The sequence below is a fragment of the Danio aesculapii genome, chromosome 13 (genome assembly GCF_903798145.1).
Source record: "Danio aesculapii chromosome 13, fDanAes4.1, whole genome shotgun sequence".
Classification (NCBI taxonomy): Eukaryota; Metazoa; Chordata; class Actinopteri; order Cypriniformes; family Danionidae; genus Danio; species Danio aesculapii.
The window spans coordinates 33,096,486-33,230,060 of record NC_079447.1 but is presented as its reverse complement, the minus strand read 5'-3'; the positions used below and the strand labels follow the sequence as shown (position 1 = coordinate 33,230,060).

Here is a 133,575-nt window from a genome sequence, read left to right as displayed (position 1 = left end):
TTCCCCCACAGTCCAAAGACATGCGGTACAGGTGAATTGGGTAGGCTAAATTGTCCGTAGTGTATTTATGAATGAGTGTGTATGGATGTTTCCCAGAGATGGATTGCAACGTAAAACATGTGCTGGATAAGTTGGCGGTTCATTCCGCTGTGGCCACCCTGGATTAATAAAGGGACTCAGCTGAAAAGAAAATGAACACATCATGCACTAAAATATTATATATTTTAAAATAATAAGAAATTTGTGTCACTTTTTCTATTTTCCCATCTTCATACCCACAAACATTTGTTACATATTCATAATTTAAAGTTGCTATTTATTTAATTACATTTATTTAATTATTTAAACTATTTCCAACTTTTCTTTATCTTTTGTATATTTATTATTAGCATTTATAAATATTCCCATTTGTTCCTAACCCTATTTCCTGTTTTTTCTTTATTACATTTAATTCTAAATGTACGTGCTTAAGTTTTCGTTTTCCCCAATTCATTTTTTTTTTACATTTTCAATACATTTACCCACAACATAATTATCTAATTTTAAATACTTCTTAGCTTTTGTGTATGTTTTAACATGGCAGAGATTTCAATAATATATCAGAGTTTTCTATATTAAAGAAAAATATGTTTTTTATTTGACCGTGCACTGTGACGCTTATCGCTGAGCTGTCTTTACTCTCTACATTCTATTTTTAGTCAATGAAACGAGTTGAGAGCCACCTGCTGGACATTGGCTGCATTTTATTCACATTTTAAAAGCATTTGATCAAATGGGCCTTGTTCTCCATAACATCCTAAAACGCATATTTCGTAGAACCATGAGCTTAAAAACAAGCTTGACATTGTTCATTTTTATTATACTTATTATAACATAAAACAAACGCTACAGCATTGCCTATTCCAGATGCTTCTTGGTATTTGGATACTAAAAACATGTTTCGTGATTCATTTCAGGTGTTACACAGAAAAACAGTCGTCGTGACATGGGTATGTAGGTGCTGTAGCTCTAGGCCCACTTCAGTTTTCACTATTACTGTATGTATGTCTGCACAATGGGCGACGCAGTGGCGCAGTAGGTACTGTCGCCTCACAGCAAGAAGGTCGCTGGGTCAGTTGGCGTTTCTGTGCGGAGTTTGTATGTTCTCCCTCTTTGCGTTCGCGTAGGTTTCCTCCGGGTGCTCCGGTTTCCCCCACAGTCCAAAGACATGCGGTACAGGTGAATTGGGTAGGCTAAATTGTCCAAAGTGTATGAGTGTGAGTGAGTGTGGATGTTTCTCAGAGATGGGTTGTGGCTGGAGGGGCATCCACTGCGTAAAACATGTGCTGGATAAGTTGGCGGTTCATTCCGCTGTGGCAACCCTTTTCTTAATAAAGGGACTAAGCTAAAAGAAAATTAATGAATGAATGACTGTCCGCGTAATGAGCACTACATAGTTAAATCGATGCAGCAGTAAAATCTTTCGATTTAGTTGAACTTAAATTGATTATAAAACAAATCTGCAAATATATAAGAACGGTGAAGTTACGTACTTATATTTCTTCAATATTTAGTAGCAGGATTTGCTTTTTACTACTGCACACAGTCTTTTATTGCTTGTTGAATCAACTAGAAAAAAAGCAAAACACACTTCAGTAATCTGTTGTTTATTTACAACTTTGATAAATCATTTTTACACTTCTGATTGTGCCAGTAAGAATAGCTGTAATGTGAGTGGTACTCCAAGTCTTAAGTGCCGAACTTGCCATCTTTGGCTTCTTACAAATTACATCTTCTGTCCCTCATACAATGTAAAAGTCTTTAATGCAAGGCATGGTCGTGGCTAAAAGACTAGTGCTACCAATTGGAAATCTGGATTTCTGACATGATATCTGTTATTATTAGCCCCCCTGTTTATTTTTTCCCGCAATTTCTGTTTAACAGACAGCAGATGTTTTTTTTCAACACATTTCTAAGCATAATAGTTTTAATAACTCATTTCTAATAACTGATTTATTTTATCTTTGTCATGATGACAGTAAATAAGAGGGGGATATGGGGATAATTCTGACTTCAACTGTATATATTATAAAAAAAAACTTAAAATAAAGTAATAATTTAAAAAAAGAATAACTGTAATGCAAATTTCTGGAAACTGTTAGCTATTATTAGATTTATTGTCCTGTAATTCCCTTTAGTGCAATTTAAAACACAGTAAAACATTATTTAAGCATAGTGAGACACAGTAAAACATAAAAGATTAGGACATTTCCTTAATAAATTATTGCTATTATTTAAAAAAGTAATTAATAAATGGATTTACCTCCCAAAATAAAATAACCAGAAAAATCACTGCTGTGTTTCTTTCAAATATGTCTTCTGTTTTTTCATGTGTGTTTTATCCTGAATTTATACTGAATTTTCCTGTTTAAATGTAGGGCAGATTTGTATCGTAAAATGTGTTTTTGGGTATTTTGTGTTACACGCTTGTATGTTGCAACCAAATCGCCTTCAGGAAATGAATAAAGAGTAACTAACTAACTAACCAAACACTGAATTCTCGTGCCAGTGGCATTTATTCAGATATTTGATTAATTAATTTATGTAACCAATATGCCTATTTTATCCTAAAGTACATAGGCTGAGCCTCTCACTATTATTTATCAACACACACAAAAATAAAATAATCAAGCTGCCATTTTTTTCCTCTAGTGACCTTTTACAAACATGACATCAGGAGCATTTAGAGCACCACCATTTCTATGAACCAAACCAAAAAAACTCATTCAAGAGTTGTTCCTCTGCCAAATGCTGCTCCAAAACAAGAGCTTGGGTCTCCATGTGAAGTGCAGTGAAGCGTGGAGGAAAGGCTTGGGCTTCTTTTGGGAAACTACAGAGGGTGTTGAATGTGAACCGGGAGCCTCCAGACTTCATGAAAGAGGATCCGAAGCAGTTTTATTGCACTTACTCCAATACAGCTGTGAGGATCGGCTGTCAGAACGGGGCTTTTTTACTGTGAGGAGACCCTTGTGTGCAATGGGGAACAGCAATACAGGATGGAGACAGAGGTGCTGGTGAAGGAGACAAGGTTTACAGAAGGGGATTTTGTAAGTGAAAAGTAGAAAGTAGAAAGAAAAAAGCTCAAAATGTACTAGTAAGAAAAATGTAAAGACAAAGTAAAGTAGTACCTTCTTTTAATGTAAGTTTTGTTTATATAGTGTGACTTTGATTTATCTCTACTTACTGACAATTTGTTTTCCAATAGGGATAAAAACTAAAAATGCTATAAACTGGTTATAGAGTTGGAATGTTAAAGAGTTAAAGAGAATGTTAAAGGACACAAATGTCTGATGTCTAAATCAGAATAATTAAGGTTTAGGGTATAATATATGATCAAATAAAGGAAATAGAAAAGTTTATTTACATTTAAATAAAACACATTCATGAAGTTCATTCATTCATTTTCTTCTTGGCTTAGTCCCTTTATTAAACACTCCTGAAGTGTACATTAAAAAAGTCATCATGCAGTTATTGCAATAATAATCTAAAAGATTATTACACTGTAAAACCTGATAAGTTAAGTTAACTCAAATTGTTTGAGGAAACCAATTGCAGCAAACCATTTAAGCTTTGAAACCAAATGGTTTGAGTACTTTAAACTTATATATATATGTATATCACGGTGTATGTCACGGTGGCGCAGTGATTAGCACAATCACCCCACAGCAAGAAAGACGCTGGTTTGAGCCTCGGCTTAGTCAGTTGGCATTTCTGTATGGAGTTTGCATGTTCTCCCGTGCTCGCGTGGGTTTCCTCCGGGTGCTCCGGTTTCCCCCACAAGTCCAAAGACATGTGCTATAGGTGAATTGGGTAAGCTAAATTGTCCGTAGTGTGTGGGTGTGGGTGTTTCCCAGTGATGGGTTGCAGCTGGAAGGGCATCCGATGTGTAAAACATATGCTGGATAAGTTGATGTTTTTTTTCCGCAGTGGCAACCCCAGTTTAATAAAGGGACTAAGCCAAAAAGAAAATGAATGAATGAACCTTTTTAGTCATCTCAATGCAAATCGTCAAACTGACAAAAATATTAAGTTTAACAAAAAATAAATATTTTTTAAAACCTGGTTAACTGATTAAAATGTAACATTTGTTGTCATGACTTTGCTTTTTACACTCAAAAAATGGCATTTGCTGTTTATTCATACTACTTATTTAAAATGAGCTGAACCAACACAATTATTGAGGGTTTTTTGCGACGACTTAATTGACCACAAAAATTGTTTTTTGTGACAACTTAATTTTTTGTGACAACTTAATTGTGACCAATTAATTTGGTGACAACTTAATTTGTTCAATCCACTTAAATTAGTACAAACTAATGAGTTAACTTGATTGCTTCATGTTGTCACAACACAAGTTAATTGTGTGGAACTCAGAATGTTACAGTGTGCAGGCGTATAGACTCCTACTTAAAATGGCTAATAATGATATTCCTACTCATGGACAGCTGTGTTGGGAAGCCCTCCATTATTCCAGATTTCTGAGGAATCGATCCTGAGTCATTTGCTGGGAATAAGAGATAAGACATGCCTGCGGTGTGAGCGTGGGAGTCAGTGCATCATTTGCATGCAGTTCCACACTGGTTTTACTGAAAATCTGGCCATGTTTGTCAGCACGTACATTTATATCTGACCCATTGGCATACAACTGATACAAATACACACTCAAAAGATGACGTTTGCTGTTTGTTGAAACTGCTTATTTAAAATGAGCTAAAACAACACAATTCTTGAGTTTTTTGGGGGACAACTTCATTGTTTTATGTTCAATCCGCATAAATTTGTTAACTTAATTCCTTGGTGTTGGGCTAACACAAATCAATTGTGTGGAGCCCAGAATGTTCTACAGTGCACGTCATACACCATTAAAAAGGCACTGCTGATCATCTGACACCATGTTACCTGTATATGTACCCAGTACTTTCAATGGGGACATTTCTGGATGACGGAAGTATGGACAGACTTTGCTCATTTGATAAGCAGTAAGCACACCCACGAAGTCGGATAAATGTCACACTGCATGTGAGTGCATGTGTGGAGGATTTTGAATAAATAAGAAATAAATACATGCAAATATATACAGTAAAATAAATACACAGCACAGGTTTGAACTCATTTGTAAAGATTTATTTGACAACACAAAAGACATACTTCCAACAAAATGTTTGTGTGTGTGTTTTCTGACATTAGGGGGATTAAAATATGGTAATTTATATTTAATTTAAATATAATATATCTACATATAATACATATGGTCTGTAAATATATATATTTAATATTTTGTATATTCATTATCTCCAAATGTATGCTCTACATGATGACAATCTTAAATCAAATACATTCATAAATGTCTTTCGATATAAAACTAAATAAAAACACTCTAAACAAGTCATGGCAAAGCAAGGCAACTGATAATAGTATTGAAGCGGTCTCTAGTACAACACTGTTGTCATTATATACTTTAATACATTTCAACTTTTAACATTGTTAGAAGAATTAAAATACAGTAATATACAAAACAAATATACAAACAATACAAGAACAGCTAAATAAAAACACAATAATAAAAAATAGTATTTATGCCAAAGTTTTTACAGAACTTTTTAGCAGACATTAAACAGATTGCCAGAAGAACTGAGCCCATAGATGAACTTTTCATCAACACCATCTATGGAATTCAGTTCTCAGGGAAAAGTGCTCAAAGGAAACTCAGCCAGCATTAAAGAAACTTTAATTAATAATGATAGTAGGCTATTGTTCAGTGTGTTTAAAAATAAGAATAACTCCACAAAAAAACCTCAAAAGTTCTCCAAGCTTAAATTATTACACATTTTTTATTACGTGAACAGACAACCAAGAAGCCCTGATGATTTGAAACACACTTATCTGCTGCTGTTGTTTTCCTCGGTCATGAGAAACGCTGATTATAAATTCATAGGTGTTTCTCCATGAAGGCCAAAGGATTAGTGACGTAATTCACCTCACTTTTTTTGGTCTCAATGTTATCTCCATCATGTATTTGTTTAATGTTTGATCATTACTGAACTGCTGAAGAAAAAAGTCCTTCTCTGAGTACTTGCCACACCTGAGGACTTTCAGGAAACTGCCTCTTCCCAATAAACGGCACTGAACCAGTCCAACTGCACTGATGGGTGCACACTCGGAAACCCCCTCAGAAATACCACAAATGTATTATTCACATTTTACATCCAGGTTTCTAATGATGCCTACGTTACGATTAAATTCATAGTTTGGGCAAACATTTAAATTGACTCAGTATTTACTCTCTGAAGTGGTTCCAAACCTTTATGAGCTTCTTTCTTTCTATTAAACGCAAAAGAAAATGTTTTTTAAAAGCTGCAACCCTTGACATTCATAGTCGGAAAAATAAATACGACTGTTGAGGTCAATCATTACAGGTTTCCTACAGGTTTCTTTAAAATATTGCATTTTATGTTCAGCAGAAGAAAGAAACTCATAAAGAGTTGTAACCTCCTGAGGGACAGTAAGGAGTGAGTACATTTTCATTTTGGGGTGAACTATCCCTGTAAATGACCAAACATCACATGACAACATTACATTGTGTGTATATATACAGTTGAAGTCAATTATTAAAATGATGAAATTATTAGCCCCCCTTGGATTTTTTTTCTTTTTTAAATATTTCCCAAATGATGTTTAACAGTGCAAGGAAATTTTCACAGTGTCTGATAATATTTTTTCTTCTGTAGAAAGTCTTATTATTTTTATTTCAGCTAAAAGCAGTTTTTATTTATTTTTTTAAACATTTTAAGGTCAAAATTATTAGCTGCTTTAAGCTATATATTTTTTCGACTATCTGCAGAACAAACCATCGTTATACAATAACTTGCCTAATTACCCTAACCTGCCTGTTTAACCTAATTAACCTAGTTAAGCCTTTAAAAGTCTCTTTAAGCTGTATAGAAGTGTCTTGAAAAATATCTAGTCAAATATTATTTACTGTCATCATGACAAAGATAAAATAAATCAGTTATTAGAAATGAGTTATTAAACTATTATGTTTAGAAATGTGTTAAAAAAATCTTCTCCCTGCTAAACAGAAATTGAGGAAATAAAAAAAACAGGGGGGGGGGGGATAATTCAGGGGGCTAATAATTCTGACTTAAACTGTATATACACTACCAGTAAAAAGTTTGGGTGGGTCAATTTTTTTAAATGTTTTTTTGTCATTAAAAAAAGATTCTGTTCATTACTGCGGCATTTATTAAATGTAAAGAAGGTTTTAAATTGTTAAATATTAATCAAAATTTTAAATAACTGCTTTCTTATTGTATGTAGTTTTAAATGAAATTATTACTCCATTGCTTTTATTACCATAGCCATTAATAAAAATAATAATAATAATAATAATAATAATAATAATAATAACACACTGCAAAAAAAATCCTGGTTGCCTTAAATTTTTAAGCTGAATCAAACTGACCTTATGAGTCTATTGAACTTATGTCATATTAAACTGACTTAAAACTGCTTGCATAACTCGTAAAATTAAGTTAGAACATGATTAACTGAGTTTAATAAGTTACAATGAACTAAAAACAAATGCTGCCATGACTAATTGTTCATAATTTTTACAGTGCAAGTTTAATAATAATCAATTTTAGAGTTATTTCTGAAGGATCATGTGACTCTGAAGACTGTAGTAATGAAGCTGAAAATTCATCATTAAAATCACTGGAATAAAATATTAAATTAAATTATTATTCACAATATTACAATTTATACTGTATTTTATATATATATATATATATATATATATATATATATATATACTCTCAAGATTTCATAATTAATTTTACAACTCAAAACACATTAATTCATACGAATCATCCAGTATCCAATACTTATCTGATAGAAAGAAAGACAGGCTTATCCCAGGTTGTAGCTTTAAAATCCACAATCCTTATTTGCCACAAGAGTCTCCACATGTCAAGCGTTCACTTCTGAATGTTTGATTTCTGATTTCTCTCAGCTTAAATATCTCTCTCTCTCTTTCTCTCTGTTACTCACTCCCTCATGCTCTTTCAGTACCGTAAGCCTGCAATCACTTCCCAGTAAGAAGGAAGCAGTGGGAGGGAGTCTATCCCGCCCCCTCGTCATGAATCAATACAAAGCGCTTCTGAGGAAAAACATCTCACTGGTTCAGCCCTTAGTTCCCATAAAACAAAAAAGGGAAAAAGGGAGACGCAGTGAGAAAGAGAAAAAAACGGGCTCGTCAGACCAGGAACCAGGAATTCCCCCTATTGCAAAAGCGCAGTTTCGTGACAAGAGCAATGACTGAGCAGAGACTGACCGAGAGAGACGCCGTGCGTGTGTGTGTGTGTGTGTGTGTGTATCAGGAAAGGAAATGGAAATGACAACATGTGGAACCGAGCGACGTTTGCAGTGTCATGTTTACAAGCACTGAATTGTGCGACGACGAAAATAGTTAAAAAGTTGTGACATGGAATTTTCTGCTGACTGATACATGTATGTTGCATCACAGTGAGGTGTGGTGTTAAAACCATGAATACAGTTGTTCCACTCCCCACAATACTTCCATCTGTCGCTTACTGTAAAATGAAGTCATTGAGTAACGTTAGCATATTTCACACCCTCCTTTCTGAAAAACAGATAGAGATTCATCGATGGCTCACTGTTCAGATCGCCTGCTTGTGCCGATGTGATGGTTGTTGTTTTTTTGTTGTATTTTTTTGTTGTGTCAGAAGGAAACATTACTAATATTTTGATGGAAATAGTTTATTTGTGATGAAATGAGAATGATTAGCGAAACGGTTCAGGGTGCCTTAAATGTTTTTAAGGTCAGAACGAAATTCTGTGATCATTTGCACACCCTAATGTTTTTCCAGACCTTCTCTTATCTGTAAAAACGCAGGGGAAGATACTTTGTGTAATCATACATTGTTAATTTTAGTTAACTTTTTGTTTTATTAATTAATAAAAACACATAAAATATCACAAAGACTGGTTTGAAACAACATGATACATTAAAAGAGTTTTTTCGCAAAAATTTTTGCAGTCATTCGCCTAATTTTTTATTAAATTATAAAGTTCAAATCCTGCATTTTAGTGAGATAAGCACTGATTTTTGCTGGGTTTTCTTGTCGGGTGGTTATCACTACCACACATTTTTATGTAACAAAAATATTTCCTACATGTTTGTCAAAGTGCTTACCATACTATTTTATGTTTACAAAAATGTATGTTTATTTACAAGTATGTATTTAAACTGTAAGTTATTACAATTTTTATAAATTATGTAATGAGATTAGAATTTTATAAATATGAAAAAATACTTTTTTTAAAATGCCAATTTATTATTATCCATCATAAAAAACATACAAAAGAAAACAATTAGGAATCTGTTAAAACTTGTTTTAAAAATTAAAAACATAGCCTATAAGCAAATAACAAACGGGCCAGCTCATTTCCTCAGTCACAATTTGTCCATTTAAATAATAATGAAATTTTTCTTAAAGCCCTCTTCTATTGGTTATTTTCACAATTTATGATGGTATACTGTCAAAACTGAGAAAAAATAGCTTATTTAGGGGCCAAATTCTGAACTTTTTCAGCAGGGGGTTTGTCTTTTGTACCACCCAAACCCCCATGTGATAACATCTTCAATTTTGGTAAATATGACAATTTGAGGAACTGTTTCTGCCTCATTAATTCATTGAATATTGTGTTGCTGGTCTAGCTTGCTTATTGCATTGTAATAATACACTTTTCACTCAGAAAAAGACACTGAAAAGAAATAGGAACATCTAGAAAGACATCATTTGATGTCATTTTGTTTTTATCATTTGTTTACTTTAAAATCTGTGTATCATGATAGAAATCATTAATGTATTAAGCATAAAACAAAAATTCAGTTTATTTACAGTGCAAAGTCATCCAGATTTTGTTCTACTATCTGTGTGACTGAAAATATTTCAGTTGTTCATGCGATGAATGTGTTTTTTTTTTTCTTTTTCAAATATTTGTTCAACAGAGCAAGGAATTGTTCAGTGTATCCTATAAGGTTAATATTTAAAAAATCGTAGTTGTTTTATTTAGGCTAGAATAAAAAGCTGTTTTAAATTTTAAGTTCAATATTATTAGCCCCTTTAAGCTATATGTTCTTTTAGATTATCCGCTGAACAAAATATGGTTATATTACAATGGTTTGCCTATAATTACCCCAATTTGCCTGTTTAACCTAATTAACCTAGTTAAGCCTTTAAACTGCACTTTAAGCTGAATACTATAGTATCTTGAAATATATCTAGTCAAATATTATGTACTGTCATCATGGCAAAGATACAATAAACCAGTTATTAGAAATGAGTTATTAAAACTATTATGTTTTAAAAAAATCTTCTTTCTGTTAAGCAGAAATTGGGGAAAACATATACAAGGGGCTAATAATTCAGGAGGGCTAATAATTCTGACTTCAACTGTACCTAAATCAAACAATCACAATAAATAAACAAATAACAACTTGAAACCTTGACCATTTGTACGGAAATTAAACAAACTGGCTGAATTAACATTAGTGTGTCAAGACAACAACTTAGATAAGTAATATGCACGTATCACTGAATTCATATATAATTATTAATAATCAGTTAAAACTACTTAGTTGTACATTAAAGCCTCTGGGGCTGGGGGTGGATGTCTGAGCAACAAAGTCACAGTAACTTAACTCCCTCAACTGCCCCTCAGAATTCAGACTCACTATGAATGCTTTAACTATAAACTACATTAAACTATAAACTCACTATAATGCAACTTATAAACACACACACACACATATAAATAGAAATAAACTAATAAAAGTAAAAATATACAAATAATTTACTTTGTGATTCAAACTTGGCCATGTGTGGGATGTTAACAGGGGTCTGATGTTATTTTTAGACACCACTGACTTTGACGTTATGTGGTTGAAGAGAAGAAAAAAAGCAGTTGTTCAAAAATATCTTAAATGCAGTTAATACCGGTTTACACAACAATGATGTTGAAATGATCATTTCTGGGTGAATATAACCTGGGTTATTTCAACCTGACGTAACCTTCTAATTTAGTTTTAATGGACTAACTTTCTTTAATGTCTCAACACACTGGAAATTAATTAACTTTCACAAAAAATTACAAAGAAATGCAAGTTATATGTTGAATTAAAAAAGAATGTCTGAAGTATATTATGTTAAAATGCACTTCAGTAAACTTTGCTTTACATTTTTGAAACATAATTTTTAAAACTAATAATATCCCTATTTAAGATAAAAATCAGTTATAGTTATAAATATCTGAAGAAAAAAAATACAGTTGAGGAGGGTTGAAGTTAGAAATATATTATTTTTTTTCTTCAGAGCCTGGATTAAAAATCGTTCTTAAGAAATCATAACAATCTGCATATATCAAGTACATTAATTCTAAAAGTGTCATATCTAGACTTGGAAAAATCCTGTGAATTCATAAAATCGTTTTACTTGACAAGCTCTCAAATATTGAATCAGGCTGTAGTAGTGAGTAAATATAAACAGCTTTAGAAGAAATAAAGAGACCACTTGACAGTTCTCAGTTTTGCTTGATTTATTAGTTATGGGTTTGAGTAAAACGTTAATATTTGTTTTATTCTATAAATGTCTTAAATGACTTTGAATGTAGAATAGAATGTAGAATGGAATGTATTCTATTTTTAATAGTTTTATTTGTCATGTTTGGGAAATCATGGGTTATTCCAGCAAATACTGATTTCCTTATTATTCTGAAGTTATGAAAGGAACTTTCATAGACATTTCATAGACTTAAGTATTCATTCATTCATTCATTTTCTTTTTGGCTTAGTCCCTTTATTAATCTGGGGTCGCCACAGCAGAATGAACCACCAACTTATCCAGCATATGTTTTACGCTGCAGATGCCCTTCCAGCTGCAACCCATCACTGGGAAACATCCACACACTCTCATTCACACACATACACTACGGACAATTTTAGCTTACCCAATTCACCTGTACCACATGTCTTTGGACTTGTGGCGGAAACCGGAGTACCCGGAGGAAACCCACGTAAACACGGGGAGAACATGCAAACTCCACACAGAAATGCCAGAAGACCCAGCTGAGGCTTGAACCAGTGACCTTCTTGCTGTGAGGTGACAGCACTACCTACTGCGCCTCCGCATCGCCAGACATAAGTACTGTCATATATGTAATAAGTAATATGAACCCTTAGGTACTAATATATAATTTAGCTATACTAAAGTGTAGCTATAAGTACCAATATAAAGCATTATGGAAAAATGTGGACCCTTTAGGTCAATGGTCTCAAACTCAATTCCTGGAAGGCCACAGCTCTGCACAGTTTAGCTCCAACCAGCTCCAACTCACACCTGCTTAATAGTCTCTCGTCTTGAACGCATTGATTAGTTGGATCAGCTGTGTTTGATTAGGGTTGAAGCAAAATTGTGCAAAGCTGCGGCCCACCAGGAATTGAGTTTGAGATAGGCTTTAGGTGCTAATATGTTTAAGTGCAAAAATAAGTATACTAAAATAAATCTTTAATGTTGAATATGGACACTTTAGGTACTAATATGAACTGTTTAATTACAGAAGTTTAAAGGGATAGTTCACCAATAAATGAAAGTTTCTTTTTACTATTGAACGCAAAGAGAAGAAACTGTAACCATCGACTTCTATATAATTTGTTTTCTACTATGGAAATCAATGGTTACAGACAGTGTTGGCAAAAGTTAATTTTGAAAGTAATGCGTTACAATATTGATTTACTCCTCAAAAAAAGTAACTAGTTGCGTTATTTAGTTACTTTTTATAGTAAGTAATGCGTTACTTTTGAGTTACTTTTTCTCACCTGAAGCTTGATCTCTTTCAAAACTTTCAGGGTTTTTTCTTTTCTTTTTTGTGATAGAGAGGCTCTGCAATTAACACACTGTATAACCTTCATTTTACCTTAAAAAAACACATCAAAATCAAATAATGTAGGATAATGTTATCTTCAGAGAATGTCCTGAGCCAGAGCTGTACATGCCGTATATACAGATAAATGGCAGTTTAAAGCAATGTGTTTGATGCTTTTTAGTCATATTGGTGAAATAAAACCACTGTCCACTGAGACAGCAATCCCTTTTTACTTACATGTGTTCAGAATAATGGGAATACTTTCAGAAATGTAAATCTCTGTCATCTTGGTTTCGGTCTGTTTCTGCAGGGAGAAAATTCTCTCATTGAGTGGGGGATTTAACGTTAATTTGACATCAGCAATATTTTTTAGGTAGCATGGTGGTTTTGTGGTTAGAACTGTCACCTCACAGCAAGAAGGTTGCTGGTTCGAGTCCTGGCTGGGTTAGTTGGCATTTCTGTGTGGAGTTTGCATAGTCTCCCCTGGGTTTCCTCCGGGTGCTCCAGTTTGCCCTGCAAGTCCAAAGACATGCGGTATAGGTGAATTGGGTAAGCTAAATTGTCTGTAGTGTATGTGTGTGAATGAGTGTGTATGGATGTTTCCCAGTGATGGGTTGCAGCTGGAAGGGCATCTGCTGCGTAAAACATATGTTGGATAAGTTGGCGGTTTATTCCGTTGTGGCGACCCCGGATTAATAGAGGGACTAAGCGAAAAGAAAATGAATGAATGAAATTGGCCATAGTGTATGAATATGTGTATGAATGAGACTGTATGCATGTTTCCCAGTACTGGGTTGTGGCTGGATTGGCATACGCTGCTTAAAACATATACTGGAATAGTTCGCTGTGGCGACCTCTGAAATAGAGACTAAACCAAAGGAAAATTGATGAAAATTTTTTTTTAAAGTGAATTAATGAAACTAAAAAGTATCTCAAATATTATTACTTTTTTATTTTTTATAATTTGTGACTCTTTAATTAATGCGTTAATTACTTTCGTTACTTGTAATGCGTTACACCCAACACTGGTTACAGGTTTCTAACATTTTTAAAAATATCTTCTTTTGTTTTCAATAGAGACAAAAATGATGAAAGTTGGAAACCACACAAGGGTGAGTAAATGGTATTTTGGTCAATGGTATGGTATGGTATTCTTTTGGTCAGTTATCCTAAAATGCTCAAATTTGCACCCTATATAAACCAATATGTACCATTTAAGTGCAAAAGTGTGACTTTTAGCTACTAATAGGCACCGTTTTTTTATTTCAGTTTAAGTATAGTTTCAGTGTAACCCTTTTAAAAGGGTACTGCCCCAATGACAGCTCTTGTACCTTTATTTCTACACACTATGGCCAGACCAAAGATGGTGAGTAAATTCAGGATGAAAGATGATGCAAAACAAAATCCCCATATTCACAGATGAAAATCATTTTTGTGTCCATCCTGAAAAAAGGACACACACGGCACGCTAAAGAAAGAGCGAGGATTGGGTCAAACCATCCATGTGCATTGACTTAAAAGCTGACGGCCACAATAACGGAATCTACTTTCAGAGCAAATCCTTCTGCTGGTGGGATAAGTTGCAATTGACATTTTGCACAGACTTCAGAAACAGACCTGGCTTTCATGCTGCTGTTTGAACACAGGGGAAATTGGCTGCAAAGGTCACTGAGCCCATTTCCTCTCCCCCTCACACACAGAGACTCAGACCTTTACAGCACCCACTGTTTTTTACCTGCGTCGTTTTTTAACAGTTAGCAATTTGAAAACACTCAACGTGTGTGTTCTCCTTCAGTGAAGGTTAGGGGGTCGGTGATTCTCTCTTGCATATTTTCAGTCTCTGGTGTGATGATGATGACGATGATGATGATGATGATGATGCTTTCCCTAAAGTCAGTGTCACTGCTGAGACGCATGACTAAGAAGAAAGCAATGATTGCTGAAAATAGCAGAAGTGGACCTTGCCTTTATTTCCTGTAAATTGCTTGTGTAAAATCGCTAGGTTAATGCGGTAGCGGAAATTGTGGTTATTACTGACGAGTGGTCAAAGCATAAATGAACTTGATGAAACTGTATCCTTTGTCACGATTACTTATCATTTTTACAACCTGTGAAAGGCCAGACCAAGCAAAAATGTTGTATAATGCTAAATGAGTCAGTTTACTGTAATTTATGCATTTTAAAATTTGTAAATATATATACAACTCAACTATTGAGATTTACTGTATATGGGACAACTTAATTGTTTTATGTACAATTTGTTAAGTTAACTTAATCAATGTTTCCCAGTGATGGGTTGCAGCAGGGCATCTGCTGCATAAAACATATGCCGGATAAGTTGGTGGTTCATTCCGCTGTGGGGACCCCTGATTAATAAAAGGACTAAGCTGAAAAGAAAATGAATGAATGAACTTAATCGATTTGTGGGACAGCATGATTGAGTTGTGTGGAACACTACAATTTTTACAGTGTAAATTACAACATAAATTCCTTTATGTTATCCTAACTCAAATTGATTAAGTTAAGTCAATTATTTTTACAAATTTAAGTGAATTGAACATAAAACAATTAAGTTGTTTATAAAAAACTCAAGAAATGTTTTGATTCTGCTAATTTTAAAAAAGTTCTTTGAACAAGCAGCAAAAATATTTTTTGAGTGTATTGAATTTAAATAATATTAGGTTTATGTGACAACAGACACAACATCAACAATGTTAAATTAAAGGAATAGTACTCCTGATTTATTCACCTTTCTCTTGTCGAAATCCTGTTTCTTTCTGTCACACTCACTGTTGAAGAGATACACTCACAGAAATCTCTTAAAAGCTTCATTCTAAAGCTGCCATTGCTTGAAACTTTTCCTGGATGTTGGTAACAACCAAAGAAATCCATATGTCCATAAAAAGCTAATCTAATTAGTTTACAAATTAAGCTGTGCATAATCAAATCAAATGTCTCAGGGAAAAATATTGAACACATGAAGAAGGAGAGGTGTAGAAAGCCCAGACAGCAGCTGAAATCTCTCAGTAGTTATTCAGCAGCCCTCTGCCCTTTGTCATTGTAAATGAATATTAGCTGCTTCAGTCCAAACTCTACATTATCAGGATAATGAAGATGAAACAATTCAGCAAGACGATGATCCAAAACACAGCCAAGAAAACTCTCAAATGCTTTCAGTGAAAGAAAATCAAGCTGTAGAACGGACCAGAGAATCACTCGATTGAATTTAATATAAAATACAAATTGACCCATAGAACTATCAAGATTTTTACACTTTGTTGAGTGAAGAACTCACACCTGAGCAATTTCTATGACTTCATTCTCCATATGAGAGGCGTCTTCTCTTTAGGCTGCCATCATTAAAAAAATACCTTTTATATAAAGTATTAAATACAGTTCAGCACTTTCTCCTTGTGTCATTTCATTCTTATTACACATAACTAGTTTTTCAAAAAATATTTTTTATTTTTATGTTTGTATTGTTTGGGGTTTTACCAAAATCTGGTTAAATTACATGTTAACAGTTCCTTTAGAAATATTATTCCCAGGAAAAAACATGACAATGTGTTCAATACTTATTTTCCCTGCTGTATGTTCTTTTATGTTCAACAGGAAAATTATGAAACTCACAATGAGTGAAACCACTTAAGAGTGAGTAAATAGTAAGTAAATGAATATTTTTCTGAGTGAACCATCCCTTTAATGGATCTATTTTAATAGATAGGGTTTTCAGTTGGTTAAAAAACTACTTCATGACTAGACACTTAAAAAGTATTTTAACTTTTTGTCATCTTGTGCTTTCACTTTTAGTAAGAAAGCATAGACATAATGAAATATTTGCTTGGTTATGACTAAAGCAACGTGAACGTGTTTTAGACCATGACTCTGTGGTGCCTATAGTCTGACTAAAACTACTTTCCTTGGAAGTTTGCTTCTCGCTAAAATATGCAGGTCATTTGGTAGATAATGACACATGGTTACAGAAGACAAATAATACGTACAGATCTGCCACAGAATGAAGATGTGTTGAAAATTAAATAAGTTAAGAAACTCAAATAAGCATTTGATTTGTTTTTAAACCGTTTATTACATCAAGGAAACGTGTAGGTACAATTAATGTTTGTGTTGTACGTTACATGTGGGAGTGGAAGAGAATGAGGAAACAGTTTGGCAAAACAAGTACAGAGGCGCAGTTGATATTTAAATATCACAGGTCAGAGATTCACTCAAAAGTTAAATTAATGTACATAGAAACCTGTTTTAGACATTCAGTAAAGCTGGAGACAGACAGGAGAAGGTTTTTTGTGGTTTTATTGTAGAACATCTATATTCCACAAAAGGTTCTTCATTGTGGAAAAGATTTTATTAACATTTAATTTTTAGATAAAAAAATTATCTCTTAAATTTTTTTTAGTTAAAAAACAAATCCAAATGAGTACTGTGAACTTAATCCATTTGAGTAAACAAAGCAATTTGAGCACAGTAAAACCCAATAAATGAAGAGAACTCAAACCAATTGAGTACTGTAAAACCTAATAATTTAAGTCAACTCAAACCGTTTGAGGAAACCATTTGCTACAAACCATTTGAGTTAAAAAAGAACTAATCTATATGAGTACTGTGAACTTACTTCATTTAAGTTGAAGTATTGAGGTATTTAATTAACTCATTACCTTCAACACTGAGTTAAACTCTTTTGTAGAATTAACTTTCAGTAAATTTTGTGTTAACTACACTCATTTCATTTGATAAAGTTGACTGTTGGTTTTTACAGTGTATAGACAAGATCAAGACACGAGGATAAAAGATATATGAATATTATTACTCTCACTAAATCTGGCTTAAGAGTCAGTGACATGACACAAATTAATACATTTAAAAGGGTGACCATTTTTGGAACAGCTTAATTGTTTTATGTTCAGTCCACTTAAATTTGTTAAGTTGACTTAATCGATTTGTGCTGGGACAACATTAATTAACTGTGTGGAACCCTGCAATTTTCACAGTCGATTTAAGTTAAATAATGTTAGGTTTAGGTGACAACAAGGACAATGTCACAAATGTTAAATTAAAGCAATAGTTCACCAAAAACTGAAAATTCTGTCATGATTTATTCAAAACTGAGTTTCTTTTTTGCAGCTGAACACAAAAGTAGATAACTTGAAAAATGTTGTAAACTGGTAACCATTGACTCCCATAGTATTTGTTTTTCCAACACTCATTTTAAAGGGTTAAAATTTCAAAATACTTACTCCCAGCGGCGTTTATATCAGAATTGATGTTTAGCCGCACCATGTTGGTGTTTCATAACATCTAATTTTTACGAGGTGGGTTGTTAGCCCAATGCTCAACCCCCAACCTGGAGGACCAGGACTTACACACATACACTACAGACAAATTAGCTTACCCAGTTCACCTATAGCGCATGTCTTTGGACTTGTGGGGAAAACCGGAGCACCCGAAGAAAACCCACGCGAACGCAGGGAGAACATGCAAACTCCACACAAAAATCCAAACTGACCTAGCCAAGGCTTGAACCAGTGACCTTCTTACTGCGAGGCAACAGCGCTACCCACTGCACCACTGTGCCAGCCAAAACGTCCTAATAAATAAGCAAATTACTTTCACGTACGTTGTCTTTTTGTGAGGACTATAAAGCTAAAATGTTTCAATTGATTTTGAGAGAATATTTGATTTGCAAAAATGTGATTGTGGTGTAACAGAGAAAATTGATACAAAACAACTGACCTTGTGTAAAAAGGTTAATAAAACATCCTATCAGCTAGTTTGACATAATCTTACATTAAACCTATTTAAAAGTACATTTGAATTTTTCTGAGTATTATTATTACTTAGGGAAATCCTGTGAGTCAAGTCAAATTTCTAAATCGTCAAGGTGCTGTAAACACTATTCAAGTAGCCATTTTGTTAAATTTGTACAGATGACAGGAATTTGTACCATAATGAAGGACCCCTGATGATGCTGTATGCACAGGTAAAACAATATCATATGTGGTTTCTTTGATTTGCTACAATAGCAGAAACCCCTTTAAAGAACTATGCTTTAAAACTTCTGTATTAAACTTGAATGGTTTTATAACATTTTTTCAATCATATTTTATTTGCGTTAATGTCACTTATTAAAATAACATCTATTCCTGTTTTACCCTTAAAGGAATAGTTCACCCAAGAAGGAAATCATGCTATCATTGATTCATCCTGTAGCTACTTGCTCCAAATTGGTTTGAATTTTTTTTTCTGATTTCCTTCTTCTGTTAAACACAAAGGAAGGTACTAAAGAATGTTAAGGGGAAAAAACAAAGACTGACTTCCACTGTTACGTTGTTGTCACTGTGTTTTTTGAATGTCAATGGCTGCTCCCCCCCAACATTATTAAATGACACTTTAATAATGTGTTAATCCAACTAGCACTACTATACGTTCAGTGTTCAGCATACATAAATCTTTCTTTTAAATTCATATTTCAATAGGAAGCTATTATATTTGTGCATATACATTAGATTAGTCAGTACTGAAGCCAAATCTGGAGCTTATCTAACGAAATAACTTATGTTAACAGTCTAAAAACTAGTACACCCAAATGAATGTCATAGGAAAATGTTCAATTAAAATTTTAAAAAGAGGAAAAATCAAGAGAAGCAAAAAATTGATAAAAAAAAGAAAAATAGAAAAAAGCACTGTACATAGTTTGAAATAATATAATAAATAAGGAATAATATATAGAGAATGTCTGTAAAAGAAAAGAAAATGTACAGCACCAACCCAGACAATATATAACTTAAATTATTACAAATGTTTTTAAAAAAGTTGTTGGAAGAAAGATCAAGGCCCAAAAAATCCATTCAAAAGCATAAAGCCCCTGATAAAGCAGGGAATTAGCATGTGAGTGTACTGCCCTACAAAGGCAAAGTGCAGTAATTACACTTTTGGTCAAAATAGATACTAAAACACTAAAACAGGCTTTGTGTTTGTGAGTGATGTCTGTTCTGACTTGTAGCAAAGTCTCCTGCTTCAATTTTCCCATATCAGAGAAGCGAAGGTGATTTCAAAATCCAAACTGCTGTAAAAACAAAATTTAGGAATTTTGATCAGTTTCAGTTTTTGCATAGATACCGCACTTTGCCTTTGAACAGCTCAATTGTTTTAAAGAAAAAAAATTTTAAGAGAAAAAAAGGCCTGAAACAAAGATAAAGTCAACAAGTTACAGCTTGAAAGATAAAAATCTATAAACTTAAAGGAAACTCATGCTCCAGACTGGCATGAATGTGCTCATGACAGTTTGCCAAGGTTATGGATTAGATGTGAGCTAATATTAATATAATAAATAATGTTCAGTTTCTTGGAGTGAATAATTTTATTTATTTTATTTATTTTTATTTCATTTATTTTGCGATGCTTGTATATGTTATCTTTTTTCTTTTTTTATTAATCATCATTATTTTAATACATCAGCACAAGTCTGAAACATACAAACAAGTTTCAGACACTGTTTACTTCACTAACTCAGTTTAATGGTGAAGGAAAGAAAGTTCATGCTCTGATGGCAGTATTTATATATATATATATATATATATATATATATATATATATATATATATATAATTTTTTTCTTTCTTATTTTATTTAGACATTTTTATATTATCTATATATTTTTAATTTATTCCCTCTTCTGTAGGGGATTAAATTGTTGGGGAATGGATTGTTCTGAAATTTTTTTTGAAAAAAAAAAAGTTTAAAAAAGAAAGAAAGAAAGAAAGTTAATGCTCCATTGTAAAAGTATTTTGTAGTATTTTTGATTTTGTAATATATTTTTAAAATACAAAATAAATAGTATATTTTTAATGATTCATGTTGTGGCTGCTGTATTTTGTAGTTTATTGTGATATACATTTGAAAATAAAGTATTTGGTATTTCATTTAAAAAATTTTTTCAATGTATTTATTCCCATCCCTGAATATAACCATTTTATAGCTGCTGTAATACATGAGAAATTCCAGCATTATGGATTTGACATTTGCAGTGAAAAACTCGAAACATAAATTCACAGAGAAAGTATATGTTAACATTTAATTGAAACATCTGTTCATATTTTTCAAAACAACTTACCATCAAGTTATGGGATCAGGCAAATATTAATCTGTAAACTGTTTTTATATATATATTTTTTTTTTTATATTTTTTTTTATTGAATTTTTCAAAAGTAGTTGTGTGTACACAGTACTGAGTAGAACATGAACAGTATACATTATTTTAAGGGGAAAAAAAAGAAAGAATAGAAAAGAAAAATAAATGAATAGAAATTATAAGATAAATAAATAATAATAAAGAAAAATCTATAAATAACACTAGATAAATTTTTTTATATTTTAAATGAGGAAAATAAACATGCGTTATGGATGTGACCAGAAAAATCTGCGAGTATACAGTATACAACTTATTTTGTAGAAATTCTGTGAATTAAACTGCACAACCCAAAAGAAATAATGCTAATCAACAGGATAAGAGCTGGCTCATTATAGAACAAACAATTACAATTACTTTGGTAAATGAAATATAATTGTTTGAAAACACTGACAGGGCCATTTTACAGTATTTTACAGCAGGCCTGTAGCCAGGGGAGTTCGGTTAGTTCGAAAGACCCACCCCTCACAGGTCCAGAATTTGTCCCATACATGACCTCATTTGTCCTATTTTGACTGCTATGCCATCAAATATAGGGAAAATAACCCATCGATAAAGATTTTAAGAGCAAGTGGAATTCTCTGTTGGCTGTCGCTTCAGTGTGATTTTAGCTAATCAGTTTTGGCCAATGCTAACAAATATTTTTCATGAGTTTAACATCCAGCTGTGCAAGAAAACATACAATCTGACATATGTGAAGTCATTCTTGCTACTTTATTGCTTTTAAATAGAAAAAATATTTTACAAGTAACTTTTATTTTAAATCTTGGACCTTATTCTTGAAATAAAAAAATGACCAATGAAAAGTGAAGCACCAAAAGCAAACCAAAAGTGAATTTGAATGCTATTTTGGCTAATTAATGAATTTTCAATTGTACTTTTTTGGTTATGATGGCCACCTGACAGTCTATTTCAGCGAAAATAGCTTTAAATGTCAATAAATGTGGTATTTAAATCTCATAATTAAATAAATGAGGCCTATAACCGCAAAAAGGTCCACTTTTTAAGAAAAAAGAACCACCCCTTTCAGGCTGGCTACGTTCCTGTTCAGTATTGTAAAATACAAGCCTATAATAATAAACTTAGAAAGGGTTCGCTATTTTGGTGAAAACTTCATTTTTTTGGCAAGGTTGACATTCGCATGGAATTCCTCGACTGTATATGTAGATATTATTGTAATACAGCTCAGTGTGGAAGCTGATGAAGTCCCGAGAGCTCCAGTAAGCGGCGGTAATGCGTGATTCTCCTATGCCGTTAAACATAAAATCTAACGAAGAAGAAAGAGGAGGAAGGGAAGTCGTCTGCTTGCAGTTGACGGTAGTTTTGAGACAGTGTGCGGTCGTGACAGGTGTGTAAACTGTTTATTTTTTCGAGGATAAGCTGTGCTGAAGCGCTTTTTTGTTGAGGCGAAAAACCCGCGAGCTGCCATGATGACACAACACACACACTGCAGGTAGGAGGCGACCGTCTTTAAAATACACCCAAATATTAAAAACAAGGGAGAGTTCTTGCGTTTTTCTATACGTAACACTAAATCACGATAGATTTGTAAAACGTGTAATAATAGTGTTCCTGTTTTAGCCGGTTTAAGGTGGTCTTCCAGTCTGCTACGAAGAGATTTATGCGATTTCCATCTTGTCTTGAGCTGAAAAGTTCCCAAAAAACATTTGAAACAAATTTGGGATTCAGAGAATGATTTAGGACGTGTTGATATAGCTGATTTGTGTCATAAAGTCTTTGTTTAATACTTGTGCCTCATTTAAATGGCATGGTTTTGCCCAAATGGCTTGACAGTGTCATGTATCAGTAATTGTTTTTAGCTTTCATTGACACGGATAACTACATTCGTTTTATGAGGATTGATTTCAACACTTTATATTAAAGTTTATTTGCACAATGCGATGTATTTTTATATTCATATACTATATATTTTTTATTTTGTGTACTAAATGCTTAGCAGATATTTGGGGATATTAACTTTACATAATGAAATGACACAAAACTGGGAATTAACATCAATTTTAATGCATAATTTTTGTGTCAGATAAACTTACTCACACAAATTTTTAGTATTTACATACAAAATAAACTCTGGGATTCATACCAATTCACCTAAATAAGTAGAATTACACGTGGCGCATAAAAACCAAAACAGAAGAAAGTATTTGCTGATTTTTAATTTAAATGTGTGTTTGTTTATTTTTTTCACCTATTGCATTAATAAAAGCAGATAACTTAAAATGTATAATTTTCTTTTTTTCGAATGGCACTGAGATTAAACACTGAGATTAAATATTGCAGTGTTATATTGGATTTAATGGGGATGTTTTTTTTTTGTCCAAAAAAGTTCTGCGCTTAACTATTTTTTTGCACCTTGTGTGAAATTGATCGATGCAAGGAAACGAGGGTGAAATATTCTGTCTTTTTGACAGAACCTAAACATCCCAAATTATCTGGCAAGCTAAAATTATTAAATATAAATAATATAATATAATAAATATATATATATATATATATATATATATATATATATATATATATATATATATATATATGAGAATTAGGGTTGTGTCGATAGATGATGCCATCGCCGATGGTTGATAGACATCACAATGCTGAGCTGGCATCGCGATCCTCTGCCACTCCTCCGTTGCAGCAGCAAACTGCTTGCAAAAAATACATATTTAGGCCCCGTTTTACCTAGCGTTTCTGAAAAAATCTCCACCAACACACCAAGACACACAAACACACACACACTCTGGCATGCGCTCCAGTGTGTGCCCACGTCTGAGCTTTAACAGTCAACTAGTTCTTTGAGCACAAAACCCCAGAGAGCAGTGCACGTCGGACAGTTTATCAAGGATGTACCGCTGGATCACGTCTCACTATAGTTGTTAAACGTGATATTTAATTCATCTTGTCCCTATCGAATGACTCTTTGGTCTTTTGAATCAATCAGGTAGCGTGTCACATCGTCCGTACACTACTTCAATCTTTCGCTTTCACGCTTGTACTTAGTAATTTTAGCGAAAACCTCAGATACTGTTGGTTGGTTCCTGTTGGTTGTGCACCTTTTTTTTGTCGACACCATTATAACGACACAGATCACTCTGCCTATTCATGCCAGAGTCCTGCAGAAAAAGTGCAACTTATCTTTATTTATCTATGATTTGGTTATGGGTAAAACAAAGACCATGCGGTTCAGGTAGTTGAAACGGTAGGCTACAAATAATTAATTTGTTATGAATTAATTAATTGTTCATAAATTATTAATTCTCTGCCGCCTACAACGATGCCATCGTCCATCACAATGTTTTACATTAGACATCGTATGATGCCAAATTGGTTGACATCACCCAACGCTAATGAGGATTTTAAAAGCATAAAGACATAAGAAATTGTACCATTTGTAACTTTGAAAATTTAATAACGATTAATTTTATTGATTTGCTTACACACAAAAAAAACATGCAATATTATTTTACATTTAATTATTCAATTACTGTACTGAGAATAAAAAAATATTGCAATGCTAGGTTTTTCTGATATGGTGCAGCCCTAATAAGAACACACAAGGTTTAATGTTAGAAATAATCTGCCTGTGAAATGAATCTTGATACTGTTTCTCCTTCCGCAGTTTTCTCATTGGATTCACCAATTAGCAACACTCAGCGATGTCCTGTACATTTTCAAGAGAGCCACCAAATAGGAGCACAATACAGAAGCACAGTCATATAAAAATGTCATGATGTGAAGGCCTTCCTGCATGGTACCATATTTTGTCTGCATTAAGATGCCTCGACTAGAGGAGGTAGCTAATGTTGTCCTCAGGGTACCCAGTATCTTGGTCCTGGACATGCTGTATAAATGTGACATTGACAGCTTTACTGATCATCTCAAAGCGAGGACCGAAGACATGCTCTTCAAGTACAAATATGTCATCTGGAACATATATTACCTGGGTAATTATTATGACTTTTATATTAAAGTACTAGTGCAATATGCAGTGTGTAACATGTATTGTTGTTGCTGGTCTGTTTTGCAGGTCACATAGTGAGTGTTGTGGTGCTGCTGCTGCCACTGGGACACATTATCCAGCTTTACCTGCATGTTCTCTGTGCCCTGCTGCTTTACATGGGTCATCAGATTGTCAGGTGAAAGTATTTCATTAACAACATTATTTGGGTCGCTGTATGTGTGTATATATATATATATATATATATATATATATATATATATATATATATATATATATTCAGCGCTCAGCATAAATGAGTACACCTCATTTTCGAAATAATTATTTTTATCCATTTCTCAGTGAATATCAGTCACATAATTTAGTGCATTTCAACAAAAAAGATTTATTAAACAGATATTTTTGTTAAAATAATATTTTATAATGACTATTAGACACAAATATTTAAAACACTAAATGATGCCTTTAATTTCGAAATAAAACCTAGTGTTGAAATAGCTGTTTTTTGTGTACCAGGACACAATATATCATTTACAAACAAAATGTCTTCACCTTTGCTACTTTATTAGCGAGGAGAACAATATTACTTGAGGAGCCCCACCTAAAGCTTTAATGTGGATGTGTGATCAGGTTTTATATTTGAAATGACAGAAAATTAAATATTAATTGAAGGGATCTGTGCAAAAAAATTTATGAGACATGGCAACCTATGATCACATGTTCTAAAAAAACGAAGCTGATCTGTGCAAACAGGTTTAAATGTGATCACCATCCTGTTTGGTTTCATATTTATGTGTAGAAGACCACTATAAATCAGTCAGATTATTGATTTGTATTATCATGTAGGTATTTATTTATTTGAATTATTTTTACAATTGATATCTAATTGTAAATGTATACAATACTGTAAAGTTAATTTTTTATTATAGTTTTTTATTTTGCATTGCTATATTTTTATCTATTTCTGTTGCAGTTTTATTTAAATTTAACTTATTTGTTAATTTATTTTGGCGGCAAGGGTCATTATGGGAAAAATTACAACCTTGTTTGTACAAAATGTTTTGTTAAAGCTTGGGAAAAAATCACAAATAAATATATAAAAAACATGTGAATTAAAAAAAAGACTGTAGCCTGACACAGAGTTCAGGGCACTGATATTGATGTCATTTATTTGAAAGGATACCAAATAAGTGAAAAACCAATGCACAGTAAAAACAATAATAAATATTTTAGTCACTGAACGTCTTTAGAAATAGAACGATAATACATTACAATTGTAATGAGAAATATTGAAAAAAAAATTACAAACTACAAAACTGTTTCTCTTTATTTTTGCTTAATTTTTGTCAAATGTATTGCATTTATAGTAAAAAAAATTAAATATGTGAATAAAATTATGGCTTTGAGAAATGATGGGTTTTATTTTGTTTGCAGGGATTATGTCAGAGGTGAAGCTCAGTATGGGTATGAAGGCGCAATCTTTTTGGACTCTACAGCATTGAACCGTTTTGTGACTGCACTCACTAGTAAGTTGAGTATCACTGTGCAGAAAACCATCAATACCACCAAAAATAACTTAAAACTTTAACTTACTTTACAGCAGTAAATCAATAGCTTTAGGTTACAAAATACGATATGATGGAAAACATCTTGAGCGATTTCTGGAGGTCGTCAAAATTTGACTGGACTGCTTTTATAGTGTACAGTAGATGGTTGTGTGGTCAGCTGTCTTCAAACAGCCAGTCATATTCAATTTCACTTTTCAGATTTATACAGTATATAGCTTATTTCACAATATTAGATTGAAAGTTTAAAAACTTCTGCATAAACTCTTTATGCTTTGTCATATCAAAAAAGGCCATTGATTTTGAAATTGTGTTACACAATGCAAAGACATTTCTGATTTTTATTTGTGGCCTTATAGAATTATATCACTATTGTTGAAGGCTGTTTGGTTTTTCATGCACAGAACTCTCCACGTCAGGAGCAGTTGTAAACTTTCAGCTTTAACCTTTTCAGCAATTCTTTATATATTACTCTATAATACACTATATATCAATATAATGTTTATAAAATATTCCTCCTTATCGCTCTGGATGAAGGCATTTCTTATTTCTGGATTGATTGTAGACAATTTAGGCAACTTGAAAAGAAAAAGAAAACTTTCTCAATCTGCTTTGATCCATGCTTTAATTTTCTGTTCTGGGGAAGTTATGCAAATTAGATGATGTCTCATTTGCAAATAATAAACTAAATAAAAAAAGAAAACTATAATACAAAACAGTTGTCTTAATATACTGTAATTAATCAACTGATGATATCTGGTAGTTATAGGTTTTATAATTAATAATTTTATAATAATTAATATTATTGAATTTTTTCTCGCTTTAAAATCATTATTTAATACAGGTGCATACTGTAATAGTTCTTTATGATTGTTGCTTGTAAGACTGAAAGTGTTTCCAGCTATAAGCCTAAAAACTGGTGACCCAAGCTGTCATAAAATGCCACATCTTTGTTTCAAATGACAAAAATGTACTGAATGCATCTAGTGTAAGAGATGGAAAAAGAAAGTATGTTGTCCTGCAATTTTTATAATGGTAATTATTGTATGTTTTGCACAGTGGCATAATTACTTTTGACATATTTGTGACATAATTATGAGTCATTTATTATATACAGATGAGGTCAGAATTATTAGCCCCCCTGTTTATTTTTTCCCCAATTTCTGTTTAACAGAGAAGTTTTTTTTTCAACACATTTCTAAACATAATAGTTTTAATAACTCATTTCTAATAACTGATTTATTTTATCTTTGTCATGATAACAGTTAATAATATTTGACTAGATATTTTTAAGACACTTCTATACAGCTTAAAGTGACATTTAAAGGCTTAACTAGGTTAATTAGGTAAACTATGCAGGTTAGGGTAATTAGGCAATTATTGTATAACGATGATTTGTTCTGTAGATTATCGAAAAACAATATAGCTTAAAGGGGCTAATAATTTTGACCTTAAAATGATTTTTTTTTAGCCGAAATAAACCTAAAAGACTTTCTCCAGAAGAAAAAAAAAATATTATCAGACATACTGTGAAAATTCCATTGCTCTGTTAAACATTATTTGGGAAATATTTAAAAAAGAAAAAAAAACATCAAAGGACTAATAATTCTGGCTTCAACTATATATGTGTGTGTATGATCACCTCCAGGTCAGATAATAGTCAGTACTCTGTGTGCGTTCCTCATGCGGACTCAGCGTGTATGGCTGTTCTCAGCACACTTGCTCCCTCTTCTGGCGCGTGCGATTTCTGTCCCGCTGGACTGGCTCCTCACACTCTCCTCCGTGTCCATGATGATCACAGGGGCCGAGGTTGCCATTTTTCTCCTTGCCAATTTCTTTGTGCCATACAGACTGGCCAGAATCACCTACAGAGAGATAATGGACATCGAGGTAAAACAAACTCATACTGACATACCTTTTGCACATAAATCCTAATCTCAGTTCTTGTTTCTTCTGTAGGTAACGGAGTTGTACAGACTGATGGCAGTCGGAGTCTCTCTCTGGCATGGCTTTGCTGTGCCGGTATTGTTTAGCGTCTTCTGGTTTGTGCTGTTTGGAGTGCAACTTATAACCAATTTTGGCACTATCACTGCTGTTCAACAGGGGCCACTCCTCTACCTTCTCACCAGGTAAATGGCGTATATTAAAGGGGTCCTGTTATGCTCTTTTTGTAAGATATCTCAGAATGTGTCTGTGACATTTCAACTCAAAACGCTTCATGGTTCAATTATTACACCATGCTGTAAATAAGCGCTGGGCAATTCATCTAAAGCAATTTTCCTGCACATTTTGTCAGTAAAGCAGGTTGTAGTAAAGCAGCATTTACTACACAGTCGTAGGACACTAACAAGCAACACAAAAATGCATTCAAAATTGAAGTTTAATCTGATGACAGCTGTTTGCGTAGCTTGTCGATGAGCTATATCTCTGTGTAGTAAATGCTGCTGCATCTGAAAGCATGTAAAAATACAATATGTAATAGTAACGTGTTTACTCCAAAGTAGTGATGGGTCGCATGTGTACATTTAGGTGGGGTAGAAGATTAGTTCCTTTTTTGAGTCTTTCACTGGGTTTGAGTCGTTTGATAATCACGTGAAAGAAGGAAGCCAATCCTAAGTACTAAGAGCCAGAAAAAGATTTGATCCATTCATTTCTCGAGTCTTTTTTTTTAGTTTGAGTCATCTCTTTACATGCTGTCACATGATGAACGAACAACTCGAAAACCTAAAGAGTTGAAAGGTAAACTAATCATGGGTCCTTTCAGCTCAGACTGTGTGCATTGGCTAAGCTTATATGGGATGGGAGTTACTCATAGACAAAAAAACCAAGGTAAACATAAATGATTATTTTCTCTTTCTTATAGCATTCTAGTTATTACTTGTCTGTAGTGTGATCAACATTTGGGCTAGTTGTAGATGAGTTTGAAAGCAACTCATAACAATTTTGTGAGGTTTTGGCAAATTGAACGAAATGACGTGGAAAAAAAAGATTAATTCCTCTTGATGAACAAGACTCAAAGGTCTGAGTCAGAAAAATGATCCAAACATCCCATCATTACTCCAAAGTCACTTCAAAACTTCAATCAAGCATTTGAAATAAATCGTTATGTGAGAGGATTCTGTTGTCACGTTATTGTTAGTTACGTTGAATCAATGAAAGTAGCTCAATCTTCTGTTTATAATGCACAACTATAGGGATTTCTGGGTTTTTACTTCATGGGTATTTGGAGTTTGGCATGAGAGCACCCACTGGCCTTCGGAGGAGAGTTACCACTGATCACAGAACAATGTTTCACTGACAAGATGCTTAATTTATATTTGGGATTACATTTAGCTTAATTGCCCTATTGTAAATGGAATTTTTTTTGTGTGTGTTTCTTTAAATGCAAACAAGCTATTGCTCACCGCCCCCTTTCCAGAACCTGGGTTAAGCATTTGCAGCTTGTGCCTCAGTTACGCTGGCAACAAAATAAATAAATGTGGCCTGTGTTTTAAAGCCTTGTTAGTTTAAACTTCTGAAATGCACGTACATGAAGCGCACCACACAAGTAGATTTTGGTGGTTTATGAGGACTCTCCATAGGAGAGTATTTTATATTGTAAAAACTGCTTATTATATGACGATACACAACCCCCAAATTTTGAATGCCACAAGACCTTGTTTAGTATGATTTTAAACAGTTTTGAATTATAAGGACACAGTGCATGTCCTCATAAACCTCATCATTGTAATATAGTAATACCTTGGTCATATCTGTCATTATGAAAATTTGTGTTCTCGTAAACCACCAAGCAGCACACAAAAAGATGGTCGTCGGGTGGCATGTTGTGTCTATTGTCTTTAGCAGCAAACACACACAAGATTCTAAAATCAAAAATAACATAATTGACTGAAAATTCACATATTGTTGGTTGTGTCTGTGAATGTAAAGAGCTGTGCAAGAAATTGCAAATATAACCGTGTATTAGATGTGTAAAATAGCATCTCTTGGACGCAAAGACAGCACTCTACGATCTCAACTCAACCAGACCTTATTACATTTGGGAACAAGTATGTTTCCAGAGAAAAACTTAGGACTACAGTCAAGGCATTAAAAGACGTTCAGAAACCATGCTTACTGAAATAAAGAACAGCTCCTGATAAGGTGAAATTTGCAGCTTTTTCATCCTTAAACACCAATGCTTTGCTCTAAAGCAAGTTGTAAGTGTTAAGAGAACATTACAACCCCTTTAAACTTGTGAGGTTACAACAAAATTACTTTTTTTTTTAAATAATGTTTTGTCTTTTTTTTAAAACCCCAAAACCCCCAAGTAACCTTTGTTTCACAAACCCAGTAAAGTTTGTTTCTGCGTTCACCTGGATTACAAATTTAGTTTTTCCAAACGATTCCATAAAATTATGGGTGTGGGATGCTGAGGAAAATTGAAATTTTAACTGTTTAGTTTTAAGCGTCCCATTATGCTCTTTTGGACATTACCTCTTATGTTGTGTGTAACATAGCTGGACGTAAAAGATGAGCAAAGCTTCAAAGGTCAAAGTGCGCAATAAATGAATTTATTGTCTAGAGAACCGATTCAAAACCAAGAGCCATCAGATTAAAGCATGATGTCAGTTTAAACAATGTCTACTTTGACCCGTCTACAAGCACAAAAGTCGTAAATGAGTTGTAGTTTGTCTTAAATTGTTCATTTTGCTATCTATGCATATAATGAGGAATCATCGAGAGCTTAAATTCAGATGTAGTAATTTACATTTCATTGCTGGAACACATTGCAAGTAGTAGAACAGTCTAAGCCAGTGTTTCCCAACCCTGTTCCTGGAGACACACCAACAGTACATATTTTGGATTTCTCTCTTTTCTGACCCATTAACTTCAGGTGTTGGAGTCTCTTCTGATGTTATGATCAGTTGATTCAGGTGTGTTTGATTAGGGAGAGGTTGAAAATGTGTACTGTTGGTGTGCCTTCAGGAACAGGGTTGGGAAACACTGGTCTAAGCCACTCATTTGACCAGTCAGAGCAGAGCTGGCTTTGGGAAAAGTGGGGTTTAGAGAGATTCAGATGAATAATATGATCCTGTTGTGTGTTTTTTTTTTTACCTTAAATGGACTAAATTAATACTCACCTTTCTTGTCACCTAGAGTTAAACAGTTAAGTTTTGCAATATTTGAATCTATTCAGCCCATCTCCAGGTCTAGCACTTTTATATTAGGTTAGCATAAACTATTGAATCTGATTAGAGCATTAGCATCTCAATTAACGATGTCAAAAAGAGCTTTGATAATTTACATTTTTTTTCAAAACATTGTAAAACTCATCTGTTTATCTCTCAACTGTTTAAATGAGCCTATAAAACCCACCCTACAAAACCTATAAATCAAAATAAGGAACTTTTCAAATATTGTATAATAACAAGTGCATATTAAGTAGGGGTGTAATGGATTAAGGTTGATCCTTGATTCGTACGGATCACAACATTAAAGCTTAAAGGTGTTTTCTGTCACTACTTGTTTAGCCTGCATTAATGCATTCAGTGTAAGCTGCACAATTAAATCATTAAAAGGTCGAGATCTCAACACCCACACAACATAAATTATAAATAATGGTGATTTGCACAGGTTTAATGAATTCTCAGAATCGCTGCATTCAAATCTGTGTTTGAAAAAATGCAAAAATCAAGAGAGAGATTCAGTCTTTAGTCTTTTTAGTTATAGGCAGTAATTACATTATTTAACCAAAAGGTGGCGACAACCAGCCATCAAAAATTTGCCATTGAATAATTCTTCAAAAATGAGTTTTTTTTTTCATTTTATACGGTTCATTTTACATCATTGATGTTGTAATGTAATTCAAATACATTCAGTTAAACAGACTTTGGTATTCATTTAGTTGCTCAAGCGTAAAACGAGACAAAAAGCCGTTTGCTCGCACGCGCCCGTCAGAATCAGCAGACTAGCGCAGAAGCTCCATTGAATATACTGGGGTAAAATAAATGCTCATATTATAAAGACATGGTGGGGAAAAAAGTTATTTAATGCAGTGCTTCTTGTACAATCTGAGACCCACTTTATATCGGATATCACTTAACCAGTGGAGATCGCTGATTTTTAAAGAAAACAGACCTTAAACGCGCCGATATTGCATTGGCAAACAATTCACCGTAAACGATTAACCCAGGTTACTGGCAATCTAAAAGTCCTATTAGCATGCTTCGGCATATACCACATTAGCAATTAAACATGAAGTTTTATGAGTGAATAACTGAATCATTTATTGACAATGAGACTAAAATTTTTTTCACATTTAGAGTTATCAGCAACAGTAGTAGTAACAGTGAATTTTTCACAGTACTGAATATTTTACAGTTTATTTTTATTCAGCTGATTATTTCTTCATTTTATTTGTAATAAAATAAAACCCAAAGGTTTTTGCAGTACTGTTTTTGTAATAAATGGAAAGCAAATTACATTTGTCTCCTCTCCTTTTTGGCTGATCCGAAAAAATGGTCTGATCCATGACTAAAAAATCCTAACATGATCCGAACCGTGAGATTTGTGATCCGTTACACCACTAATATTAAGACTGTAATTTTCCCTGAATGCCCATGTGAAATGTGTCTAGTATATGTGTTACAGTGTTTCTGAATGCTGTGCCAGCCCATACTCTCTGCTCGGCTTAACATTTGTAGTGTCTTATACGGCACTGGGACTTCTCAGTCTCTGCAAGTTCTACCTCGGAGGATTCAACGCTCTCCAGAACCATAACGTCATGCACAGGTAAAAGAAGCTTGTGTGTGTTTACTGTGCATGTGTTTCAGTTTCAGTTCAGATGTTTATGGTTTTGCTTGTTTTCTAGGGGGGTGACAGAGGGGGTGACTCTGCTGCTGCTGGCTCTGCAGACCGGGTTATTGGACATGGCAGCTCTTCAGCGATGCTTTCTGCTCTTCATCATCCTCTTCATCGTTCTCACATCTACTCTACAAAGCATGAGTGAGATCACCGAACCAGTTGTGTTAGGCCTCGGAGCCAGTAGAAACAGGTACAGTATATTATCCTATTTACAGCCTAAACAATTGACACCATTAATGGTTGACTTAAGGGAGTATTGTATGTTTGTATTCAAATGTGGCCCTTACATGCCAACAGTATAATATTCATGCATGATTAAATTGACTTGTTTGAAAAGTAATATAATACAGTATCAAAATTAAAGTGCCCCTATTATGGGTTTTTGAAAATGACCTTCCATATAGTGTGTAACACAGCTCTAAGTGAAGTAAAATATCCAGCTAAGGCTTAAATCTGAAAGTGGACAGTTTTTAAAACTATTGACTCATCTAAAAAGAGTCGACTCATAGTGGTTTGAATGAATCATCTTGATAACGAGTCTTTAGGCGTTTCGACATGACGTGGCTGCGAAACATAAGCCCCGCCCAATTGTTGCGCGCGCAAACCTGGAAAAATTTAAACCTGCGGCCCCGCTCACTAACACAGCATCAAAGACAAACAGATCCTGAAGTCATGAAGATGCCGTGCGTACCTGTATATTATTGGAAGTGTGAGGGAAAGGAGTGCTTCAGCAATCTACACGCTTACAATGGGCGATTCATTCGTTTCTTAAAGGAAGGATCAGAAAGGACCACTGATGTATGGGATTTTGACAGAGATCAACAGGAACTTTAGTACACAGATCATGGTTTAGTTTCTTCCTCCATTTTGTACACCAATACACCAGGGGTGCGTGCAAAATAGGGACAGATTATTAGGCACAAAGTCAAACAAAGGCAGGCTGCTGCACGCTGAGGAGGAGCGTTGGTGAGCGCTACAACCCCCTGGCTGGGGATGTGATCGTTGGGCAAAGCAGAGTACAGGTAAACCCTGAGAACATATAACACTTCACGCAAGAGGTGCCACAGCAACGATTGCAAATAGAAATGATCTACAGCTGAGAAGGGAGAAGAGCTCCAAAATGAAAGATAATTAATGAAATCAGACTTGGCCCATGGTTTTCTCTAGCTTGCAAATTATGTATTTAATTGTGTTTTGTAACTGCTTGGACTGTATCTGGTTAACTCTTTATATTCTCATATCATGTCTAATGCCATGTTGAAAACGCGACACGTGCTGCTTTGTTTACGGATTTAAATGCTTTTGTGAGCTCGCCTTCCACTGCCGTTTTTCATTGCTATGGCCACCGTCAGCTGATCCTACACATGTGCAGTGGTCAAGGTTCAAAATAGTTTAGCTTCTGCTGCTGTGTGTAATACTGAATATGTGTAATACTGAATACAGTAATACTGAATGTGTGTCATAGTTAAGAATAGAGCAATATGCTGGTGTTTAACTACACTACTTTTGGGGGTAAGGTGTCTGAATAACACCGTTGAGTAGGTTTACTACGAAGCGTGTTTCGGGCGTCCGTTGCGATCGGATCCTATACCAATGTTGGCGACCCGGGGGCTTGACAAACTGCGCTGGGCATTTTACTGTCTTGCGCGTAACGCGGTTGACCAATTGCAACAGGCTGTTATCGGTCCAATCAGTGCAGATTAGCTTCGCGCTAAGTAGGGGTTTGGGAACAAATGAATCGCTGAATGATTCATATGGGAGTCGCTGAGATAATTAGGTAAAAATAAATTCATATTATAAGAGCATGAAAGTGTTTTTTCCAAACTATAATTGGAATTGTGACTCTATAACTCAGAATTGCGACTTTATAACTTAGATTTGCGAATTTATTACTCGGAATTGCAAATTTAATACTCAAATTGCAAATTTAATACTCGTAATTGCGACAGATTGTTAGTTATTGATAAAGGTTAGTTAATACCCAATAAAATCCAGGTTGTTTGATTATGATATGTTTGTCTCCACAGGAGTGTGTGGAAGCACCTGCGGGGTTTATCGATGTGTGGTTTTCTGCTGCTGTTTCCAGGATTCATGGCCTACAAGATCTCACAGTTTTTCAACATGGATTTCTGGCTGCTGATTTTGGTCTCCAGCTGCATGCTAACATCTCTTCAGGTAATTCTGTTGTTTCTAGAAAATTATTCATACAAAGCATAAGATCAACCAGTTTTGTGGATTTTCTGATTAATGATAATTAGATTGAACCTGGCCAAAAGCCAGTTAATCAACCAGTCATTTTTAAAATGGAAACTGAAAAGTAAAACGGCACTCAAGTAAAACAGTGCTGAACTATATTACAAAAAAGAAGCATGGAAACATACAGTACACTGCAAAACATTTTCGTCTTAGATTTTTTGTCTTGTTTCTAGTCTTAAACCAAGAAGAATTTTCTAGACAAGCAAGACCTATTGTCTTGTTTTAAGAAGTAATATGCCAATATTAGGTGAGTTTTTCTTTAAAACAAGCAAAACAATCTGGCAATGGGGTAAGAAAAATAATCTTATGTCAAAAGGAAAAACACGATTATTTTGCTTACCCCATTGGCAGATTATTTAGCTTGTTTTAAGGAAAAACTTCCTTAATATTGGCATAATATTTCTGAAAACAAGACAATATGTTTTGCTTGCCTAGAAAAAGCTTCTTGATAAAAGAATTTTTAGATAATTATTCTAGAAAGAATACAAATTCTAAGTAAGAAAAGCATTTTTGCAGTGTACTTTTTAGAATAAATAAATATATAAACAGTAGATATTAATGTATCAATTATTCATTGAATTCATTGAAATGATTCACTCTACAGTTATCTCCTGTTATGTTTGTTAGGTGACAGGTACTCTGCTGATCTACAGTCTGTTCATGGTGGAGGTGTGGCGCGGCGCTGCCCTGCCTGGACTGGATGAGATCATTTATTATGTGAACGGAGTGTGTCGTGTGCTAGAGTTCGCGGTGGCTGTGTGTGTGGTGGCGTACGGGGCCTGGGAGTCTCTGTGGGGAGAGTGGAGCTGGATGGGAGCCTCTGTCATCATCATCCACTCTTACTGCAATGTGTGGCTCCGGGCTCAGGCGGGCTGGAAGAGCTTCCTGCTCAGACAAGAAGCCGCTCGCAAAATCAACGTACTACCAAAGGCCAGTGGAGAGCAGCTACAGGACCACAATGATGTCTGCGCCATCTGCTTCCAGGTCAGAGCAAGCACAAAGTGTGGCCATTCGTTCAGTGTGTGTGATGCTGTAAAGCATGGTATTGTTGAGTTTTTATATTTTAAAGAGAGTCTAAATTACTAAAATAGATGCAAGCAGCAATTACGGGTTCAAGGCAAGCTCTTTAAGACCTTTATCACTCAATCTTTATGGGTTAGCCTGAGGTTTTGGGCTGATACTGGAACAAATTTAGGATGGAGACAACTTAAACAATATCATGGAATTTTAAAAGATCTATTCCGGACGTTGATAGTCAGGGAAATTATATATTTTTTCCTAGTCATGGAATACCAGGAATTTTTGTTTGTCACTTTAAATCGTAGTTTTAATTTATCAAAATGTAATATTTTTTATATCATGTTGTTTAATGCCTGTTGTTATGGTAAGGCTTTTTTTCAGCACCACTTGTACCTCTTAATTAAGGATAACATGTCAGGATAGTATAATTTTATTTAGATCTTTGGCTTTAAAATGGATACTTTAAAGACTGGGTAATAGAAAGTAGATGACAGAAAAGCTAAATATACATTTGTAAAACTACTATTGAGCTATCAAATATGAAAGGGAAGCACTTTGCACTACAGCCACAGAAACAGTAAATACCTCCGATTTTATTTTTCAAGAACTTGAGGTAAATTATCACTTGTTGTCTATTTGGCTATAAAGGTCAATTTTATTTATCAAATTTATTATTTTAACATGTTATTTTAATGTTATATTATTGATATACACAACCTGACAAAATCTTGTTGTCGATCGCAGTTGTAAAAGCAACAAATAATAACTTGACTTCTAGTTGATCATTTGGAAAAGTGGCAAAATGTAGATTTTTCAGATGAATCATCTGTTGAACTGCATCCCAATCATCACAAATATTGCAGAAGGAACCCACATGGACCCAAGATTCCCACAGAAATCAGGCAAGTTTGGTGAAAGAAAAATCATGGTTTGGGGTTACAGTCAGTATGGGGGCAAGCGAGAGATCTGCAGAATGGATGGCAACATCAACAGCCTGAGGTATCAAGACATTTGTGTTGCCCATTACATTACAGACCACAGGAGAGGGCACATTCTTCATCGCTCCTTCTCATACTTCAGCCTCCACATCAAAGTTCCTGAAAGCAAAGAAGGTCAAGGTGCTCCAGGATTGGCCAGCCCAGTCACCAGTATGAACATTATTGAGCATGTCTGGGGTAAGCTGTACGAGGAGGCATTGAAGATGAATCCAAAGAATCTTGATGAACTCTGGGAGTCCTGCAAGAACGCTTTCTTTGCCATTCTAGATGACTTTATTAATAAGTTATTTGAGTCATTGGAGAGATGTATGGATCCAGTTGTCCAAGCTCATGGTAGTCATACACGATATTAATTATTTTTCCACTGCACCATGACTTTATATTCTAAACTGTACAGTATTTCTGTTAAGTGATCAGACTTTTGTCTAAGCAAAGTCAGACCTTACTGTCCTAATTAAATATTTAAATATCAAGGCATGATCATATTTTATTTAGGTAAAATAAGCATAATCTAGAGGCCTTTGCCTTTCATATAAGCCACTTCTGATACCAATTGGTCAACTAGAAGCCAAGTTATTATTTGCTGTTCCTGAAACTTGAATAGGCGACAAGACTTTTGTCAGGTAGCGTATAAGCACAATAGCGGCTTGTTTCTCCTGTTTTTCATGATTAAATGTCATGAAAATTCAGCTTTTTAGTTAGTGAATGTCAAGGTAAAGTTGAAAATTTTAGATTTGGCTTAAAATGGGAACCCTGCACACGCAACTGAAATGATTAAACTAATACTAAGGGTGCTTCTCAATATCCTTCCTCATATTCTTGCTCCTCCAACCTCTGTCCTATGAAACTAATCAAGTTCTTCTTGTAGGACATCATAAGAGAGGCTTCCTTAGGAGTCATGAGCAAGTATACATGAGTGTATATATTTTACGGAAGTGTTTTATTGACTAAACCTGACGCACATTGTAACTTATCCTCCCCATTCACATCTGCACCAATAATAACATTATATGAATATTAAGCATGTAACACGTTATTGTAAATGTGGGTTTTCACAGTTCTGATCATTTTTAAGTATAATGTACTTTTCAACATAAATAAACACAGTTCATGACTGGAAATAATTCATTGTTACTAATAACTAGTAAAAATTCTGAAAAATGTGGTGCTTTGTGGAGGTTCAAACTATTGCAATTATTTCTAATATTCTAAAATTCTAATGTGCAAGCAAAATCAGTGGTGCAGTGTATTCATGAAAATGATGACGCTTTGAAGTGATGCTAAAGGAAGTGAGGATATTTTATTTTGCGTCATTCATTAAATCTTCTCCTTGCATCCTTCCCTCACATCCTGAGGGGTTGGAGCTAAGACTCAAGGAAAGGAAATGCGGATGCACGAATAAGAATCGAGAAGCACCCTAAACATGCTTAACACACACACACACACACGCACGCACGCACGCACGCACACACACACACTTGTACACATTTGGTTGTAGATGTGTTTTTTTTTAAAGAGCCCCTATTATACATGAAATAGGGTCATATTTTGGCTTTAAGGGTCTCCAACAACAGTCTAATATGCATGCAAGGTCAAAAAACACTTTCATCGTCTTATAATCTGCATTTATTTTTACCTAATTATCCCAGCGACTCCCATATGAATTGTTCAGCGATTCATTTGTTCCCAAACCCCTCCTCAGCGAGAAGCTAATCTGCGCTGAGTAGACCGATGACAGCCTGCTGCGATTGGTCGACACTGACAGCCTTCAGCGCGAGACAGAGTGAAATGCCCAGCAGCTAATCAACAATATAAAAGCAGTCACAGTGCTCACACGCTTCATAGTGTAAGGCGTCCTCTTCAGTTATATCTGCGCCTAGGGCGGCAGAATAGAGAGGGCGATGTCCGCAACACCTCCCTCACCACTCGCGTCCTCCGTTATATCCGCGACACCCCCCGTCCTCACTTTGCTAACGGGTCACTTTCGTTTTTACTTTCGGGTTGAGTGCTGCGTGATCGTCCTTTGCCTAGAGCGGCAGTTCAGCTTGCTCCGGCCCTGCACAACACACACACACATTACCCTCACTGTTTGCCTAGAGCGCCAGTTCAGCTTGCTGGATGCAGTTTAAACACCTCACCTCGAACCTGAGCTGAACTATTTTGAAACTTGACCGTTGCTTGTGTGTAAACAGCTCACGATCCGTAAACAAAGTGGCACGCATCGCGTTTTCAACGTGGCTTTACACACGATATGAGAATATAAAGAGTTAACCTGATACCGTACACACAGTTACAAGTAACAAAACACAACTAAATACATCATTTGCAAGCTAGAGTAAACGAGGCAACAGTTTTAATCGCAAGTACTTACACTGGTGAAATGGGGGAAGAAACTGATCCATGTTCTGGCAGTCTTTACTGATCCTTCCTTCAACAAACGGCCGATGAAGTCTTCTTTGTTAGCATGTAGTTTCCAGAAGCACTCGAACTGCTCAAGGCTTGGCTATAATGCTGAGGTTTCATCTTTGGGTAGACTGTCAATAATATCCATCTGCACAGCGTGACTTCATTCGACCGGTGTCTGTCTGTGTGTGTGTGTGTCTGTGTGTGTCTGTGTGTGTGTGGCTTTTTTTCTGTGTTAGTGGGTGGGGCCACAGGTTTCAAATGTCCCGGGTTTCTGCCCGCTACTACTTGTGTTTCTCGAAACACCTAAAGACTCCTTATCAAGACGACTCGTTTGAAGCACTATGAGTCGACTCCTTTATAGATGAATCAAGAGTTTTAAACACTGTACACTTACAGATTTAAGCCTTAGCTGGATATTTCCCTTCACTTAGAGCTGTGTTACACTTTACATGGAAGGGCATTTTCCAAAACCCATAATATGGGCTCTTTAAGATAAACATAATTTAACAAAGGAATACTACAAGTCAATTTTCAGCTTTCATTGTAATCTATAATCGTAATATGGCCAGGGCGGACTCACCATCTGGCAGACCGGGCAGTTTCCTGCTGGGCCGACGTACTTTTTGGGCCGGGCTGATCATCTTCTTATGATCTGATCAGCCCATAAAACACTTAGCAGACTGTTGTTCTTTCTGCCTTATTAATTGATGATGCTGTAATCTGTGACGCTCTGAAAGTTGGGCTTTTTTTGGTACAGACCAGCCCATGTGACACAATCTGCAGCCCATCGGTTTTTTTCTTTATTGACATTGGGCTGACCCAATCACAAACTCCCATTTTGGGCTCTGTGTGCGTGCAATGTCGGTGTGTATTTGTCAAAATAGTCGATAGTCAAGCCTGTCAAGGTGATGAGTTTGCATTTTAGACTTCATAGAAATGTATAGAAAAAGTACTTTTAAAGTAGTCATTGAGAAAAATTATACTTTATTTTATAGTTTTGGGCTTACGGTAAAAAAAACTGTGAGATGAAAAAGTTATTCCACAGTAGAAGTAAGCTTCTATAGATACAGGATCCTAGTCAGGACCTTCTATGTAATCAAGCTAAACTTTGCACAACAATGATTATAACATGGTGTCCACAAGGTCTTAAAGTATTAAAAGTTGATCAATCAATTAAAACACAAGGCCCTTAAAGTATCAAAAAGTTTTAAATGCTATTTTACTTGGTATTATATTTTGCATTGTTTTTGATTATACAATGTATAGCTGTATGCCAGGATTTAATATGCAAATACTGGGATGCTGTAGTTTTTGAAATCAATAAAATCCTGCTAGATATGACATCATGCTGCTTTGTTTAATGCAGTAACCAAGGCAACACCATTATTTCTGCTAAAATATAGGCGCCACCTGCTGGATTAGCATTTTAATTTATCTTATAAATAATACTTTAGATCAGTGTTTCTCAACCACATTCCTGGAGGACCACCAGCTCTGCACATTTTCCATGTCTCCATAACCAATCACACCTGATCCAAATCATCAGCTCATAAGCAAAGACTGAAAGACCTGTAATGGGTGTGAAAGTCAAAGGAGACATCCAAAACATGCAGTGTTGGTGGTCCTCCGGGAACATGGTTGAGAAACACTGCTTTAGATTACACTGTAAAAAATGCTGGTTTCCACACAATTCCTTTGTTGTCATGTCAACTTAATTGTTTTTGCTAATCTAATGGATTGAACATAAAACAATTAAATTGTCACCCCCCCCCCCCCCCCCCCAAAAAAAAAAAAAAAACAAGAATTGTGTTGATTCAGCTTATTTTAAAGAAGTAGTTTGAAGAAGCAGCAAAATATTTTTTGAGTCTAGGATTAGTTTCATACAATCAGTATTTAGTAAATATACTGCAAGTTAAAATGTTGCCAATGTTAACGGTTGAAACCTAAAGTGGCGATAAGATGTTACATCTTAAAGTGTATGGAAAGTGTCTTAAAAAGGGTCTTAAAAGGTATTGAATTTGACTCTGTGCACTCAAGAGAATATATTTTTCTGCTTGTTCAAACTATTTATTTAAAATAAGTTGAAACGATACAATTCTTAAGGGTTTTTTGGGGAACAATTCCATCTTTTAATCTCAATCCACTTAAATTTTTAACTGTGATTTGTTAGCTTAATTGATTTGTGTTGGGACCGCATAAAGGAGTTGTGTGAAACCCAGCCTTTTTTGCAGAGTTTGTAACCTGTATGAACTCCATTGTAATTCTTTATTTTATTTTATTTTTTAAACCTGCAGGACATGACATCAGCGGTGATTACCTACTGTGGTCATTTCTTCCACGGCAACTGTTTGAGGAAGTGGCTTTACGTGCAGGAGACGTGCCCCATGTGCCACACCTCCATCAAACCCTCAGCCAGTCCAGCGGCTGCAGCAGAGGAAGCTCAGCCGACCCAACAAAACTCACCTCCTGCAGACCAACAAGCTCCACCAGAAAACCATGAAGAACAAGAGGAGCAGAGAGATGATGATGAGGATGATGATGAGGATGATGATGATGGTGATGATGATGGTGATTTCTCCACAGAGACCAGCTGTGAAGAGTCTGAAAATAAATCCTCCAGGAGGAAAGACAGTCTCCAACACTTGCATTGTGAAGCCAATGGTGATTCTCAAGGCGTAGCAGATGCTGTGCCCAGTAGCTCATCAGACGAGGACTCTAAAGTGTCTTTGCAGGAGCCTGGGAAGGAAAGGGCCAGAAAGATAAACTTGGCTAGAGAAGCATGAAACAGAGAAACCAAAATGGCATGATTGCAGAAATCTTCTTCTGGAGGAAATGGAGCAAAAGCTCAAAGGAAGCAAGCCGTTATAGGATGTCCTGCTGCTTGTGCGCTGGATTGACACTTTCTCAACACCTCCACAGTGAAGATTCTACTTAGCAAATGATTCGTTTTGAATAATCTTGTCTTGACATTTGTTAAGATGTCATGTACACTGTAAACAATCTCTGTTAATTAACAGTATCTGTATTTTGTGATTCACAGGGGTTTTTCATTTATTAATGGTTGCTTTGTCGACTTTTGATGCTTGGGTTCAACTCTACAGTTTAATAAAGAGACTTTTATTGACATTTTAATAAAATAAGAGATAATATACAGAGAAAAAGTCAGTAAAATAGCTGAAAATGTACTGGCAGCTTAATACAAGGGTTTTGTACCGTAATATACAGCACCAAATCCTGACAATATATCACTTTAAACTGTTAAACATGTTAATAAAAGTCTTTTTGAGGTTAAAAGTTGTTGGAAGAAAAATCAAGGTCACATAGTGAAATTCAAAAGCATAAATAAATGGGAGAAAATAAAAAAACAAATCACAAAATATAGAAAACTGTCAATTTATTGATGTTTTTTTTTTTACAGTGTATGATGATAATTGTCCAGTTCTGTGGGAGAAATGAACTGATAAAGATCTAAGACACACACAATTCATGTTTTTTTTTTTTTTTGTCTGGGTGTATGAAATGACTTTTCTGTTTGTGGTATTGGAGGTTCAGATAATTGCACATAAGTGAATCTCATTCTGACTGATGCAGGACTGCTAGTAGCCGTGCCTTTTCTGTGTCACTCCATTGTGTGCTTGTGTTTTAAACTGAAGTTGTGTAGCTGTAGTGGAGGTGGTCTTATCATGGCGAGTATTTCTCTCTATTACATTATGGTTTGTGGATGTTCTGCCTGGATTCAGGGGTAATAAACTGTCAGTGAAGCTGCGTTCAGTGCACAATGATCATTGTTAATGGGAAGATCCTAGTTGAGGATGTTTGTCAGAGCAGAGAATAAAGATAAAAAGCTTATACAATCACACTTCTTCTTTTGTTCTTTATCGGTTTTGTTTAAATCAGTCTGTCATTTGTAGTCCATCGCTGAGTGTTTTTCTCGATTACCTTAATGGTAGAAGAATATTAAAACAACACAAGTTATTATTGTCTGATCTCTTTGTGAATTGTGTTGGGTTTTTTTTTTGTTACAGGCTCCTGAAAGCTCTACATCAGGGGTGTCAAACTCAGTTCCTGGAGGGCTGCAGCCCTACAGAGTTTAGTGCCAGCTCTGCTTCAACACACCTATCTGTAGGTATCCAACAAGTCTAACGCACTCAATTAGTTTGATCAGGTGTGTTTTATTAGGGTTGGAACTAAACTGTGCAGAGCTGCGGCCCTCCAGGAACTGGATTTGACACCAGTGATGTACATCATTCTACACTGGCCACTTTCTACTTTACAGTATTGGGTAGGGCTGCATGATATTGGAGAAATTTTCACAATGCAATATTTTGTTTTTCTGCAATATGTATTGCGATATGAAATATAGTTTTTCCAGATGGATTGAATATCTCAATTTGTCCAAAATTCATTATTTCAAAATGGTTGGATGAGTGTATAGGGGAGTGCATCTGCGTAAATTATAGTTAAAAATACATTTAAAGTTTTTTTAGGGGAAAAAACAGAATCCAAGAGAAAAAAACTTTTTCTACCAAGTATTGTTGGCTGTTACACTCAAATATTGAAATATCTAATGTAAAAGGACACTTGGCAGCCATCATTATTGGCTACAAATGTTTCTTGTACCTAAATGCTTTAAACTCACTTAATATGTTTTGCAGAAAAAACTAATGCAAATGATAAGTTTTAAATTCACAATGTTTGAACTTTGCCATTAATCTGCAAGCTTTTTTTCAATTCATGTTTATTTCTATAGTGCTTTTACAGTGTAGATTGTGTCAAAGCAGCTTAACATAGAAGTTCTAGTAAACTGAAACTGTGTCAGTCCAGTTTTCAGAGTTGAAGTTTAGTTTAGTGTGGTTTATTTTTCACTGCTGAAAGTCCAAACACTGAAGAGAAAAATCCATCAATGCAAAGCTCCACAAGTCCCAAACCAAGCAAGCTAGTGGTGAGGAACCCATCGACGAAAGCTTGCTGTTTTGTCTAATTTGAACAACGTTTAAATGTAGCATACATCATACATCAATGGTTTTGTGCAGTTTAGTTTAGATAGTAGGTAAACCGTAGGTTTTTGTAATCATGGATGGATGTTGGAGAAATGGGTGGGAATAAAGATGACAGTGACTGACAAAGGCCAAAATTAAATGCCAACTGGTTCAGAGTATCGCTATAATGGCCAGTTTTGTGGGTTAGCAGTGAGAATTTACCAACAATGGTGAAAGGATGGTCAAACCACGAACCAGTGCCCTTGCCCATGGTTAAAAGCTCCGACAATGGATACTGTATATGAATGCATGTGGAAATATAGGAGCAGTAGAAGGTGGATGTCTGGTCCCAAACTCTTTAACATCGCATGAATGGCCATGCTTGTATGCACTGTTGGGATTCACTGTTATAATAATGTGTAATGCTATGATGTACTTTGTACCATGGGTCATGACACATCATGTAAAAAGTAGCATGTACCATATTAATATGGTATTTCAGTATGTCATAAATCCCACAGGTTTCCTCCGAGTGCTCCGTTTCCCCCCACAGTCCAAAGCCATGCACTATAGGTGAATTGAATAAACTAAATTGCCCTTAGTGTATGTGTGTGTGAATGAGAGTGTATGAATGTTTCCCAGTACTGTATTGCAGCTGGAAGAGCATCCGCTGTGTAAAACATATGCTGGATAAGTTTGCAGTTCATTCCACTGTGGCGACCCCTGATGAATAAAGGGACTAAGCTGAAGGAAAATGAATGAATGAATAAATCCCACAGAGCAGTGGTTCTCAACCAGGGGACCTTAAGATGACTTAAAGGGATACTTCAGCCAAAAATGAAAATTCTGCTACCATTTAATTACCATTCACTTCCACCAGTTAGCTTTTTTCTTTTCTGTTCAACAGACAACATATTGAAGAAAGCTGAAAACCATTAAACATTGACAACCATTGTAGGAAAAACATATGGATATCATGGTTATTGCTTTCTAACATTCTTCAAAATATCTTGTTTTGTGTTCAACAGAATACAAACTCTCTTAAACTGGTTACAGGAGTAAATAATGGCAGAATTTTCTTTTTTTTTGGCGAATTGTCCCTTTAAAATTGTTATATATATATATATATATATATATATATATATATATATATATATATATATATATATATATATATATATATATAAACAAGCATTTAAAAAAGCCCAAAATAACTACAAATCCAGACACATCTTGTTTTAATCCACACCCTCAATAATCAGGGAAAACAATGTAGCCAAACAAAATGTTTGATTAATCATAAAAATGAATGAATTCAAATGATTTGATTAGCAGTTGTGTAAAATGTGCTAAAAATCAAATAGTAGTATGTAATACAGCATGAACTGGAGCTTAAAATGTCTGCGTTCATTCGTTATCAGAACCATTATCTTTGCATTCATCTCATCTCTCATCATCGTTGATCAAGAGAAGCCTTTGCTTTCTAAGGAATTACGTGAACCTGTTTGTAGGAAATACCTTTACAATTCTACTCATATTACAAGTCAAATAATTTTTTTTAAATTTCCTTTTATTTCTAAAAACACATTTTGGAAGTTTATTATCTTTTGTTATTAAGAAGATTATTATTACCGCCAATACCGTTGTCATCCAGCCCTCAGGGTGGCGCTCGGTTCATTACCGCTCTTTAATTCGCCATTTAATGCTCACGATGAGCAGAAGCAGCTAGAAGTGCTAACAACAAGCTCACTCACGGACATCTTGTCAGCTCAGACAAACTGAAAGAGAAGTGTAATACACACACATCAGCTTTACACTCACCGACAGGGATCAGGGCCTGTCTGTATTCACCCGTCTGACTGCTATATCATTTTTTTAGACGCTGAATGTTAGATACAGTTTCGACATCGTGGCATTTTTAATGTTAGTTTTTATCTAGGCAGCTGGCTAGCTCTTAGGTTAGCTCACATATCGAGAAATAGGGCGCTAGTTATTCGGGAGCACACCCAGTGGGAAGATGGCGCTTAAACGAATCCAAAAGGTAAGTGAGAATTTATACGGAGGATAAATATATCAACCAGACGTATTATAAATCAGTGTGTGATTAATAATTTCAGCCATTTGCAGCGTGGGGAAGTATTGCGTAAAAAACGAGTGTTGGTTTATTACCAGTTACAAGCGACAGCGCGAGTTGGTGGTGTTCAATTATTACACCAAACCTGTCGATATATATATATATATATATATATATATATATATATATATATATATATATATATATATATATAATCCAGAAGTATGGGCTAATATAACTCGTCACTGTCGGACGAGGGCTTTGACAGCTTATAATTATTTGACTATGTCGTATTATAAAATGGTAGGTAAATATTATAGCTGATAAATCTTATATACTATCGCTATTTAAATGTATTATAATAATTAAAATGGTTACTGAAGTCTTTTCACTTTGCCTCGTGGTGTAGACGGTAAATTCTTGTCATAGTCCTGTAAAATGAAACAGAAAACATGAATCTGATCTTGATAAAGTTCATAATGATATCATAATTAAGTTTTGACGTCAGATCTTTTTATTACTGCTCTTCTTTCAGCTGACCTTTAAAGACTGGGTTTAATTTTAGGTTTATGGCAAGACACTTCAGGTGAATTGGGGAAAAAAATATTATTCACTATACTTCCCCAGTTGGTTTACTACATTATGAATTGCAAGTATTTTTTGGGAATTGCAAGTTTCGTTTAAATATGAAAATGTGGCATTATTCTCTTAAATATGAACCTGTTTGCTTGCATTTCTAACAATAATAAAAAAAATCTTATTCATACAGTTTTTTTATATAGAGTCAAAGGTTTTAACATAGGGGATTCTCAGAACTCCGTAATACAGAAAAGCTTTCACAATTTTAAGATATGGAGGGCAATAAAATATGGCATATAATCATGCACATTATAAGTATTTGTTCTTATTAAAAGGGTTAAATATAAACGAATCCTTCTGAAATATTGATATGAATAAAACTTTAAAGTTTGGGCTTCTAAATTGGAGATTTATAGCAAAGTGCAGCAAAATAAAAATAAAAAAACTTGAGAAAACCGCTTTAGAAATTGTACTGTAATTACAATCTACAGAAACAATTTCATATGGTGTGACAAAAGAAAAACTTATAGGTGTATTTTGTGTTCATTTAATTAGACACTTTATGAAAGAAACACTTAAAATGAATGAAAAGCTAAAAAAAAAAAGTTGACTGTAGTGTCTCGCTTGAGCGTTTCATATTATTCATATTTTAAAATTATGCGTCAGGAAGTTCAAACCTGCCTCTATTCGTTCAATGGAAGAGCTCTAGAAAGTTACAGTTTGCTGACATGAAATGTCCTCAGGTGTCTTCCCACTCATCAGACACGGCCACATAAAAATAAATGTAGTGCTCTTGAAGTAGGCAGAGCAGACGGACATGTTCAGGTTGTGTTCCAGCTCTTCTCCCTCATGACCCCTCTGGAGCTATAAATACACCGTGCTGCTAAACATTCAATCTGCTGGTTTCATCTTGCTGTCACTATAGTGATAAAAGAGGCAAGCGCCATTTCTGGCCCTTCATTATACAGAGCCGTCTGTGCGTTTTCACTGCATACATCTCATTCTGCCTCTCCACTGTAGGAATTGACTGATTTGGCACGTGATCCTCCTGCACAGTGCTCAGCAGGTCCGGTGGGGGATGACGGTGAGACCCAGGACTTCTACATGCACATTGTGGTGTGTGTGTGTGTGTGTGTGTGTGTGTGTGTGTGTGTGTGTGTGTGTTTACTGTAAACTGATGCTGTACATGTGTTTGCTCTCATGCAGTTTTCCACTGGCAGGCAACAATTATGGGGCCGGTGAGTACAGTAAAAACTAAATGCACGTTACTGAATATGTTAATGCTGGTGCCCGATGTAGATCACTGTTCTACAGATGTTTGGGGTTGTTAAGATTTGTTTTTTATTTTGTCAGAAAAATAAAGGTTGCAAATAACGGTACACTTTTACAATTTAAAGGGGACCTATTATGCCAAAATCACTTTTATAAGGGGGTTAAACACGGTTGTGTGGCAACAGTGTATGAATATAATCAGTTTCTAATGGTAAACATTTATTAATTCTATTTTTTTTATAATCGCACTTCATAAAAGTCTGCAGAAACACTTTGATTGGCATTCTCCTTTTGTACATGTCATCAGAGGGGGGAAGCTCCGCCCTATTAGTGATGATTGCTCTCATTAGCATAGGACATTAGTCTTGTTTTTAAATCTGCCACTATGCTGACATGCAGGCATTTGTAGCTCCACACTCTTTTGAAAAAGAGCACAGTCTCATTTGAATTTAACGCGATGGTCACCAAAATGGCACAATTAGGATAAAAGCTTAAAAGGGGCAGTTTCAAGGAGTTATAAAGCAGTGTTTATGGGGTACTTTGAGCTGAAGCATCACACACTCACTCTTAGGGACATCAGAGACGTTTTTTTTTACATGGGGCATAATAGGTCCCTCTTGTTAATCAGTTTGGTAGAGTTACACAATTCACAGAACACAAATGTGTGTCAAAAAGCCATCATTAAAGTGTCTGAAAGTAATTTCTTTCTACTTTCATTGACATTATTTCTTTACCAGCATCAGTCCCGATGATAAATACCAAAATGCATACATTTCATGGAATTTAATCTTTTGATCTTTTACAGTTTGTTGACATAATGGCACCTGAAAATCTGATATTTTCCATATATTAAAAAATATTATATGTAATAAAGGCATACAAAATGCACGAAAGGCATACACTAAAAGATTTTTATTATTACAATCTTGTATAAGCCAATGATTAAAAACAGCATTCATTTAGATGCATTGGTGCAATATTATTTTTGTACAGGTACATACAGTCACACACACACATACAAATTACTCAGTATATGCATAAAAACATGCAGTGATACAAATAATTTTTAAAAATCTGGCAAATATTTTAGTTTAAAGTCACGATTTTTGAAGCCTTGCCAACAAAATGAAGGCCTGTCAACAATGTACAAAGGTTAAAATGACCTTTTTCTTTGTGAACATATGTAATTTATTCCTTTGATCCGAAGCTGAATTTTCTGCTTCATTACTTCAGTTTGTAGTGTCCTCATGATTTGTTAGAAACCATTCCAAGTCATTCAAATTGATGCGCAGCTTAATACTTTAGTAGAAACTGTGATGCTTTTTCTGGATTAATTGATGAATAGAAAGAGAATATTATTGAAATAGAAACACTTGGTAACATAAATATCTTCACTTTCATTTTAATTATTTAAAGCGTAACTTTAATAAAATGTCTAAAAATAATAACTGTATTGTCCTAAATCTTTGAACAATAGTGTAAATGTACTAAAAACATCTTCTCCCCCTTCTTATGTCAATACAGAATGAAAGTCCATATCAGGGTGGCGTTTTTTTCCTAACCATACACTTCCCAACAGATTACCCATTTAAACCACCAAAGGTGAGAACTTCAGAAACAGCAATACCACTTTATTTCTGTTCCATTGTGTGTGTGTGTGTTTGACTACAAGCGTGTATAACATTGTTGTCTTTATCTAGGTTGCATTTACTACAAGAATCTACCATCCCAACATAAACAGCAATGGCAGCATCTGTCTGGATATCCTCAGGTCCCAGTGGTCACCTGCACTTACTATTTCTAAAGGTAAACACACAATAATTGGTGTTGCAAGGCCTATCAGAAGTGACATGACACTGAAACATTTGAAAGGCATGTCTATGGATCAGCTGATCCATTAGCGGCTATCAGTATGTACTTATAGATGGATCATCTACAATTGATCCATCCAATCATAATTGTCCACGTATAATTAATTATAAAGTGTTAATTTATTTTGACACCACTACACTACAGTACGGTACGCATTCATTTCCATTTCCACTGTCAAAGGTAACAAAATAGTGTACCTTTCTACTTTTTTGGCACTTTTCTAATGGCTTTTTTCCACTGAGTGGTACAGTACAGGTCGGTATGGGTCACGTTTATCAGGCTTGCTTTTTCACTACCAAGGGTACACTTTTGGTTGGCGTGGTGTACGACAGAGAGTATCAGTCGATGTCATTCTCGCTTGAATAAATGTCTACAGTAAAGCTGTACGGGTCGTTCACAAATCATATGAGAAGCACTTCTCACAAAACAGATGCTTTAAACATATAAATACTTGTTTATAAATGTTTATTACTAACTTTTCTATGAACATAATTTGAATAAAACTGCAGATCAATGACAGTGCGAAACTACTGTAACATCTGCGAATATATAAAATGAATATATAAATGCAACGTATATGAACACAAACAGACCCTTACAGTCTCCGATATGTTACCAATTACAGATAAACTACACACATCATACGTTTAGTCCTTATTTGAGTTAAAAAACAACACGCAACATAGCCCACAGTCAGAGCAAACCTCTCATCTGTGTCTGTAATCTTCAGCAGCACATGTAACCTCTGTTAGAGAGAAATTTTGTCATTCCGAGTTCATAATATTCCAAAAGGTGATGATAAACATGGCAGTTTGTTCATGATTCAGGTTGCTGAAACAATTTGCTCCTGTGTTTTGTCTGGCTTTTCGCTCTTCACTTGTGTTTGTCCCTTTCTTTTCTGAAAGAATCAGACGTCGAAGACACTTCAATAATCACACACACGTTATGATCATCAGTTCAAGAAGTTTGTTATATCAAATATAGATGCGATCATGAGCTCCCTGGAGAAAGCGAAAACCGCTCGCCCTTTTAGACTCGTAAAACAACTACAGGACATAGCAGATTTTGTTCTTGGCTTTGTGGCTGTTCATCAAGACAATGACATGGTTTGTTTGAGTCTGGGTCATCCATGGCTCGTTATTATATGCATATAGTATTTCCATGTAATGTCTCGGCTGTGTATTTAAAAAAACATGACGGATCCTTTGTTTTCATTCTGGCTAGCTCCATGAGATTGTGATGCATCTCTGTAACCAATCAGCGTTCAGCTGCACGTGTAGCTATACCTTTTGGTACCCTTTCTTGTGTTTGGTACCCTTTCGAAAGGGTGCCAAAAAAGTGGTACGGTTTGGTTCGGTACACTTTTTGACAGTGAAAACAGCCATAAAAGCGCACCGAACCATGCTGTAGCTGTAGCACTCAGTGGAAACAGGCCATAAGGGTACCCAGCAAAACAGTATGGTGCCAAAATATTTACTCAGGGTGTGCGCAGGGTCTTAAAAAGTATTAAAAGTTTATAAATTTATTTAAAGACATTTAAGGCCCTTAAAAAGTATTAAGAAGTCTTAAATGCCATTATACAAAGTATTACCACTATACTTTGTATAATAAAAAATAAAAATAAAGTTTGCCTGAATTTAATATGCGAATATTGGTCCGTGCATGAATTAGTACCGGGTCGCACACGAAATCATTAATTATTTCAGTTTTATTTATTACCTTAGTCTGAATCTTTTATTATGTAAAAATCTTTTATTTTAAAAAATGACTGTATTCTCTCACTTACATCTTGTCACTTGAGCACCAAAATTTATCCAACAAGCAGCAAAATGAGTAATAAACGGACGTCTTTGTAAAGTTTCTTTGCGAAGAGAAAAAGGCCCAGTGAAGCACCCACGAACTGCCAAGAAATTGATCTGCAACCCATTTGTCAACAAATCAGGATGAATCTAGCATGTCTGTGCAAGAAGATCAACTGATGGAGATTGCAAATTACAGTGGCCATTCACATATCCCATCTTTTCTGCGCGCAAGTTCGTTATTTCCAATGGAGGCGCACTGCTTGTGTGACGCACTCACGCTTTCAGACACCCTAGTTGAAAACCTCTTCAAAATGCTGCGAGATCACAATGAGTCTTGTGGCGAGCTGACTGGTCAGCTTTGTTTTGTAGGAAATATACACATTTCGATAGACTAATTATCTCAGGCAAACACTGCAGTGCTTTTTAATTTTCCGTCTAATTAAAACTTGTATCAGTGTTGCAAAGATATTTTGTCAGCTTGACATCCTTGTCATCTTCAAACACCCACACCATTTCAAGGGTCATGATAAAATGGTCACGTGTTGGCCAGTTTGCAGTAATAAAAAGGTTGGGGACCACTGTTCTACAGCATCGATGTTGTAATGTAATTAATATATAATCAATTCTATATAATTCAATTCTAAAATGAGAAGAAAAGTTGTTACACACGCACACACCATCAGGATCAGCAGTCTAGCACAGAAACTCCATTGAAAATACTAGAGTAAAATAAATGTTCATATTTTAAAGACATGGTGCAGAAAATATAAATTTAATGCAGTGCTTTTTGTACATTCTAGACATTCTGCAAACACTTTAGATTATATATCAATCAGGCTGTGAAGATTTTTTTAAGAATAGAGACCTAAACATCATTCAGACTCTTTAGTTGTGCTTTCTTACAATCAGTATTTAGAAAATATACTGAAAGTTAAAATGTCACTACTAATGTTGCTACCGGTTGAAATCTAAAGGGTTGATAAGCTCCTAAAATGTATGGATAGAGTCTTAAAAAAGGTTTTAAGAGGTATCGAGTTTTACTTGATGATTGCTGTATATGCCCTGCAGTGTTTCCTCTAGGATTTTTTCCAGCTGTGGCGGCAGACTCTGTTGGGCATTTTACACAGATCTACTAACTACATGTGGTGTTATTTCATTATCAAATGTCGTGAGCACAGTATTAACTCGAGATCGCATTCATGTAATAGCCTACAAGCATGTCAATCTCAGTGCTTGAGCGGCGATTTCCTCTGCTCATGCACAACTTCTTGGTCGCCCTCATATAAATGCTGCTGAAGTGTGATTTAGCATGTTTATGTAACGAGTATGTCTCCAACATTTAGTAGTCATTGTATGCAGAACCACAGACCTTTATCTATGAATAAAATATAATAATGCAAACTGTGTTCATCATAATAACTGAAAGCTATGCCATGTTTGTTGGCCTCATGCATCACGCACCTCTCTGTCAGTCAGTCAGTCAGCACATCACCTTAAAGGGTTAAACGAAGAATGCACAGCACTACTACGATTTCAGAAAAGTTTGCACTGTTAGAATTTACTTACCTTTTAATATGTTTTAGGTGCGATTATAACCCACTATTGAAAAACCCCCAAAATGACCGAATGTTTTGAATGAGAAGCTGTAATGTAGCCGTGGCGGGATGAATTTGTGTTTGTGTCTACTTATTGTCACCTATTGTCTACATGTCTTCTCCGCAGTTCTCCTCTCCATCTGCTCACTCTTATGTGACCCCAATCCTGATGACCCTCTTGTGCCAGAGATTGCCCGAATCTATAAAACAGACACAGAGAAGTAAGTACAGAATGAAGCACACAAGTATTGTACTTTTACACACGGTCATAAGTTTGCTTTCATTATTATGGTTTATGATTTTGCATGTAATTTACTATTTTGATCAGTTTGCTAAAATGTAAGTCCTTATTGCTGAGAAATCATTTTTCACTCTGGTGTTAATCTCTTTAATAATTTTCTTTCTTTTTTGCTGGACAAACTAGTTCTATTTCTAAAGGGTTTTTTAGCCCCAAAAAAGTGGTTAATTAATTACCCACTCTCTTGTGTTTAAAGGCCATAAGAAATGAGTACATCATTGAAATACACATTAAATGTTGTTATTAAATCTAGAAATTCTATTCACTCAGTACAGGGTGTCCACGGGGTGTTAAAGACTTAAAATGTCTTAAATTTCAAAACATTTTAGGCCTTTAAGTCTTAAATTCACTGAAATATTGTATTGTAGGTCTTAAATAATTTTAAACGAGTCTTAATTTCCCTATGTTTGTGTAAAACTACTCAGTCGAGCAAACACCCATCCAATCACCAACAATCCATCTCGATAAAACTTTTAACAAAACTCTATTTGAACTCTGTTTACCAATATGGTTTATTTATCTACCTTACAATAACCTTTGATTAAAAGCTCTTCATGCATTTAAAGACCATATATGGTTAGGACCCTGGCCTGGACACACATGCATACATTTTTCTGTTTAAAAAATGCTTTAAAAACTATAATAAACTAAATGTATGTTGAAACAATAATATGAGTTTGCTCGTTTTGACACATTTAAAATATGTGGGCAAGAAATAAGTAATTAGTGTTTTTTAATGGGGCAATTAAAAATATTTTTGGCTAGACCAACTAATAGCCATAAGAGAGAAAAATCCTGCACATTTAGCCCTATTTAAGTCTAAATTTCATTCATATAATGGTCTTAAAGTCTTAAATTTGACTTGGTGAAACCAGCTGAAAGCCCTGCAGAAGCTTTAAAACATTCATAAAGAGATGAAAAAGTAAATCCACGTGAACTAACTGGTTTAAGTCTTGTAAAGAAATGCTCTGAGTGATGAACAGATTTAATTTAAGATTTTATTCACATATAAACAGCGAACAGCATTCACACATGGTCACAGAAGCTCAAGCATGCTTGTTTGTGATGCAATAACCAAAGAGATTCATTCTTGCATCTCACATGGCATGTTTGATCCTCCACAAGAACCAATGAAACATGTACAATGATCCTCTGTTTATGTTCATCAGTGTGTACATATGAATAAAAGACTAAATAAAATCTGTTCATCCTTTAAATCCAGCATGAAGATTTAATTAAACTTAAGCCCTGCTCACACTGAGATTTCAGCAACGATTTTGTCATCTGAGACAAATTTGGGAAATCCTAAAATATTCCTGAAATCCTAGGCTAAAATCAATGGTCTTAAGTCGTTGGTTTGACATGTTCATGACCGACGCTTAGTGCCCGTTTCGATCAGATTGCTATGATGAGTGTCAATCCAAGAACCAATAGGAGCTTCGAATTTGATGATGCTTCGAATTTGATGAAATGTCAAAACATTTTTTTCTTCTTCCTGGTTTTATCATTGAGACATGCCGTGTGCTAAATTGCTGCTACAGATTGTTTACGCTTGCTGTGAGGAATCAATTCAGAACGCGGGATGGTGAAAGTGTCACGAGTGGATGATGTCAAACTCCGGGCGGCGTTTTCTTTCATGTTTGGCGCGTCTTCATTGTTGTTCATTCTGACTTTATGACAGCTGAGATCTTACAGTGTGACATGGGAGCCACGTTTGTGCAGTCTGACATGCTACAATCGTTCAGGGTTATAAAAAGATCGCACAGTGTGAGCCGCCTTAAATTAAACCACTTAATCTTAAACCGTTTTAGATTTTTATCTTATACTGAGTATTATTTATTGTTGTTCTTTATTGTTAATGTCTTTTTATTGTTAGGAATCTATGTATTATAGAAATGTGTTATTTATAAACCTTTTATCAGTTTAATGTCCATGAAATAGACACCGACGCTGATATGAGCTGATTAACTAGCTTAATTTGTGTGGATTTATTTTAAATTATTTTAAGTTGCAGTGTTTAGCTAACAGGCTTTTTATACAGTTTTTATCATAATTTGTGTTCCAAATATTAGCTATGGGCTTAAGGGTGAGTAAATGATGACATAAACCTTATTTTAAAAATCTCCTACGTCTATTTCAAATAGCTTTTTCAGTCAATACAAAATACAATGAGACAAACCTGCTACACACATTACAGTAGTTTACACATGTAAATCTGCTTAAGTCGTAATGCATCAGTGATGTATGGTATACTGTTTCCCGGTCCAAGCCGCTGCTCATTTGACATGAGAAAATATTCATTAATGACCACTATTTTGTCATATTACAGATTAAAGCGAATTTTAAATAAAATCATGCTGTACACAACATCACTTTCTGGCCATCGGATATTAGGCATGGATATATATATATATATATATATCTCCATGCCTAATGTCCGATGGCCAGAAAGTGATGTTGTGTACAGCATGATTTTATATAAAATTCACCCATCAGCCATTCAGCCATCGTGATTTTTCGAAAGTAATAGATCGCTTTGTAAACATTTACCATTTGGTGAGTCGCCCCATACAGTTTGATATTAAGCGTTGGACACGGAAGGCAATTCGATTGATGTCACACTTAACAAGCGGATTGAAGCAAAAATATTTAAATATGTAAATGAAAAAGGCACCTTATGTCAGTCTATTTTTCTGAATTGACATGGCTGTGGGTATTTTTTAAGACACAATTTTGTTTTGTGAAGATTAAAGACATTAAAAGGCATGTAAACAGAATTGAAGTGAGTCTAACACGATGCTCTATCAGGTATAATAGAATGGCAAAGGAATGGACAGAGAAATATGCCATGCTGTAGGTGAAGGGCAGTTCTTCACTGTGAACATTAGAGGTACTGTAGAGAAGTGGTTGTTTGCGGTGCGGCATGAGCGTGTGGAATCACTAATACTGCGCTCACGGTTCTTCTCAAAAGACTGAAGAGAAGCACAGAAGCCAAAAGTCTTTTAAATGCAGTTGTCGCCTCTGATTTGTTATGGTTTGTTTTGTCTTGTATTTAACCCGATGGTAAGCATGGCTTTTAATCAGCCGTAAAGTCATAAAGTAGCATGATGTTTTTGTTAGGTTGGTTAAAAAAATTGTTAAGAGTGTAAATTTTAATGGCTGAGCATTTTTTTTCTGTGTGTACTAGTTGGAGAATGGCATGAGAAGCACCAGAATGCTTTTTTTTTTACCTTCAATTGTTTAAGTTCAAACTTAAAAATGATTAAGACCTCATACATTTTAGAGGTGTGAAACCTACACTGGTCTCATGGTTTGGATTGTCATGCCATCGATTCGGTTAAATTTGATATCACGGTGCGTTGACGATGCTTTCCATACACTTTTATATTTTACTTCACAGCACAATAATTCTTGTATTTAAGTTTGTAATTATACTTGTATATTATTTATGAAGCTGCAAAAAAGGCTATCTCCTTGAATGTGACCGAATGTTTAATTCCTCCTGATGATTTGAAACCCACCATCAATTTATACATAAACGAATCATGGCAAAGAGAATGGGACAACTGCATCAACAACAAATTATATAAAATTAACCCGAAAATAAATGAAAGACATTTAGCAAATTATAATTTCGAAACCAGGCATGATCAGACGGTCTATACCAGATGTCGAATTGGACATTCTAGGTTGACACATTCATATTTATTAAATAACGAAGAATCACCTAAATGTAATATCTGCCAGACTGCTCTCACCATCAAACATATTTTGTTGGAATGTAGAAGTTTAAATTCCGTTAGACAGGATTTTTATAAGGAGAGCACTTTGATGGACATTTTTAAAAACGTACCACCAGGAAGAGTTTTACATTTTTTATCAAAAATAGATCTGAAAAACCATATTTAACTTTGAATAAATTTTTTGTAAATTTTATCTATTTATATTCTATGTATTTGTCTAAGTAATTTATTTATTTATTTATTTTTTATATAATACGAATTTGTTTTTATCATGTAATAGTTTAATGTATATCCATTTGGCCACGAAATAGCCATAAGTTGCTGATGTGGCAATAAATATGTAATAAATAAATAAATAAATTGTATATTATTTATAATACAATTTTGTTCTTTAATACAAGCGGTCAGATATATGAACTGTATCTTTAAAACTCAAGTACATGCACCGAACAACATGAGCATTTATAGCAAAAAAACAATGTAAATGTTATCCTGCTGGCTTTGAGCCTTGTTGAGTGAGTTCTTACACCCTTATGATTGGTCACACGCTCAACAGAAAGGACTGCGATTGGCTCTAACGCTCTGGTGCTGTTCATCGATTAGTGACACTGATAAACGGCAGTGGTGATCACAGCTGATTCATGATAGAACCGGAGGAGAAAACTCACTCTGCAAACAAGCTCGAGTCTGGATCCACAAGTATCGCTGTAACAGTCGAGAGGAGAGGAAAAGTTACCTCACGCCAGCAGGTCAAAGGTCCACAGAGAGAGAGAGAGATATGGAGTTTACTTCCATTTTCTCCATAGCAGTGAATCAGGGCTTCTGCTGTAACTTCAGTGTCAGTGAAAGACTGTCCAGCAAACATACACGCAATAAATTGTGCAGAGTTTCTACGTTAAGTAGTTGGAGCGTTTTAATTACTTGTGCTTGCCTCTCTTGCCATAGTAAGCTAAAGCAATATAGCGAATTTGAGATAATGATGTCAGTTCCTAATAACCGGTTATGATTATTACTGAATTGTCTGCATTGTGGTGCACCGAAGAAGCAATACATTTTTACACCCCTAATAAATTTTGTTTAATTTTCTCCCAAATTCTCGTGCACCCCCCTCCCAATTGTAATGGTCAGGATACTGTATGTATAATTAATTTAAGCGATAACAATAATTAGTAGTAGGAGTATTGTAATAATTGCATTTTTTAGCTACATTAAATGGCTAGTTTTTTAGAATACCAGAAAAAATATAAATAGAAATTATCAAACGACAGTTAAGATGTTGTTTTTTTCATTCATTCATTGTTTTGGCAAACAAAGTGCTGTTTTGCTGGAAAATTAAAACATTGATCTTAAAATAACATAATAACTAAATTGTTAAAAAAATGTTTTGGAATTCTTCTAATCATTTTCATTTAAATAAAATCTTTATAATCCGAAGTCTTATTTGGTCAGTTCGTAAAAGCAAGAGTTTATTGCATAGAAGATGTTTGGTTTTCTCTGTGTTCAGAAAGATTTGATCCTGCATTTTGGAAGCATCGTCTGCACGAAGAGTCACTGGATTTCCAGCATCTGATGTTTTTCTGTCCTCTTTGCAGATACAACAGAATAGCGCGGGAATGGACTCAGAAATATGCCATGTGATGTTGGCTGGACACATTTACAAACTGTTTGTTCTCTCATGTTTTGGACACTGTTGCAAGACCATATTTCCCCATCTGTCTCTTAAGGAGGCAAAAGCCCAGTTTTCTGCTGAAACAGGAATGCAGGCCTGAATGTGGCCTTTTCACACTACACAGTCCTGAGATGGACCTCGTCAGACGGGAACTCTGCGTCTCTCTGTTCTCTACCAATCAGCTCTTCTCACTCCACAACACCTCATGCCTGTATGACCACAGTGTGTGTCTCTCTGAGCCGCTCGGAGAGAGAATGTCTTTAGGTTGTTCTGCTTTTTTTTTTTGGGGTCCTTACTCCTGGAGTGCATGCAATCGCAGGAGAAAAGGTCAGATATTGTACATCAGTGGGAGTTTGGGACCGATTCCTATATTCTGTTTGATTGTAAAAATGAAATAAATAAATGAATAAAAATGGCAATGTTCGGATCAGCTCTTGGCCCAACCTTTCACAGCTGTGACACTGAAATTCAACTCACTCGATTGGCCTAAATATCTATTTAAAATCCCGCTACTTTTCCCCTTCAATAAAGATGCATAACTCATATTATGTGGTTCTGGGTTTGTTTGTTTGTTTTTTAAGCGCTGAAACCATATTGTATCTTGTAGAAAAGTCCAAAGGTCACTTCTGCGCTAAAACTGATTGGGCAGACCAAACCGTTAGGGGTAGAAACTTTGTCAAATGTTAATACCCCCTTCTCTGCCATGTCAATAAGACTTGCCCCCATCGGATCAAGGGGCCCAAACCACGCAATCACTTCTAACTCCTAAACTGCTGGCCACAGTCTTAACTTCCTTATATAATAGGAAACCTTAGCTCAAGCCCTACAAGGCATGCATGAGATCCAGCTGCCACCCTTGCAAAATTTTCAGGTGTTTCATTTTTTTTTTAAATCAACCTTTGTAAACTACTCCAAGGATTTTCTCTCTGTCTCAGCCAAAGTAGTGTAGTGCAGATACTCATGGTGGGTGTGATTTTTGCTAGAGTACGATGTTGAATGTTGAACCTGGAACATCACTTTTTTTATAAATTGTAATCCATACCTAATCCCCAACCCTAACTAAATTATTCTTAAAATCAGAGGGGAATTACTGTTGGATAGTATTCATGTTGAAGTACATAAACCCTAACTGTAAGACTAAATTTAACATAAACTGTATTATCCTTTAATTCTGATTTGAATATTGACTCAGTAACATGTCCTACTTGAAGTCAAACTAACCTGATACTCACATAGTCAGATACTCTGGAGTCTGAATATCACGTTATTAAAATAAAGTCGACATGTCCATTCAGGGTCACCACAGGACTGCCAAATGTCCTAATTGGTTGGGACCACTTTTACAGATATCTCCATAACCCTTGAACAGAATGAGATCTCATCACTGAACTCAGAACGTGTGAATGTTTGAGCTCAATCAGAAACCATTGTGTTTACAACATGAAGTTGCATTGTCTTTGTGCAAGCTGCCACCGTGGGGCAATATTGGATTTTTCATGAATGTAAGCAGCTACATTGGACGTTTCACACATCATTCCTGATAAAAAAATCCTGAACTGATGTAAATTGGTTGCACATATGAAACCGTTCTAAAGAAACATGAGTGTTTAACTACTTCAACCAATTACAAAAGTGTAAAATGGTAATTTTCTATGGCAGTTGGCCTGAAATGATACCTTCATTCATTCTTTTTTTAAATATTCTTTTCTGGGGCTTGGTTGCGAAGAATTTCGGCCGCTTGTATCCGAGATCTTGTCCTTTCGGTCATGACCATAGGAGAAAGTAGGAACAAAGGTTGACCAGTAAATCAAGAGCTTTGCCTTTTGGCTCAGCTCCTCCTTTACCACAACGGAACGGTACATCAAACTCATTATTTCTGCCGCTGCACCAATTCGCCTGTCAATCTCACTCGTGAACAAAACCCCAAGATACTTGAACTCCTTCACCTAGGGTAAGGACTTTCCTCCAACCTGGAGATGGCAAACCACCTTTTTCCAGTGGAGCACTATGGCCTCAGACTTGAAGGTGCTGATTCTCATCCCAGCCATGTCACACTCAGCAGTAAACCGCCCAGTGCATGTTGAAGGTCCATGTTCTATGAAGCCAACAGAACAACACCATCTGCGAATAACAGAGAGGAAATCCTGTGGTCCCCGAGCCAGACCCCCTCCAGACCAAGGCTGCAATTTAAAATTCTGTCCATAAAACTTATAAACAGAATTGGTGACACAGGACAGCCCTGCCGGAGTCCAACATGCACTGGAAACAAGTCTGACTTATTGCCGGCAATACAAACCAAACTCCCACTCTGTTCAAACAGGAGGTCACTGAGGTAGTAATGATGGTACATTATTTTAATATTTTTCACTTTGAACTTGTTATAAATTTACTAAAGGATTAATACTGCATTTTTACAAAAACACCTACTGGCCTTAAATCGTTTGAACACTGCTGTATGTTATTTCTGTTTCAATTTCAGATGTTTTTACACATGGCATACTTACCCAGATCAGGTCTTACATGGCACATCTTGCCGGTGAAAGGGATCATTGAACTCTATTTTGCTCTCAGAGCTGTTGTAATTCCACGTGGCAGAGATATTGAGACTTTGATATTCTGGTCCAGAATATTCTTAATATTCAGATTCTTAAGCTGCTCTTCCATGATGTGAATCTCCTGTTACTTCCAGCACATCCCAAATAATCTCTACTGAATTGAGATCTGGTGGCCGTTAACGATATTCGAGTTTAGTGAACTCACTCAGTCGGTGGCGCAGTGGGTAGCGCTGTCGCCTCACAGCAAAAAGGTTGCTTGTTCGAGTGTGGAGTTTGCATGTTCTTCCTGTGTTGGCTTGAGTTTGCTCCGGTTTCCCCTCACAAATCCAAAGACATGTGCTATAGGTGAATTGGGTAAGATAAATTGTCCGTATGTATGTGTGTGAATGAGTGCATGGGTGTTTCCCAGTGCTGGGTTACAGCTGGAAGGGCGTCTGCTGCGTAAAAACATATGCTGGATAAGTTGGTGGTTCATTCCACTGTGGTGGCCCCAGATTAAAAACAGGACTAAGACAAAAGAAATGAATGAATGAATGAATGAACTCATGTTCAAGCAACCAGTTTAGTGTGACTTGAGCTTTGTGATTTCTTTTTTTTTTTTTTATCATCCTGCTGGAAGCAGCCTTCACAAGATGAGTACTCTGTGGTCATTAAAAAAAGGCACATGGTCAGCAATAAAATCCTGTACATCATTGCACAATGCCTGAAGCTTTTATACAACCCATTGATGGATTCATGCTTTTGTTGTTGTGATTGGCTGATTATTTATTTTAAGGACATTTGAATATCTAATAAAGGGCCAGTGAGTGTACATTGAATATGGAAAGTGCTTATTGGCTTATCATCACTCAGAATTAACAGTGCTGTGCTGAATTTGAGTATATGATGGGGTTCTGCAGGACTCTAAAATGTGTACCACAATTGACAAAGTTTAATTTAAGTTTATTTGGAGAGGCAAAACAGTATGTTAAAAGAAAAACAATAATTAGGAATATATCAGAAGGAGGATTAAATGCATTCGATTTTGAAACAATTAACATCATTCATTCATTTTCTTTTCGGTTTAGTCCCTTTATTAATCAGGGGTTGTCACAGCGGAATGAACCACCATCTTATTCAGCACATGTTTTACGCAGCGAATGCCCTTCCAACCACAACCCAATACTGTGAAACACCCACACATTCTTGCACACACTCACATACACTACAGCCAATTTAGCTTATTCAATTCACCTGTGCCTCATCTCTGAATTTTGGGGGAAACCAGAGAACCCGGAGGAAACCAACCCGAACATGGGGAGAACATGCAAACTCCACACTGAAATGCCAACTAACCCAGCAGGGGCTTGAACCAGCGACCTTCTTGCTGTGAGGCTACCCATTGCGCCACAATGCTGCCCGCGAAACAATTAACAATATCTTTAAAATCGATTGGATCAAGAATTGCTTTTATAACAATATTTCCTTATGGTTCTTTATTTCTAATTTTATCTTTAAAAAATGTGGTGGCCTCCACTTTTTACTAACTTGTGATTTTAAGTGTTCTAAAATTCCTATTAAGATGTCCAATTTTCATAAACAAGCCTTGAACACATGGAAACTGGTTTATAAACTTAACTTTCCCCCATTCATGTATTATCTGGAAAAATCAGTATATTTTATTCAAAAACAGGTCCATATTTTGAAATGTTTATATTAAAAAAGGATACATTTTTGTTACAGATTTATTTAATCATGTAGGGGATTTAAATAATTACAGTGAATTTATTTACACTTTTAGTTTAAAAATTACTTTGAATGAATACAAAAAATGTGTTCATTGTATCTCCCCAAACTTACTTCACTTTATTAAAACCGCAAAAATATATGACCATGTATTTGGCTCTCTTCTAGAGCTTACTATTAAGGGCCTTTCTATCATGGATAAAAGATTTAATAACAATTATATCAGGAAAATCCTAAATGCAGATAAAAGTGTTCTTCCAAAAGCAATGGTTAAACGGAAACAAGCATTCCCTTCACCCCCCCCCCCCCCCCCCCAAACTTAAAAATATTAGGTAGATATTATCCATGTAATGATTTAATTAGTAAGTTTAAAGAAGGGTTTTCACCCTTGCATTGTTTTTGTAAAATGGAGCCGGAAAAAATTCTTCATTTATTTTTCAGTTGCAGTTACACAAAACGGTTTTGGTCCCAAGATTCTTTATTACTTTTTGAAGTGTTTTATAAATTTATCAATATAACTGATAAAATGGTTTTATTTGTGGATTGCAACTCTGGATTATTGGAAATGGACAAAATAACAAAAACTTTTATTTTATTTGGAAAGTACCACAAAAGTATCCACAAAACAAAATGTATGCCGACTGTACCAAATTGTAAACTATTTTTTATTGATCTAAAAACATTTTATGATTCCCTGACTTCTCTACAGAGTAATACCAAAGCTATTAAAACATTCCAACTGCTGAAAAAAATACTTAATGTACATGATTACATTTTTTTTTTTTTTTTGTTAATTTCCTTGTATGCTGTTTTATGTATAATTCTGTATGATACTCCCGTTTAATCAATAATAATAATAATAAAAATATAGGGTTCGGTAGGGATATTATCTTTTGCTGTTCACTTTTTTGTTACTTTGTCAAATTTATTTTGTATATATATTTTAGACAAGACGATAAAATAGATAAAGGAGATCTGGAACTGGTGAACTTGAGAATTGTTAGTTAATAATAATAAAGTTACTGGATAATTGTCTTTACCATCAAAACACATCATAAACTGGCACTGCAGTAATAATAACTGAACAAAAGATATCTCAAATGATTTGATCAAACTCCCTGCCTACTTGAAATATGCAGGCATAATAAAAGTCTTCAATATTTCACTTCTCGAATAGCTACGTTCGCTTCAACAATATTTAAGCACTGTTAAAAATATATCAATAAATATATATATCAAATAATAATAGTAAGTTATTATTTTTATTAATGTCCACATACCTTTAACTTAAACACCACCGGATGTTTTTGCTTGCACGTGAGAGATCAGCTGATCGAGCTGCGCTTTTGATTTCAACCGGGAAGTGCAGGGTGGTGTCTTTACACTTTTACGTCTCGTGATTGAACAATATAACCCAGAGATGTGAAGTTTGCTATGAACAACAGACATGAATCATGTGGCGTGGTCTTTTACGGGCTTTTATCTGTCAGCGGTCTGTTTTCTTGACTGCACACTTTTGTCTAAAGTGTCGCGTCTCAGTCTGGGAGATAATATCGTCTCTCTGAACGGAAAATGGCAGCTGGTGAACTCCAACTCCACTTTTTCTATCAGTGCAGAAGTTCCCGGCTGTGTTCATACAGCTCTTCAGCGTCAGGGAGTCATTTCGGTAAAACACTTTCATTATTGACAGTCCAGACACCGAAATGAAGATGACCTCAAACTCTATTCTGTCAACAGGATCCATATTATAGGTTTAATGACCTGGCATACCGGTGGATTTCACTTGACAACTGGACTTACACGACATCATTCTCACTACCTGCTTGTGTTGAGTAAGTTCAAGTTGTTCAGTGAGTCTTAAAAGGTCAATAAAACAGCCTCCTCACTTAATTGAGGTAAAGTTGGTTTTATAGGGACATTCTAAAACGCTTAACGTGGCTTAATGTACCTAAATATCAACCAGAGAAACCCAATTTTATGTCAAACTATACTTGTAAGTAACTTAACGTTAACTACTGTAAAAAAAAAAAAAAAAACGAGTCCCAATTCCATAGATAATGTGAAAAACAGCGCGTTAAGTGTTTTCTCCCACATTGGAGATATAAAATCTATTATAAAAAAAAAAAAATCCAGTTTCTTTCAAATTTTACTTGTGATTAATAACAACTACTAGCAAATGAGTGAACCCCATTTCCACAGCTAAAGTGAAAAAAATTATGTTAAGCGTTTTCCCCCCATGTTGCAGTGGGGATGTCAATGACATGCACAATCGCATTATTTTGACAGCAAGGGTTACTCTATCATAAATAAAAACAATTTTATGAACAGCCATTTTAACATTTAATTTGCCTCTGCTGATGTAAATTTACATTAAGCCTTTCCTTATTATGTCTTGATTGGAAGAGATGATGTTTAACGTGATATTGTTGACTTCATCTATGGAATTAGGGCTCAGTCTTTTGACAATAGTTAGTGTTAATCACAAGTAAAGTTTCACAGAAATTAGGGTTTTCCTGGTGGGTGTTAAGATACGTTAAGCCACGTTAAGCTGTTTCCTTATAATGGCTATGCCTAATAAGCTATTCCTTATAATATAAATCGCTTAAAGTGAAATCGTTCACTTGATATTGTTCATTAAATAATTAAAGCTTGTTCTTTTATCAGTTGTTTTTCATGAGGATATTTTATAGAAATTTGATTGTCTCTGGATGTTGTTAAATTAAGCCACATTAAGCTGTTATAATGGACTTTAATGGGGATAAAATGCTTAACGTGACATTGTTCACTTCCACAGAATCAGGGCTTGATCTTTTGGTAGTAGCTAGTGTTAATCACAAGTAATATTTCATTGATTTTTGGTATGCCCTACTTGTTAAGGTACGTTAAGCCCTGTTAAGCTTTTTCCTTTATAATGCACTTAAAACGCATAACATGAACATTTTTCACTCACTAAATTTAGAGCTCATTCTTTTGACATCAGAAAGTGTTTGTCATGAGTAAAATTTAATAGAAATCGCTTGTTGTTAAGGTACATTAAGCCACGTTAAGCTTTTTCCTTATAATAGACTTCAATGGGGGGAAAACACTTAGCGTGCTGTTTTTCACTTCATCTATGAAATTGGGACTCGTTCCTTTTACAGTAGTTCGGGTTAATTACAAGTATAGTTCGACAGAAAATTGAGTTTCTCTGGTTGATGTTTAGGTTCATTAAGCAACGTTAAGCTTTTTTTTACGTTAAGCGTTTTAGAATGTTCTGTTTTATATTTCCACATTCGTTCAGTGACATGCTCCCTATATTGTTTACCATGGTACTTTGAATATTCGGTCTGAATTGCATGCAAGTATGACTTGAAACCAACATTAGCACTATTTATTTGACTGTGAACAGTGTTGTACTATGATAGTCATTGGCTGCTAATATTTTTTCCCTATTTAGAATTTGCAAAGAATACTTTTGCGAAATTATATTATTAAGTAGAAAGTCCGAATGGGTGAATATAAAACTCAATATTTACCTCAATCTTCACTTGTACTAAATAGCTGGAGAGAAAGAGAGACTGTCACTAATGTGGCTTGTCATGTAATATAGACCATTTCAATGTGGTAATGTCATTGGCCCTAGAACATTTCCTGCTTGTTATCATAATATTTCCTAATTGTAACAAGAGGCAATTCAATCATAACTTAGCATTATAACAGCTATCATAACATTATTTATCAATATGTGGACCTTTTTGGATTCTCGGAGGCTATAGAAATTAAAAATGTAAAACAGTAAATTACATTAGGATCATTGTTATTGTTTACATCCCTCAAAATGGTCAATAGATGGTTTTAGACTCAATACTTTTAAAGCATTGAAGCAATATAGCCATAAAACTGAATTTTTGTAAATTTTATGTGTAATTTTTTTCTGAACAAATGATAGTTGCTATCATAAACTGTTATGATGGTTTATGGAGAACTCACACTAAGTGCCATTCAGTGTTATAATTTATATACCAGATCATCTTGTCATATTTTTGGAATATTTAGAAAAGTTATTTTGTGGCATAATAAAAGACAATATACATTTTATACAAAAATACAATACAAAATACAATTAAGTTAGTATTTATTTTAAATAATTATATTTTATCATTAGGCTTAAAATCCACTAGGTTTTAACCAATTTGAAGCAAGATGTACAAGTGAGGGTGCTGTTTAATTGTTTTACGTAAATGTATATTTAACTCTTAATGATGATAAAACTCTTTGTCTTCCCTATTTGGACATTTTGATTTTCACAAAATTAATTATGAACATTAGACACTTTATTTGCATTTAATAAGCTTTTTCTGTACATAAAGAAACTTTTATGAATGTAAACAACAAATTAGACGCTTATTTTCCACTGTTTGCTCTTTATAGAGGAAAAGGGAAAGTTGTCCTGGTGTTTGAAGGAGTCGACACAATCTCTACCATTTCACTCAATGGAGTCACCATCGGGACGACAGACAATATGTTTCGCAGATATGTAAATACATTTCTATTGTGTACACTCACAAGTTTAGAATTGTTCTTTTATAAGCATGTGCATGGGTTTTAACATAATAATAATATATAAATAAATAAATAAAATAATAGTAGTTACTCATAAAAGATGCAATGAACAATAACACAAACAATCAAGCCTGAAATTGTTCATACCCCTGGTAAATTCTGACTTAAAGTCACTTTTATTCAACCAGCAACTTTTTTTGGCACTGATGCTTTTCCCAAATGATAATAAGATGACGTACAAGAGGTGTCATTGTGGTAAAAATATTTCTCAGCTTTTATTTACCTTTGAACAAAAAGTACCTGTCAGAATTTGCCAGGAGTCTGAATAAATTTGGGCTTGACTGTATGAATCATTATATGTTTTTCATTAGGATTTTGATGTTACTGGATTGCTCAAGAATCAGGAGAATATTCTCCAGGTGTTTATAATGTCAGCTGTGGCTTATGCCTCTCAGAAGAGTCAGGCGCACACTGGATACAGGGTACCACCAGACTGTCCTCCACCTGTACAGAAAGGAGAGTGTCATGTTAACTTCATCAGAAAGGTAAGAAGCACATCACATTAACAAACCTTGAAAATAGGGATGTACTGTATATCGCCGACCATATCGATATTGGTCTATAAATTCTTTTTTAATATTATTGTTATCCGCCCAATAACAAAATTAGGTTTAAGTCAGTAAAATAAATTTTATGCCGCTAGAGTTTTTATTGTCCCCTACAGAGGTTTGGGAGTTTTTTTTTTTTGCCATGAAACAAGAGGACACCAGAATTAAAAAGCTCCATTCTTACACTCACAGGTGAAGTATAGCCAGATAGTCCTTCTAATTGGCCTTTCTGTTAAAACTTCATACAAAGCATGCTTTATCAGGAAAAAATAAAATCTATAATTTATGTAATACTTTTTAAATTATTTTATTGATATTTTGATTTTAGGTAATGTTCAGTGACGCTGTTTTTATAGGCTGTAGTTTTTATTTAAATTTATGAATAGATAATTATTGAAGTTCAAGTAAGGGTTCAAACCTTTTTGAAGGTTTTAAAATAAAACAGTTGTTTATTGTATTGTTTTCAGCTTTTGTTTTTGCAATTATGCAAAAAGTAAAAAAAAAAATTATATTAATATTTATACTTTTATATCGACTGTCTGCCTACAAATCTAAAGAGTCATCGGTTATTGGTATCAGTCAAAAATGATATATCAGTGCATCCCTACTTGTAAGTTCATTAGTGTAGTTTGCTTTCTTGTGTGGGTGTTTAGGGTTTTTGAGATTAAATATTCCATAGTCATGTGTGGATATGAAACGGTAATATACCATTTGTTTTGGTATGTTACTTTATTTATTATAAATTTTTTGGGTATCAAAATAAAATATCTGGATTTATTTGGTGTCATTATGTAATTAAAAATGAATAATTCCTTTAAGTATTACACATACTTCAATTACCTGAATGTCGATAAGGGGTCTACAGTATGTGTATTATTCAGAAACACTTATAAACTACTGATAGCGGTGGCTTTAATTAGTGCTGAGAGAGATATTTAGATAATTTTGTTAATATGTGTTGTGCTCTTTCCTCTCCATAATAAACAAATCACAAAAATAATCAAAAACAGAAGTTAAGAAAGCATCTGGTTGTAGCGGTATGAATGTGTTTGCACAAGCTCTGCAATTCACCATCAACATCTTGACAGTAAAACTACACCATTATGATTATTTGATTATAAAATATATTTCAGATCATAAACTACCTAGATCTGTTTATCTGAGACTCCAGTTTGAGTCCCTTTTTCACTTCCTGACACGTTGACATTCCAGTACAGAGTGGCTCCTTTAGCAATACGTCACATTATTTTCTAAGTAAAATGTTGGAAGTGGTACACGTAAGGATCGATCTACAGGTTTTCATAGACAACCTAGGAACTTGGAGTAGATCTTGTGTGTTGCAAGCCATTCACATTTCCATTTTCCTGATTTTTAGGCTCAAAGCTCATTCAGTTGGGATTGGGGTCCATCTTTTCCCACACTGGGCATCTGGAAAGGTGTTCGTCTGGAAGTCTTCAACAGTTTTAGGGTTTTAAGTTTCACCACAAGCCCAAAATATAGTAGGTTTTGCATATTAAGGAGTCGGAGCTTTAGCAAATATCAAAACAAATCACTGTAAAATACTTATATCTTCTTCATTTATCTTTCCTTGTCTCTAGACTCAAGCTGGAGTGTTGAAGTGGAGTTGTTTTTCGATGTTGCTGTTGCATCAAAAGGTCTTGTCCATATTTCCATACCATTACTGCTTTCAGAGGCAGAATTTCAGCTGTCTCTTACACCTGGACAGGGGGAAAAGTTCTTTATTTTGCAGGTTAACCAGGTGAGATCAGTTGTAGTGTGCTTGATGGTGACCACGCCATATCATTTTTATCATCAGTTTTAGAGAAAACATCACATTTTTGGTATTAAATTAAGTTTGCAAAAATGATTTTATGTTTGTTGAAAGCAGATTAAATATGAGTAAATCATCTATTTTAATGTTTTAAATGTCTAGTGAAAATAAAATGTCAAAATACAGGTGGTAATGTTCTATCATATATATATATATATATATATATATATATATATATATATATATATATATATATATATATATATATATATATATATATATAAAGTTATGTGTATATATATATATATATATATATATATATATATATATATATATATATATATATATATATATATATATATATATATATATATATATATATATATATATATATATAGTTGAAGTCAGAATTATTAAATTCCCTGAATTATTAGCCCCCCTGTTTATTTTTTCCCCCAATTTCTGCTTAACGGAGAGCAGATTTTTTTTTAACACATTTCTAAACGTAATAGTTTTAATAACTCATTTCTAATAACTGATTAATTTTATCTTTACCTTGATGACAGTACATAATATTTAATATTTTTCAAGACACTTCTATACAGTTTAAAGTGACATTTAAAGGCTTAACTAGGTAAATTAGGTTAACTAGGCAGGTTAGGGTAATTAGGCAAGTTATTGTTTAACGATGGTTTGTTCTGTAGACTATCAAAAAATATTTTGACCTTAAAATGGTACCTAAAACATTTAAAACTGCTTTTATTTGAGCCAAAATAAAACAAATAAGACTTTCTCCAGAAGAAAAAATATTATCAAACATACTGTGAAAATTTCCTTGCTCTCTTAAACATAATTTGGGAAATATTTAAAAAAAAGAAGAAAATTCAAATGGGGGCGAATAATTCTGACTTCAACTGTACATTTTAATCGCCATACCTCTTCAAACCTGTACTTGGTAAACCATATAAAAGAATAAAGCATACAGTTTAACTATTATTTTAGGTTATTTAAAAGCTTCTTGTTGACATGGGTAAAACTTTGTGGTTTAAAAGTTAGCGGCAAAGCATAGAGATTTAAAATGACTTTTATTTTGTATTTTGTGATCCTTAAATAGTCTTTTAATGTCAAATGATTTATTTAAATACATTTGAATGATTTTGTATTTTTTAACTATAAAATATTTTACACTGTTTGACATTTCAGTAGGTTTCTATTGTAAATCCTGATGTGTGATGGTCATAACTTGTTTTTATATATTTATAATTTTTAATCATATTTAATTATAGTTAATTTTCTATAGTATTTAATGTATTTTTGGTGTTGATCCTTGAAGACTGTTTTGTCTTTAATCCATACATTTTGAATATTAATGAGTTATATCCATGATTAGTTTATTTTAATATTTATATTTTATTTATAACATTTCTTTCTCATTTATGTATTTATTTATTTGTATTATATAAAATGCATTAAGTTAGTTTTATTATTTATATCATTTATATTTTTATATTAATTCATATTTATATTATAGTTGTTTATCATTATAAATAGCTTTTTTAATATATCGAGTTCATCTACTGTACATACAAATTTGAAATATTGCCTTATGTACATTTTTGTCAATTTATTTTCATTAAATCAAACAATATTCCTTTCATATTAATAGTCAACCATAATAACATGTATATTTATAAAAACCTTGTACAGTTTCAGAATGTCAGTTTGTGGTGGCCGTTTGGACATGGAGATCAGCGTCTCTATAATCTGGAGATAAATGTGAAATTGGACAGTGGAGAGACATTTAAGGCACAGCGAATGGTAACATTTCTCTCTATTCTCTCTATTATCTTCATTATCAGCTCTGGCTTCAGTCTGCATTATTTTACTCTCGTGTTTCTCATCAGGTTGCTTTCCGCACAGTGGAGTTGGTCCAGGAGCTCATTCCCTCCTCTCCGGGCCTCAGCTTCTACTTCCGCATTAATGGGAAACCAATTTTCTTGAAGGGCTCAAACTGGATTCCTGTTCATGCCTTTCAGGACCAGGTTACCACTGACATGTGAGAAGATTTACAACTTAACTACATTAAGGCCAGAAATAAAATACACATTTTTTATGCAGCTATTAGTTTGGAGATTTGGGTTTTTTTGCTCTTCATATTGTATTTTTTTCAGTCAAATGTAAAGAAAACTCTCAAAATGCACTTTTAAAGTGATAGTTCACACAAAAATTAAATTTATGTTATCGTTTACTCATATTTAAATGGTTTAAGTGGTAATAATGTATAAAATTAAAAATGGAAGTCAGCAGTTATGTGTCTATCCAAAGATGGCAATTAAATTTATGGCCAAAACTGGAATGTCACATAAAAGATTTACAAATAAAGCAGTGTTTCCATCCAATGAGTCAAAACAAAACTAAATTATCACTTCCTGATAAACTGGCACCAAATATCAAAAAACATGCAGGGTTCATTCGGTCATAGAAAACCTGGAAAAGTCATGGAATTTTGACACGGCATTTTCCAGGCCTAGAAGAGTTTTGATAAAACAGAAAAACACACAAAGTTTTAGAAAAGTCACGGAAATGAGTTTAACAAATATCTGCATACTTGAATTAAGGCTGCACGATATTAGAAAAATCCAGATGATTTAACAGGTTTATTTGGATTGATTGAGGGATTTTGTAGAGGAGTGAATCTCAAATAATATATAACAAATAAATAACAAGCATAGATAAATAAAATATAGTAAAGAGAAAAGTGAATTATAGTTTTCAAGCATTCATTATTCAGGTACAGATATTGAATAATTAACACTGCATAGTCCTTATTGTATATTATTTAATCCTTATTAAAGTAACAAACATTTTCTTGTGGCTGGATGTTTTAAGCTATGAAATATTAAAATGATGCACATTTCTCTCAAAGATTAAAATGTACTCACTATTTACTCACACTTCACTTGTTTCAATACTATAGGAGTTTATAAATTATATTCTTTTTGTGTTCCTTTAAAAAAAAGAAATCTCATTAATGTTTGAAACAAGTGAAGGGTGTAATGAAAATAGGAAGTAACAATGGTGACACGCAATGAAAGCACTGTGGCATTTGGAGGTGTGAGCCTCTCTCTCAATAATACTACAGGGCTGCCAACTTTTGGTTTTAGCTGGGAGTGAGAATTTATGCCCTGCCCCTATGGCCCCAAGCCCTGTCCACACCAAGCCCCGCCCCATTTATTTAGAAATATAAAAAATGATAAATATATTATTTTAGTAAATACTTTTTATAAAATACTTATTATAAATATTATTATTATTATTATTATTATTATTATATTCTAAAAAAACTAATTCTATATGTAACTGAAAAACAATGTAAAGCCACAACTGAAGTGATATGCTAAGATCATTTAAGAAATCTTTTGCATAAATATATTAAATTCATTACAATGGAATTAAACAATTCTAAAGAACACAAAAAATATGTTTTATAGAATTATCTGTTGTGTAAAGACTTGATACGATTTTTAATAACAGAGTTATGACACTAATGAGAGTGAACCCTTCCCTTACAGAAGATATGTATATTGACTTATACAATACTGATGAGATACAATATTGATGAGGTTTAGTGAAATTAATTGTTTAGTGTGTGGTTTAGTTGCAATCAACATCAACAGATTTATGTTTTCCGTGTAAATGTTTGTTTAAAACCAATCAAAAGGCCTAATTTTAGAAGCAAAATCTTTACATCATTCCTCTTACACTACAGTCAGTGTTTTATTTTACATTTATTTGTAAACCAAGTGCATTTTAAAATGTGTTTCACTTATTGTTTTTGCTTTATCCATCAAAATAATAATCATAGAACATTTTAATCAAATGTGCTTGTTTTTTGTTTCAATGTAGACTGAGAATCCAAATGAAAGTCTGTGAAATTACAGCAGGGCTGCATTTCTCTGCACAACGCATGAGCGACGCATGAGCAGTGTGTATTTTTTTCTGCATGCTTGTTTACAACTGGGATTCATACCCAAAGTGGGAACGCGAACAGTGCGTCAGCGTCAAGCAGGAGCGGTGCGAGAATACTGTCAATTGCATGACTGATGACCGACTTTGGTTAAGTCATTTTAGAATAACAAAAACAACATTTCAGATTGTTTTACCAATTGTCCATTAATGCGGTCCATTGCACCCTTTTTATCATCACATGATCTCTTATAACAAAATCACATTACGTTTTTTTTAATGCGCATTCTGGAATTTATTCTGTAAAAGTGTTTCCATTGTAGTTTATGTGCTTTTTTTTCTTATCGAATCAAAAGTTTATCTGATTTTTAATGTGCATTTTCAAAATTTATGCATTTCTATCAAGCATTTTTTATGTGAAAATCCAAAAGGCGCATCAAAAAGGTGGATGGAAAGATAACTAATGGCTACTGTTGTCTGACATTCTTCAAAATATCTTCTTTTGTGTTCAAGAAAAGAAAATAATTCAAACAAATACTTTTTCTGAACTGTCCCTATAAGTGTTCCTTATAACACACTATCAATTTGTATGTTTTCCTTTTTTTCTTTTTCTTTTTTCTTTTCTTTTTTTAATATTTTAAAATGTTTTTTTATTTATTTATTTTTAATAGAGGGGTATGATCGACTCAGTCTGTATGACATATTATTCTACGAAAAGTTCACAGTATTTTCAGAATAACTGAGTGATAAAAAGAGATTTCCAAAATTCACTCTATAAACATCTTTGACTATAGTGTGTCAGACAAATTTTAAACCCAAATATTCAGATTATTGTGCTGAAAATGAATGCATATTTGTGCCTATTTAATGAAAGAATGCCTCATTTAGATATTAAACATGTTAGAAAGTTTGTAATTTAAAAAATATATTAGCAATTCTTAATATAATCAATCAATTTAGGAGGTGTGGTGATAAAATATTGATTATTTTTTCCTCTTATTTATCCTTCAGTTTTTTTCACACGTGGCCTGGCTGAATAGTGTCCAGTTTCAATTTTGGCCTTTTCGTGGTGTTTTTGCCTTTTAGGATCACTGTCCTGCTCCGCTCTGCACAGAAGGCGAATATGAATGCTTTGAGAGTGTGGGGTGGTGGAGTTTATGAGCAGGATTTCTTCTACAACCTGTGTGATATGTATGGAATCATGGTAAGCTTATCATATTTCCTCCTCCTCTGCCAGTGAAATGCTTTGAGTGTGCACTGAATACATACTTTACTTGCTCTGTTATCAGATTTGGCAGGACTTCATGTTTGCCTGTGCGTTGTACCCGACAGAGAAGGATTTCATACAGACAGTGAGGGACGAGATCACACAGCAGGTTTGCATTGAAAAAAGTATCATATTAATCAAATGTAAAAGTAGGGAAAAAATAGTCAAATTAAAATGTGTTGAGAGATTTATTTTGTTAAAAAAAATGTAAATGTTGAATACATAATAAGGTGCAAAACGTGTTTGACACAATTATTTTAATTTTTTTGCTATTTTCAGACCAGCGCAACTGTAATTTTCATGTTTTGCGCCACATTGTTTAAATAGCAAATCCATTTGTTCCACTTTGTGGACTAATGGGTGTTCCGGTCTAGAAATGAGGTGTGTAAATGTGCATTGCTGGCGCGTAGCTACAGTATTATGTTGAACCAAAATAGACCAAGTGAAAGCTCAGTTACTTAGTTAGCGCGTTACTTATACGGCTATGTGGGTCTTTACATATAAAAAAAAGCTACAAAATGTATTATTGTCTATAAATATAATAATCACTGCCTCCATGTTTCATCTTTGGGGTCTTTTTTCAGTTTATTCATGACAATTTGGATTTGTATAATGTTATTACTATTAGGAGTATTATTTTTTTATATGCATATTTATATTTGTTTTAATAAAAACTACTTTAGGTTTGTCCACCTGTGGGGTTTTGGATGTGTGTTTCAATATAATATCTTGTTTTTTGACTACACTTCATTATTATTGGTCAATTATTTGTTTGCTGGAAATTAGAACTGAATTTAGAAAGCAAACAAAATTAAAAATGTAGGCTAATGGATGTCTTCAGTGGAGGGAGTTTCCACCGTTTCCTTATCCACAAAAGTAAAGGAGTAAAGTAAAGAGCAAAAGTAAACTAAAGAGAAAGTAAAGAGGCAGAATGGAGGAGGCTTGTTCTTTATCTTTGTGCTGCAGATGGTCTGTTGAACTGATTTCTCGCTAGTGAAGCGTTCAGTTTTTCCACTTACATGGCACGACGCAACTGACTCATAAAGGAAATGTTAGATGAGTCTCTGATTGATTTAATGCATGTTATGCTCAAATCACACCCATAACTCATTACGAGAATAAGCACAACCCTGTTAGACCATGCGCCGGGGCGCAGAACGTATTCCTCATTATAAATAACAAAAGTGGATTCGGATACGCACTTAATGCTTTTGCACCATGCACTTTAGACTTTGCGCCTAGATCATTAAAATAGAGCCCATAGTCTGATGTCAAACCGATATTGAATCTGTACCACATAAATGAGATGTTGAATTGGATACTCAAGACTGTGTAAAATATATTTTAGTTCTTTTATATAACATTTTGACATGTTGTTAGGCTGTGTTATTATGCAGAAAATATACAAATGGATGTTTTCATGGAAGCATTATTTTATTTTATTATGCGTTAAATTTTATTTTGTATTAATGTTTTTAAGAGCTTACATTATCATTAAGAAAATTGTTGTATTTCCCTCACATATTTTATCAAAAATATATTTTGCTATGGTATAGTGCATGTGTGCGTGTATACAGTTGAAGTCAGAATTGTTAGCCCCTCTGTTTATTTTTTCCTCCAATTTCTGTTTAATGGCGAGATTTTTTTTAAACACATTTCTAAACATAATAGTTGTAATAACTCATTTCTAATAACTGATTTATTTTATCTTTATTTTAATATTTCACTAGATATTTACTAGACACTTCTATACAGCTTAAAGAGACATTTAGGCTTAACTAGGTTAATTAGGTTAACTAGGCAGGTTAGGGTAATTAGGCAAGTTATTGTATAATGATGGTTTGTTTTGTAGACCATTATAAAGAAAATAGCTAACAATTTTGAACTTAAAATGGTTCGTAAAAAATTAAAAACTGCTTTTATTCTCTCCAGAACTCCAGACTCTCTCCAGAAGAAAAAATATTATCAGACATACTGTCAAAATTTCCTTGCTCTGTTAAACATAATTTGCAATATATTTAAAAAAGAAAAAAATTCAAAGGGGGGCGAATAATTCTGACTTTACTGTATATATTTTTAAAAATGTATTTGAAGTTTCTTTATTATCTTACGGTTGTAAGCATGATGTCAGAGTTTCTGCTTCCTCCATGTATTGTGGTTCAGGTACGACGACTGAAATCTCACCCCTCTGTGGTCGTCTGGAGTGGGAACAATGAGAATGAAGCTGCTATTGCAACGGACTGGTTCAATATATCTGTTGCTGACCGACCGCTGTATGTGAAAGACTATGTCAATCTGTATGTCAACAACATCAGAGACATTGTGCTGCAGGTGAGACCGACATAAAAGCACACGCTACCATTAAACCACCACCCTGCCTGAGGCTCTTTACAGCACTGAAATTTAAAAAGAAATTGATCCTGCCATTTCCACTATGTTTCATAAAAGTTCTCTAACCACATCAGCACAACTGAAAATGCAGTTCTGAAGCTGAAAGTATAAACACAGTTTTAGGACATATCTGTAGCTTGTATGCAATATTACATTCCAAATATATGTATGGATATGTTTAAGGCTTTGTACTTCACATATAACATCATCATGTCTTTAAACAAAAATGCTGCTGTGTTTTATTTCAGGAGGACAGTACTCGTCCTTTCCTCGTGTCCAGCCCAACCAATGGTGTTGAGTCTGAGAGGGAAGGATGGGTGGCCCAGGACCCCTATGACCCCCACTATGGAGACACACACTATTACAACTACTTTACTGATTGCTGGAACTGGACTGCTTTCCCTCGCACACGATTTGCTTCAGAGTACGGCTTCCAGTCCTGGCCTTCATTGTCCACTCTTAGCAAGGTACAGTAGTCTTTCTTCAGGGTAAACTACTTCATTTTGTACAGTGTGTGTGAGACTGTGATGCGAATGTCATCATTAAAACAATGCGCAGATGGGATTTTTGTAACTGCTCTTACAACCCAGTTAACACTTTTTGACTCCCAGAAAGTTTAGAAATTTTTGTATTTGGCTCCCAGATCACTTTTTAATGGATACCAATACATCACTCACTATTTACTCTCCCTCAAATTGTTAAAACCTTATATGAGTTTCTTTTTTTTTAACACAAAAGATGATATTTTGAAGAATGATGCAAGCCATTGACATGCATAGTGGTACAAAATGACATAATAGGAAGTTGTTGGCCCTTTTCACACAACAGTACTGGTAACTTGCTGTAAATTTACCATAATTTCGGCGTTTTACTGGTAATGTAACAACTTCTCTTACAAGTTATATAAAATTTGATGTTATCCGATCAAGGAAGTGCATTTGAAGTACATTTAATTCAATTAAGCACTTTTTTCCCACAAGAGAATGTACATTAACTTATTTTTCAACGTGAAACCATCCAGGTTTCAGTGTCTTCAGACTGGGATTTCAGCAGTAATTTCTCAGCTCATCGGCAGCATCATGAAGATGGAAATCAGCAGATGCTAAAACAAGCAGAGCTGCATTACTTTCTCCCCAACAGCACAGACCCAGTCCAGAGATACAGAGACACTATTTACATCACACAGGTGAACACACACACATATACACAAAAAGCATAAGAGACTTCTTTCAAAATCAAATGTTTGCTGTCCACCAAAGAAGGCGATTCTGATTTTAATTGCAGTAGATGTCTATGTTTGTCTTTCGGGTTTAAAATCTACTCTCTACATCATGTGTTCAAAGAAAAAGACCACAGTGTTTTTGATTTGTTGGTCACTCTTAATTATTAACTAGACTTATCGTAGAGTATGCCTTGGTATGATAGAGGATTTAAAACTGTGAGATTTCTTACATTAAATGAGAGACTTGTTCATGTTTGTTTATGGTTGTTGTTTTGTAAAAATATTAACTTAAACTTCCACTATAACTATTTTTACTGTCTGTACCTTCTTTTTTATCTTCAATTATCCTGAAATAATTCATTATAATTTTCTTTTTTTATGTGTTTACCAAATTACATAAACAAAAAATCTGTTTTCTGTATTTTTTAAATTTCAGTAATAATAAAAAAAGAGTTAGATTTTAGATTCTTTTGGGTCGACTTGGTTACATTAATTTAAAAAAGGCAGAATAATCTGAGATAATTAGCATGTGACTTTCTATTATTATTATTAATATGATATTTTAAGGATACACCAATAGTAAATTAATTATTTGTCAACAACGTTATTGTGATTATGTCAGTGAATGTTTCATTCCCTTTTCTTAAAAACAACATGATGAAAATGCATAACATTTTTTTTAGAAATATCACATGGCGTCTGGTTAGAGGTTAGAATCTTGAGCTAAATAGTGGTGAATGTCAACTCTGTCAGTGGTTTATTTATCGGCAAGTTAAACAACAATTAATAACATTTAACAGTTAATTTCCATTAAAGCCTTATTTTACATTAATACAGGATTCAGTTTAATGTAAATTATACATTTGCTGTATATCATTCCAGTTTCAGGAAAATGATTGGAAAATGTTCGAAATGTTCCCGCCGTTCTGGAATGAGAATATATTCACTAATGGTCAAGATGATTCATAGAATCAGAGTGAGCCTGTGTTATTGGTTAATCGTTTGTTGTCTGGGAATAACATGCCTTGAAATGCCACGATTGGTCAACCACAATCAAGTATTCCAGAGAGCTGTTTAATAAAGCTATGTGATGAAGTAGCCTGACTAAAACACCACGATAGTTTCGTTTTTCTTTCTTGCTAAAAAGCGCTTGTTTTCCCATCAATAACTTTCTTTGACCCTTGAAAATGTCTTTTGAGGGATATATTTTTACATACACAAACAACAGCAGCCTAAACAACAGAACATCGTTGTCTTATTTTACCTGCAGTGCTTCTGTGGGAGGAGTTCATTCATTTATATAAAATCAACAAACACGAATATGTTTCACTTAACAACAAAATAAATAACCTCGTCACGTAGCCTATCATTTTCCCATTCGCTCTATAAGTTCAAGATGATGGCATCAAGGACAGCATGTGCTTTTTTATTTTACATAGGCCTATAGAATGTCTTTGGATTTGACTTTCACTCCAGTAAAACATAATTGCGAATTCGAAAAGGAAAGAAACACCATTGAAAGAAGTTTTATCAAGTTTACCCTGCTTTCAGCTTAATTATCCAACATGTTTACAGCAATGTAACAGTGTTTAAAAAAAAAAACATCGTATTGGCCTATATGAAGCAAATAAAACAAAACAAAACAACGCATTCATTTTCTAAAGCAAGTGATAAGCACTGTCTTAACGTCCATATGAATGCATCTGGCTGTCAATCTTTGACATGACTGGACTTTGCTCCTCAGCGCCCCCACACCTTGATGCTTATGACAAGAATAGCATGTGTAGTTATCTTTTTTTTTTAAGTGAGGTGTAAATCACCATCATGCATGAATGAATGATTTTTTTTTACTCTTACACATATCACATTGTCAACATTTTTTGAGACCCCCAAAAATGTTTTTTAGGGGAGCCCCCATAGTTTGCACCCTGTCCTTAACCAAGCGATATAAGCTGATGCAAATTCTTAACATTTTTAACATGTATACGTTTTGTTTTTTTTACATATTTTTATTTGTTTTTTTCTTTTTAGACGTACACAAAAACAAATACAAACACAACATAAAATGCCTGACACACAACTGCATATACAAAAATATACATATGGCCCAAGCCATAAGCAATTATGTTACAAAATGCAATATGGCGGGAAAAGTGAGAAGTTTGATGAAAGCAGAACACATGGACATTATGTCATTCCAAGTTTCAAAATGTCACATAAAACTAAGATTTATATTGTCCAAATATGGTGACCAAGTGCGAATAATTATATCAGTTGTGGATTGGCTAAGACATGTTAAGTATTCCAGGGGGATAGTCTCTTGAATTATTGAATGCCATCCTTTTATGGAAGGGGGCTTATCATTGATCCATGACATCAGAATGTTCTTCCTGGCAGCAAAAGTTAACAGGCAGAACAGTCGTTGTTCATACTTGTTCCTAATTTAAGACGGGAGTTACAGACAGTGGTATAAGAGGAAAGAGCCGTAAAGAAATCAGCTTTTGTTTAACATGTATATGTTTATTCATGACTCCAATCTTTACATTCTTGCACATGATGTACTCAAAATGGTATGTTTTGCTTTGACAGGTGACTCAGGCACAGTGTGTGAAGGTCCAGACCGAATTCTACCGCCGCAGTCGCAGTGACATCATTGAGGGCAAAGGTCACACAATGGGCACTCTTTACTGGCAGCTCAATGACATCTGGCAGGGGCCTTCCTGGTCTTCTGTAGGTAAATGAATCATGTACAAGAGTGAAGATCTCTATATAAAAGAAACCTTTCTTATTCATTTTCAATGGTCATTTATTTGTTGATTCAAGCATGTATTGTATTCCTCTTGACTGGGAAATATCTCTTACACATTCAGAGTTTGGTGGTAAATGGAAGATGCTGCACTACTGGGCTGCAGATTTTTACGCTCCTGTACTTTCAGTGGGAATTGAAGATAAGGGAGATTTGCTTATTTATGCCGTCTCAGACAGACAGTCTGAGCAACACGGTGTCAAAGCCAAGGTATGATGGCAGTGCTAAGTAACTTTTTTGGTAATGTAATGATTAGCTAATACAGAGTAGAATGTTAGAGCAAAACTATATGGCTGCATCCAAAATCGCATACTTTCATACTAGATAGTACGCTAAAAACAGTACGCGAGCAAAGTAGAATGTCTGAATTCATAGTATTTAAAAATTGGCGTGCAAGAAGTACCCAGATGACTTACTACTTCCGACGAGATTTTGAAGTGCGCATCTGATGGACGCTACGCTATCCCATGATGCCATGCGAGAAAATTCATGTATGGCAATGAAGCGATGCAACTGATGTGGGTAGGTCACGTGATCATGACAAAATGGCACATGTAGTATGTCTATGTTTCATTCATACTGAATAGAACGTACTTTTCTAATGACCATGTAGTAAATTAAGATTCAAATGTAGTACCTAGGCGATTTCGGATACAGCCAAGCATTTTGATTTTGGTCATTTTTCTGCCTAGTATTAACAGGGCAGCTAGGATTTTGATAATAGCCCTTCTGTTTTGGTAGAGTGCAGTGATGTATATGCTTATACACAATACATTTTATGATAATCGTGTTTGACAGAGTAATTGGACTTTTGTAGTTGTTTGAATACATTTTACCATGCGAGTGCTTTTTGTACTTTCCTTTTTAATGCAATTTGCCCAAATGTGGTCTAGTACCTCTAGAAGTGGTCAAAAAATAACAAGATCAAAATCTTTCAGACATCATTTAGACCTGTATTTAGTGCCTTTCGCTAGTGGTTGGGTTGACAAAAACCCATCTTAATATGAATGCAGTATAACTAGTCACTGGGCCGAATACTAACTTCATTTGGTGCTGCAGAAATTGTAGATTTTTGGTTTTGATTGAGTTAGTAAAACATTCATAACAAATGTCTATCTATCAATTACACAAAGAGGCATGTACAGTAGTACCATAAAGCTTAGTACCAGTGCTTTGAAGTGCATTTGTGAACATTCCCATTTTTAAGCCTGTTTGTTTCAGAAGTATTTTGTTCCATTCTTTTATTCCAAAGATTTACTTTTTATTTTATTATAAACTATAAAATGCAATAATATTTTAAATAAGTTGAAATGATGTGACCCAATGGCTTCAACAAAAGCATGTAATGTCATTTAAAGGGGTAGTCTAATGAAATGTTTTTTTTTATTTTTTTATTTTAGTTAGTGTGTAATGTAGCTGTGTGAGAATAAACAAGGTACAGTACATCCAGAAAGTATTCATAGCGCTTTGCTTTTTACACATTTTTTTATGTTACAGCCTTATTCCAAAATGGATTAAATTAATTTATTTCCTCAAAATTCCCCATAATGACAATGTGAAAAAAAGTTTTTGAAATTGTTGCAAATTTATTCAAAATAAAAAAGCTGAAAAATCACATGTATGTACATAAGTAGTGACAGCCTTTGCTGTGAAGCTCTAAATTGAGCTCAGGTAATTCTGTTTTCACTGATCATTCTTGAGATGTTTCAGCAGCTTAATTGGAGTTCACCTGTGGTAAATTCAGTTGATTGGACATGATTTGAAAAGGCATACACCTGTCTATATAAGGTTTCAGGGTTGACAGTGCATGTCAAAGCACAAACCAAGCATGAAGACAAAGGAATTGTCTGTAGACCTCCGAGACAGGATTGTCTTGAGGCACAAGGCTGGGAAGGTTACAGAAACATTTCTGCTGCTCTGAAAGTTCCAGTGAGCACAGTGGCCTCCATCATCCGTAAGTGGAAGATGTTTGGAACTACCAGGACTCTTCCTAGAGCTGGCCGGCCATCTAAGCTGAGTGATTGGGGGTGAAGGGCCTTAGTCAGGGAGGTGATCAATAACCCAGTGGTCATTGTGTCTGAGCTCCAGCATTCTTCTGTGGAGAGAGGAGAACCTTACAGAAGGACAACCATCTCTGCAGCATTCCACCAATCAGGCCTGTATCATAGAGTGTCCAGATGGAAGCCACTTTCCGCTTGGATGCCCAAAAGGCATCTGAAGGATTCTCAGACCATAAGAAACAAAATTCTCTGGTCTGATGAGACTAAAATTGAACTCTTGGAGTGAATGCCAGGCTTTATGTTAGGAAAAAAAACAGGCACTGCTCGTCACCAGGGTAATACCATCCCCATATTTTTCAGCAACAGCAATTGGAACACTAGTCAGCATATAGGGAAAGATGAATGCAGCAATGTACAGAGACATCCTGAATGAAAACCAGCTTCAGAGTGCTCTTGACCTCAGACTGGGGTGACGGTTCATCTTCCAGCACACTGTCAAAATACCAATGTAGTGGCTTCACAACAACTCGGTGAATGTCCTTGAGTCGCCCAGCCAGAACCCAGAGCTAAATCCTATTGAACATCTCTGGAGCAATCTGAAAATGGCTGATAGAGCTTGAGAACTACTGCAAAGAGGAAGACAGGTGTGCCAAGGTTGTGGCATCATATTCAAAAAGTCTTGAGTCTGTAATTGCTGCTAAAGGTGCATCAACAAAGTATTGAGCAAAGGCTGTAAAATACTTATGTACATGTGATTTTTCAGTTTTTTTATTTTTAGTAAATTTAAAAAAATTTTAAACAATTTCCAAAATCTTTTTTCACATTGTCATTATGGAGTATTCTGTGTAGAGTTTTGAGGAAGTAAATGAATGTAATCCATTTTGGAACAAGGCTGTAACATAAATAATGTGGAAAAAAGTGAAGCGTTATGAAGTTCAGTGCAAAGTATACAATGAAAGATATTCACAACCTCACAAATCTATCAGTAAGGTTGCATGACATTTCCAGACAAAATGCACTAGCCAATGAGCGAATCCCAACACACTCATCCAGCTAACCAATCAGAGCCCACTAAGGGAGGGCCTTCTTAGAACCAGGAAATAAACTAGTTGATAAGCTGTGTACATTTAAGGCAAAATATGTCAAATAATGTGATTTTGTTTTTTATTATTATTATTTTTTTTACAAGAAAGCATGAACAAGTTGCTGTGCATCCCATAAACATAATCAAGCCTTCATAATCAAAATTCTATTAGACCTCACTGCCCCTTTAAAGAGCCCATATTATGGGTTTTTGAAAATGCCCTTCCATGTAGTGTGTAACACAGCTCTAAGTGAAGTGAAATATCCAGCTAAGGCTTAAATCTGTAAGTGTACAGTGTTTAAAATTATTGATTCATCTATAAAAGAGTCGACTCATAGTGCTTCAAACGAGTCGTCTTGATAACGAGTCATTAGGTGTTTCGTGATGATGCGGCTACGAAACACAAGCCTCGCCAGTAGTTACGCGCGCAAACCCGGGAGATTTGAAACCTGCGGCCCCGCCCACTAACACAGAAAAAACACTAGACACACACACACACCCAAAGATGAAACTGTGAAGAGTCAGTGGTTGAGGTTTATTCACTAGTGTAAGTAAGTGCGATTAAAATTGTTGCCTCGTTTACTCTAGCTTGCAAATTATGTATTTATTGTGTTTTGTTACTTGTTAACCTGGTACAGTACTTGCGGTTACTCTTTAGATTCTCTTATCGCATGTAAGCCACGTTGAAAACGCGACGCGTGCCGCTTTGTTTACGGATTTAATGTTAAATGCTTTTGTGAGCTCGCGTTCCACTGCCGTTTGTCATTGCTATGGCCATCGTAAGCTAGGAGACAGGAGACTCGTGTCGATATCCCTAGTTCTGAGGAGGAGCGTAATGTGTGTGTTTGTGTGTGTGTGAGAAAAAGAGCAGGTCGAGTGTGTGACGGCTAGGAGACAGGAGACTCGCGTCGCTCTCCCTAGTTCTTCTGAGGAGCGTTGTGTGTGTGTGTGTGTGTGTGTGTGTGTGAGAGAGAGAGAGAGAGAGAGAGAGAGAGAGAAAAAGAGCAGGTAGAGTGTGTGACGGCTAGGAGACTGTGTGTGTGTGTGTGTGTGTGTGTGTGTGTGTGTGTGTGTGTGTGTGTGTGTGTGTGTGTGTGTGTGTGAGAGAGAGAGAAAAAGAGCAGGTAGAGTGTGTGACGGCTAGGAGACTGTGTGTGTGTGTGTGTGTGTGTGTGTGTGTGTGTGTGTGTGTGTGTGTGTGTGTGTGTGTGTGTGTGTGTGTGTGTGTGTGTGTGTGTGTGTGTGTGTGTGTGTGTGTGTGTGTGTGTTTGAAAAAAGCCTTACACTATGAAGCGTGTGTGCACTGTGACTACTTTTATATTGTTGATTAGCAGCTGGGCATTTCACTCTGTCTCGCGCTGAAGCCTGTCACTGTCGACCAATCGCAGCAGGCTGTCATTGGTCCAATCAGCGCAGATTAGCTTCGCGCTGAGGAGGGGGTTGGGAACAAATGAATCGCTGAACGATTCATATGGGAGTCGCTGGGATAATTAGGTAAAAATAAATGCAGATTATAAGACCATCAAAGTGTTTTTTGACCTTGCATGCATATTAGACTGTTGTTGGAGACCCTTACAACCTACATATGACCCTATTTCATGTATAATAGGGGCTCTTTAACCAACTCAGATCTCACTTGCTATGAGCTTTAAAACATTAAAAATTATTGTCCTAATGGAAAAAAGTGGTAGTTCTTAACTTTTTGGAATCTCAATGTTTGGTCCTACCTTGAGTTTTGATCAGTGTTTTTATCTTGTTTTATGTTTGTCCACAGGTGAAATTATATAGCTGGAGCAGCTTTAATCCTGTCTGTTCTTTAGAGTCTAATACGACAACAGTAAAAGGAGGAGGAAGCACCCTTGTTTTTCAACAATCAATATCTGCTCTCCTCTCACAATGTGGAAACTGCACGCGGCGCTCCTGCATCGCCACATTTCATCTAAGCAGTGCAGCTGAACCCATCAGCCCTCACAATCACATCTTCCTCAGCTCTCCACGACACGCCGAGGGTCTACAGAAACCCAACATCACGGTGAGAGGCATGCATGCAGACCAGAATGCTTATTTATTGCATTCTCAGAAAACATAAATGAGATCTGGGGCCTGATTCACAAAAATCATCTTAACCAATAAGTTACAAAATGTCTTAATATTAATTCTGAGAAGTTCATAAATGTTTTCTTAAGTGTAATGTTTGAAAAACAAATCAAAGAATTTGCTCTTAAAAACATTTTTTTCTAATAAAAATGTTTAAGTATGGCTAAAACAAATTTATTGCAGCCACAATTCACTCTTAAAACATATTTTATCTTAGAAAAAATAAATATAGCTAAAACAAATTCATTACAGCCATATTTTTCTTTCCTTCGACTTAGTCCTTGCTTTAACAGTGGAATGAACTTCTACATTTTAATTAAATCAAATTATTATCCTTTTTTAAAGTAACAGTCACATATTGGTCAAGTTTTTGAATGCAAAGTGTGAGATTTAATGACATTTTTCATCAAAAGAGAATTTAGTCCCAGGGTAAATGACTCAATTAATTAGACTTGAATAACAAGAAAAGACTAGGTAAGATTCTCTAATAGGCCTTTCTGGCTCTTTTTTTCCTGTTCACACCCATAGGATTTTACAGTAGCCCAGTAGTGCACAACACAATGGGTACTGCATTTGAATTTAAACGTACTACTCGGCCATTAGAAAAGTACGTCCTATACAGTATAATTGTGAGCATTATGTATGAAATTCTGACGTGCTACATCCTCCATTTTGTCATGGTCACGTGACCTGCCTGCGTCAGTTGCGTCGCTTCACTTCCATTCATGAATTCTCTAGCGGGGCATCATGGGATAGCGCACTTCAGAATCTCACCGGAAGTAGTACGTCATCCGGGTACTTCTCGCATACTGATTTTCGAATTCTATGGATTCGGACATACTACTCGGTTCGCATACTGATTTTAGCGTACTGTATAGTATGGAAGTATGCGGTTTTGGATGCAGCCAATGACATTTTAAAAAGCAAATCTCACAATATGACAAGAGCTCAACGCAATGAGGTAATCGTTGTTTTGGTCTTTAACTTGCCATTCACGTAATCAGTGTTCAACTGCCACCTAGTGGTCAGGAGCATTTGCGTTGTGTTGTACTTTCTGAAATGTTTCTGAGCTTAGTGTTTGCTTTCTGAAATATCGTTTTGTGTTGTGCACTACTGGGCCACCACAGAATTTCCATCTGGAACACAAGCATTTAATAAGGCAAGTGTGCTAGTGTAAATAAAAAGTAAAATATAGTCGTTACAAAGTTTTATATTATATGTTAAACGTTTTGTAATGTTTTCATTGTTACATATTTCCTTTTTGGGGATCTACAATGTAAAAACAGATTAGTTGACTTTACTTGACTTTAAAGGGGTGATCCAGAGTGTAATATAAGGCTTGGTTGTGTTTATAAGATGCAAAGCAATGTGTGCTCATGCTTCATTTGTAGAAAATCTCGTTATATTTTCATATACCTTACTTTGATTATATACAGCTATTCAGCTAACATGAAAACGACTATCATATTTGCTTGTTCCTCTGAAAAGCCCGCCCTCAAGAGGCTCTGATTGGTCAGCTAACATAAATGTGCTGTGATTCGCGAATTGGCTCACGTCATCAGGAAACGCCCTTTAGACCACCCCTTTAAAATGCGTTAACCCATTGCCTTAAATTAAGTTAATTAACCAAGTGCATAATTCTAAAAAACTAAGATCTTAATTTGTAAGTTCTAATATTTCGATTTTTTTAAAGTAAAATCAACTTGTCATTTTAAGGCAATGGGTTTACTCATTTTTCAAATTAGTTGCTTTTTACAACTAGTTATCATTCAGTCATTCATTTTCTTTTTGGCTTAGTCCCTTTATTAATCTGGGGTCACCACAGTGGAATGAATCACCAACATATCCAGCATATGTTTTACGCAGCGGATGCCCTTCCAGCTGCAACCCATCACTCATTCACACACATACACTACAGACAATTTAGCTTACCCAATTCACCTATAGCGCATGTCTTTGTATTGGTGAGGGTAACTGGAGCACTCAGAGGAAACTCACAAGAAAATGGGGAGTCAAACTTTGAAAATGCAAACTTCACACAGAAATGCCAACTGACCCAGCCGAGGCTCGAACCAGTGACCTACTTGCTGTGAAGCGATCGTGCTACCCACTGCCCAATTGTGACGCCTCGCAACTAGTTCTCAGTAATCTTAATCTTAAAAAGATTTTTAAGAACATTTTCTTCAAGAATTTCGAAGTTTTGTCTTAAATTTCAAATGGAATCAAAACTGACCATATGATTTTGTTAGCTCACGTTGGCAGTTTTGTGGTGAACAATTCATCTGTGCATGTCATTAAGAAGAAAAAAAGTTTGCCTTAAATTTGAAAATGCAATTCCTTTTTTTTTTAGTTAAATTCTCAGATTACGTGATTTGAGGTATTGGGCGTGGCTAACATACTTAACCACACCCCTCCAACTGTCAATTTTGACAATAAACAAAAACGGTGAGGAGGAGGAGTCTGTTAGTTTGTAATAACTCTACTAAACCACTTTTTGTTTTCATGTCGACTTTACTACCTCCAATCAGCTCGCAGCTGAAAAATAAGCCACGCCTACTGTTTTCTAATTTAATATTCCATTTCTCTAGGAACTATGTCACACTACAAAAAAAAATGTCGCAGCTTCCGTTCATGTTGACTTTAAGAACAATCTTGGGAAAAATGTAAGAACGTTCTTAAGATGTTTAGGAAACAAAATAAGAACAAAACAGCAGTTGAGAAAACAAAATCTTAAGAATGTTTTGTGAATCCAGGCCCTGGTGCTTTTTCTTAGGAAAGTGAATATTTCCCCTGCATTGACTGTTTTATTTGTATGTTGCAGTTTACTGTAAAGGATGCTGGTGTCGTGCAGAACTTTGCTGTAACTTTGCACTGCTCCTTTCCTGCTCTGTATGTTTGGCTGGATGTCGATGATGTTCCTGGTCACTTTAATCTCAACGGCTTCCTGATGCTGTCTAAGAAAACTACAGTTATTTTTGGAGCATGGAGACCCACCAGTATTGAGGAAATCACTGCAAATCTTCATATCACATCCCTAAGAGATGTCTACTGATTATATTCTGTGCCTTTCTCTTCTCTGACTGTAAACTTCTTACTTTACAAATCTATTTATTAAAAGAATCACAGGCCCCAGCATCCTTTACTCAGGTTGGATTTGTTTGAAATCCACAATCACATGAAACAGAAGTTGTGACAGTATTTTCATGCCTATTGTGATTTAAAAAGCAAATAATTGTCAGCCAGTGCTTGATTGTCAATCAGGAATCGATTGGATTGTGGTTAACTTTAGAGTGCTGGCTAGAATGTGGGTTAAACTCCAATAATTGTCTCCATGGTGAAACTCATCCCAATTTAAAGAGAATGTTAAATAATTGTGTGTGATTGTCAATTCACTTTGATGGCTTTTAATTTATTTTTCAAACTATCATATTTGCAAGGGAAAAAAACTGCATAACCCAAAATGGTGCACAGAAATGTCCAAAAATCCAAGTTGCCCAGTTGATGTACCAAAACTTTTAGAAATATGCACTGTAAAAAATATCCATGAATTCAACAGTAAACTAACAACATTAAAAATGCTACAGTAAAAATCCATAACCTGGTTAATAGTATGCTTCTTTAATATATAAATAACCATAAATATGCTTTTCCACAATTCTCTGCATGAATTTTTGATTTTGAATTCTGCACATTAGAGTTTTATGTTGATAAATGTTTATAGCATTAGTTTTATGTGTGTAATCATCAAAGTGAATGACAATGAGCTCATTCTATATAGTAATATATATTAATATACTTTGTATATATTAGTTATTTGTGATGAGCTTTGTGTTACATTTTTGTGCAGATGTTAGTACATCAAACCATTGGTGTATGACAAAAAGTAATTTACCATAAAATGTACACATTTTCAGTAACACTACAACAACGGTGTATTAGTTAATGTTGTTAATGTATTAGTATTAACATGAATAAACCGTGAACAAAACATCAGTTAAGCAATACTTAATCTTTCGTAATGTTAACCAAACATAAATTAATGTGTTAATAAATTAGTTAACATGAACTAACAGTTAACAACGACTATTATTCAGCATTATAATCTTCAAACTTACTCATATTCTAATGCAAAACTTTACATTTATTCTTTACAATTATTTAATGTTTACTTACACAAACACGAATGCATTTGTTCATGGATTAGATAGCACGACCTAACAAGGGACAACGCATTTATTCAGCAATACAAAATCTGATATGTAATCTAAACATTAACGTTAATACATTAACACATTAGGTAATGCGACTACAGTGATGTGTAACAGTGAACAACGCATCTGTTAATCAATACTTCATCTTTGTTAATGTTAACTAACATATAACTGTTAATATATTAGTTAACATGAATAATGGTGAACAATGACTTATTCTGCATTATAATCTGTTAATGTTAATTTACTCATATTTTAATGCACCTCTTTACATTAACAGCCTAATTAGTTAATTAATGTTTACTTACACATATTAATGCATTTGTACATGGATTAGACAGCACAATCTAACAATAAACGATAAACAATAAAATTAATTCAGTAATACTAAATCTGATATGTAAAATAAACATATTTTAATGTGTTAATACAATAGTTTACACATTAGTAAACAAATAGCGAACAGATGTTAGTAACACATTAGATGTTGGAAATGTGTACACTTTACAGTAAAGTTTATAATTCCATTAACAGATGCTTTGTTAATGATAAATTATGTTAATAAACAGTTAAAAAACATGAATAAATGCAAGTTTAAGCCGGTGTTTCCACTTTAACTCCAAAAACTTGCACATTATTCATGTTTGTTAACCATTTATTAGCATGATTTATAATTAACAAAGCACTTGTTAATGGATTGTGAACTTTATTGTAGTGTACACTATTGCAACATTATCTATTGAACGTTATTTGTTCATAATAACGCGTTAACTAATGTGCAAACTATTAACACATTAAAATATGTTTCGTTTACATATCAGATTTAGTATTGCTTATTGAATGTGTTGTTTATTGTTAGGTCATGCTAATCCATGAACAAATGCATTAATGTATGTGTAAGTAAACATTAATTAACTAATTAGGCTGTTAATGTAAAGAGGTGCATTAAAATATGAGTAAATTAACATTAACAAAGATTATGTTGAATAATAGTCGTTGTTTACTGTTAGTTCATATTGACTAATATAATAACACAGTAGTAATATGTTTAGTTAACATTTACAAGGATTATAATGCTGGGTAATAGTCGTTGTTTACTGTAAGTTCATGTTAACTATATTAACACAGTAGTAATATCTTTAGTTAACATTAAGTGTTGCTTAACACATGTGTTGTTCACTGTTAATTATGTAAACAATGCTTTAACTGATACAGCCTTATTTAGAAGTGACCAAATTGTTTTTACTTAAATTTTACTTTTTATAGGCGTATATTTATATTTAATACTGTCAAACTATTAATCACATTTGTCATATTTATATTTATAATATAAGTTTATATAAATGTTTGTAAATAATTAGCTTTTTAAAAACTTTTATTTGATGTATGTGGGCCTGTGTATTTATGTATTATGCAGAATAAATACATAGCCTACAGTACACACATATTATTCACATATTATATAGCTATTTCAACCATTCCAAAAAACTCAAAGTCATGGCTGGTCAGTCATGTAGATAAGAAATATGTGTCATGGAGAACTATGCAAATATTTGGATTCCGCCTTTTGTCAGTCCTTGTACTATGAGAACTCCTAAAAGTTCATATTGTCTGAGCTGAGCAGGTTGCAGTAGACTAGAGTCTGGAAAGGCGCGCACAAAGGCTTCATTGAGTGCATGGCGGCGGCGGCGCGCTTCTGCTCTCTTTGACCCTCAGCGCTACTCGAGCCTCAGCTAAAGAACGGAGAGGTGCGCTCCACTATCACTGGCCGAGAATGATTAGGAAAAACCACAAATAATTGTTCCTCCCACGTCCGTGAGATTACACATCATCTTTGAAAAGGAAATGAAACAATTGTTTTTCTCATTTATTAACCTGCGGCTTCTGTTACGAGCTCGAATGCGCGCGCCTGTTTTTCCTCCGTCCTGACTGGTGATTTGAACTTGTCCTCGGATACTTGCTCGGTAAAGTTGGTCGTTTCGAAAGAACGGAAACATGGAGGAAAGTTTTCTGCAAAATGTTTTAGGGTTCTACGGTGAAGAGAACTCCCTGTCCGTGGGAAACCTGGAGAAGTTTCTGCAACTCATAACCAGTCGGCGCGCGGCGTCAGTGGAAGATGAAGGCAATCCGCTGAAGAGCGCGGAGGTAAAATGAGGATGTGTCCAGTCTCCGACATAATATTACTCTCACTTTACTGTTTCTCTTTTATGAGCTTTCTTTTCATTTTAATAAGGCATATGACTAGTTTATAACTTATTTTGAGTATCCGTTTTCTTTAGAACACTTTTACCATTTTGTTTCAGTGAATTTATTTCCATTATGTCACAAAGTGTTTATCTTACCTTCATATCCAGTCAGTATTTATATTACATATATAGTACCAGATTAAACAATAAAGTGGCAAATGTGTATTTTGAATGTTTAATCGGACTCAGACAGCAGTAGGCTACAAAACCAAAGATTGAGTATTATTTTATGGAAAGATGTTGAGTCTAAAGGATTATTAGCTAATATTCCTGTTTTGTTTTCATTTGCTTTGTCATTACTTCTTTTTATTGTTTATTTTCTTTTATTTTAGGGTTTCAGAGAATGAAATCTGTTCTGTATTGTGGTTTTTATTTTTAACTGAAACCGTGGTCCTTGATATCCTTCATAAAGTGCACAGTCAGTATATACAGTACATGTACATGGGCTGCAGCATCCTGGATAGCATATATCATTTTGATGAACAAAACAGCACCCTCTCTAAATAAATCTCAGGAACATTTGGCTGTTTCACTTCGTTACATTTTAACATTTTCTCAGGAGTCACAGGTATATTTTTTATTTCGCCCATATACAGTGCTCAGCATATATAAGTACACCCCATACAAATCTATCTTTTAAATTAATATATATTTAATATATATTATTAATACAGATAATAAATAATATAATAATATATATTTATTATCTGTTTTTTGTCCTGTCTCTGTAATCCTGTTGCACTGTAGAAGCTCTGTCACGAAAACAAATTCCTCGTATGTGTGAACATACCTGGCAATAAAGCTCTTTCTGATTCTGATTCTAATATTTTTTTATCCGACAAACAATATTATATTTGTGCATATCTAACAAAATAACTTATGATAACGGTCCAAAAACTAGTACACCCAAATTTAGATGTTATAGAAAAATATAAAATACAAATTTTAAAAAGAGGAAAAATCAAGAGAAGCAAAACATTGAAAAATTTAGTTGAAATTTTGTACGTTGTAATTTGTTTTTGTAGTATTGTGCTTGAATTTAATTGTATTAACTTTCAATTTCTAAATATGTTTGGTGACTAAAATATAATTGTAATAAATATATCTGTTTAATAAATTTGTTTTGTTCAAATGCACCAAAATACATTGCCTACACTGTAAAAAAAATACGTAATTTTACTCTTTTTTTTTTCAGCACCTGTAATGCTGGGAAAAAAGTAAAATAACAGGCGCTAAATTACAGAAATTTACTGTAAAATAACGAATGTTAAATTACAGAAATTTCCTTAAATTAAAATTTCAGGTTAATTTCTGTAATTTAACACCCGTTATTTTACAGTTTTTTTAAAAACGTAAAATTGCGGATGTTTGTTACAGTGTATATTCACTGACAAATGGAAAAAAAAATTGACTTTCAAAATAGGGTGTACTCATGTTCTGAGCACTGTATACATTTTTTACTCCCAAAGTACCAGTAAATTTTGACTTTAAGATCACAAATGACTATACAGTTTCATCTAATGATATATTTTTTAAAAAAACATCTTTAATGTGCTGAAATATTGTAACTTGACCTAAATATTGATGGCCTGAGAAAGATTATTGTAAAATAAATATTTACATTTATAAATTAAAATCTCTTTACTAAAATCTGCTAAACAATCTACTAATAATGAATAAAAGGTAATGATATGATATATGTACCGTGCAAAGTTTTCATAGCGCTTCACTTTTTTCTCAATTTTTTATGTTACAGCCTTATTTCAAAATGGATTAAATTAATTTATTTCCTGAAAATTCTACACACAACACCCCATAATGACAATGTGAAAAAAGATTTTTTGAAAATAAATTGATCAAAATAACAACCTGAAAAATCACATGTACATAAGTATTTACAGCCTTTGCCATGAAGCTCTAAATTGAGCTCAGGTATATTCTGTTTCCACTGATCACTCTTGAGATGTTTCAGCAGCTTAATTGGAGTTCACCTGTAGTAAATTCAGTTGATTGGACATGATTTGAAAAGACATACGCCTGTCTATATAAGGGCCCAGGGTTGACATTGCATGTCAAAGCACAAACCAAGCATGAAGACAAAGGGATTGTCTTTAGACCCCCGAGACAGGATTGTCTCGAGGCACAAGGCTGGGGAAGGTTTCTGCTGGTCTGAAAGTTCCAGTGAGCACAGTGGCACATTATAGGTAAGTGGAAGATGTTATGGAAACACCAGGACACTTCCTAGAGCTGGCCGACCATCTAAGCTGAGTGATTGGGGGAAGAAGGGCCTTATTCATTATGATCAATAACTCGATGGTCACTCTGTCTGAGCTCCAGTGTTCTTCTGTGGAGAGAGGAGAACCTTACAGAAGAACAGCCATCTGTGCAGCAATCCACCAATCAGGCCTGTATGGTAGAGTGGCCAGACGAAAGCCACTCCCCACCTGGAATTTGCCAAAAGGCATCAGAAGGACTCTCAGACCATAAGAAACAAAATTCTCTGGTCTGATGAGACTAAAATTGAACTCTTTGGAGTGAATGCCAGGCTTTACGTTAGGAAAAAAACAGGCACTGCTCGTCACCAGGGTAATACCATCCTTACAGTGAAGCATGGTGGTGGCAGCATTATGCTGTGGGGATGCTTTTCAGCAGCAGGAACTGGAAGACTAGTCAGGATAGCGGGAAAGATGAATGCAGTAATGTACAGAGACTTCCTGAATGGAAACCTGCTTCAGAGTGCTCTTGACCCCAGACTGGTGCGACGGTTCATCTTCCTGCAGGACAATGACCCAAAGCACACCGCCAAATTATCAATGCAGTGGCTTCACAACAACTCAGTAAATATCCTTGAGTGGCCCAGCCAGAGCCCAGATCTAAATCCTATTGATCATCTCTGGAGAGATCTGAAAATGGCCGTACACCGTCCCTTCCCATCCAACCTGATAGAGCTTAAGAGGTACCGCAAAGAGGAATGGGCAAAAATTCCCAAAGACAGTTGTGCCAAGCTTGTGGCATCATATTTAAAAAGACTTGAGACTGTAATTGCTGCCAAAGGTGCATCGACAAAGTATTGAGCAAAGGTTGTGAATACTTATGTACAAGTAATTTTACAGGTTTTTGATTTGTAATAAATTTGCAACAATTTCAAAAAAAATATTTTTTTCACATTGTCATTTTGGAGTATTGTGTGTAGAATTTTGAGGAAATTTAATCGATTTTGGAATAAGGCTGTAACATAAAAAAATATGGAAAAAGTGAAGCGCTGTGAATACTTTCCGGATGCACTGTATATAAATATAGTCAGAATTTCTTCTTTAAATATTTCCCAAATGATGTTTAACAGAGCAAGGAAATTTTCTCAGTTTGTCTGATAATATTTTTTTCTTCTGGAGAAAGTCTTATTTGTTTTATTTCGGCTAGAATAAAAGCCGTTTTTAATTTTTTAAAATCCATTTTAAGGTCAAAATTATTAGCCCCTTTAAGCTATTTTTTTCTCGATAGTCTACAGAACAAATCATCGTTATTCAATAATTTGCCTAATTTAACCTAATTAACCTAGTTACGCCTTTAAATGTCACCCTAAGCTGTATAGAAGTGTCTTGAAAAATATCTAAAATATTATGTACTGTCATCATGGCAAAGATAAAATAAACCAGTTATTAGAAATGAGTTATTAAAACTATTATGTTTAGAAATGTGTTGAAAAAATCTTCCCTTCGTTAAACAGAAATATATATATATAAACAATCTTTTAAGCATTGTTTAAAGTAAAAATTTATTTAAAGATATATAGTTTTAAAACCCCTAGATATATGAACTGAAACAGTGAGTTTCGAATCCTTTTCAGATAAGTCATTGTCATCATATTTTAAATCTCTTAGTTATAATAATTTGCTGGAGCTATACTTAAATTAAACCTAAAGTTATGTTTCTTTCTCCAAAATCAGTGACTCTTTCTGTTTCTGTTGTACTCTTTTCCTCTTTTTTTTTGTAGTGCTGGTCAATATCAGAGCTGCTGTCTGCCTTTGGGTTGAGTAACGCTTCTGCGATCAGTGTCAGCAATCTGGAAATGATGTGTCCAGCTATTCTCAATCAGGTCCTGATCCCCGCCTGCCCTTACACTTCTTCAAACCTTAATGAATCTACATCAGTATCTGATCACAAAGGTAAGAGAATTTTTGAATATTTAAGTGACAGTGGAATTTTTTAAGTGAAAGTTTTGAGCAATGAGGAAATATTCATTAATACAATGACATCATCAGTGAGTGAGATTGATTTCATACTGTTTATTTTGGGTCTATGTATAGTTATGGTTAAAAGATAATATTCTTATTACATTATTCATCACACACACAGATTCTTTCAAAAAGCAAACATTTGAACTGATAAGTGGAATTTCCATGACCAGCTGTCACATTGTTGATTCAGTCAATGTGAATCAGACTTGTTTTGTTAAAGGATCTGAACTTCACAGTATCAGTTTCTCACTTCACATTCAGTAGGAAAAGCTTTTCTCCTGTCCTATTTCACATGGTAATGATGTCCTCACTAATAGACTGTACAAGGGGTAGGATTTTACTTACTGTGTCCCAATAGAGAAACCCAATGCACCTCCTTTATAATGTTTCTCTTTTGATGACAGCTTGTCATTAACGTTTTTATTTTAATATACACTCACTGACCACTTTATTAGGTACACCTGCTTGTTAAAACATGTAATTAACCAGCATGGCAGCAACTAATATGGTCAAGAGGATCTGCTTAAAATTCAAATTGAGCATGGAAAACTTTGATTTAAGTGACTTTAGACATGGTTGTTGGAGCCAGACTGGCTAATCTGAGAAACTGCTGATCTACTGAGATTTCACATAAAACCAACACTAAAGTTTGCAGAGAGTGGTCAGAATAAGAGAAATATCCAATGTTGCTGTTACTGTAAACTTTATTGTCCCATTTTGGGGCAATTTGTGTTGCAGCGTACTAGACTTACAACACATAAAATTGAAGTCAGAATTATTAGCCGCTCTTTTATTTTTTATTATTTTTTTTAAATATTTCCCAAATGAAGTCTAACAGAGCAAGGAAATTTTCACAGTATATTTAAAAATATTTTTTCTTCTGGAGAAATTCTTATCTGTTTTATTCTGACTCGAATAAAAGCTGTTTTTTTAATTTTTTAAAAACCATTTTAAGGTCAAAACTATTAGCCCCTTTGAGCTATATTTTTTTCATAGTCTACAGAACAAACCATCATTGTACAATAACTTGCCTAGTTACCCTAACCTGCCTAGTTAACCTAAATAAAGTTTAGCCTTTAAATGTCACTTTAAGCTGTATAGAAGTGTCTTGAAAAATATCTTGTCAAATAATATTTACTGTCATTATGGCAAAGATAAAAGAAATCAGTTATTAGAAATGAGTGTTATGTTTAGAAATATTTTGAAAAAATCTTCTTTCTGTTAAACAAATTGAGGAAAAAAAATACACAGGGGGGCTAATAATTCTGACTTCAACTGTATATCATACCACACACTTAAGACAAACATTAAACACCATTAATAGTACTAAAAAAAGGCAACTACCTCTTCCCAATAAAATTCAGCAAATCGATCGCATATGGAACAAACGAAAATTTAAATCTGTTGGTCCTTGCCAAAGAGACCCTATACCGAGATCCTGTGGGAAGTATTTAAAATGACTCAAAAAAAGGATGGGATATATCAGATATAATGTGATGGGCTTTCTTTAACACCTGGCTTTCGTACAAATAGGATATCCACGGCACTTTTACCCCTAATACTTTGTTGCAGGTATTTAAAACCTTAGACAGCGAGTTCATCTGTTTTAGTTTTAAAGTAGCAAACCAACAAATCAATGAAAAAGTTCAATTGGATTCTATATGGGCCTTATAAAATGCAGTGAGCAGGATTTTGTGGGTGAAAATGCATTGTTGATGGCAGAAGTCAGTGGAGAAGGATCAGATTGATCATTTACCAAGATGAAGAAACCTCCTGGGGCTTTTGATTGTTTTTCATGTATTAATGTTTTGTCCAATCTATAATCCCTCATTAACATCTAAATCTAGCCCAACCTCAAACCTACCTCTTATATTAATGAAATACAATAATTATTGGGTCACACTTGATTTTGATGGTCCGTTTATTGAGTTTAAGTTACATTGCATCTACATGCCAACTAATTCTCACTGTTAAGTTGGGGTTGGGGTTAGGGTTAGTGTAGGTTGACATATACTTACAAAGTTTCTTATAGTCAGTTAAATATCTGTTGAATGTCAGTATCAACAGATATTAAGCAGACAGTCTACTAATACTCAGATGGACCATCAAAATAAAGTGTTACCAATTATTGTTGTACAAACTTATAAAAACGATGTCCACATGCTCAGTGGCAGCAGCTGTAAACCTGCCTTAACCCAACCTACCTGCACCGGAAATCCCACCCACTTGGAGGGTCGCCGGGCTGCAAAGATAAATAGTTAGCAACCCAGGCTCATTGTGATTACGTTTCCCTATATAGATTTCTGGAGAGAGCAAAATATGTCCCAGTAGCTACGTTGTTTTTGCAGTTCTTGTTTTCATGAATTCACCAAAGGCCGCTGTGTACTCTTTTTCAGATCTCAAATTTCTCTCGCCAGTGCTATTCGCGCCTGCTGTTCTCATGTAAATCTACTGACTGGCTGCCATGAAATTGTGACTGACTGACCGATTGACTGACCCACCCTCCTCCTTCTCTAAACCCAACCAATAGTATTTTAAAAAGCACAGATTGACACATAATTTGCAATCTCCAGAAACTTTTATAGGGCTACGTTTTCAGAATGAGCCTACGTTGAAAGTTGGCCTTGTGTGATGAGTCTCGATTTCTGCTGTGACACTCAGATTGTAGGGTCAGAATTTGGCATAAACAAAATGAAAGAAGCATAGATCTATCCTGCCTTGTATTATTGGTTCAGGCTGCTGGACTGGTGGTGTAGGTGGGTTTCTTTCCTTACATGAACTGAATCATTTAAATTTTTAAAAAATAAATAAATAAAAATAATGTAAATTAAGCTTACATTTACATTGTCGCTGTGGCGACACCTGATAAATAAGTGGCTAAGCCGATAGCAAATAAATTCATGAATAAATGTTTCCATCAGTTTCCATCCAGTTGTTAGAGTGGCTGACTGTAGTATTGGTAACCTAGTAACCAACAGTAAACAAGAAGACAGCTGATCATAGACATTTACATTAGATGTCATCTACGCTATTGTTGTCTATAGGAAGGAATGCATCAATAAAGCTGCCATTTTAGTACAGGGTAGTGCTCCTTTGAAATGAATGTGGTACCAAGGTGCAGTGGAGGACTGGCCATCCGGAGCCACTGTTATGTTATCAGGCACCCTTATAAGTTCAAAAACTAGCCGTTACTTCACCTAAACAACAATAATATAAGTTTCTGGCATCAAAGTCACGTTCTGGCATAACAAATCCTGTTGTTATATTTCATTTACGTTGTTTGCTGGTTTTATTCAACAAAACTAGCATTAGCCTGGTATTTAGTGCGAGTTGCTGCTACTTTGCCTTATGGTCAGTGCAGTAAGTGATTGTATTATCATCAATAACATTAGCACAAAAGATCATAACATGCAAAAACGTAAAAAAATTAAATCTTTCCCATGAAATGTTCTGCCTTTATGCTTTGTTTTATTTGTTTGCTCATTACTGCTACATATTGGCTTTAGTCTTGACTAGTGCAGTTGAATGACATTTGTCCTGGGAGCACTGTACAAATATGGCGGTGCAGCGCTATTGACACATGCTCAGGGTCCGTATGCGATATCTAGTGTATATATCCATGCTGCTGATTTGTCTCCTAGGTATAATCCTCGTTATGTCAGAGTTTATTTAACAAATTTGTTTTTATTTAAAATTTTTTACACTTTTTAGCACAAGTCCAAAACCACCTCAAGTGAGCGTAGATTTTTTTCATTTTTTTTTTTTCAAATTACATTATTTTATTATAGGTTTGTTGCTTATATCACTAGTTTCCCATGTCATTCATTTTCTTTTCGGCTTAGTCCCTTTATTAATCCGGGGTTGCCACAGCGGAATGAACCGTCAACTTATCCAGCACGTTTTTACACAGCGGATGCTCTTCCGGCCACAACCCATCTTCGGGAAACATCCACAAAAACTCATTCACACTCATACACAACGAACAATTTAGCCTACCCAATTCCCCTGTACCACATGTCTTTGGATTGTGGGGGAAACCGGAGCACCCGGAGGAAACCCCCACGAACTCAGGGAGAACATGCAAACTCCACACAAAAAATCCAACCGACCCAGCCGAGACTCGAACCAGCGACCTTCTAGCTGTATGGCGACAGCACTACCTACTCCGCCACTGCGTTGTCCTCGTTTCTTATGTGATACTTCAAAATGAGCATTAAACACAGGGTGATGGAAAAAATTAAAAAAGCAGTGCTACCAGTTAAAGGGCCCAGTGAGTGTATGTTTATGTGCATTCCTCAACTCTGTTTTCTCCTTCCTGTAGTTTGGGGATACGGGTTCCTGGCTGTGACAGTGATTAACTTGGCTGCGTTGCTGGGTTTATTTCTGGTGCCTTTCACTAAAAAGAAATATTTTCCAAAAGTCTTGATGTACTTCATTGGACTGGCCATCGGGACACTGTTTTCAAACGCTGTACTCCAACTTATCCCAGAGGTAAGAATGCATTGCAATGAGATTATGGCATAAAACAGATTACAAAGGCTTTGAGAGAGAAAAAAGATGTAGCTCCAGAGGAAAAAAACACAATTAGTCCAAATCTTCATGCATGCAGTCCTAATTCTCCTCTCCTATCCTAACTGAACAGGCTCTTGGATTAGATCCCAAAGATGATAACTATGTGCTGAACGTAGTTGGCATTTTTGGTGGGTTTTACATTTTGTTCGTCACTGAACGGGTTTTGAAGATGATACTGAAAGCAGATACAGAGGTAAGAGCTTGTTTGGACAGTGTTCACTGCAACAGATTGAGCTGATTTCTGGCCATAATGGATTCTTTTTACTGCAGCTCGGACACAGTCATTTCCCTCCACTGCAGTCATCTGATGTCACCATCAGCACCATCAGCAATGACGTTGTCATAAGCAACATCAGTGGTGACATTATTTCAAACAACACTAATCATGAACTAAACTCGATCAGTGAAAAGTCCAACAATCCAAGTGAGAGTCCAGTAGTTGAACAGGTAAGGAGGTCATATGTATAGTCTATAATTATAAACATGTAGAATAATTAAGGGTTTTACCCTTATGTGCTGTTGGGGATGTTTTCATTCACTCCAGGGTGGTTTGGAGGCTTAATTTGGCCACATCTTTTTCTGTGGTTCAGCTGGCAGAATGATTTTTGGTGACAAATCTTATTTTGACACATATTTTAGGAAAATGCTTGGATTAAAAAAAAAAAAAAATCAACTATACACTCAGGACAAATGTTACTACCCTTTTGTTATGTTAGTGATAAAACATCCACTAAATTAAACTGCTGTAGAAATGCATCCGATAATATTTTTTTCAATTTCAATAATCCTCAGTCCTGATCAAAATTGCTAAATTGTTTAGAAAATTGCAGGATTTTAACTCTTTAATTGCAAAATTCATAAATGATGTCACTGATTTGGTTGAAGAAAAACACACAAAATTATGTATTTTCAATATAAAAAGTAATTGTGGACTGGATTTTTACCTTTTATCAAAGTCTTGGACATGTAAAACAACATTGCATTGTTTTTGAATCATTTTCATTTTTTTTCACTCCCTAATTTATTGTTGGTTGCGGCTTTTGCCCCATTGACTTCCATAATAACCCAATTTTTTTGATTGCAAAACCATAACACCAAATAGTCATGCATTTTTGAGTGTTGGTGGTTTTCCCTGTTGGGAAGAGGTCAAATTTGAAATTTTTAATGTTGACTGTTTACTGTTTTTATCAGTTGGCACCATTAACCCTTTATGTAGGCCTGTACAAAAACAAACGTAGTTTCTAGATTTTAATGGAGCATAACAGCAAATTAAAGTGTGTGTATGTGTGACTGTAGGTGTGTGAGCATGTGAGAGTGACCTTTACGCACTTACGTTGATGTGTCTGAGAAAATCTAAATATGCATCTCAGCTCTCAGAACTACATGGAGTAAATAAAATCAAAGACTGTGTATTTATGGACCATCAAATGTGGTTTTAATGGAAGTCAATAGGGCAAAAACAGCCACCAACAGCAAGTTAGGGAAAAAAAATGAAAATCTAACATTGAATCAAAGCCAATATTGTTACTAACCATTCACATGTCTAAGACTGTGATAAAAGGTTTTAAAAAATCCAGTCCACAATTACTTTTTATATTGAAATAACTTCATTTTTTGTGTTTTTTTTTTTCATCAAATTAGTGACATCATTGTGAACTTGACAATTAAAGAGTTTTTTTATTTATATAGCACTATTTAACACAACCAGAGGTTGACCAATGTGCTGCACAGTACAAATCAAAACAGATAAAAAACAAATGTATATATAAAATTATAAAAATATTTATAATTAATTTTCACTGATAAAATGCCAAATCAAAGAGGTAAGTTTTCAACCTGGATTCAAAAACAGACAGGGATGAAACTCTTATCAGGGATTAAAACTGATAATTCAGTGGATGTTTTCATCCCGAACAAACAAAAGGTAGTACATGTGAACAGTACACAAGGGTTAGTTATAAATCTGGTAACACTTTAAAATAATGGCCCTATAGTTAATATATTTACTAACATGAACTAAAAATGTATAATTTTGTACAACATTTGTTAATTATGGTTCCATATTTACTAATGCATTATTACAATTTAAAGTCATGCTTATTAACATTAGTAAATGCACTGTGAGTTAACATGAACTAACAATGAACAACTTTATTTTCATTAACTAATGTTTGCAAATATAATGCATGCTGTAATAAATGTATTGTTCATTGTTTAAGGATCTCCGTAAATAGATTATATAACATTAACTAATGGACCCATATTTAAAAGTATTACCATAATCTTTATAGCTACTCTGTTTTTTGTCTTCTGAAATAGATTAATATGAAGTCAGGTTTTAAATACAAAAAAAAAGCTTTGTTGGCTAAAGATTGGCTAGTATGCACACATTGAAACTGTGGAAATCTCTATATTTTTGACAACATAGAGATTATCTATATTGTCCTATTGAACTATGAGATTTGGTGAAAAATAGGAGGAGAAACATGTTAGATAGACTTTGTAATGGCCTGCATACGGAGCAATATGGATAGCCCTCAAAATAAACATAGTTTGCAATGACGATTTCCTTCAGTAGTAGTTTATTGCCCAGGAAATGAGTATACTGTCCTTGAGTAAACAAAATGCCACACACAGGGTTACTGAAATAAATGAAAATAAACGGAGCAACAGAGTACATTACCCTCTCATACATACAGGGACTTGTGTCTAATGCAACCATAGCAACAACACACAAAAAAGAGTGCATGCTCTTAAAGGGGTCATACACCTTCTTACTCCTTACAACTTTCATAGTCTGTCAAATGCAACTCTACCATGCTCAACGGCAGGCCAAACTATCAAATAAACAAAATGCTACTGGCAAAATTCCGACCCTGTCTACATGATTCAGTAAATAATACTGTATGTTTCAAGGCACTCAGTATGTAAGTTTGACACCCAGTGGTTAAACTAGGTAATGCAAACCAGGTTCAATACAAAAGCAAGGTTGCCAGATTGACAACACCAACAGCAGTGTGCCTGACCGTCAAGCCTAAAGGCTGATTTAGGGCTGATTTAACCCATGTTCTAAATAAAAGCAATGGCACATGATAGAAAGAATATTCTCCTGATTAAAATGAGTTTTTGTCCTAAGCAACACTTGAAATTGATATTTTAGAAACGGCTTCTATTTCTTGCAGCTGAACAACAGAAAACTGACAATGATCTCCTGGGGTACACCTCATATGCTTTATTCAGTGTTAAATGCTAACAATGTGACTTTGAATGCCATTTTACATGACATTTATTGCCAAACTACTTAAAGCAGCAGCAGATAGTTAACATCAGATCTTGAAAATAAAAGAAACGGTTTGAAATTGAACTTTAGAACTGTGACTTAGTGTAAACCAACACACATCAGTGATTCAGCATCAACAATTAACAATGTTAAAGAGGTTTAACATGTATTAATTAGATTATAAACCTTACGATTTTGTTGGCATGCAGTGAGTGCACTATTATGTGCTTCTAAATGGCTGTATTCAAATTTCTGTCATGTTTTGTCTACTGCAAACAGCCAAATTGCTTATCACTGCAAATCTCATCATGTAGCACATTGGATCAAAATCGGTGACGTAGCGTGAATCTGTTAGTGGAGTGATGGCGCGTCTGTTTCTCTTTATTATTCATAGCAGAGTTTTCTTATTCTATGAGAAGACTCTGCATTTTTCTTTAAATTCTGAGGTAGACCTGAACCGAAAGACCTGCCCCTTTGAATGTATTATCATGGTAGTATAAAGCAAAGTAAATCTGAAATCTGTCAAAACGAAATTAGATTGCTAATGAGATATAAGCAAAAATCAGCACAAAAGCAGCTGAACTTTTATTATGCCACAGTCAACCGCTTACCGTTCTTCCAGTAGTGATCATGTGGGGAAAAGCAGAGCAGTTTTATCATACTAATTACATTGTAGTTTCTGTAATTATCCTGCTCTGTGCAGTCTATTAAAATACACAACATATTAAAGCATCTTTGGTCTTACTTTGTTTCTATTAAACCAAACTCGAGGATGTATGATGTCATTAGCATGGTGACAAAAAATAGCTGTATTCTCTGTATTCTTCAAACATTCTTTGAAACATTTGGGATCATGTAAGCACTGTACAAATGTCAGTAAAATATATACCACCGTTCTAGTGTTTTTTCATATTGTAAAGAAATAAAAATACATATTGAGCTTTAAGGGAACTCATAAGGGAACGCTTTAGGGAACTATAATGTAAAACGTTTCTGGTTGCATATGCTCAGGCATGCATACTTTTAAAGTGTACACATGAGACTAGTGAATTCTCATTTTTTTAAGTTTTAAGTTGAAAGATGCTCGATCAAACACATTTTTGCTTGGATGAAACAACAGAAATGCATTTAAGTGAATTGCAAAAATGCTGACAGTGTCTCATCTGTGTGATGTATGTACAGAATGCATGTGCGTTATTTGCATGCCGCTGGCTGAAGGGGTCTGCGATGTCTAATATAAAGACCGTGGCTTGGATGATCACTGTCAGTGATGCTTTGCATAACTTCATAGACGGTCTGGCCATCGGAGCGTCTTTCACACTGTCTCTCCTCAGCGGCTTCAGCACCTCCATCGCCATCTTCTGTGAAGAGTTCCCTCATGAGCTGGGTAAAACACAGGCACAGAGACACTGCATCATATGATCATGTTGAATTGGATTGTTCTACGTGTCTCTTTGTCTCTGCAGGTGATTTTGTGATTCTGTTGAACTCTGGCATGAGTGTTGGTCAGGCTGCGTTTTTTAATTTGCTGTCTGCGATGTGCTGTTATCTCGGGCTGGCATTGGGCATCCTGCTGGGCAGTAATTTTGCTCCAAATGCTATCTTTGCCATTGCTAGTGGAATGTTTCTCTACATCTCTCTTGCAGACATGGTGAGATTTTCTTCTATGACTTTTAACTGTTACAATTAATTGTGTCATGCCATCATATATAACACATAAGGCCATGACATTGTTTTTATTAGAGGTTTAAAAAAAAAAAACTAACCTGTATTACACGCTAAAGATTACAAGCCTCAAAATTGGGTTTCCAAGCAAAATTCCTAGAATCTCCCTTTCAATAGTTTCTTTAGTGCCTAAGTAGCTTAAATACTAGCATATACCCGATTTACCTGACAGCTTAAAGGGGTGTATGTGTGTGTGTGTGTGTGTGTGTGTGCGTGTGCGTGTGCGTGTGTGTGAGTGTGTGTGTGTGTGTGTGTGTGTGTGTGTGTGTGTGTGTGTGTGTGTGTGTTTGTGTGTGTGTAAACAAGGTCAGTGTAGCTGTATCAGTTTGAGCCTTTATCATACACATAAAAGGATGAGGACAGAGCTGAACCTCATGCCTGGTCTCTAAAATAAAATTTGACAAGTGTCTTTCATATACATTTGGATTATAAGCATGTTTAAGTAATATGAAATATTCTCACATATCTTTTGCAAACTTAAGTTCATTATTTCAAATGAAGAATGCACCGAAAATGGTCACATAGAGTACATTGCATGTGCTTCTGAAGAATGTGGGTGTTTACAGGTGTTTGATTTGTTTGTAGCTATATTATTTACTGTGCCAAACAGCGTTTCCCATTGTTTACATCCTTGTTATGTCTTTATGTCCTTGCTACAACATACAATTAATGCTAAAAACTATGCATGTAAGAAAACTACTTTAACAAATAAAATACTTACAGGTTGTGGCTCACAATCCACAGCTTCTATTATCGTTGGAACTGCTCCCTTGAGAAGTTTTTATCCGAATTAGGCACTGAACTGGGAGAGAGAGCCTAGAGAGCTATCTTTATTATAATTCTATAGAACATAATTAACATGTATTTATTTAGCAGACATTTTTATGCAAATGACAAGAACAATTGCGCTATGGGAAGTCCCAGTCCTCATTTTGCAGTCAATTTTAAGTAACAGTCACAAGTGGTCATCTGAGACGTACTCAAAATGTAGCTCTTGTGACCACTTGTGTTCAGATTTCATTAAGACACTTCCCACTTATTCTGTTAACTCTGCATCACTTTTGCAGAACTGTATCTCTCAGTGTGATGATTGAGTGTCCTAGAATTAACTGACCCATGTTAAGGGCCAACTGGAAAGCAAGAGAATGAATAGTGTATGGCAACTACAATTCTGATCATAACCTCTGTGTTTTTGTACAGCACAGAACACTTGGTTTTGCTGCACTTTCTCACAACATGTCCCATAATAATCACACATTTGGGCAGCAGGAGAAGACTAGGTGGTCTTTGAACAAATGTGACCACATACGTAAACATGCACGATACGAAAGCAATCAAATCTGTTGTGTTTTTGACTACAACTGAAAGTAGACAAATGTTATTATTACTCTTCCTTACATTTATATATCTGGACACTCAAAGAGCTTTACACATTTTTGGTGGAATCTCCTCATCCACCACCAGTGTGAAGCATTCACCTGAATGACGCAACAGCAGCCATATTGCGCCAGACCGCACACCAGTTGATTGGTGGAGAAGGCTCAGAGTAATGAAGCCAATTAAAAAAATAAACCTGCTTTCTCGAAGCACTGCTTGGGTGTCAATCTGTGTGTAAATGTATGTTTGCACCTATATTTTCCACTTTTGATGGTATTTCTACTGAGAAGTTCTTTTATTGTAGTAAGAAAATATCCCCTTAGTTATCAGCAAAGCTTTCTCTATTTTGTTGTACATGATTAAATCGTTATCCGTTATACGAGGTGCAGAAACGTGGCCTCCAGGGTTACTGTCTAATTGTGCAACGAGGCAATAAGTCTCAGAAAGCTTTCGGATGCACCACACATGTTTATAGGCAGGTACATGCTGTGTACATAAACATTTTGATTGGACAAAGCTTTTTTTGTTCTTCAGAATTCAATTTACAAGTCCCAACCAAGCAAGCCAGTGGCGACAGTAGCGAGGAACAAACTTCACCTAATGCTGATGATACACAGGGCAACTTTTTGGACAATTTTGCAGAGCGATGTTGCTTGGCTATTTTTCGATTAAGGATAGGTAACAGTATTCTGTAGCCCATTTCCGTAATTACCCACATAGCAAAATTTCTCTGGCCCAGCTCTGTCCCACACAATTTGTTTTTGCTTGGCCCACATGTCGCAGTGAATTACAGTACATGACTGGACCAAGTCAGACTGCCAGACAAGGGCCAAACATGGACCATATCTGGGCCAAGTCTCAGCCAAGTTAATAACCCATAACTTGGCCAGACATGTTGATGTGCCACGACTGCAATGAAATTGATAGACTTGGCTGGTAGAATTTTTTTCGTTACTCAAAAATGATTTAAATGTATTATTTTATGTGGGTCAAGAAAGGCCAAACTTGCGTGGCCCACATGTACTTTTTTTAAACCTCTCAGGTTCTACTGGTTGCAATTCTTGAATTGTCACTGCCAATCGTAAGCCTATTGTAATTGTTTGTTTTGGTTGAATTTCGAATTTCCCCAACCACTGCAGAGCCTGGGGGACCAGAGTGAGTGCTCCAGCTTGGCCTCCTCTGGTCCCACATATCAATTTTTGACATCTGAGCAAAATACTACATTTTACGTTTTACACCGCCTTAAAGATGGTGCCACCTCTGCCAAACCTGGGTCATGTTTGGCCTAAATGCTGCATACCAGTGCCGAATGAATGCCCGCTGTGCCAGCTTTATGCCAAATCTGGGCCAGAATTCTTTGCTACTTGGGTAGTTACCCTGTATCTCACCTCGTTGCCCATTTTCTGCGTCGCCCCATAATTTCCCAAAGTTTCCCAGCAACATTGCCCAAAAAGTTGCCCTGTGTATCATCAGCCTTATACAGTAGTTGTGCAATAACACTCTTTAAACTTCAATCACAGTACTTGTACTCTGTTTTTCCAGTTCCCAGAGATGAACAGTATCATGGCATCACATACCAAAGACTATCAGGGAAGAGTCGTTTTCTTCCTCATCCAAAATGCTGGACTGCTCACCGGATTCACTATAATTCTGCTTATTACCCTGTTCGCTGGAGATATCAATCTGGAGTAGAAGGAAAGCCAAGGGAAACAAAGAACAATTGTTTTCACTTCCAAAAAGACCAAAACCTTCAGACACTATTTTCTTCCCTATTTTTTATATTAAACTTGTACTGTGTTTGTGATTGGGAAAAATGTAACACAATCAAATGGTCCTGGAAGATTGATTTCTGTAATGTTTTTTACTGCTGTTGTTGCTCTGCTGTGGCTGTATGTGTCTGCGAGTTGGCAACAATAGGTCGCTGTGTGTGCAGGAATTCCTCAGTACAGCCCGGCACCGAGTCTCTAAGCTGCTTTGTAGAACAAATGTCAACCTTTTGACTGAGACTGTATATCATGTTTGCAAAGTCCAAGCATAACACATGAAGGTAAAGTTGATTTGTGCCTTCTGCCTTTGAGTCTTTTCTGAATGCTATTATGGGAGGAAGGCTACACTTTATTTAAGGTGGCATTCTTACAGTTTAATTTAATGTTCAAGTACTGAGAGAATGTTTTAACATACTTGTTATAGGGTTAGATTTGGTTTAGGGTTAATTGTATGGAAATATACATCATTTATTGATTTAGTATATACACTGCTCAGCATATATAAGTACACCCCTCACAAAACTATCTTATAAATTCATATTTTTAATAGGAAGCTATACAATATTCTATTTGTGTATATACATTAGATTAGTCAGTACTGAAGCAGTAAATCTGGAGCTTATCTAATAAAATAACTTACAATAATGGTCCAAAAACTAATACACCCAGATTTATATTCATTCATTTTCTTTTCGTCTTAGTCCCTTTATTAATCCAGGGTCACCACAGCGGAATGAACGTTTTTACACAGTGGATGTCCTTCCAGCCGCAACCCATCTCTGGAAAACATCCAAACGCACACTCATGACAATTTAGCCTATCCAATTCACCTGAAACCGGAGCAATTGGAAGAAATTCACGTGAACGCAGGGAGAACATGCAAACTCCACACAGAAACTGACCCAGCCGAGGCTCGACCCAGCGACCTTCTTGCTGTGAGGCAACAGCACTACCTACTGCGCCACTGCGTCACCTCAGATTTATATGTCATAGCAAAATATTAAATACAAATTTAAGACAGAGGAAAAATCAAGAGAAGCAAAAAAATAAGAAATTTAGTGGAAATTTTTAGGTTGTAATTTATTGTAATTTAATATATATTGTGTGTGTGTGTATATATATATATATATATATATATATATATATATATATATATATATATATATATATATATATATATATATATATATATATATATATTTTTTTTTTTTTTTTTTTTTTTTGCATGAATTTAATTGTATTGTCTTTCAATTTCTAAAAATGTTTGGTGACAAATATATTATTTTAATAAATATATCTGTTTAATAAATCTGTTTTGTTTAAATGCACTAAAATGCATCACCTTACTGTGAAAGATAAAAATATTCATCTTCAAAATGGGGTGTATTCAATTATGCTGAGCACTGTACATGTAATGTGTAATATTGGCTGTGTATTAGCAGTTATACTGTACAGTATGTAGCACATGCAGTTAATAGTGCATTTGTGTTCTCCATACTAAAGTGTTACACAAAAGATTACAGTCAAAGGTTATAAACACATACAGTGCACAGCATAAATCAGTACACCCACTTTTGAAAATGAATGTTTTTATCAATTTCTTGCTATAAACGATACATTTTGATACATTTAAATTGTTTATTAAACAGTTATATTCATTTACCTAACATCTATAAAGAGAACACATTGAGACTCAAATTAAAACCACAACATTTTATATTTTAAATGGTTCTCTTGATCTTTTCTCATTATTGAATATTTTGTAATATTTCCCCTAACAAGTTTATTGGGGTGTACTATTTTTTCACCTTGATCTTAGTTTAGGTGATCTTAAAGGGCACTAATGATGAAATTTATCTTTTGGAAGTGTCGTTTGGACAGATCTGTGTGTAGGTATAGTGTGTCCACAATCATACTGGAGTGATACAAACACAATAAGTCTATTACTTTAAATTTCCTGACATTAAAATAGGATCCAAATTCCTCACATTTTGCAAAGTGAAAGTTAAAAGGCGCGCTGTGTGTGTTCCCGCTGTGTGTGTATGTGTGTGTGTGTGTGTGTGCTTTGTCTTGACATTGTGTGTGACACATTGTTGCAGAAAGGCTTGAATTAACTAGCGTTAAAGGCACAAGCAACAGCTACATTGTGTTCAGAGCAGAAAATCCCAATAATCTTAAAGGTACAGTAAATAATCTGATGGGTGTTTCGAGCTGAAACTTTACAGTCACATTCTGGAAACAGAAAAGACTTATCTTAAATCTTGAAAAAGGGGTAAAATAGGTGCCCTTTAAGTCCAGTTTTGGCTTTGGTACTGACTTTTCATTCGTTCATTCATTTTCCTTTGGCTTAGTCTCTTTATTAAACAGGGGTCGCCACAGTGGAATGAACCGCCAACTTATCCAGCATATGTTTTACATAGCAGATGCCCTTCCAGCTGCAACTCAACAATTCAACTCAACAACACTGGTAAACACCCATACACTGTGGGGGAAACCAGAGCACCCGGAGGAAACCCATGCGAACACAGGGAGAACATGCAAACTCCACACAGATATGCCAACCGGTCCAGCAGGGACTCGAACCAGTGACCTTCTTGCTGTGAGGCAAGGATAATTTTTTTTGTTGTGCTCAACGAATGACCAAATGACCAAAGCAGGGTCTCATGACCTTAAGGTTAATTTCACACCTTTCTCTAAATTTAAGGAGGTAAAATATTGATCCTCAAGCATGACCAAATGACCAGAGAAGGGTCTCATGACCTTAAGGTTAACTTTCTCCAAATTTCAGGAGGTAGAATATTGACTGACTAACCATGCTGACTCTACCAACCTCAAATTTGTGCTTTGCAATCAGAAATAATGTGCAGCTAGTTGAGAGAGAGAGCTGGATTGATCACCTCACTCTTCTCTCTTACCTAATAGGTCGACCTCTGGCCAGCACCCATATTTTGACTATAAAGGTGAGGGTTTCTTGCTGGAACATTGGAAGCTTAACCGTGGGATAAGTGCACATCGCCGGCATTCTCGGACACACATGTTGGTTTCCCAAAGTGACTGCAACGGGCTCCCCAGTCTTTGAAGAGGAAAATGATGGCACGTCTCTAAGGTTGTATATACTTATATCAGATTGCTTGGGGTTTCATTATCTGTCTTTTACTCATGTAATCCTTATTACTCATCTTTATTTCACAACATAAGTCTTTATGCAATGTTGTGGTATTTCGATTAATGATGATCAGGAGTATGATTCAGCATCACAGTGGCACAATGGGTAGCATGATCCCCTCACAGCAGGAAGGTCGCTGATTTTGTGCCACAACTGGATCAGTTGGCATTTCTGTGATGAGTTTGAATGTTCTCCCTGTGTTGGCGTGGGATTGCTCCGGATGCTCCGATTTCCTCCACAGTCCAAAGACATGCGCTATAGGTGAATTGAATAAACTAAATTGGGCGTGTATGTGTAAGAATGCAAGAGTGTATAGGTGTTTCCCAGTGTTGGCTGGAAGGGTATCCGCTCCGTAAAACATATGCTTGATAAATTGGCGGTTCATTCCCCTGTGGCGACCCCTGATTAATAAAGGGACTACGCTGAAAAGAAAATGAATGAATGAGTATGATTTATGATTATTGACTATTATTGGTATCAGCTCTGTGTTCCAGCAATAAACAGTAGTATTGCTTGATTAGTATGGTGAATGGACCGTTATTGGTGCCTTTCTTTTGTCGATTAGCACCACACTTGTCTCACTTGCATAAACACAAACCATACTAAAACCTTTTTGGTATGCTGAAACATTACATACTAAAATTTTGGGCATACTAAAACAAGGGTGTAGTCATTTATGCTGCATATGCACTGTATATTTGTTGAAAGTAGTTAAAGAATAGTTTGTATTTTTGTGTAGTTCTTTCTTGAGAGCTGTTTATCACCACCATTGCCTTTTGATCTCTAGTTCTATTTTCTGTACAGCTGAATTATATTTATCATGAAAATTGATTTAAGAATAAATCTATTTCCTTATGTAAAAACAGGCATTTCTCAGTGTATTTTAGTATAAGTAAAAAGACTAATGTCCTTTAAACACACTTACATGTTGGTTTCCATAACACATGGAAACCCAACAGGTGTGTGAGCTTTCCGTATGTTTATTGTAAAAACTGTTCGTTCTTAAAAACATTGCACTGAAACAGGTGTGTTCAAAACAACAGTGTGTGGGGTTCTGTGAAACTTCATTCATTCTGTGAAAAACGTACCATTCATGGTCCTTAACTGATCAGGAAGGTCAGCATTCATCCACACGTTGTTATAAAATATATTTCGTTCTGAATTGTGGCGTCTTTCAAAACATTGTTTAGAACAACAACATCATTTAAGTAAAAAGTTGATTTTAGAAGGGAAAACGTATAAAGAAGTGCAGTAAATTACAGAATGTTCATCTAAAATGACTAAAAATGCTTTAAAGTGGCAATCAAAAACGAAACACTTTAAAAAAAGTTCAAATGACTTAAAGAATAGTTCAAATGGCAAAGATTTAGCCAATCATCACTTCAAGACAGATCAATGATGATCTAAAATGACCTGCAAGTCCAGTTACAGGGAGAAGATGTTTGATGAAAGGTCAGCTGTCTGAAAGAAGCACCTCTAAAGCACTATTGTTGAAAAAATGGCTTGCAAAATCTGTTAAAATTGGCCAAACAACAAATCGACTGGTCCAAAGACAAATGTAGACTGATTAGAGTAAAACTGCTTATTTTAGATCTGGCCATTGACAACATGTCAGAAGACAGCAATATACTAAATTCAAGCCTCAGATCACTATGATAAATGTTTATCCATTTATCAGGTATCATGGATCAGTTTGACAACATCAAAATACTTGAAGAGATTATGTTCCCATATGCCAAAGACGAAATGCTCCTGAAATAAGTGCTTTAATAAAACACCCCCAATCACACGAGTAAATGAGTAACATCTTGGTTTCAGGGAAACAGGATTGAGGAAATGAAATGGCCAGCTCAGTGCCCTGAACTTAACATTTACTTACTCCCAGGGCCGTTTATTTCGAAGTTGATATTTAGCCACACCATGTTGGTGTTTCGTAACTTCAAATTTTTTGGGTGGGTCATTAGCCCAACTCTGAACCCCCAATCTGGAGGACCAGGACATACACATACATTACCGACAATTTAGCTTACCCAATTCACTTATAACGCATGTCTTTGGACTGTGGGGGAAACCGGAGCTCCAGGAGGACACTCACACGGATATGGGGAGAACATGCAAACTCCACAAAGAAATGCCAACTGACCCAGCCTGGGTTTAAACCAGCGACCTTTATGCTGTAAGGCAACAGCACTACCTACTGTGCCACCATGCTGCCCTGACCATAAACAAAATATTTTGGAGGTGACATTAAAATGCAGTTTCGGAGGGAAAACCTATGGAACTGTGGGACATAGTCTGTTCTTCTTGGGCTGAAATACCTATAGGTCAACATCTTTTACCATAAAAAGGGATGTTTTTCTCCTTTTTTCTCTCTATTTTCTCTATTTTTTCTCTCTTTTATCTTTTGAGCTTAATAACACCAACACAGATGATAAATGATATGAAATTATGAAAAGCTATGAAAAACAGCATATGCTGGCAAGGTATGTTTTGATGCTGATCTTGTTTCAATGCTGGTCAATGCTAGACCATACCAGCATCAAAACAGACTTCACCAGCATATGCTGTTTTGTTGTTGTTGTTGTTGTTGTTGTTGTTGTTGTTGTTGTTGTGATTTTTCAGCAGGGCCCTTAAATAATTTGAAGTATGCAGTAATATTGTGTGTTATCATAATTTTGCAGATATTTATCTGCACTTAAATTCAATTGGAAGTTTATAGAAATGTTTCTAAAACTATATAGGCTCTATGCACATCTCTATTTCTTTCTGTCCAGCAAGTATTACACCGTGTAACAGTAATCTGTAAGAGACTGTAGAATTTCGCCATCTAGTGGATTAGAGGAGGCCATAATAATGGTCGTTTTCATCTAATTGGAAGTTTAACAAATTAAAGTAAAAAAAACTGAAATGAATTAAGTGTTTTACATTTACAGTTTTTCTCAGTCACTTTGGTGCATTTCTCACAACACTATTTACATTTGCACAACAGTTCATGCATTTCTCAAAACAATTCGTCATTTTTGCACATCATAGTAGCACTTTCTCATTCCTTTCAACAAATTGCAAATGCTTTTGGACATGCATCCATTGCTTTCATACAACACTCTGATGTTTATAACATTATTATTTGCTTATGTCATGTCAGTCAAAATTAACTAAACTTGTGAATGCTGAATAGTCATTCCATATCAAATTAATGGTCTTCATTTCATTACTTGAGTCATTACATGCAAAAATGTTGAACTAGTTGTCAAAATCTGTCATGCTAATTTTATAAAAATGTTTCAATCTTTTTTTCCTGAAAATGTCCTGAACAATTGAACAATAAATTGAACAATTTCATGAATGATTTACAGAGCTATGTATGTTGTAGGTTCAGTTCCAATATGTATTGCAATATTGTTTACAGTTGTGCACAGCTCTACCCAAAGGAAGTTTATGTTTGTTGTAAATAAGGGTGTATTTATTCCTTTGCACAATGCTGTGAATAAATTATAATTGCAAAGAGCATATGCAGTAAAAATCCTAAACATACATATTCAGTGTCTTGAATATCGGTAACTCCGATACCTCACTAAATACAGTGATGTCTGACTTTACTGTAGTTCAAATGGCTGTGCAATTAGTATATAGTGCTGTCTTGAGCATTTTCAGGAAGTGTCACCAAAATCTGACTTTTTAGCATTAGAAAAAAATACAGAGTAAACTGTCATAATGAAAACATGACAAAGCCATTTGACTATCTTGTTCATAAATAATGGTGTCAAGTCTTTCATCTTGATGACACTGACACATTCATTGACATGAATACTTGCTTTTGAGGAATGAGCTATCCATTTTGAGCAAGTGACATGCTTGGGCAGGTTATCAACTAGGTTTTGCAGTTTGTAATAATTGTTTTGAGAAATGCATTAACTGTCGTGCAAATGTAAATAATGTTGTGAGAAATGCATCAAAGCCACTGAGAAAAACTGTATATAGCTGTTAAACATTTATATATATATACACACACACACACAGTTAATGTCAGAATTATTAGCCCCCTATGAATTTTTTTCTTTTTTAAATATTTGATATACCCCAAATGATGTTTAACAGAACAAGGACATTTTCACAGTGTGTCTGATAATATTTTTTTCATCTGGAGAAATAAAACCAGTTTTTAATTTTTTAAAAACCATTTAAAGTCAAAATTATTAGCCCCTTTAAGCATTTTTTCGATAGTCTACAGACCAAACCATCATTATACAATAACTTGCCTAATTACCCTAACCTGCCTAGTTAACCTAATTAAACCTTTAAATGTCACTTTAAGCTGCATAGAAGTGCCTTGAAAAATATCTAGTGAAATATTATTTACTCTCATCATGACAAAGATAAAATAAATCAGTTATTAGAATGAGTATATTATGTTTAGAAATGTTTTGAAATTGTGGAAAAAATAAAACAGGGGGGCTAATAATTCTGACTTCAAATGTATATGATAGATAGATAGATAGATAGATAGATAGATAGATAGATAGATAGATAGATAGATAGATAGATAGATAGATAGATAGATAGACAGACAGACAGACAGACAGACAGACAGACAGACAGACAGAAGTGCTTTTTGTCTGTTATTTAATTCTTCCTCTCCAGCAGATGTCGACAGCGATCTCTCGTAAACTGTCATAGGAGAAAACGAAGAACTGAACAACAAAGCACTAATGTTGTTAGTTTGATCTTTTACAGTGGGGGACGTCTACTACTACTTCTATTGTTTATTTATTTATTTGGTTACTCTAGATTACAAAAATCTGAAAAAAGCCTGATTTCAATTCACGTGATTTTGATCATCATAGTTGTTATTTCGTGCAGATACCGTCTCTCTGAAGCTCTTCAGGAACACTTCCGTAAACTCGTGAATGTTTGGTATATATGCTCGCCGGGCATCGAGTAAAGGTCAATAACCTGGAAAACTCGTCTTATCTGGATCGAGGTGATCGGGGGAATTTGCTGTGAGTTTCTGTGTCACCATATATATGAAGTGTCTTAAGATTTTTTGATGCTAATACAAACACCTAGACTGACTTAAGATTGACGAGACATAATTGATGAGACACAATACTGTTTTTAAATGTTTTTAATGTAAATTAGTCCTATACATGATATAGTTGTTACTATGTAGTTATATAGACGTAAGTAAACATTCACTTCTAAAAAGACTAGTTGTGACTAGACAAGCGTAATATTATTTGATTCAGTGTAAATATTTCTTCTGTTTGGTTTTGAAGGTCATGGATGAGGTGCAGATCCGTCAGTACAGAGAAGAGGATCATGAAGAAGTGAAGGAGGTTTTCACCATCGGTATGAGTGAACACATCCCATCATCTTGCATGCACATCCTCAAGCAGCCCCTGGCGCAGATGTTTCTGGGATGTGTGTTTTGCGCTTTGCTGACCAGCTCAATGTCCATCCTTTTACCCGTGCTCGCAGTCACGCTGCTCTTGGCCGCAGGCAGGCAAAGCGTGTGTTACATGTTCAACAAGTACATCCAGACGTCACTTGAACAAGATCTAAGCCACATTCAGCAGACCTACATGGATCCAGCGAACGCCTGCTTCTGGGTTGCAGAAACTCAAGGTCGTGTAGTGGGTACAGTCGGCTGTTTTCCTTCAGATAAAGACAAGAACTTTCTGGAACTGAAGAGAATGTCTGTTAAAAAGGCTCATCGTGGAAAAGGCATCGCCAAAGCGCTGTGCCGTACCGTGGCTGATTTTGCTCGTGAACATGGTTATTTAGGAGTAATGCTTCACACCTCAGTGGTCCAGACAGATGCACAGAAGCTCTATGAGCACATGGGCTACCAGAAGATCAGAGAATTCAGTGCTCCAGATTTTATCGCCAAGCTGACTAATTTCACACTAATGGAGTATCAGCTCATCGTAAAACGTCACAACTGAAGATGACGTCTGCAGTTTTGTTCCTTCTTTAAAAGGGCTTTTTAACACTGGTTCAGATCACTAATGAAGCACACCACTATCTTCGACTGTCTGTCTGATCTATAAATGAATCCACTTTGGAAAAAGGGAGGTATTCTTTTATAAGAAATTATTTATATAAGGGGGACAAAATCAGTTTTCTTATGCAATTTTTAGATTTGTTTTAATGCTGAACTTTTTTTATGATTTAAAGAGTTAGTTAAACCCAATTCTGTTATTTGCTTATCTTGTTGTTCCAAACCTTCATCACTTTTCTTCACCTTCAGAAAACAAATCAGTTTTTTAATGAATCAGTTTTAATATCAGTCCCTACATTTAATCCAAAATATTGAATGTTCAAAGAGAGGTCTAGAGAGCAGGTTTTTATTCACATATGAACAACGATCATATAGACACTATAGACAGAATAACTACCATATAGACACGGGACGAGAACCGTTTTTAAGGAATACTGCGGTTTGGGAAAGTCAAGATTTTAAAACCATCAAAATTTTCTTTTATACCATCCCTACGGTTTTTTTTGAGATTTTTCTATTTATATTTTTTTAGGATAACCATGTCTCCAGCAGAAAAGATCTCCAAAGATGCTGTTATTAATGAATGAAATCTGTGTTTTTGAAACTAATGAAGACAATGAATGATTAATTTTAATTATTTAGCCTGACGTGTTGACTGCTGCAAAATATTTCTCAAAATAAAATCTATTGTGTTCAAAGGGAAAGAAAGTTTCATTTTTTCCCCCCCGACATTTATAAAGAATATATATTAGAGCAGTAATCCTAATACAGTAAAACCGTGGCATTTTTAGCCAAGGTTATCATACTGTCAGAATGACATGTGAGACAGACAAACCTCGTTGGTTCATAAAGCTCAAATGTGACACGAAAGAATGAATCTAATTTGTTCCCGTGTCAAAGATCAAATCTGAAGGCTGTAAACATTGTTTGCTGATCATTGTTTTAAGCGAAATTCTTTAGAATACTTGCATTAAACTGCATAATTCGTATGTATGTAAACGTTTTGATGCATTGCATTTTGAGTAAGTAGAGTAAGTCAGACAGATTTGATTACTAATGTATGTATTTGTGTTCTGAAGTTGAATTAAAGTCTAATAGGTCTGAAATGACAAGTGAAGATGGAGCCTTTAAGTGATAGTTCACCCAAAATTAAAAATGACCTCACCATTTACTCTCCCTCTTTCCTCTGTTGAACAAAAAAATGAAGGTATTTAGTTTTGTTGATATGGAAGATATTTAGATGTTGGGAAATGCTGGTTGCTGGGACTCATTGACATTCTTTGTGGAAAAAAAAACACTATAAAAGTTAATGGGTAACCAGCATTCTTCAAAATGTTCATTCTTTTGTGTTCAGAAGAAAGAAACTCAAATGGACCCTTTCCACACTTCCTTTTCATCATAGCCGGGTAAATTTAGAGCACAGTGAATGGGAGAGTACAACTTTTTTTTTTTTTACAATCTTATTTACTGAAATGATAAAAGAAAAACGCCACGATGGTGTTATCAAGACTTTCAGAAAAAGGAAAAAAATAGTGTGAGACTGATAACGGCAGCCAGAGGAGAGAATACAGTCAAATTTACTCTCATGAAACCTTGAAACCGTCAGATTGGTTTTAACAGGAACTGCTTGCAATGTGAAGGACGTTACATTTCCACCTCTGTTAGTACTGATGCTGATTATAATGGCAGCAAGAGTATGAAAATTATTATCAGTTTACGCTTGTCAACAAAGGATTGAATCATCTGAGCTTTTTCTATTGTGTTTTAACTGATAAAATAATATAAATGTGATTGCCCTGTGGCTAAATGACTTCAATGTAAAACATTCAATGTAACATGGATCTCAATATAATGTTTTTTGTTTTGTAATTTGTTGTAAGAAATCAATAAAACATTTTTATTAATGTCCAGTGTTTTAACATGTATACACACACACAATATGTTTTAATAGAGATCAGTAATTCATAGAACAGTTGGCCTGTTTTATTTATTTATTTATTTATTTGTTTTTAGGGTAAAAGCACAGAAGATGTGACAATGCCTATTGTATTTTCTTATTCCTCTTGCGCTCTTCATTCTGAGACACACATAAACCTGCTTGCAGGAAGTCATAAAATTAGGCGCACATATAGAGGGCAGCCCAATTGTTAAAAGGGTCATTGACTAGTTACTGTGTAATCTTGCTGTTTGAGTGTAATCTCCGACATTAAAAGTTTTTTACCCACTTTTTCAGGCCTACACCGAGCTTCTTTCTGGATTAGCGTCATGATTATAGTCCCTAAAACTGACTTAAACTCTGCCACCTCCTGTGACTTCAACGCTGTAGTGTCTGGATGGTTTAATGACAATAATTGTAAAGACACAAAACATTACTTACATATTTGGATATTCATATGCTTTTAAAAACAGCTATTAGCAATGAAAAGAAAGAGATGACAGAGGCGCCTTCGACAGAGAGTTCAAAAAGGACAAGGATGACATTCTGAAGTGGGTCAGTTTTCTGCTGACAATAAAGGAAGACATAGTCCAGATGACCCTTCTAACCAATTGTAAACTGATGAAAACCTGGGAGCTATGGCCTTAGAGGGAGGACAAGACCCCTGGAAAACCAAATGCTAATGCGATAGAAGAAATGCTTTGCCATGTTTTTATCCAAGTCTATCATCCTAGAGAGTAATTACTAAGCTCTAGATAACAAAAAGGGATTTCTTCTTTGTATTAACATTTTTGAGATATGCCCAGGTAGATCAAACTATTGATATACTTAAGTATATTGGACTTTTAGCATATCAAACATTGATTATTGCTTTACCATGTATTTACCAGAACAAAAGGGGATTTTCTTCTCTGTATTGACATTTTTAAAAATATATTCAAGTATATCAAACATTGATAGCTTAAAACATTAAAGGCACACCTGTATTCAAAGGTTTAAATACTGTATAAAAGGCCAGGGCTTATTCTCAACGAAGAATAAAGTAAAGGATTTTTGTTTTGTTCTTCTGTTTACTTTTATTCATCTTTTCCCCTGGATTTATTTTATTAATAAAACTGCATTTTTATTCATTTTCTCCCTGGAGTGGACATTAGCTTCATTCGCAGAACTCATCAAGATACCCTGTGATAAGGTATGAATCTAATAATTCCTTGAAAGACAATACAAAAGACGGTCCTGAACAAAACTCTAACTACGAAATATAGTGAAAAGAAAAGCCTAGTTTCTTTATTTGATTAGGGTATTAACTGAAGGCATCCAGCACAAGGTGCAAGGAGAAAGTTAAAACGAGATATATCCACCCACCCACATTGACCACACCACGTCATTTCTGTTTCAGCGCCTCCTATTGGCCATAAGTTATAAACAAAAATCTTTACTAGTGAATAAAAAAAGAATATTTATCAGCCATGAAAAAGAAGATAATTTTTGATTAAAATGATCTCAAATGGCTTGATGTTCTCATTGTTGCAGTTGGTCTGATCTCGTCTGCCATGTCTCTGTTGTGCCCGAACCCTTCATTACTGCATGCAGTTGTATTTTGGGGGGTTTGATTAGCTCTGTGAGCAACAGCAGTGGTCTGAAGCTGAAAAGATCATGTGATGCCACACAGGAAGTTTTCATTCTCAGTCATCTGAACTAAAACAAAGAACTTACACTGACTTCTATGCTCTTTATACTTTTTTTATTTTATTTTATATAGTCTTAATGCTAATCAGAATAAAATAGTTTTATTTAAAACAACATTTTGTTTTGCACAGATGTCACCTATTTGCTCTTGTCTGGTAGCAGTCCTGTCTCTCTGAGATGATTTTTTAGCTGGAGAAGCCTGTGTGATGATGGTAAGTTTAACTAGTAATCACAGCATTTAAACACTCTTGACTACATACTTTGTTATGCATCTTAGAACAATGATTTTAAAAATCAAATAGGTTAACAGACTAGTAATTACATTCCATGTAAAATCAAAATTTTAAATGTTTATTTTGCTAGCGCACATTGTTATTCTTTAGGTGAACATTTAATCAGTTTTAAAAAAAGTTTGTTTTGGTAATCTTCAATCAACATTTTACCATTTGCTTTCACATTAGAAGTGGTCCTTCTCTGATGATGTCAGTTTGACGGCTTCAGCCACAATGTGCTCACGTGGGTTTCCCCCAGGTTCCCCAGTTTCCCCCCACCGTCCAAAAACATGCCACTTAAGTTAATTGACAAATCCAAATCGGCACCATAGACGTGCTCCTAGTAAGTAGTTTTCTCTTAAGAGCAATCACTATCTGTTCACTAGCTACTACAGCAGGGTAGTTCTTGAGATCTACCTGATCTACCTCTCGCCTTGTAACGTGAGGGAGCCCTAGGCTCGAGGATCTTATGAGCTCAGGGCTCTTTCCCAGGACAGCATGCCAAACAAGCTTTATAATCAATCATCAGCTAAGTGTGAACTCTTGAAATATGTTGTGCATTTTTTGTGCGTTTGGGCGGGTTTAGGAGCAAGTGTATCTGTCTGTAGACTGCAAGACAGGGGTGTAAGATGAAGGGGCGTAACTTGCTGTTATCGAAATCCCATTGAACTATGCTAGATGTCATAACGAGACAACTTGTTGGCAAAATGGCGGAAATATTATATTATAATGCAACTCCACTCAGTGACTTCTTCGTCCGTTTTGTCATGTCAGATTGCCTACTCAGGATCGCCCCCTGTGGTTGTAAATAACAGTACAAGGGTGAGTGCGTCAAGTATGAAAGCCTCTGCAACTCCCTGCTGTACGTTAAAAACTGTAATGGTTGGGGTAGTTGTAGACATTAATAATTGGTTGGGTTTAGGGTTGTGGTAGGTGTAGACGTTAATAACTGTGATGGTTGGGTTAAGGGTTGTGGTAGGTGGTGACGTTAATAACTGGGATGGATGGGCTTAGGGTTGTGGTATAGACATTAATAACTGTGATGGTTGGGCTTAGGGTTGTGGTAGGTATAGATGTTAATAACTGTGATGGTTGGGTTTAGGGTTGTGGTAGGTATAGATGTTAATAACTGTGATGGTTGGGTTTAGGGTTGTGGTAGGTATAGATGTTAATAACTGTGATGGTTGGGCTTAGGGTTGTGGTAGGTATAGATGTTAATAACTGTGATGGTTGGGTTTAGGGTTGTGGTAGGTATAGATGTTAATAACTGTGATGGTTGGGCTTAGGGTTGTGGTAGGTATAGATGTTAATAACTGTGATGGTTGGGTTTAGGGTTGTGGTAGGTATAGATGTTAATAACTGTGATGGTTGGGTTTAGGGTTGTGGTAGGTATAGATGTTAATAACTGTGATGGTTGGGTTTAGGGTTGTTGACGTTAATAACTGTGATGGTTGGGCTTAGGGTTGTGGTAGGTATAGATGTTAATAACTGTGATGGTTGGGTTTAGGGTTGTGGTAGGTATAGATGTTAATAACTGTGATGGTTGGGTTTAGGTGCAGAGTGGGTGTAGATGTTAATAACTGTGATGGTTGGGTTTAGGGTTGTGGTAGGTGTAGACGTTAATAACTGTGATGTTTGGGTTAATGGTTGGGGTAGTTGTAGACATTAATAACTGTGATGGTTGGGTTTAGGGTTGTGGGAGGTATAGACGTTAATAACTGTGATGGTTGGGTTTAGGTGTAGAGTGGGTGTAGATGTTAATAACTGATGTACAGCGACATATTGCCGCCAAAATAGTTTTGACATGTCTCCATAACTTCAAGTTATGCTTCTAATGTACTACAAGTTACGCCCATAAGATCCCTTCATGTTATGCCCCTGTCTTGCAGTCCGCAGACAGACCCTATTCTTTTTGACAGCTATTGGGCTGGAAAAAGTCCGCTTTATCTGGCAACACTGGCCATGCCCTTACTCAATATTCAGTTTCAGTTGGAAGTACATAAACATACTGAAGTAAAAGTCTCAGCAACTTCTGACTGACTCATGTTTTTGAAGATTACTAAAAAATCTCTATTCAGTGAATGAACTTGTATATATTAATTATTCACATTAAGAATAACAATGTGAGCTAGCAAAATGCACATTGTAAATTTTGATTTCACACAAACTTTGACTCTAAATATGTTTTTTAACAATCCACTTTAATTTTAGTCCTTAAGCCTGATGTATCAAATACGGGAGTATCGGGATGCTGATTACACAGCCGTGAGGATGATTTACTCTACTGGCTTCAGAGAACATGTTGGGACAGTGTATCTTCAGGCCCTGAAGCAGCCATGGGCTCAAGCTCTGCTCTGTGGAGCTTTTCTGCTCATCCAAGTCTTCTTCGGATCATTCCTGACCTGCATTATGGGTGTCGGTGGAGTTTTGCTGATTATTCGGATGTCAGTGCAGTATTTCTTTGAGCAGGGAATTCAGCTTGGGCTCAACGAGGATCTGTCGGACATCAGGAGCTCCTACATGCAAACTGGGAGCAAGAGCAGTTTTTGGGTTGCTGAAGAGAAAGGGTCTATTGTTGGGACGGTGGGCATTTTGCCCTGTGTGGAGGAGCCAGGTGCCTGGGAACTGAAAAGGATCTCTGTGAAAAGGGAGTTTCGGGGCCGTGGCCTCGCGAAAGCTCTTTGTAAAACAGCCTTGGATTTTGTTGCCAGACATAATGTGAGGAGAGTGGTGCTTTTCACCTCCATGGTCCAAACTGACGCTCACAAGCTGTACAACACCATTGGGTTCAAAAAGGAAGAGGAGTTTGTGTGGCCGTCACTTCCTGGCAGATTGATCAAGTTCATGGTGTTTAAATATTCACACGGGACTGGTGATGTAATGTCATTCTAAAAACGATCTATTCATGTCATATGGTGCCATTAACTACCATGTAAATCAGCAATTGTGTGTTTGTGAGTGTGTATTTTGGTCATTTCTATTTAGAAAACTTAATCCCTATATATTCATTTTTAAAAATATTATGTTTTTATTTTAACCTTAAAGCAACACAGAGCAATACAAAAACCAACAACTATAAAGACAGAAAAGGCAAACAAAGCAAAAAAAGGACAAAAGACAGAAAAAAAGATTTTAAAACCATTATAGTATGGTAGAATTATCGTCCCGTCCACTAAAGATGAATTTACAAATAACTTACCTGATCTTTCTCTATTTCTAAATGCACCCGCAAATGCAAATGACCTTCAACTCTGAAATCTGGACTTAACTTGAACTATTTTAAGCTGCTTTGACACAATCTACATTGTAAAAAACACTGTATAAATAAACATGAATTTAATTGAATTGAATATCATTAAAAAAAAAGGAATCTGTTAAAGTTTTAAATTAAAACTGTTGCCTATTGTCATTTAAATGTGGCCAGCACATTTAACTTTCCTTAGTCACTTTGAAGCGACAGCCAATATAGGATTCCACTTGATGTTAAAGCCTTCTTTTAGGGGTAATTTTCACAATTTATTATGGCATAGCAGTCAAAATAGAAAAAAAGCTCATGTATAGGACAAATTTTGGATCTTCAGTGAGGGGTGGGTCTTTCGAACCACCCAAACCACCCCCCTACCCCACCGGCTCTAAGCCTGGATTGTTACATCAGTTCCTCCAGGTTTATACATAGGTTAACAATGTTACACATATATTTCTAGGCCAGTGGGCACAGGCAATATGGTGATCTTGCAAACAATGACAGGGTCATACCTTTAAACTGTTATCCTTCACATTTCACAGTTCATTAAAAAAGGGTTTCCAGGTGGCTTCGAAGCCAGCAATGTTATCAGAAAGATTGTGTCCAAGTCTCTCTAAATGTAAAGTGCTTGAGAATTCTGAAAGCCAGGATTTAAAACGTGGTTTTCATGCCTTTTTCCATAGACAAAGAATATCTTTTTTAGCTCTCACCATTCCATATTGGACAGCTTTTTACACTTGATGACTTAACCCACAAAGTGGGTCAGACCAACCAAAAACAGCGATTGCTCAGGGACGAGGTCACAAGAATAAGCCTTAAGAGTAGAATCTGAAAATTTCGCTCCAAAACTCAAAAAGTTTTGGGAATGACCAATAAAGATGTGTAAAGAAGCCCTCCGCAGATTCACATTTGTTACATTTAGAGGAGATGGACGGGTAGAATTTATTAAGCTTAACCCTAGAAATATAATACCAATACTACTTGTATTGTATTAGTTGGTGTCTTGAGTTAATAGAACATTTACTTATGACCTTGATAGACTTCTTCCAGTCCTCATTGGTAATTTGAATACCTAAATCTTTCTCCCAGGAATCTTTTAAATACAAGGTAGATATGTTAAACTGATCAGTAAAGACATCTATAAAATGGGAAATCAAATTAGAGGCATCAGGACAGGCAGAAAGTAATTTATATACATCATGTTCATCTGCTAATAGTTCAAAGTGGGAGATAGATGTACGAACATAGTTTCTCAGCTGTAGATATCTAAAAACTGTGATGGTAAAAGATCAAATTTCTGTTTCAGCTGAGGGAACGTCTATATATTCATTTTTCTAGGCTATATGGAATACAAAATCCTTAAAGCACAAAATCTCAAAATGATCCAGCATGGAGATAAAAGCCGAGAAAGAGGAAGAGAAATTGTAACATTACCGGTAATTTGCTGGAATGCTGCGCTGTGTGAACGCAGAAGAAAGATTGCCAGAAAGATCGCGTTCACGTCTAGAATTGCGCTGACATGAGATACTTTAGCCAATCAGATCACTCAGACGCATTCACATCCGCACTGTTTATGAATATGAAAGCCTTTGAATATTTTTCCAGACACATTTAACTGCTAGATGTTAGTCAGATAACGTTTCTATCTTTATTCTTAATGTCAACTGTGTAAATAATTATCGATAAAATGCTTATGATAAACTGCTGTTTGTTTACCTTCAAGCTCTGCTTCAGTTGCTTGATGCGTGTGCACGTGAAGGTGCCGATGAGCACCAGCACATTATGAACGTCTCGACATGTGAAAATGTTCCTCTAAATCTTTTCTTAAGTTATTCACAATACTTATCCATCCACCGAATTTGTAATGTAAAGTGTGTAAACATTCAGCTGCAGTTTGCGTTTCTGTCTTTGGATGTCTCACAAAGCAACTGCATGAATGCTAAAGCTTTAAATAAAAGAGAAACCATCAAGAAAAGGCTGACCCCATCTATATTTACCAATGCAAGCGCAGCCGTTTAGAACTCATTTCTGTTTAATGATGTCAGAATTTACCAGTATTCTGGAATGGATGTGTGAATGGTCTTTTCCGGAAAAATTACAGGACGTCTGTGCCTGTGTGAACACCTTTTTTATGAATTTACCGGTAAAGTCGTTCTGGCAATTTTCAGTATATTTACCGGTATCACTGTGTGAAAGAGGCTAAAATGGTATCATTACAATGGCAAATATTGTAGTTACATTTTTATATAACTCTTTTATAAATATAAAAAATAATATATAATTTTATATGGAAGACATTATTCACTACTTGAAAAGTTGTCATCTTTGAAATGTTTCAAATAGGGTCTATACAGACAACAACATTGGATGCCAGGCTGTTGTTCTGCTAGAAAATATGTATTTGTATTAACAGTTTTCATTGCCTTAATAAAACGTGTTGATAGTATGGGGTAGCTATTTGTTTGGCTACTTGCATTATGAATAATTGTTTCTGCTTGCCTTTATCTAAAAAGCTGCAAAATTGTAATTGTGAGTTTTACATTTTTACAATTTTTTTTTTTTCTTCTCAGAGATAACACAAAACATTTCCATTGGAATTTATCTTGTGATTCAGGCTTTTTTTCGCTGAACTGTGAGGAAAAAGTAAGACCTTAGATAAAATTGCAAGGAGGGGAAAATCCTGAAATATGAACCGATATACTGTAGGGCAGTGCTTCTCAACCACATTCCTGGAGGACCACCAACTCTGCATGTTTTGGATGTCTCCTTATAGTCTGTAACACCCATTACAGGTCTTTCAGTCTCTGCTAATGAGCTGATGATCTGAATCAGGTGTGTTTGGTTAATGAGATAAGTAATGTGCACAGCTGGTGGTCCTCCACCCTGCTGAAAAGACCAGCATAGACCAGCATTGCTGGTCACCAGCAAGACCAGCATATGTTGTGTTTTGGTGCTGGTATGCTGGTGACCAGCATGGGATGCTGGTGCTGGGATGCTGGTGACCAGCATGGGATGCTGGTGCTGTGATGCTGGTGACCAGCATGGGATGCTGGTGTTATGCTGGTGACCAGCATGGGATGCTGGTGTTATGCTGGTGACCAGCATGGGATGCTGGTGTTATGCTGGTGACCAGCATGGGATGCTGGTGCTGTGATGCTGGTGACCAGCATTTGATGCTGGTGCTGTGATGCTGGTGTTATGCTGGTGACCAGCATGGGATGCTGGTGCTGGTATGCTGGTGACCAGCATGTGATGCTGGTGCTGTGATGCTGGTGTTATGCTGGTGACCAGCATGGGATGCTGGTGCTGGTATGCTGGTGACCAGCATGGGATGCTGGTGCTGGTATGCTGGTGACCAGCATGGGATGCTGGTGCTGGTATGCTGGTGACCAGCTTGAGATGCTGGTGCTGGTATGCTGGTGACCAGCATTGGATGCTGGTGCTATGCTGGTGGCCAGGATACAAGCATCAGCATCCCATGCTGGTCACCAGCAAAACACCAGCATCCCAGCACCAGCATCCCATGCTGGTCACCAGCATAACACCAGCATCACAGCACCAGCATGCCATGCTGGGATATTGGTCACCAGCATGAGATGCTGGCGCTGGTATGCTAGTGACCAGCATGGGATGATGATGCTGGTGAACAACATGGTATGCTGGTCCTAGTCACTAGCATCTCGTGCTGGTAACATTAAAATCTGTGTAAGTTAACATTTTTTGCATGGTAGCCTGTTCATGATGAAAATCATGAAAACACAAGCTTTCATTCATTAACATTATATGTTTTTATTTCTATAATTAATAATGATGATATCATAATAATAATAATAATAATAATAATAATAACAATAATAATAATAATAGTAATACTAATCTTACTACTACTAAAAATAATGGGTAAACATGAACACAAATAACTTTTTTTTTTTACAAAACAACAACAACACTCTATCTCAACAAGTAAATTAAAATAACCCACATTGGTAACACTTTATAATAGGTAAGGCAATATTACACACTATGGACCATTTATTAAGCATTAGCAATAGTGAATTTATTGTTTGTTAAGCATGAACTCAACCCTAATAGACATTAGTAAGCAGTTTATAAACACAGCTACACATGCTATATTCTTGACATAACCACATGTATAGTGTGCCTAATGATTGTTTTCATACTTTCTTAATAATTCATTTTTCATTACTAAATTCAGTATTGCATTATTAACAAACAAGTTATTTAAAAATAGCTTTTTTAGATCATTCAAAATGCATAATTATATGATTAATAAACTAATTTGTATGTTAATAATTGCTTTATTAACTCAACTTCATCCAGTTTTGTGACCTTCTAAAGTTAATAAAACACTTATTAACATACAAAGTAACTATTACTATATGACTAAGTAATAAGATATGCAAATGTATATTAAAAAAAACAAATGTTTTAATCCTGATCTTAAAATAACACCAACTACTCTTAAGTAACTGGTTTGTAGATAATGCAATACGTCATTTAGTAATGTAAAATAAATCATTACCAAAGTATAAAAACAATCATTATGCACATTATACATGCTGTATTTATAAACTGCTTACTAACATCCATTAACATAGAGTTAATGCTTAACAAATTATGAATTCATTATTTGCTAATGCTTAATAAAACCTAATAAATGATTCATAGTGGGGTTATTATAAGTGTAACACATTTACATCATAAATCAATTAACTGTTCATTTTTTTTGTTGTTTTTTAATGTCCATGATTTTTTCAGTAATGTAGCGTCCAGCCTTTGAAAATCTGGCCTGCAGCTCTGGCTCCTCCACATTCCCTTTCACCAGCCACTCCTTGAAGCAGGCTAAAACAGAAATGTACAGATAAGCAGTGATGTTACTGTCCTACAAGAACAAAGACACATTTATTATAGACACATAAAGACACATATCTCAGTACTTGGCATTTTACAAAAAAACTTGTGGCTTCTGCTACCTTTCAGTGTGTGTAATTTCTGTGGGGTTAAAGGTCTTTTTGTAGTTTTTGTGGTGGGGCATTCTTTCCCTGTGAGACTTCTGTCCCCCAGAGTCTTTGTGCCCCAGAATGCCACAGCCAATTCTTTCACAAATAAAGAATCCCTGGTGTTTTTTTGGATTGCTGTCCAGGTGTCACTGCGGATTTGGATGTCTCCAAGTTTCACCAATTGAATCTGACAGAATTAATATAATCAAAAATAATAATTGTACATATGCACATAAAAGTCTGTGCAGTAGGGGATTTTAATATTAATACATGTGCAAAGATGATGAGTGAAATGTTGTACCTCATCTTCTTGTCTGGATAGTGATTGCTGCTCACAGTCAGCCTCTGCAACTATATAAAAAATTATGTAAATATACTTGAAATGCATATAAATTTCAGATATCTTTGAGTTACATTTTTGTTGCACATACTTTGTAAGGTGCTCTTTGGTTTTTGTTGCTGAGGGTCTGTGTAAAATAGAAAAAGAAATCCATCACAAATGACAGTAGATGTAAAACACAGAAAACAAAATATTCTGGTAACACTTTATAATAACTACACACTATGAACCATTTATTAAGCATTAGCAAATAGTGAATTCATTATCTGTTAAGCACGAACTCTACATTAATAGATGTTAGTAAGCAGTTTACAACTGCA

General features: G+C 35.1%; 7 protein-coding genes across 12 annotated transcripts in view; 6 read left to right on the top strand and 1 right to left on the bottom strand.

The window, feature by feature from the left end:
- Positions 1–22,459: 22,459 nt before the first annotated feature.
- Positions 22,460–44,111, top strand: zmp:0000000662 (RING finger protein 145). Of its 2 annotated transcripts, none has more exons than XM_056470911.1 (11): positions 22,460–22,535; positions 24,825–25,149; positions 25,233–25,341; positions 26,598–26,689; positions 28,377–28,618; positions 28,688–28,857; positions 33,362–33,502; positions 33,582–33,764; positions 35,602–35,749; positions 36,458–36,814; positions 42,549–44,111. In XM_056470911.1, exons 2-11 carry the CDS (start codon positions 24,954–24,956, stop codon positions 43,035–43,037), a joined length of 2,127 nt encoding a protein of 708 aa, XP_056326886.1. In that variant the 5' UTR covers positions 22,460–22,535; positions 24,825–24,953; the 3' UTR covers positions 43,038–44,111. The 2 variants fall into 2 exon arrangements, with proteins under 2 accessions (XP_056326886.1, XP_056326885.1); XM_056470910.1 differs by having other exon boundaries at positions 22,467–22,640.
- Positions 44,112–46,955: 2,844 nt separating this feature from the next.
- Positions 46,956–60,682, top strand: ube2d3 (ubiquitin-conjugating enzyme E2D 3). 2 transcript variants are annotated; one of them, XM_056470531.1, is made up of 8 exons: positions 46,957–47,274; positions 48,907–48,970; positions 49,093–49,124; positions 50,683–50,760; positions 50,859–50,964; positions 54,555–54,648; positions 57,534–57,615; positions 60,061–60,682. In XM_056470531.1, exons 1-7 carry the CDS (start codon positions 47,251–47,253, stop codon positions 57,580–57,582), a joined length of 447 nt encoding a protein of 148 aa, XP_056326506.1. In that variant the 5' UTR covers positions 46,957–47,250; the 3' UTR covers positions 57,583–57,615; positions 60,061–60,682. The 2 variants fall into 2 exon arrangements, with proteins under 2 accessions (XP_056326507.1, XP_056326506.1); XM_056470532.1 differs by lacking the exon at positions 57,534–57,615 and having other exon boundaries at positions 46,956–47,274.
- Positions 60,683–65,767: 5,085 nt separating this feature from the next.
- manba (mannosidase, beta A, lysosomal) lies at positions 65,768–91,768 on the top strand. Of its 2 annotated transcripts, XM_056471170.1 has the most exons (17): positions 65,768–66,083; positions 66,155–66,249; positions 68,828–68,933; positions 69,331–69,504; positions 70,943–71,066; positions 71,166–71,326; positions 73,046–73,156; positions 73,243–73,394; positions 76,391–76,508; positions 76,594–76,680; positions 78,735–78,902; positions 79,211–79,429; positions 79,984–80,148; positions 82,774–82,918; positions 83,055–83,200; positions 87,849–88,106; positions 90,993–91,768. In XM_056471170.1, exons 1-17 carry the CDS (start codon positions 65,865–65,867, stop codon positions 91,221–91,223), a joined length of 2,679 nt encoding a protein of 892 aa, XP_056327145.1. In that variant the 5' UTR covers positions 65,768–65,864; the 3' UTR covers positions 91,224–91,768. The 2 variants fall into 2 exon arrangements, with proteins under 2 accessions (XP_056327145.1, XP_056327146.1); XM_056471171.1 differs by lacking the exon at positions 83,055–83,200 and having other exon boundaries at positions 82,774–82,914.
- Positions 91,769–93,988: 2,220 nt separating this feature from the next.
- On the top strand, positions 93,989–112,601 carry slc39a8 (solute carrier family 39 member 8). Its single transcript, XM_056470889.1, has 8 exons — positions 93,989–94,527; positions 98,623–98,794; positions 103,188–103,357; positions 103,509–103,631; positions 103,709–103,885; positions 107,901–108,105; positions 108,185–108,369; positions 111,363–112,601. Exons 1-8 carry the CDS (start codon positions 94,378–94,380, stop codon positions 111,510–111,512), a joined length of 1,332 nt encoding a protein of 443 aa, XP_056326864.1. The 5' UTR covers positions 93,989–94,377; the 3' UTR covers positions 111,513–112,601.
- A 6,841-nt stretch (positions 112,602–119,442) lies between these two features.
- nat8 (N-acetyltransferase 8) lies at positions 119,443–122,657 on the top strand. Of its 2 annotated transcripts, XM_056471511.1 has the most exons (3): positions 119,449–119,466; positions 119,613–119,752; positions 120,029–122,657. In XM_056471511.1, exon 3 carries the CDS (start codon positions 120,032–120,034, stop codon positions 120,695–120,697), a length of 666 nt encoding a protein of 221 aa, XP_056327486.1. In that variant the 5' UTR covers positions 119,449–119,466; positions 119,613–119,752; positions 120,029–120,031; the 3' UTR covers positions 120,698–122,657. The 2 variants fall into 2 exon arrangements, with proteins under 2 accessions (XP_056327485.1, XP_056327486.1); XM_056471510.1 differs by having other exon boundaries at positions 119,443–119,752.
- Positions 122,658–124,379: 1,722 nt separating this feature from the next.
- LOC130239645 (probable N-acetyltransferase CML5) lies at positions 124,380–130,340 on the top strand. Of its 2 annotated transcripts, none has more exons than XM_056470931.1 (2): positions 124,380–124,590; positions 126,870–130,340. In XM_056470931.1, exon 2 carries the CDS (start codon positions 126,874–126,876, stop codon positions 127,540–127,542), a length of 669 nt encoding a protein of 222 aa, XP_056326906.1. In that variant the 5' UTR covers positions 124,380–124,590; positions 126,870–126,873; the 3' UTR covers positions 127,543–130,340. The 2 variants fall into 2 exon arrangements, with proteins under 2 accessions (XP_056326906.1, XP_056326905.1); XM_056470930.1 differs by having other exon boundaries at positions 126,862–130,340.
- A 2,014-nt stretch (positions 130,341–132,354) lies between these two features.
- The window catches only part of LOC130239805 (BEN domain-containing protein 5-like), a 3,865-nt gene continuing 2,644 nt past the window's right edge, over positions 132,355–133,575 (bottom strand). The window contains exons 4-7 of the mRNA XM_056471133.1: positions 133,347–133,382; positions 133,217–133,266; positions 132,889–133,102; positions 132,355–132,757 (exon numbers count right to left, since the gene is read on the bottom strand). Coding sequence (XP_056327108.1) covers positions 132,633–132,757; positions 132,889–133,102; positions 133,217–133,266; positions 133,347–133,382 — 425 coding nt within the window. The 3' untranslated portion in view covers positions 132,355–132,632. The remainder of the gene's footprint in view (positions 132,758–132,888; positions 133,103–133,216; positions 133,267–133,346; positions 133,383–133,575) is intronic.

Excerpts from the sequence above, each read along its gene's own strand:
- manba (XM_056471170.1), top strand. The coding sequence starts at position 65,865 with ATGAATCATGTGGCGTGGTCTTTTACGGGCTTTTATCTGTCAGCGGTC. Across the intron at positions 66,250-68,827 it reads TCACTACCTGCTTGTGTTGA|AGGAAAAGGGAAAGTTGTCC; the intron begins GTAAGTTCAAGT and ends TGCTCTTTATAG. Across the intron at positions 79,430-79,983 it reads CATTGTCCACTCTTAGCAAG|GTTTCAGTGTCTTCAGACTG; the intron begins GTACAGTAGTCT and ends GAAACCATCCAG.
- ube2d3 (XM_056470531.1), top strand. The coding sequence starts at position 47,251 with ATGGCGCTTAAACGAATCCAAAAG. Across the intron at positions 47,275-48,906 it reads CGCTTAAACGAATCCAAAAG|GAATTGACTGATTTGGCACG; the intron begins GTAAGTGAGAAT and ends TCTCCACTGTAG. Across the intron at positions 48,971-49,092 it reads AGGTCCGGTGGGGGATGACG|TTTTCCACTGGCAGGCAACA; the intron begins GTGAGACCCAGG and ends GCTCTCATGCAG.
- slc39a8 (XM_056470889.1), top strand. The coding sequence starts at position 94,378 with ATGGAGGAAAGTTTTCTGCAAAATGTTTTAGGGTTCTACGGTGAAGAG. Across the intron at positions 103,886-107,900 it reads AGAGTCCAGTAGTTGAACAG|AATGCATGTGCGTTATTTGC; the intron begins GTAAGGAGGTCA and ends ATGTATGTACAG. Across the intron at positions 108,106-108,184 it reads AGAGTTCCCTCATGAGCTGG|GTGATTTTGTGATTCTGTTG; the intron begins GTAAAACACAGG and ends TTGTCTCTGCAG.
- nat8 (XM_056471510.1), top strand. The coding sequence starts at position 120,032 with ATGGATGAGGTGCAGATCCGTCAGTACAGAGAAGAGGATCATGAAGAA.
- zmp:0000000662 (XM_056470911.1), top strand. The coding sequence starts at position 24,954 with ATGGTACCATATTTTGTCTGCATTAAGATGCCTCGACTAGAGGAGGTA. Across the intron at positions 25,342-26,597 it reads ATGGGTCATCAGATTGTCAG|GGATTATGTCAGAGGTGAAG; the intron begins GTGAAAGTATTT and ends TTTTGTTTGCAG. Across the intron at positions 28,858-33,361 it reads CTCCTCTACCTTCTCACCAG|TGTTTCTGAATGCTGTGCCA; the intron begins GTAAATGGCGTA and ends TATGTGTTACAG.